The sequence below is a fragment of the Eleutherodactylus coqui genome, chromosome 6 (genome assembly GCF_035609145.1).
Source record: "Eleutherodactylus coqui strain aEleCoq1 chromosome 6, aEleCoq1.hap1, whole genome shotgun sequence".
NCBI lineage: Eukaryota > Metazoa > Chordata > Amphibia > Anura > Eleutherodactylidae > Eleutherodactylus > Eleutherodactylus coqui.
The window spans coordinates 187,885,344-188,029,522 of record NC_089842.1 but is presented as its reverse complement, the minus strand read 5'-3'; positions in this window follow the sequence as shown (position 1 = coordinate 188,029,522).

The following is a 144,179-nucleotide window of genomic DNA, read 5'->3' as shown; positions in this document are numbered from 1 at the left end:
TGATGAAACTATTTTCAGTGGGGAGGAAAAAACACAGTTTTGCCATTGTTTTATGAGTTTCCTTTTCACAACGTTCGCTGGGTAGGTAAAATGAAATGCTACAATTATTCCACGGGTCAGTCCGATTACAGCTATACCATTTTTAGAGACTGCATGCGTCACCTTGGCTTGCAGAATGGGGGTGCCGTAGGACTCGGTAAGGTCAGACGCTTCAAGTTAGAGAAAGCAGTGCTAAACATCTGCTGGGCTCTGTGGCGTGAGCCTGTAATCCCAGCTCCTTGGGAGGCTGAGTCTGTTGGATCACTTGAGTCCAGGAGTTCTGGTCTGTCCTGTGCTATGTTGATCGGGTGTCCACACTAAGTTTGGTATCAATATGGTGACTCTGGGGGAGCTTGGAGCCACCAGGTTGTCCTAAGGAGGGGTGAACCGGCCCAGGTCGGAAACAGAGCAGGTCAAAACCCCGTGCTGATCAGTAGTGGGATTGCGCCTGTGAGTAGCCAGTGTAGAGCAGCCTGGACAACACAGCAAGACATAGTCTTTTGGTTCCTGCAAGAGATGTACGGTTTTCAGGTAAAACGTGCTTTCCTTTCTTTTTTATCAATCCATGCATAATATTTCTGCCTTGTTACTGTTATTATTTCCTCTTGTACTGCTCTTTTGTGTATCCTGGCTTATTTCTTCTATCATGCTACTGACCCCCACTGGCAAAACCAAGAAAATGCTATATCCTGCCATCATAGAACCACTTATTTCCAGGAGAGGATACACAAGCTACAAGCCGACTCTAGGACCTGATAAAAGGGCTACTCCACAAAAGACTTAAAAAAATTATTTAACCCCTTCCCGCTGCAGCCATTATTCCTTTTTTCATCCCCTGCTCAATTTTTCCATACGCGTAGCCGTATGAGGGCTTCTTTCTTGCGAGACAAGTTGTAATTTTCTCATGGTACCATCTTATGTACCATACCATGTACTGAAAAATGATGAAACTATTTTCAGTGGGGAGGAAAAAACACAGTTTTGCCATTGTTTTATGAGTTTCCTTTTCACAACGTTCGCTGGGCAGGTAAAATGAAATGCTACAATTATTCCACGGGTCAATCCGATTACAGCTATACCATTTTTGAGACTGCATGCGTCACCTTGGCTTGCAGAATGGGGGTGCCGTAGGACTCGGTAAGGTTAGACGCTTCAAGTTAGAGAAAGCAGTACTAAACATCTGCTGGGCTCTGTGGCGTGAGCCTGTAATCCCAGCTCCTTGGGAGGCTGAGTCTGTTGGATCACTTGAGTCCAGGAGTTCTGGTCTGTCCTGTGCTATGTTGATCGGGTGTCCACACTAAGTTTGGTATCAATATGGTGACTCTGGGGGAGCTTGGAGCCACCAGGTTGTCCTAAGGAGGGGTGAACCGGCCCAGGTCGGAAACAGAGCAGGTCAAAACCCCGTGCTGATCAGTAGTGGGATTGCGCCTGTGAGTAGCCAGGGTAGAACAGCCTCGACAACACAGCGAGACATAGTCTTTTTGTTCCTGCAAGAGATGTACGGTTTTCAGGTAAAACGTGCTTTCCTTTCTTTTTTATCAATCCATGCATAATATTTCTGCCTTGTTACTGTTATTATTTCCTCTTGTACTGCTCTTTTGTGTATCCTGGCTTATTTCTTCTATCATGCTACTGACCCCCACTGGCAAAACCAAGAAAATGCTATCTCCTGCCATCATAGAACCACTTATTTCCAGGAGAGGATACACAAGCTACAAGCCGACTCTAGGACCTGATAAAAGGGCTACTCCACAAAAGACTTAAAAAAATTATTTAACCCCTTCCCGCTGCAGCCATTATTCCTTTTTTCATCCCCTGCTCAATTTTTCCATACGCGTAGCCGTATGAGGGCTTCTTTCTTGCGAGACAAGTTGTAATTTTCTCATGGTACCATCTTATGTACCATACCATGTACTGAAAAATGATGAAACTATTTTCAGTGGGGAGGAAAAAACACAATTTTGCCATTGTTTTATGAGTTTCCTTTTCACAACGTTCGCTGGGCAGGTAAAATGAAATGCTACAATTATTCCACGGGTCAGTCTGATTACAGCTATACCAATTTTAGAGACTACATGCGCCACCTTGGCTTGCAGAATGGGGGTGCCGTAGGACTCGGTAAGGTCAGACGCTTCAAGTTAGAGAAAGCAGTGCTAAACATCTGCTGGGCTCTGTGGCGTGAGCCTGTAATCCCAGCTCCTTGGGAGGCTGAGTCTGGTGGATCACTTGAGTCCAGGATTTCTGGTCTGTCCTGTGCTATGTTGATCAGGTGTCCACACTAAGTTCGGTATCAATATGGTGACTCTGGGGGAGCTTGGAGCCACCAGGTTGTCCTAAGGAGGGGTGAACCAGCCCAGGTTGGAAACAGAGCAGGTCAAAACCCCCGTGCTGATCAGTAGTGGGATTGCGCCTGTGAGTAGCCAGTGTAGAGCAGCCTGGACAACACAGCGAGACATAGTCTTTTTGTTCCTGCAAGAGATGTACGTTTTTCAGGTAAAACGTGCTTTCCTTTCTTTTTTATCAATCCATGCATAATATTTCTGCCTTGTTACTGTTATTATTTCCTCTTGTACTGCTCTTTTGTGTATCCTGGCTTATTTCTTCTATCATGCTACTGACCCCCACTGGCAAAACCAAGAAAATGCTATCTCCTGCCATCATAGGACCACTTATTGCCAGGAGAGGATACACAAGCTCCAAGCCGACTCTATGACCTGATGAAAGGGCTACTCCGCAAAAGACTAAAAAAAATTATTTAACCCCTTCCCGCTGCAGCCATTTTTCCTTTTTTCATCCCCTGCTCAATTTTTCCATACGCGTAGTTGTATGAGGGCTTCTTTCTTGCGAGACAAGTTGTAATTTTCTCATGGTACCATCTTATGTACCATACCATGTACTGAAAAATGATGAAACTATTTTCAGTGGGGAGGAAAAAACACAATTTTGCCATGGTTTTATGAGTTTCCTTTTCACAACGTTCGCTGGGCAGGTAAAATGAAATGCTACAATTATTCCACGGGTCAGTCCGATTACAGCTATACCATTTTTAGAGACTGCATGCGTCACCTTGGCTTGCAGAATGGGGGTGCCGTAGGACTCGGTAAGGTCAGACGCTTCAAGTTAGAGAAAGCAGTGCTAAACATCTGCTGGGCTCTGTGGCGTGAGCCTGTAATCCCAGCTCCTTGGGAGGCTGAGTCTGGTGAATCACTTGAGTCCAGGAGTTCTGGTCTGTCCTGTGCTATGTTGATCAGGTGTCCACACTAAGTTTGGTATCAATATGGTGACTCTGGGGGAGCTTGGAGCCACCAGGTTGTCCTAAGGAGGGGTGAACTGGCCCAGGTCGGAAACAGAGCAGGTCAAAACCCCCATGCTGATCAGTAGTGGGATTGTGCCTGTGAGTAGGCAGTGTAGAGCAGCCTGGACAACACAGCGAGACATAGTCTTTGTGTTCCTGCAAGAGATGTACGGTTTTCAGGTAAAACATGCTTTCCTTTCTTTTTTATCAATCCATGCATAATATTTCTGCCTTGTTACTGTTATTATTTCCTCTTGTACTGCTCTTTTGTGTATCCTGGCTTATTTCTTCTATCATGCTACTGACCCCCACTGGCAAAACCAAGAAAATGCTATCTCCTGCCATCATAGGACCACTTATTGCCAGGAGAGGATACACAAGCTCCAAGCCGACTCTAGGACCTGATGAAAGGGCTACTCCGCAAAAGACTAAAAAAAATTATTTAACCCCTTCCCGCTGCAGCCATTTTTCCTTTTTTCATCCCCTGCTCAATTTTTCCATACGCGTAGCCGTATGAGGGCTTCTTTCTTGCGAGACAAGTTGTAATTTTCTCATGGTACCATCTTATGTACCATACCATGTACTGAAAAATGATGAAACTATTTTCAGTGGGGAGGAAAAAACACAATTTTGCCATGGTTTTATGAGTTTCCTTTTCGCAACGTTCGCTGGGCAGGTAAAATGAAATGCTACAATTATTCCACGGGTCAGTGCGATTATAGCTATACCATTTTTAGAGACTGCATGTGTCACCTTGGCTTGCAGAATGGGGGTGCCGTAGGACTCGGTAAGGTCAGACGCTTCAAGTTAGAGAAAGCAGTGCTAAACATCTGCTGGGCTCTGTGGCGTGAGCCTGTAATCCCAGCTCCTTGGGAGGCTGAGTCTGGTGGATCACTTGAGTCCAGGATTTCTGGTCTGTCCTGTGCTATGTTGATCAGGTGTCCACACTAAGTTCGGTATCAATATGGTGACTCTGGGGGAGCTTGGAGCCACCAGGTTGTCCTAAGGAGGGGTGAACCGGCCCAGGTTGGGAACAGCGCAGGTCAAAACCCCCGTGCTGATCAGTAGTGGGATTGCGCCTGTGAGTAGGCAGTGTAGAGCAGCCTGGACAACACAGAGAGACGTAGTCTTTTTGTTCCTGCAGGAGATGTACGGTTTTCAGGTAAAACATGCTTTCCTTTCTTTTTTATCAATCCATGCATAATATTTCTGCCTTGTTACTGTTATTATTTCCTCTTGTACTGCTCTTTTGTGTATCCTGGCTTATTTCTTCTATCATGCTACTGACCCCCACTGGCAAAACCAAGAAAATGCTATCTCCTGCCATCATAGGACCACTTATTGCCAGGAGAGGATACACAAGCTCCAAGCCGACTCTAGGACCTGATGAAAGGGCTACTCCGCAAAGACTTAAAAAAATTATTTAACCCCTTCCCGCTGCAGCCATTTTTCCTTTTTTCATCCCCTGCTCAATTTTTCCATACGCGTTGTCGTATGAGGGCTTCTTTCTTGCGAGACAAGTTGTAATTTTCTCATGGTACCATCTTATGTACCATACCATGTACTGAAAAATGATGAAACTATTTTCAGTGGGGAGGAAAAAACACAATTTTGCCATTGTTTTATGAGTTTCCTTTTCACAACGTTCGCTGGGCAGGTAAAATGAAATGCTGCAATTATTCCACGGGTCAGTCCGATTACAGCTATACCATTTTTAGAGACTGCATGCGTCACCTTGGCTTGCAGAATGGGGGTGCCGTAGGACTCGGTAAGGTCAGACGCTTCAAGTTAGAGAAAGCAGTGCTAAACATCTGCAGGGCTCTGTGGCGTGAGCCTGTAATCCCAGCTCCTTGGGAGGCTGAGTCTGGTGGATCCCTTGAGTCCAGGAGTTCTGGTCTGTCCTGTGCTATGTTGATTGGGTGTCCACACTAAGTTCGGTATCAATATGGTGACTCTGGGGGAGCTTGGAGCCACCAGGTTGTCCTAAGGAGGGGTGAACTGGCCCAGGTCGGAAACAGAGCAGGTCAAAACCCCCATGCTGATCAGTAGTGGGATTGCGCCTGTGAGTAGGCAGTGTAGAGCAGCCTGGACAACACAGCGAGACATAGTCTTTGCGTTCCTGCAAGAGATGTACGGTTTTCAGGTAAAACATGCTTTCCTTTCTTTTTTATCAATCCATGCATAATATTTCTGCCTTGTTACTGTTATTATTTCCTCTTGTACTGCTCTTTTGTGTATCCTGGCTTATTTCTTCTATCATGCTACTGACCCCCACTGGCAAAACCAAGAAAATGCTATCTCCTGCCATCATAGGACCACTTATTGCCAGGAGAGGATACACAAGCTCCAAGCCGACTCTAGGACCTGATGAAAGGGCTACTCCGCAAAAGACTAAAAAAAATTATTTAACCCCTTCCCGCTGCAGCCATTTTTCCTTTTTTCATCCCCTGCTCAATTTTTCCATACGCGTAGCCGTATGAGGGCTTCTTTCTTGCGAGACAAGTTGTAATTTTCTCATGGTACCATCTTATGTACCATACCATGTACTGAAAAATGATGAAACTATTTTCAGTGGGGAGGAAAAAACACAGTTTTGCCATTGTTTTATGAGTTTCCTTTTCGCAACGTTCGCTGGGCAGGTAAAATGAAATGCTACAATTATTCCACGGGTCAGTCCGATTACAGCTATACCATTTTTAGAGACTGCATGTGTCACCTTGGCTTGCAGAATGGGGGTGCCGTAGGACTCGGTAAGGTCAGACGCTTCAAGTTAGAGAAAGCAGTGCTAAACATCTGCTGGGCTCTGTGGCGTGAGCCTGTAATCCCAGCTCCTTGGGAGGCTGAGTCTGGTGGATCACTTGAGTCCAGGATTTCTGGTCTGTCCTGTGCTATGTTGATCAGGTGTCCACACTAAGTTCGGTATCAATATGGTGACTCTGGGGGAGCTTGGAGCCACCAGGTTGTCCTAAGGAGGGGTGAACCGGCCCAGGTTGGGAACAGCGCAGGTCAAAACCCCCGTGCTGATCAGTAGTGGGATTGCGCCTGTGAGTAGGCAGTGTAGAGCAGCCTGGACAACACAGAGAGACGTAGTCTTTTTGTTCCTGCAGGAGATGTACGGTTTTCAGGTAAAACATGCTTTCCTTTCTTTTTTATCAATCCATGCATAATATTTCTGCCTTGTTACTGTTATTATTTCCTCTTGCACTGCTCTTTTGTGTATCCTGGCTTATTTCTTCTATCATGCTACTGACCCCCACTGGCAAAACCAAGAAAATGCTATCTCCTGCCATCATAGGACCACTTATTGCCAGGAGAGGATACACAAGCTCCAAGCCGACTCTAGGACCTGATGAAAGGGCTACTCCGCAAAAGACTTAAAAAAATTTTTTAACCCCTTCCCGCTGCAGCCATTTTTCCTTTTTTCATCCCCTGCTCAATTTTTCCATACGCGTAGCCGTATGAGGGCTTCTTTCTTGCGAGACAAGTTGTAATTTTCTCATGGTACCATCTTATGTACCATACCATGTACTGAAAAATGATGAAACTATTTTCAGTGGGGAGGAAAAAACACAATTTTGCCATTGTTTTATGAGTTTCCTTTTCGCAACGTTCGCTGGGCAGGTAAAATGAAATGCTACAATTATTCCACGGGTCAGTCCGATTACAGCTATACCATTTTTAGAGACTGCATGTGTCACCTTGGCTTGCAGAATGGGGGTGCCGTAGGACTCGGTAAGGTCAGACGCTTCAAGTTAGAGAAAGCAGTGCTAAACATCTGCTGGGCTCTGTGGCGTGAGCCTGTAATCCCAGCTCCTTGGGAGGCTGAGTCTGGTGGATCACTTGAGTCCAGGATTTCTGGTCTGTCCTGTGCTATGTTGATCAGGTGTCCACACTAAGTTCGGTATCAATATGGTGACTCTGGGGGAGCATGGAGCCACCAGGTTGTCCTAAGGAGGGGTGAACCGGCCCAGGTTGGGAACAGCGCAGGTCAAAACCCCCGTGCTGATCAGTAGTGGGATTGCGCCTGTGAGTAGGCAGTGTAGAGCAGCCTGGACAACACAGAGAGACGTAGTCTTTTTGTTCCTGCAGGAGATGTACGGTTTTCAGGTAAAACATGCTTTCCTTTCTTTTTTATCAATCCATGCATAATATTTCTGCCTTGTTACTGTTATTATTTCCTCTTGTAATGCTCTTTTGTGTATCCTGGCTTATTTCTTCTATCATGCTACTGACCCCCACTGGCAAAACCAAGAAAATGCTATCTCCTGCCATCATAGGACCACTTATTGCCAGGAGAGGATACACAAGCTCCAAGCCGACTCTAGGACCTGATAAAAGGGCTACTCCGCAAAAGACTTAAAAAAATTATTTAACCCCTTCCCGCTGCAGCCATTTTTCCTTTTTCATCCCCTGCTCAATTTTTCCATACGCGTAGCCGTATGAGGGCTTCTTTCTTGCGAGACAAGTTGTAATTTTCTCATGGTACCATCTTATGTACCATACCATGTACTGAAAAATGATGAAACTATTTTCAGTGGGGAGGAAAAAACACAGTTTTGCCATTGTTTTATGAGTTTCCTTTTCACAACGTTCGCTGGGTAGGTAAAATGAAATGCTACAATTATTCCACGGGTCAGTCCGATTACAGCTATACCATTTTTAGAGACTGCATGCGTCACCTTGGCTTGCAGAATGGGGGTGCCGTAGGACTCGGTAAGGTCAGACGCTTCAAGTTAGAGAAAGCAGTGCTAAACATCTGCTGGGCTCTGTGGCGTGAGCCTGTAATCCCAGCTCCTTGGGAGGCTGAGTCTGTTGGATCACTTGAGTCCAGGAGTTCTGGTCTGTCCTGTGCTATGTTGATCGGGTGTCCACACTAAGTTTGGTATCAATATGGTGACTCTGGGGGAGCTTGGAGCCACCAGGTTGTCCTAAGGAGGGGTGAACCGGCCCAGGTCGGAAACAGAGCAGGTCAAAACCCCGTGCTGATCAGTAGTGGGATTGCGCCTGTGAGTAGCCAGTGTAGAGCAGCCTGGACAACACAGCAAGACATAGTCTTTTGGTTCCTGCAAGAGATGTACGGTTTTCAGGTAAAACGTGCTTTCCTTTCTTTTTTATCAATCCATGCATAATATTTCTGCCTTGTTACTGTTATTATTTCCTCTTGTACTGCTCTTTTGTGTATCCTGGCTTATTTCTTCTATCATGCTACTGACCCCCACTGGCAAAACCAAGAAAATGCTATATCCTGCCATCATAGAACCACTTATTTCCAGGAGAGGATACACAAGCTACAAGCCGACTCTAGGACCTGATAAAAGGGCTACTCCACAAAAGACTTAAAAAAATTATTTAACCCCTTCCCGCTGCAGCCATTATTCCTTTTTTCATCCCCTGCTCAATTTTTCCATACGCGTAGCCGTATGAGGGCTTCTTTCTTGCGAGACAAGTTGTAATTTTCTCATGGTACCATCTTATGTACCATACCATGTACTGAAAAATGATGAAACTATTTTCAGTGGGGAGGAAAAAACACAGTTTTGCCATTGTTTTATGAGTTTCCTTTTCACAACGTTCGCTGGGCAGGTAAAATGAAATGCTACAATTATTCCACGGGTCAATCCGATTACAGCTATACCATTTTTGAGACTGCATGCGTCACCTTGGCTTGCAGAATGGGGGTGCCGTAGGACTCGGTAAGGTTAGACGCTTCAAGTTAGAGAAAGCAGTACTAAACATCTGCTGGGCTCTGTGGCGTGAGCCTGTAATCCCAGCTCCTTGGGAGGCTGAGTCTGTTGGATCACTTGAGTCCAGGAGTTCTGGTCTGTCCTGTGCTATGTTGATCGGGTGTCCACACTAAGTTTGGTATCAATATGGTGACTCTGGGGGAGCTTGGAGCCACCAGGTTGTCCTAAGGAGGGGTGAACCGGCCCAGGTCGGAAACAGAGCAGGTCAAAACCCCGTGCTGATCAGTAGTGGGATTGCGCCTGTGAGTAGCCAGGGTAGAACAGCCTCGACAACACAGCGAGACATAGTCTTTTTGTTCCTGCAAGAGATGTACGGTTTTCAGGTAAAACGTGCTTTCCTTTCTTTTTTATCAATCCATGCATAATATTTCTGCCTTGTTACTGTTATTATTTCCTCTTGTACTGCTCTTTTGTGTATCCTGGCTTATTTCTTCTATCATGCTACTGACCCCCACTGGCAAAACCAAGAAAATGCTATCTCCTGCCATCATAGAACCACTTATTTCCAGGAGAGGATACACAAGCTACAAGCCGACTCTAGGACCTGATAAAAGGGCTACTCCACAAAAGACTTAAAAAAATTATTTAACCCCTTCCCGCTGCAGCCATTATTCCTTTTTTCATCCCCTGCTCAATTTTTCCATACGCGTAGCCGTATGAGGGCTTCTTTCTTGCGAGACAAGTTGTAATTTTCTCATGGTACCATCTTATGTACCATACCATGTACTGAAAAATGATGAAACTATTTTCAGTGGGGAGGAAAAAACACAATTTTGCCATTGTTTTATGAGTTTCCTTTTCACAACGTTCGCTGGGCAGGTAAAATGAAATGCTACAATTATTCCACGGGTCAGTCTGATTACAGCTATACCAATTTTAGAGACTACATGCGCCACCTTGGCTTGCAGAATGGGGGTGCCGTAGGACTCGGTAAGGTCAGACGCTTCAAGTTAGAGAAAGCAGTGCTAAACATCTGCTGGGCTCTGTGGCGTGAGCCTGTAATCCCAGCTCCTTGGGAGGCTGAGTCTGGTGGATCACTTGAGTCCAGGATTTCTGGTCTGTCCTGTGCTATGTTGATCAGGTGTCCACACTAAGTTCGGTATCAATATGGTGACTCTGGGGGAGCTTGGAGCCACCAGGTTGTCCTAAGGAGGGGTGAACCAGCCCAGGTTGGAAACAGAGCAGGTCAAAACCCCCGTGCTGATCAGTAGTGGGATTGCGCCTGTGAGTAGCCAGTGTAGAGCAGCCTGGACAACACAGCGAGACATAGTCTTTTTGTTCCTGCAAGAGATGTACGTTTTTCAGGTAAAACGTGCTTTCCTTTCTTTTTTATCAATCCATGCATAATATTTCTGCCTTGTTACTGTTATTATTTCCTCTTGTACTGCTCTTTTGTGTATCCTGGCTTATTTCTTCTATCATGCTACTGACCCCCACTGGCAAAACCAAGAAAATGCTATCTCCTGCCATCATAGGACCACTTATTGCCAGGAGAGGATACACAAGCTCCAAGCCGACTCTATGACCTGATGAAAGGGCTACTCCGCAAAAGACTAAAAAAAATTATTTAACCCCTTCCCGCTGCAGCCATTTTTCCTTTTTTCATCCCCTGCTCAATTTTTCCATACGCGTAGTTGTATGAGGGCTTCTTTCTTGCGAGACAAGTTGTAATTTTCTCATGGTACCATCTTATGTACCATACCATGTACTGAAAAATGATGAAACTATTTTCAGTGGGGAGGAAAAAACACAATTTTGCCATGGTTTTATGAGTTTCCTTTTCACAACGTTCGCTGGGCAGGTAAAATGAAATGCTACAATTATTCCACGGGTCAGTCCGATTACAGCTATACCATTTTTAGAGACTGCATGCGTCACCTTGGCTTGCAGAATGGGGGTGCCGTAGGACTCGGTAAGGTCAGACGCTTCAAGTTAGAGAAAGCAGTGCTAAACATCTGCTGGGCTCTGTGGCGTGAGCCTGTAATCCCAGCTCCTTGGGAGGCTGAGTCTGGTGAATCACTTGAGTCCAGGAGTTCTGGTCTGTCCTGTGCTATGTTGATCAGGTGTCCACACTAAGTTTGGTATCAATATGGTGACTCTGGGGGAGCTTGGAGCCACCAGGTTGTCCTAAGGAGGGGTGAACTGGCCCAGGTCGGAAACAGAGCAGGTCAAAACCCCCATGCTGATCAGTAGTGGGATTGTGCCTGTGAGTAGGCAGTGTAGAGCAGCCTGGACAACACAGCGAGACATAGTCTTTGTGTTCCTGCAAGAGATGTACGGTTTTCAGGTAAAACATGCTTTCCTTTCTTTTTTATCAATCCATGCATAATATTTCTGCCTTGTTACTGTTATTATTTCCTCTTGTACTGCTCTTTTGTGTATCCTGGCTTATTTCTTCTATCATGCTACTGACCCCCACTGGCAAAACCAAGAAAATGCTATCTCCTGCCATCATAGGACCACTTATTGCCAGGAGAGGATACACAAGCTCCAAGCCGACTCTAGGACCTGATGAAAGGGCTACTCCGCAAAAGACTAAAAAAAATTATTTAACCCCTTCCCGCTGCAGCCATTTTTCCTTTTTTCATCCCCTGCTCAATTTTTCCATACGCGTAGCCGTATGAGGGCTTCTTTCTTGCGAGACAAGTTGTAATTTTCTCATGGTACCATCTTATGTACCATACCATGTACTGAAAAATGATGAAACTATTTTCAGTGGGGAGGAAAAAACACAATTTTGCCATGGTTTTATGAGTTTCCTTTTCGCAACGTTCGCTGGGCAGGTAAAATGAAATGCTACAATTATTCCACGGGTCAGTGCGATTATAGCTATACCATTTTTAGAGACTGCATGTGTCACCTTGGCTTGCAGAATGGGGGTGCCGTAGGACTCGGTAAGGTCAGACGCTTCAAGTTAGAGAAAGCAGTGCTAAACATCTGCTGGGCTCTGTGGCGTGAGCCTGTAATCCCAGCTCCTTGGGAGGCTGAGTCTGGTGGATCACTTGAGTCCAGGATTTCTGGTCTGTCCTGTGCTATGTTGATCAGGTGTCCACACTAAGTTCGGTATCAATATGGTGACTCTGGGGGAGCTTGGAGCCACCAGGTTGTCCTAAGGAGGGGTGAACCGGCCCAGGTTGGGAACAGCGCAGGTCAAAACCCCCGTGCTGATCAGTAGTGGGATTGCGCCTGTGAGTAGGCAGTGTAGAGCAGCCTGGACAACACAGAGAGACGTAGTCTTTTTGTTCCTGCAGGAGATGTACGGTTTTCAGGTAAAACATGCTTTCCTTTCTTTTTTATCAATCCATGCATAATATTTCTGCCTTGTTACTGTTATTATTTCCTCTTGTACTGCTCTTTTGTGTATCCTGGCTTATTTCTTCTATCATGCTACTGACCCCCACTGGCAAAACCAAGAAAATGCTATCTCCTGCCATCATAGGACCACTTATTGCCAGGAGAGGATACACAAGCTCCAAGCCGACTCTAGGACCTGATGAAAGGGCTACTCCGCAAAGACTTAAAAAAATTATTTAACCCCTTCCCGCTGCAGCCATTTTTCCTTTTTTCATCCCCTGCTCAATTTTTCCATACGCGTTGTCGTATGAGGGCTTCTTTCTTGCGAGACAAGTTGTAATTTTCTCATGGTACCATCTTATGTACCATACCATGTACTGAAAAATGATGAAACTATTTTCAGTGGGGAGGAAAAAACACAATTTTGCCATTGTTTTATGAGTTTCCTTTTCACAACGTTCGCTGGGCAGGTAAAATGAAATGCTGCAATTATTCCACGGGTCAGTCCGATTACAGCTATACCATTTTTAGAGACTGCATGCGTCACCTTGGCTTGCAGAATGGGGGTGCCGTAGGACTCGGTAAGGTCAGACGCTTCAAGTTAGAGAAAGCAGTGCTAAACATCTGCAGGGCTCTGTGGCGTGAGCCTGTAATCCCAGCTCCTTGGGAGGCTGAGTCTGGTGGATCCCTTGAGTCCAGGAGTTCTGGTCTGTCCTGTGCTATGTTGATTGGGTGTCCACACTAAGTTCGGTATCAATATGGTGACTCTGGGGGAGCTTGGAGCCACCAGGTTGTCCTAAGGAGGGGTGAACTGGCCCAGGTCGGAAACAGAGCAGGTCAAAACCCCCATGCTGATCAGTAGTGGGATTGCGCCTGTGAGTAGGCAGTGTAGAGCAGCCTGGACAACACAGCGAGACATAGTCTTTGCGTTCCTGCAAGAGATGTACGGTTTTCAGGTAAAACATGCTTTCCTTTCTTTTTTATCAATCCATGCATAATATTTCTGCCTTGTTACTGTTATTATTTCCTCTTGTACTGCTCTTTTGTGTATCCTGGCTTATTTCTTCTATCATGCTACTGACCCCCACTGGCAAAACCAAGAAAATGCTATCTCCTGCCATCATAGGACCACTTATTGCCAGGAGAGGATACACAAGCTCCAAGCCGACTCTAGGACCTGATGAAAGGGCTACTCCGCAAAAGACTAAAAAAAATTATTTAACCCCTTCCCGCTGCAGCCATTTTTCCTTTTTTCATCCCCTGCTCAATTTTTCCATACGCGTAGCCGTATGAGGGCTTCTTTCTTGCGAGACAAGTTGTAATTTTCTCATGGTACCATCTTATGTACCATACCATGTACTGAAAAATGATGAAACTATTTTCAGTGGGGAGGAAAAAACACAGTTTTGCCATTGTTTTATGAGTTTCCTTTTCGCAACGTTCGCTGGGCAGGTAAAATGAAATGCTACAATTATTCCACGGGTCAGTCCGATTACAGCTATACCATTTTTAGAGACTGCATGTGTCACCTTGGCTTGCAGAATGGGGGTGCCGTAGGACTCGGTAAGGTCAGACGCTTCAAGTTAGAGAAAGCAGTGCTAAACATCTGCTGGGCTCTGTGGCGTGAGCCTGTAATCCCAGCTCCTTGGGAGGCTGAGTCTGGTGGATCACTTGAGTCCAGGATTTCTGGTCTGTCCTGTGCTATGTTGATCAGGTGTCCACACTAAGTTCGGTATCAATATGGTGACTCTGGGGGAGCTTGGAGCCACCAGGTTGTCCTAAGGAGGGGTGAACCGGCCCAGGTTGGGAACAGCGCAGGTCAAAACCCCCGTGCTGATCAGTAGTGGGATTGCGCCTGTGAGTAGGCAGTGTAGAGCAGCCTGGACAACACAGAGAGACGTAGTCTTTTTGTTCCTGCAGGAGATGTACGGTTTTCAGGTAAAACATGCTTTCCTTTCTTTTTTATCAATCCATGCATAATATTTCTGCCTTGTTACTGTTATTATTTCCTCTTGCACTGCTCTTTTGTGTATCCTGGCTTATTTCTTCTATCATGCTACTGACCCCCACTGGCAAAACCAAGAAAATGCTATCTCCTGCCATCATAGGACCACTTATTGCCAGGAGAGGATACACAAGCTCCAAGCCGACTCTAGGACCTGATGAAAGGGCTACTCCGCAAAAGACTTAAAAAAATTTTTTAACCCCTTCCCGCTGCAGCCATTTTTCCTTTTTTCATCCCCTGCTCAATTTTTCCATACGCGTAGCCGTATGAGGGCTTCTTTCTTGCGAGACAAGTTGTAATTTTCTCATGGTACCATCTTATGTACCATACCATGTACTGAAAAATGATGAAACTATTTTCAGTGGGGAGGAAAAAACACAATTTTGCCATTGTTTTATGAGTTTCCTTTTCGCAACGTTCGCTGGGCAGGTAAAATGAAATGCTACAATTATTCCACGGGTCAGTCCGATTACAGCTATACCATTTTTAGAGACTGCATGTGTCACCTTGGCTTGCAGAATGGGGGTGCCGTAGGACTCGGTAAGGTCAGACGCTTCAAGTTAGAGAAAGCAGTGCTAAACATCTGCTGGGCTCTGTGGCGTGAGCCTGTAATCCCAGCTCCTTGGGAGGCTGAGTCTGGTGGATCACTTGAGTCCAGGATTTCTGGTCTGTCCTGTGCTATGTTGATCAGGTGTCCACACTAAGTTCGGTATCAATATGGTGACTCTGGGGGAGCATGGAGCCACCAGGTTGTCCTAAGGAGGGGTGAACCGGCCCAGGTTGGGAACAGCGCAGGTCAAAACCCTCGTGCTGATCAGTAGTGGGATTGCGCCTGTGAGTAGGCAGTGTAGAGCAGCCTGGACAACACAGAGAGACGTAGTCTTTTTGTTCCTGCAGGAGATGTACGGTTTTCAGGTAAAACATGCTTTCCTTTCTTTTTTATCAATCCATGCATAATATTTCTGCCTTGTTACTGTTATTATTTCCTCTTGTACTGCTCTTTTGTGTATCCTGGCTTATTTCTTCTATCATGCTACTGACCCCCACTGGCAAAACCAAGAAAATGCTATCTCCTGCCATCATAGGACCACTTATTGCCAGGAGAGGATACACAAGCTCCAAGCCGACTCTAGGACCTGATGAAAGGGCTACTCCGCAAAAGACTTAAAAAAATTTTTTAACCCCTTCCCGCTGCAGCCATTTTTCCTTTTTTCATCCCCTGCTCAATTTTTCCATACGCGTAGCCGTATGAGGGCTTCTTTCTTGCGAGACAAGTTGTAATTTTCTCATGGTACCATCTTATGTACCATACCATGTACTGAAAAATGATGAAACTATTTTCAGTGGGGAGGAAAAAACACAATTTTGCCATTGTTTTATGAGTTTCCTTTTCGCAACGTTCGCTGGGCAGGTAAAATGAAATGCTACAATTATTCCACGGGTCAGTCCGATTACAGCTATACCATTTTTAGAGACTGCATGTGTCACCTTGGCTTGCAGAATGGGGGTGCCGTAGGACTCGGTAAGGTCAGACGCTTCAAGTTAGAGAAAGCAGTGCTAAACATCTGCTGGGCTCTGTGGCGTGAGCCTGTAATCCCAGCTCCTTGGGAGGCTGAGTCTGGTGGATCACTTGAGTCCAGGATTTCTGGTCTGTCCTGTGCTATGTTGATCAGGTGTCCACACTAAGTTCGGTATCAATATGGTGACTCTGGGGGAGCATGGAGCCACCAGGTTGTCCTAAGGAGGGGTGAACCGGCCCAGGTTGGGAACAGCGCAGGTCAAAACCCTCGTGCTGATCAGTAGTGGGATTGCGCCTGTGAGTAGGCAGTGTAGAGCAGCCTGGACAACACAGAGAGACGTAGTCTTTTTGTTCCTGCAGGAGATGTACGGTTTTCAGGTAAAACATGCTTTCCTTTCTTTTTTATCAATCCATGCATAATATTTCTGCCTTGTTACTGTTATTATTTCCTCTTGTACTGCTCTTTTGTGTATCCTGGCTTATTTCTTCTATCATGCTACTGACCCCCACTGGCAAAACCAAGAAAATGCTATCTCCTGCCATCATAGGACCACTTATTGCCAGGAGAGGATACACAAGCTCCAAGCCGACTCTAGGACCTGATAAAAGGGCTACTCCGCAAAAGACTTAAAAAAATTATTTAACCCCTTCCCGCTGCAGCCATTTTTCCTTTTTCATCCCCTGCTCAATTTTTCCATACGCGTAGCCGTATGAGGGCTTCTTTCTTGCGAGACAAGTTGTAATTTTCTCATGGTACCATCTTATGTACCATACCATGTACTGAAAAATGATGAAACTATTTTCAGTGGGGAGGAAAAAACACAGTTTTGCCATTGTTTTATGAGTTTCCTTTTCACAACGTTCGCTGGGTAGGTAAAATGAAATGCTACAATTATTCCACGGGTCAGTCCGATTACAGCTATACCATTTTTAGAGACTGCATGCGTCACCTTGGCTTGCAGAATGGGGGTGCCGTAGGACTCGGTAAGGTCAGACGCTTCAAGTTAGAGAAAGCAGTGCTAAACATCTGCTGGGCTCTGTGGCGTGAGCCTGTAATCCCAGCTCCTTGGGAGGCTGAGTCTGTTGGATCACTTGAGTCCAGGAGTTCTGGTCTGTCCTGTGCTATGTTGATCGGGTGTCCACACTAAGTTTGGTATCAATATGGTGACTCTGGGGGAGCTTGGAGCCACCAGGTTGTCCTAAGGAGGGGTGAACCGGCCCAGGTCGGAAACAGAGCAGGTCAAAACCCCGTGCTGATCAGTAGTGGGATTGCGCCTGTGAGTAGCCAGTGTAGAGCAGCCTGGACAACACAGCAAGACATAGTCTTTTGGTTCCTGCAAGAGATGTACGGTTTTCAGGTAAAACGTGCTTTCCTTTCTTTTTTATCAATCCATGCATAATATTTCTGCCTTGTTACTGTTATTATTTCCTCTTGTACTGCTCTTTTGTGTATCCTGGCTTATTTCTTCTATCATGCTACTGACCCCCACTGGCAAAACCAAGAAAATGCTATCTCCTGCCATCATAGGACCACTTATTGCCAGGAGAGGATACACAAGCTCCAAGCCGACTCTAGGACCTGATAAAAGGGCTACTCCACAAAAGACTTAAAAAAATTATTTAACCCCTTCCCGCTGCAGCCATTATTCCTTTTTTCATCCCCTGCTCAATTTTTCCATACGCGTAGCCGTATGAGGGCTTCTTTCTTGCGAGACAAGTTGTAATTTTCTCATGGTACCATCTTATGTACCATACCATGTACTGAAAAATGATGAAACTATTTTCAGTGGGGAGGAAAAAACACAGTTTTGCCATTGTTTTATGAGTTTCCTTTTCACAACGTTCGCTGGGCAGGTAAAATGAAATGCTACAATTATTCCACGGGTCAATCCGATTACAGCTATACCATTTTTGAGACTGCATGCGTCACCTTGGCTTGCAGAATGGGGGTGCCGTAGGACTCGGTAAGGTTAGACGCTTCAAGTTAGAGAAAGCAGTACTAAACATCTGCTGGGCTCTGTGGCGTGAGCCTGTAATCCCAGCTCCTTGGGAGGCTGAGTCTGTTGGATCACTTGAGTCCAGGAGTTCTGGTCTGTCCTGTGCTATGTTGATCGGGTGTCCACACTAAGTTTGGTATCAATATGGTGACTCTGGGGGAGCTTGGAGCCACCAGGTTGTCCTAAGGAGGGGTGAACCGGCCCAGGTCGGAAACAGAGCAGGTCAAAACCCCGTGCTGATCAGTAGTGGGATTGCGCCTGTGAGTAGCCAGTGTAGAACAGCCTCGACAACACAGCGAGACATAGTCTTTTTGTTCCTGCAAGAGATGTACGGTTTTCAGGTAAAACGTGCTTTCCTTTCTTTTTTATCAATCCATGCATAATATTTCTGCCTTGTTACTGTTATTATTTCCTCTTGTACTGCTCTTTTGTGTATCCTGGCTTATTTCTTCTATCATGCTACTGACCCCCACTGGCAAAACCAAGAAAATGCTATCTCCTGCCATCATAGAACCACTTATTTCCAGGAGAGGATACACAAGCTACAAGCCGACTCTAGGACCTGATAAAAGGGCTACTCCACAAAAGACTTAAAAAAATTATTTAACCCCTTCCCGCTGCAGCCATTATTCCTTTTTTCATCCCCTGCTCAATTTTTCCATACGCGTAGCCGTATGAGGGCTTCTTTCTTGCGAGACAAGTTGTAATTTTCTCATGGTACCATCTTATGTACCATACCATGTACTGAAAAATGATGAAACTATTTTCAGTGGGGAGGAAAAAACACAATTTTGCCATGGTTTTATGAGTTTCCTTTTCGCAACGTTCGCTGGGCAGGTAAAATGAAATGCTACAATTATTCCACGGGTCAGTGCGATTATAGCTATACCATTTTTAGAGACTGCATGTGTCACCTTGGCTTGCAGAATGGGGGTGCCGTAGGACTCGGTAAGGTCAGACGCTTCAAGTTAGAGAAAGCAGTGCTAAACATCTGCTGGGCTCTGTGGCGTGAGCCTGTAATCCCAGCTCCTTGGGAGGCTGAGTCTGGTGGATCACTTGAGTCCAGGATTTCTGGTCTGTCCTGTGCTATGTTGATCAGGTGTCCACACTAAGTTCGGTATCAATATGGTGACTCTGGGGGAGCTTGGAGCCACCAGGTTGTCCTAAGGAGGGGTGAACCGGCCCAGGTTGGGAACAGCGCAGGTCAAAACCCCCGTGCTGATCAGTAGTGGGATTGCGCCTGTGAGTAGGCAGTGTAGAGCAGCCTGGACAACACAGAGAGACGTAGTCTTTTTGTTCCTGCAGGAGATGTACGGTTTTCAGGTAAAACATGCTTTCCTTTCTTTTTTATCAATCCATGCATAATATTTCTGCCTTGTTACTGTTATTATTTCCTCTTGTACTGCTCTTTTGTGTATCCTGGCTTATTTCTTCTATCATGCTACTGACCCCCACTGGCAAAACCAAGAAAATGCTATCTCCTGCCATCATAGGACCACTTATTGCCAGGAGAGGATACACAAGCTCCAAGCCGACTCTAGGACCTGATGAAAGGGCTACTCCGCAAAGACTTAAAAAAATTATTTAACCCCTTCCCGCTGCAGCCATTTTTCCTTTTTTCATCCCCTGCTCAATTTTTCCATACGCGTTGTCGTATGAGGGCTTCTTTCTTGCGAGACAAGTTGTAATTTTCTCATGGTACCATCTTATGTACCATACCATGTACTGAAAAATGATGAAACTATTTTCAGTGGGGAGGAAAAAACACAATTTTGCCATTGTTTTATGAGTTTCCTTTTCACAACGTTCGCTGGGCAGGTAAAATGAAATGCTGCAATTATTCCACGGGTCAGTCCGATTACAGCTATACCATTTTTAGAGACTGCATGCGTCACCTTGGCTTGCAGAATGGGGGTGCCGTAGGACTCGGTAAGGTCAGACGCTTCAAGTTAGAGAAAGCAGTGCTAAACATCTGCAGGGCTCTGTGGCGTGAGCCTGTAATCCCAGCTCCTTGGGAGGCTGAGTCTGGTGGATCCCTTGAGTCCAGGAGTTCTGGTCTGTCCTGTGCTATGTTGATTGGGTGTCCACACTAAGTTCGGTATCAATATGGTGACTCTGGGGGAGCTTGGAGCCACCAGGTTGTCCTAAGGAGGGGTGAACTGGCCCAGGTCGGAAACAGAGCAGGTCAAAACCCCCATGCTGATCAGTAGTGGGATTGCGCCTGTGAGTAGGCAGTGTAGAGCAGCCTGGACAACACAGCGAGACATAGTCTTTGCGTTCCTGCAAGAGATGTACGGTTTTCAGGTAAAACATGCTTTCCTTTCTTTTTTATCAATCCATGCATAATATTTCTGCCTTGTTACTGTTATTATTTCCTCTTGTACTGCTCTTTTGTGTATCCTGGCTTATTTCTTCTATCATGCTACTGACCCCCACTGGCAAAACCAAGAAAATGCTATCTCCTGCCATCATAGGACCACTTATTGCCAGGAGAGGATACACAAGCTCCAAGCCGACTCTAGGACCTGATGAAAGGGCTACTCCGCAAAAGACTAAAAAAAATTATTTAACCCCTTCCCGCTGCAGCCATTTTTCCTTTTTTCATCCCCTGCTCAATTTTTCCATACGCGTAGCCGTATGAGGGCTTCTTTCTTGCGAGACAAGTTGTAATTTTCTCATGGTACCATCTTATGTACCATACCATGTACTGAAAAATGATGAAACTATTTTCAGTGGGGAGGAAAAAACACAGTTTTGCCATTGTTTTATGAGTTTCCTTTTCGCAACGTTCGCTGGGCAGGTAAAATGAAATGCTACAATTATTCCACGGGTCAGTCCGATTACAGCTATACCATTTTTAGAGACTGCATGTGTCACCTTGGCTTGCAGAATGGGGGTGCCGTAGGACTCGGTAAGGTCAGACGCTTCAAGTTAGAGAAAGCAGTGCTAAACATCTGCTGGGCTCTGTGGCGTGAGCCTGTAATCCCAGCTCCTTGGGAGGCTGAGTCTGGTGGATCACTTGAGTCCAGGATTTCTGGTCTGTCCTGTGCTATGTTGATCAGGTGTCCACACTAAGTTCGGTATCAATATGGTGACTCTGGGGGAGCTTGGAGCCACCAGGTTGTCCTAAGGAGGGGTGAACCGGCCCAGGTTGGGAACAGCGCAGGTCAAAACCCCCGTGCTGATCAGTAGTGGGATTGCGCCTGTGAGTAGGCAGTGTAGAGCAGCCTGGACAACACAGAGAGACGTAGTCTTTTTGTTCCTGCAGGAGATGTACGGTTTTCAGGTAAAACATGCTTTCCTTTCTTTTTTATCAATCCATGCATAATATTTCTGCCTTGTTACTGTTATTATTTCCTCTTGCACTGCTCTTTTGTGTATCCTGGCTTATTTCTTCTATCATGCTACTGACCCCCACTGGCAAAACCAAGAAAATGCTATCTCCTGCCATCATAGGACCACTTATTGCCAGGAGAGGATACACAAGCTCCAAGCCGACTCTAGGACCTGATGAAAGGGCTACTCCGCAAAAGACTTAAAAAAATTTTTTAACCCCTTCCCGCTGCAGCCATTTTTCCTTTTTTCATCCCCTGCTCAATTTTTCCATACGCGTAGCCGTATGAGGGCTTCTTTCTTGCGAGACAAGTTGTAATTTTCTCATGGTACCATCTTATGTACCATACCATGTACTGAAAAATGATGAAACTATTTTCAGTGGGGAGGAAAAAACACAATTTTGCCATTGTTTTATGAGTTTCCTTTTCGCAACGTTCGCTGGGCAGGTAAAATGAAATGCTACAATTATTCCACGGGTCAGTCCGATTACAGCTATACCATTTTTAGAGACTGCATGTGTCACCTTGGCTTGCAGAATGGGGGTGCCGTAGGACTCGGTAAGGTCAGACGCTTCAAGTTAGAGAAAGCAGTGCTAAACATCTGCTGGGCTCTGTGGCGTGAGCCTGTAATCCCAGCTCCTTGGGAGGCTGAGTCTGGTGGATCACTTGAGTCCAGGATTTCTGGTCTGTCCTGTGCTATGTTGATCAGGTGTCCACACTAAGTTCGGTATCAATATGGTGACTCTGGGGGAGCATGGAGCCACCAGGTTGTCCTAAGGAGGGGTGAACCGGCCCAGGTTGGGAACAGCGCAGGTCAAAACCCTCGTGCTGATCAGTAGTGGGATTGCGCCTGTGAGTAGGCAGTGTAGAGCAGCCTGGACAACACAGAGAGACGTAGTCTTTTTGTTCCTGCAGGAGATGTACGGTTTTCAGGTAAAACATGCTTTCCTTTCTTTTTTATCAATCCATGCATAATATTTCTGCCTTGTTACTGTTATTATTTCCTCTTGTACTGCTCTTTTGTGTATCCTGGCTTATTTCTTCTATCATGCTACTGACCCCCACTGGCAAAACCAAGAAAATGCTATCTCCTGCCATCATAGGACCACTTATTGCCAGGAGAGGATACACAAGCTCCAAGCCGACTCTAGGACCTGATGAAAGGGCTACTCCGCAAAAGACTTAAAAAAATTTTTTAACCCCTTCCCGCTGCAGCCATTTTTCCTTTTTTCATCCCCTGCTCAATTTTTCCATACGCGTAGCCGTATGAGGGCTTCTTTCTTGCGAGACAAGTTGTAATTTTCTCATGGTACCATCTTATGTACCATACCATGTACTGAAAAATGATGAAACTATTTTCAGTGGGGAGGAAAAAACACAATTTTGCCATTGTTTTATGAGTTTCCTTTTCGCAACGTTCGCTGGGCAGGTAAAATGAAATGCTACAATTATTCCACGGGTCAGTCCGATTACAGCTATACCATTTTTAGAGACTGCATGTGTCACCTTGGCTTGCAGAATGGGGGTGCCGTAGGACTCGGTAAGGTCAGACGCTTCAAGTTAGAGAAAGCAGTGCTAAACATCTGCTGGGCTCTGTGGCGTGAGCCTGTAATCCCAGCTCCTTGGGAGGCTGAGTCTGGTGGATCACTTGAGTCCAGGATTTCTGGTCTGTCCTGTGCTATGTTGATCAGGTGTCCACACTAAGTTCGGTATCAATATGGTGACTCTGGGGGAGCATGGAGCCACCAGGTTGTCCTAAGGAGGGGTGAACCGGCCCAGGTTGGGAACAGCGCAGGTCAAAACCCTCGTGCTGATCAGTAGTGGGATTGCGCCTGTGAGTAGGCAGTGTAGAGCAGCCTGGACAACACAGAGAGACGTAGTCTTTTTGTTCCTGCAGGAGATGTACGGTTTTCAGGTAAAACATGCTTTCCTTTCTTTTTTATCAATCCATGCATAATATTTCTGCCTTGTTACTGTTATTATTTCCTCTTGTACTGCTCTTTTGTGTATCCTGGCTTATTTCTTCTATCATGCTACTGACCCCCACTGGCAAAACCAAGAAAATGCTATCTCCTGCCATCATAGGACCACTTATTGCCAGGAGAGGATACACAAGCTCCAAGCCGACTCTAGGACCTGATAAAAGGGCTACTCCGCAAAAGACTTAAAAAAATTATTTAACCCCTTCCCGCTGCAGCCATTTTTCCTTTTTCATCCCCTGCTCAATTTTTCCATACGCGTAGCCGTATGAGGGCTTCTTTCTTGCGAGACAAGTTGTAATTTTCTCATGGTACCATCTTATGTACCATACCATGTACTGAAAAATGATGAAACTATTTTCAGTGGGGAGGAAAAAACACAGTTTTGCCATTGTTTTATGAGTTTCCTTTTCACAACGTTCGCTGGGTAGGTAAAATGAAATGCTACAATTATTCCACGGGTCAGTCCGATTACAGCTATACCATTTTTAGAGACTGCATGCGTCACCTTGGCTTGCAGAATGGGGGTGCCGTAGGACTCGGTAAGGTCAGACGCTTCAAGTTAGAGAAAGCAGTGCTAAACATCTGCTGGGCTCTGTGGCGTGAGCCTGTAATCCCAGCTCCTTGGGAGGCTGAGTCTGTTGGATCACTTGAGTCCAGGAGTTCTGGTCTGTCCTGTGCTATGTTGATCGGGTGTCCACACTAAGTTTGGTATCAATATGGTGACTCTGGGGGAGCTTGGAGCCACCAGGTTGTCCTAAGGAGGGGTGAACCGGCCCAGGTCGGAAACAGAGCAGGTCAAAACCCCGTGCTGATCAGTAGTGGGATTGCGCCTGTGAGTAGCCAGTGTAGAGCAGCCTGGACAACACAGCAAGACATAGTCTTTTGGTTCCTGCAAGAGATGTACGGTTTTCAGGTAAAACGTGCTTTCCTTTCTTTTTTATCAATCCATGCATAATATTTCTGCCTTGTTACTGTTATTATTTCCTCTTGTACTGCTCTTTTGTGTATCCTGGCTTATTTCTTCTATCATGCTACTGACCCCCACTGGCAAAACCAAGAAAATGCTATCTCCTGCCATCATAGGACCACTTATTGCCAGGAGAGGATACACAAGCTCCAAGCCGACTCTAGGACCTGATAAAAGGGCTACTCCACAAAAGACTTAAAAAAATTATTTAACCCCTTCCCGCTGCAGCCATTATTCCTTTTTTCATCCCCTGCTCAATTTTTCCATACGCGTAGCCGTATGAGGGCTTCTTTCTTGCGAGACAAGTTGTAATTTTCTCATGGTACCATCTTATGTACCATACCATGTACTGAAAAATGATGAAACTATTTTCAGTGGGGAGGAAAAAACACAGTTTTGCCATTGTTTTATGAGTTTCCTTTTCACAACGTTCGCTGGGCAGGTAAAATGAAATGCTACAATTATTCCACGGGTCAATCCGATTACAGCTATACCATTTTTGAGACTGCATGCGTCACCTTGGCTTGCAGAATGGGGGTGCCGTAGGACTCGGTAAGGTTAGACGCTTCAAGTTAGAGAAAGCAGTACTAAACATCTGCTGGGCTCTGTGGCGTGAGCCTGTAATCCCAGCTCCTTGGGAGGCTGAGTCTGTTGGATCACTTGAGTCCAGGAGTTCTGGTCTGTCCTGTGCTATGTTGATCGGGTGTCCACACTAAGTTTGGTATCAATATGGTGACTCTGGGGGAGCTTGGAGCCACCAGGTTGTCCTAAGGAGGGGTGAACCGGCCCAGGTCGGAAACAGAGCAGGTCAAAACCCCGTGCTGATCAGTAGTGGGATTGCGCCTGTGAGTAGCCAGTGTAGAACAGCCTCGACAACACAGCGAGACATAGTCTTTTTGTTCCTGCAAGAGATGTACGGTTTTCAGGTAAAACGTGCTTTCCTTTCTTTTTTATCAATCCATGCATAATATTTCTGCCTTGTTACTGTTATTATTTCCTCTTGTACTGCTCTTTTGTGTATCCTGGCTTATTTCTTCTATCATGCTACTGACCCCCACTGGCAAAACCAAGAAAATGCTATCTCCTGCCATCATAGAACCACTTATTTCCAGGAGAGGATACACAAGCTACAAGCCGACTCTAGGACCTGATAAAAGGGCTACTCCACAAAAGACTTAAAAAAATTATTTAACCCCTTCCCGCTGCAGCCATTATTCCTTTTTTCATCCCCTGCTCAATTTTTCCATACGCGTAGCCGTATGAGGGCTTCTTTCTTGCGAGACAAGTTGTAATTTTCTCATGGTACCATCTTATGTACCATACCATGTACTGAAAAATGATGAAACTATTTTCAGTGGGAAGGAAAAAACACAATTTTGCCATTGTTTTATGAGTTTCCTTTTCACAACGTTCGCTGGGCAGGTAAAATGAAATGCTACAATTATTCCATGGGTCAGTCCGATTACAGCTATACCATTTTTGAGACTGCATGCGTCACCTTGGCTTGCAGAATGGGGGTGCCGTAGGACTCGGTAAGGTTAGACGCTTCAAGTTAGAGAAAGCAGTACTAAACATCTGCTGGGCTCTGTGGCGTGAGGCTGTAATCCCAGCTCCTTGGGAGGCTGAAGCTGGTGGATCACTTGAGTCCAGGAGTTCTGGTCTGTCCTGTGCTATGTTGATCGGGTGTCCACACTAAGTTCAGTATCAATATGGTGACTCTGGGGGAGCTTGGAGCCACCAGGTTGTCCTAAGGAGGGGTGAACCGGCCCAGGTCGGAAACAGAGCAGGTCAAAACCCCGTGCTGATCAGTAGTGGGATTGCGCCTGTGAGTAGCCAGTGTAGAGCAGCCTGGACAACACAGCAAGACATAGTCTTTTGGTTCCTGCAAGAGATGTACGGTTTTCAGGTAAAACGTGCTTTCCTTTTATTTTTTATCAATCCATGCATAATATTTCTGCCTTGTTACTGTTATTATTTCCTCTTGTACTGCTCTTTTGTGTATCCTGGCTTATTTCTTCTATCATGCTACTGACCCCCACTGGCAAAACCAAGAAAATGCTATCTCCTGCCATCATAGGACCACTTATTGCCAGGAGAGGATACACAAGCTCCAAGCCGACTCTAGGACCAGATGAAAGGGCTACTCCGCAAAAGACTTAAAAAAATTATTTAACCCCTTCCCGCTGCAGCCATTTTTCCTTTTTTCATCCCCTGCTCAATTTTTCCATACGCGTAGTCGTATGAGGGCTTCTTTCTTGCGAGACAAGTTGTAATTTTCTCATGGTACCATCTTATGTACCATACCATGTACTGAAAAATGATGAAACTATTTTCAGTGGGGAGGAAAAAACACAATTTTGCCATGGTTTTATGAGTTTCCTTTTCACAACGTTCGCTGGGCAGGTAAAATGAAATGCTACAATTATTCCACGGGTCAGTGCGATTACAGCTATACCATTTTTGAGACTGCATGCATCACCTTGCCTTGCAGAATGGGGGTGCCGTAGGACTCGGTAAGGTCAGACGCTTCAAGTTAGAGAAAGCAGTACTAAACATCTGCTGGGCTCTGTGGCGTGAGCCTGTAATCCCAGCTCCTTGGGAGGCTGAGGCTGGTGGATCACTTGAGTCCAGGAGTTATGGTCTGTCCTGTGCTATGTTGATCAGGTGTCCACAATAAGTTCAGTATCAATATGGTGACTCTGGGGGAGCTTGGAGCCACCAGGTTGTCCTAAGGAGGGGTGAACCGGCCCAGGTTGGAAACAGAGCAGGTCAAAACCCCCGTGCTGATCAGTAGTGGGATTGCGCCTGTGAGTAGCCAGTGTAGAACAGCCTCGACAACACAGCGAGACATAGTCTTTTTGTTCCTGCAAGAGATGTACGGTTTTCAGGTAAAACGTGCTTTCCTTTCTTTTTTATCAATCCATGCATAATATTTCTGCCTTGTTACTGTTATTATTTCCTCTTGTACTGCTCTTTTGTGTATCCTGGCTTATTTCTTCTATCATGCTACTGACCCCCACTGGCAAAACCAAGAAAATGCTATCTCCTGCCATCATAGGACCACTTATTGCCAGGAAAGGATACACAAGCTCCAAGCCGACTCTAGGACCTGATAAAAGGGCTACTCCGCAAAAGACTAAAAAAAATTATTTAACCCCTTCCCGCTGCAGCCATTTTTCCTTTTTTCATCCCCTGCTCAATTTTTCCATACGCGTAGCCGTATGAGGGCTTCTTTCTTGCGAGACAAGTTGTAATTTTCTCATGGTACCATCCTATGTACCATACCATGTACTGAAAAATGATGAAACTATTTTCAGTGGGGAGGAAAAAACACAGTTTTGCCATTGTTTTATGAGTTTCCTTTTCACAACGTTCGCTGGGCAGGTAAAATGAAATGCTACAATTATTCCACGGGTCAGTCCGATTACAGCTATACCATTTTTAGAGACTGCATGCGTCACCTTGGCTTGCAGAATGGGGGTGCCGTAGGACTCGGTAAGGTCAGACGCTTCAAGTTAGAGAAAGCAGTGCTAAACATCTGCTGGGCTCTGTGGCGTGAGCCTGTAATCCCAGCTCCTTGGGAGGCTGAGGCTGGTGGATCACTTGAGTCCAGGAGTTCTGGTCTGTCCTGTGCTATGTTGATCGGGTGTCCACACTAAGTTTGGTATCAATATGGTGACTCTGGGGGAGCTTGGAGCCACCAGGTTGTCCTAAGGAGGGGTGAACCGGCCCAGGTCGGAAACAGAGCAGGTCAAAACCCCTGTGCCTATCAGTAGTGGGATTGCGCCTGTGAGTAGGCAGTGTAGAGCAGCCTGGACAACACAGCAAGACATAGTCTTTTTGTTCCTGCAAGAGATGTACGTTTTTCAGGTAAAACGTGCTTTCCTTTCTTTTTTATCAATCCATGCATAATATTTCTGCCTTGTTACTGTTATTATTTCCTCTTGTACTGCTCTTTTGTGTATCCTGGCTTATTTCTTCTATCATGCTACTGTACTCCACTGGCAAAACCAAGAAAATGCTATCTCCTGCCATCATAGGACCACTTATTGCCAGGAGAGGATACACAAGCTCCAAGCCGACTCTAGGACCTGATAAAAGGGCTACTCCGCAAAAGACTTAAAAAAATTATTTAACCCCTTCCCGCTGCAGCCATTTTTCCTTTTTTCATCCCCTGCTCAATTTTTCCATACGCGTAGCCGTATGAGGGCTTCTTTCTTGCGAGACAAGTTGTAATTTTCTCATGGTACCATCTTATGTACCATACCATGTACTGAAAAATGATGAAACTATTTTCAGTGGGGAGGAAAAAACACAATTTTGCCATTGTTTTATGAGTTTCCTTTTCACAACGTTCGCTGGGCAGGTAAAATGAAATGCTACAATTATTCCACGGGTCAGTCCGATTACAGCTATACCATTTTTAGAGACTGGGGGCATCAGCCTGACTGACGCTCCCTTACCAACTAATAACAAAAACTTACCGACAACTTCTTTAGTGTCAAATGTGGGGTAGGCCACAGCTTTATTAAAGATTTAACCTTTACTACCTATTATTCCTAACTCGCTAACCCTTCCCATGCTCCAACCCGCTTAACTTAACTGAATTCAACTTTAACAGTTCCACTGGACGTTTGTAAGCCCGCTTTCCTTGGGCTTGTAAACCTTCCTTCAAACCAGCATGGAAAGTTCAGGCAAAACCCAGCTGTGACGACTTCCAACAACTAAAGTCTTATAAAGTCTCTCCTCGCCCAATCCCCCGGGCGGGTGGGTGGGTGTCTTGCACGGCTCCGTCTTCTCTCTTCACTTGCTTCTCACTTCTGTTCCTCTTCCTTTCTTCTTCCCCCCTTCCGTTCTAAGCTCCCCCCCCTTTCTATCTCGCTATTACCCTAAAGCTCCGCCCCCAGTCCCCTGCAGCCGCGTTACTCACTGTGCTGCCTAAGAGACTGGGGGCATCAGCCTGACTGACGCTCCCTTACCAACTAATAACAAAAACTTACCGACAACTTCTTTAGTGTCAAATGTGGGGTAGGCCACAGCTTTATTAAAGATTTAACCTTTACTACCTATTATTCCTAACTCGCTAACCCTTCCCATGCTCCAACCCGCTTAACTTAACTGAATTCAACTTTAACAGTTCCACTGGACGTTTGTAAGCCCGCTTTCCTTGGGCTTGTAAACCTTCCTTCAAACCAGCATGGAAAGTTCAGGCCACGCGGCATGCGCCGTAACCTTCACGGCGCATTCCGCCCCACCCCACGAACCAGAGCTAGCGCAGCCTCGACTCCATCCTGCAGTCCTGACAAGAAAGTGTCCAAACCGACTTCGTTCAGGTGTACCCCGTCATTCCTCAGTGCACCTCTCTCTCTGTCCTCCAACTCCCAATGTCGTATAGCAATCCCCCCCAGGGAATGCACAAATTTCGAAACCCTTTGGTTGATCACCTTCCGGACATTCTCAATTGCTTCAGGGCTTTTTGCCCCCCTCCAACGTCTCCTGCCGATAATATCCGACCAGACCAGCACGGACTCTTGAAAACACTCCCTAAAACGGAGCATGTCCTGTTTTATTAGGACGAGTAAATCGCCCAACTTTACTTTTCCTAGGTCGTTCCCCCCGGCGTGCACGACCAGAATGACTCGCCGGGGGGGTCCACCTGCTGATTTCCACCTGCAGGCCTCGAACTCCATACCAGTTGACCACCGTGTCCGTCAAATCCCAGGCTCCTTCCTAGTGGCCGAGTTGCTGCCCTCTTTTCGGCCCAATACACAAATGAGTGACCGACAATCCATATTTTCCACGGTTCCGCAGCTGAAAAATAGAAACAAAGAAAACAGAACCCATACCGGCCAACCGAAACGAATTAACCAAAAAGACAGAAAACCTCGCAACTCCTAATTCTTATAATACTAGGTCTGGTCTGATGTATGATTTATAGGCCTGCGACTTCCATCTGCCCAGACGTTTCACGTCCTCCTCCTTCATACCATGTGCGTCTGCCATGGTTGCCGCCCCTATTCTAAAAGAATGCGTACCGAATTCGGACGCATTCAGACCTGCCGCGCGTAGGGCTGAACGAAAAACCGCCGAAAATTGGAACCGGGTGAGGGGTATGCCCGACGCATGGACAAAAAATTGGTCACAGATGTTACGCGAGCTCATATACTCACGTACCGTGGCTACCGGGCACCACTTGGAGCCAAGGCTGTTAATCGCTAACCACTCGCCTCTGCCATACATGTCTGTTTTGGATTTTCTAATGCATACCCGCAAAGACTCTCCCGAGGGGATAACGTCGTTGTGGCGAAGGCCGCCCGGCTTGTTTTTACTAGCCGGGACCAACTCACCGATGCGCAATGCCGCGAAAAACGCCATCGAAAAAGCTGCCCTGAAAAGCAACGCTTCCGAGCTATTGTCGCAAACACTTTCTAAAAGTTCTAAAAGCCTTACTAACAAGGAAAACGTAATCGGCCGTCGCTTGTCAACGCGCGTCTTCTCCTTTTTCCAGCCGCGAATTACTTGGCGGAACATAAAATCCTTCGTGACATCCGCCTTGCCGTGTAGTTTTAATAAAAACGCTACGCCGGCTAAGTGCTTTTTTGCTACACCGACGGACCGCCGTTTTTTCCGCAAAGCTGCCAGCATATCCAGCGTCGCCGCCCGCGCCTTCTCGCCGTCGGCGACGGAACCGCCTGACAATGAAAGCCAATGTAACCAAATAGAATTATAACTGTTCCACGTCGCACGCGTAACCGATGTCTCCACCAGCTTCAGTAATTCTGCTCTACCAGCTTCCATAAGTGAGGGGGGCATCGTGCCCCCTCGGCCTCCGCCTGGGGATGACGGTCCCTGAACGCCTCCATCTGAAAACGAGAGAGTGCGTCAGCCGCCCCATTGTCACGACCCGGAACATGCCTGGCTCGCAAGTAGATATTGCTTTGTAGGCATTTCAAAACCACGTATCTCAACAACGCCAACACGGGTGGGGAAGCCGATGTCTGCTTATTGATAACATGTACCACTGCCGCATTATCTGACCAGAAACAGACCTTGCGGTCCTGAAACTCCGAGATCCATAATTCCAAAGCTACCACCACGGGAAAAAACTCCAACAGTGTCACGTTTTTGGTCCACTTTCTAAGCAACCAACTCTGGGGCCAGGGTTCCCGGCACCAATGGTTATTGAAAATGACCCCAAAACCTCCTGATCCCGCAGCGTCCGCAAACAGGCATATGTCGCTGCCGGTCACCTCCTCCTTAGGGCATATCACCTGCCCGTTGAAGGATTGCAAAAACACCTTCCAGATATGTAAATCAGCTCTCATCCCCTGAGTCACCCGCACGAAATGGTGAGGCTCCCGAATTCCCGTCATGGCTAAAGTTAGCCTTCTCGAGAAGACCCGCCCCATGGGGATAACTTTACAGGCAAAGTTAAGCAGGCCTGCCAGCCTCTGTATCTGGCGCAGGATGACCTTCCTGCAGCTGGACACTTCATTGACCACCTGGGTCAGCCTTGCTACTTTCTCCACTGGTAGCCTGAAAACCATATCCTCGGAGTCGATCTCGATCCCGAGGAAGGTGATCCGTGTTAATGGGCCCACCGTTTTTTCCTCTGATAACGGGACCCCCACCCGACGCATGAGAGACTGGAAGGTTTTTAGCAAAATTGCGCAATCGGCTGATTTTTCCGAGCCCACAAACAAAAAATCATCTAAATAATGTATCACCGATGAGATGCCCGTCTCATGCTTGAGTAACCACTCCAGGAAAGAACTAAACAATTCGAAATAATAACACGAAATCGAGCATCCCATCGGCAGACACATGTCTATAAAAAATTGATTCTCGACACGGCACCCCAGAAGGTGAAAACATTCGGGATGTACCGGTAACAACCGGAAAGCGGACTCAATGTCCGTCTTTGCCAGCCGAGCTCGCTTGCCCGCCGCCCTAACCAAACGCACCGCGCAATCAAAAGACGTATACGTCACCGCCGCCTGATCTTTCGATATGCCGTCGTTAACCGAGTCACCGGCGGGGAAAGAAAGGTGATGAATTAAACGGAACTTACTGGTTTCCTTCTTAGGTACTAAACCCAAGGGGGAAACCCGCAAATTGGTAAAGGGCGGTGTTCCGAAAGGGCCGGCCATGCGGCCCAGCTCCACTTCTTTTATCAATTTTTCTTTGACCAAGCTAATATTATCTAACGCCGATTTTAAATTCGGGGAAAACATAGATGCGGGAGAAAAAACAAACGGAATCACGAAACCCTCGGAAAAACCGTCCTTAAGCATTTTTGCCGTCTGCTTCCTGTGGTAAATGTCTAACCACGGATGCAGGACCCGACTTTTCACTGGTGTTCGGTGCTCCACCGGCACCACCCACTGTGGCAGACGCTCTTTGTTTTTTAAAGCAGCGAACTGCTGCGTGCTGGCCACCGCAAACCGAGCATTCATGTCGGAATTTGCAGGTGGCGTGAAATCGGCAATGGCCCTCGTTATAGAGCCAACATGTGCCGTTCGGTCTCTGTGATGCCGCGGGGGGGCTGTTGCCCGCCTCCCGCGGCTCCCGTTGGAAAGGACGCTCTGGCGGGCCGTTGTGCTAGGATCAGCTGGATCCACACGTCAGTCGCTTTTGTGGCCCAGCTTATGTGACTCGTTCCGGATACGCGCCTGCGGAAATCCTCATCATAGCGCCACCAAGCTGACCCACCATGCAGCTTGTAGGCGCTGTATATAGTATTTAAATAGACCATCAACTCTGGTCCTTTACTCGGCTGATGCTGACACACCACATGAGCCAAAACCATATACGTTTGAAGCCAATTGCCGAACGTCTTGGCAATCTTTGGCTTCTTTTCTGTTCCACGTTCGGACAACCGTTCCTTGTCCACCATAACGTGGTCCACCGACAATAAGGACCAAATATCCACATATAAACCTTTTTTGATCCTTTCCGTAACATCCTCAGCCAAACCTACCCCTAGCGGGGCAACACCGCAGAACATTGAATCTGCATATTTTAAACCGTCCGTTGGGTCACCATCTGTACACAACGTTGAGCTTCCAGACACATTACTCACAGGCGGGCCTCTGCCCCCCGGTGAACCACCGGATCCTGCAAGCCCTTCTTGCGGATCCACCTTGCTCAACAATGACTTCAACACCGTAACCAAATCTTGTTTCTCCGCGCCCTTCGCGGGATCCATCACATTACACCAAGCATTTTGTAATGATAACTCACCAGCTCGACCGACCTCCGGCAACGCCAAGGGTGATGTCCCAGCTGTATCCCTCCTCCGGATCCTGTGGTCTGGCGTGGGCTGACGACTGTCCTTTTGCGTAGCCTCCTGCGCCCTCTGCCGATGGGCCAAACCAGGCTGGTGTCCGCACGACCGTCCATGCGAGTGGCCTTGACTTCTGTAACTCCTGTAGCCTCTTGAACTTTGTTTCGCTTGTACATTGAGCAGATGCCGATGTTCTTCTGAGTCCCGTCTATCTTCTTCTGAGCTGCTCCTATCTATTCTGCTGTCTCCTCTTGCCCTGCCGCTGCTGCTACTTGAAGCGCTGCTCGCCTGCTCTAGCTGGCCCGAACGCCTGGCTTCTTGTCTTATCGCCCTGGCTCTGTCCCTGCGCCTACGCCTAGCGCCCTGCCCTTGGCGGCCACTGCTAGCGTAATTGCCTGATACTTGGGATGAATAACCCAACGTTTCTTGCAGCCTTGGGTCGAGGTATCTCGGGTTAATGAAACACCGATGCTGCATGCCCGTAGCGGGTGGCTGCACTAATGAAGTGTGTCTGCTTGGCCTCTGGGTGGTGTATACCCCCCTTTGCTGTCCCGGATATAGGGAAGCCTCCGGTCTATTACCGCCATAGTAAGATGGCATACTGTGGCTATGACCCGGTTGGATAGCTGCATGTGGGCTCGGGGTCGGGCTACGTGACCCCTCAAACCGGCTACCCCTCCCTCGTTGTGCCCTTCCTGGGCTTAAAATGGCAGGGCTTGGGCTGCTAACGGGGCTGCTAGCGGGGCTGCTGGTGGGGGTGCTACAGGTGGCTGCTGCTCGCGGGATGTTCCCCCTCTTACTTGGCCCCCTGCCTTTCTGTTGCCTACCTTCTGCCGCGCTGCGCTCTGGCTGCGATGCTCTGTGGTGCTGGCGGGGTACGTGCCCTTCCCGCGTGTTCCCTCTCTCCTCCGTCTGGATCCTGGCCGCACCACTCCTCGTCTGTGCTGTTTTGCGCGCCAGCGCGCGCTGCCCTGTTGCGATGGGTGCTGCTGCCGCTGCTGTAGCACATGGCTGAGCTTCTCCTCTTCTGCTCCCGCTCGCCGGCGGTGAGCGCTGCCTCGTGGTGGGCCGTTTTCCCGCCAACCGTTTTGAACCCGGCGCCATCTTGCTTCCGGTTTTTGCGGCGGCCGCCGCTTCGTCTTCTCCCCTGCTGTTCCTCAGTCCGCGTTGCTTGTTCGCCGGGCTCGGGCTGAGCCTCGCTGGCGGCTGCTTTCTTCGCTGCGGTCTTCCCCGCAGCTGCTCCTCTCCTTCCGGCGGCGCCTCGCTGGCTCCACTCTGTTGCGTCCCGGATCCCTCCGGCTCCGCCGCTCCCGCGGCCGTCCTGCAGCTCAGCAGCAATTCCTCCAGCCAGCCGGTGCCGTCCTGGCTAACCGCCTCCTTGATTTGCGCCCGCAGGTCCTCCATTTTCTTTTCTTCTTGTCTTCTCACCGGACTCCTCTTCTCTTCTTCTCCCGACGTCTCCGGTCCTCAGTAGTAAGTTTCTTGTTCTTCTTCTTTAAACTACTCCTCCGCTCCGCTTGCTCTGATTTCCAAAATTTGTAATCCAAAGTTGTAATCCACGTGTCTTCTTCGCTGGTTTGCAAAAAATCTTTTAATCCAGGCAATTGTAATCCACGTGTCTTCTGTCTTGCACGGCTCCGTCTTCTCTCTTCACTTGCTTCTCACTTCTGTTCCTCTTCCTTTCTTCTTCCCCCCTTCCGTTCTAAGCTCCTCCCCCTTTCTATCTCGCTATTACCCTAAAGCTCCGCCCCCAGTCCCCTGCAGCCGCGTTACTCACTGTGCTGCCTAAGAGACTGCATGCGTCACCTTGGCTTGCAGAATGGGGGTGCCATAGGACTCGGTAAGGTCAGACGCTTCAAGTTAGAGAAAGCAGTGCTAAACATCTGCTGGGCTCTGTGGTGTGAGCCTGTAATCCCAGCTCCTTGGGAGGCTGAGTCTGGTGGATCACTTGAGTCCAGGAGTTCTGGTCTGTCCTGTGCTATGTTGATCAGGTGTCCACACTAAGTTCAGTATCAATATGGTGACTCTGGGGGAGCTTGGAGCCACCAGGTTGTCCTAAGGAGGGGTGAACCAGCCCAGGTTGGGAACAGCGCAGGTCAAAACCCCCGTGCTGATCAGTAGTGGGATTGCGCCTGTGAGTAGGCAGTGTAGAGCAGCCTGGACAACACAGAGAGACGTAGTCTTTTTGTTCCTGCAGGAGATGTACGGTTTTCAGGTAAAACATGCTTTCCTTTCTTTTTTATCAATCCATGCATAATATTTCTGCCTTGTTACTGTTATTATTTCCTCTTGTACTGCTCTTTTGTGTATCCTGGCTTATTTCTTCTATCATGCTACTGACCCCCACTGGCAAAACCAAGAAAATGCTATCTCCTGCCATCATAGGACCACTTATTGCCAGGAGAGGATACACAAGCTCCAAGCCGACTCTAGGACCTGATGAAAGGGCTACTCCGCAAAAGACTTAAAAAAATTATTTAACCCCTTCCCGCTGCAGCCATTTTTCCTTTTTTCATCCCCTGCTCAATTTTTCCATACGCGTTGTCGTATGAGGGCTTCTTTCTTGCGAGACAAGTTGTAATTTTCTCATGGTACCATCTTATGTACCATACCATGTACTGAAAAATGATGAAACTATTTTCAGTGGGGAGGAAAAAACACAATTTTGCCATTGTTTTATGAGTTTCCTTTTCACAACGTTCGCTGGGCAGGTAAAATGAAATGCTACAATTTTTCCACGGGTCAGTCCGATTACAGCTATACCATTTTTAGAGACTGCATGCGTCACCTTGGCTTGCAGAATGGGGGTGCCGTAGGACTCGGTAAGGTCAGACGCTTCAAGTTAGAGAAAGCAGTGCTAAATATCTGCTGGGCTCTGTGGTGTGAGCCTGTAATCCCAGCTCCTTGGGAGGCTGAGTAAAGTGGATCACTTGAGTTCAGGAGTTCTGGTCTGTCCTGTGCTATGTTGATCGGGTGTCCACACCAAGTTTGGTATCAATATGGTGTCTCTGGGGGAGCTTGGAGCCACCAGGTTGTCCTAAGGAGGGGTGAACCGGCCCAGGTCAGAAACAGAGCAGGTCAAAACCCCCGTGCTGATCAGTAGTGGGATTGCGCCTGTGAGTAGCCAGTGTAGAGCAGCCTGGACAACACAGCGAGACGTGCTCTTTTTGTTCCTGCAAGAGATGTACGGTTTTCAGGTAAAACATGCTTTCCTTTCTATTTTATCAATCCATGCATACTATTTCTGCCTTGTTACTGTTATTATTTCTTCTTGTACTGCTCTTTTGTGTATCCTGGCTTATTTCTTCTATCATGCTACTGACCCCCACTGGCAAAACCAAGAAAATGCTATCTCCTGCCATCATAGGACCACTTATTGCCAGGAGAGGATACACAAGCTCCAAGCCGACTCTAGGACCTGATGAAAGGGCTACTCCGCAAAAGATTTAAAAAAATTATTTAACCCCTTCCCGCTGCAGCCATTTTTCCTTTTTTCATCCCCTGCTCAATTTTTCCATACGTGTAGCCGTATGAGGGCTTCTTTCTTGCGAGACAAGTTGTAATTTTCTCATGGTACCATCTTATGTACCATACCATGTACTGAAAAATGATGAAACTATTTTCAGTGGGGAGGAAAAAACACAATTTTGCCATTGTTTTATGAGTTTCCTTTTCACAACGTTCGCTGGGCAGGTAAAATGAAATGCTACAATTATTCCACGGGTCAGTCCGATTACAGCTATACCATTTTTAGAGACTGCATGCGCCACCTTGGCTTGCAGAATGGGGGTGCCGTAGGACTCGGTGAGGTCAGACGCTTCAAGTTAGAGAAAGCAGTGCTAAACATCTGCTGGGCTCTGTGGTGTGAGCCTGTAATCCCAGCTCCTTGGGAGGCTGAGGCTGGTGGATCACTTGAGTCCAGGAGTTCTGGTCTGTTCTGTGTTATGTTGATCGGCTGTCCACACTAAGTTTGGTATCAATATGGTGACTCTGGGGGAGCTTGGAGCCACCAGGTTGTCCTAAGGAGGGGTGAACCAGCCCAGGTTGGAAATAGAGCAGGTCAAAACCCCCGTGCTGATCAGTAGTGGGATTGCACCTGTGAGTAGCCAGTGTAGAGGAGCCTGGACAACACAGCGAGACATAGTCTCTTTGTTCCTGCAAGAGATGTACGGTTTTCAGGTAAAACGTGCTTTCCTTTCTTTTTTATCAATCCATGCATAATATTTCTGCCTTGTTACTGTTATTATTTCCTCTTGTACTGCTCTTTTGTGTATCCTGGCTTATTTCTTCTATCATGCTACTGTACCCCACTGGCAAAACCAAGAAAATGCTATCTCCTGCCATCATAGGACCACTTATTGCCAGGAGAGGATACACAAGCTCCAAGCCGACTCTAGGACCTGATAAAAGGGCTACTCCGCAAAAGACTTAAAAAAATTATTTAACCCCTTCCCGCTGCAGCCATTTTTCCTTTTTTCATCCCCTGCTCAATTTTTCCATACGCGTAGCCGTATGAGGGCTTCTTTCTTGCGAGACAAGTTGTAATTTTCTCATGGTACCATCTTATGTACCATACCATGTACTGAAAAATGATGAAACTATTTTCAGTGGGGAGGAAAAAACACAATTTTGCCATTGTTTTATGAGTTTCCTTTTCACAACGTTCGCTGGGCAGGTAAAATGAAATGCTACAATTATTCCACGGGTCAGTCCGATTACAGCTATACCATTTTTAGAGACTGCATGCGTCACCTTGGCTTGCAGAATGGGGGTGCCGTAGGACTCGGTAAGGTCAGACGCTTCAAGTTAGAGAAAGCAGTGCTAAACATCTGCTACGCTCTGTGGTGTGAGCCTGTAATCCCAGCTCCTTGGAAGGCTGATGGTGGGTGGATCACTTGAGTCCAGGAGTTCTGGTCTGTCCTGTGCTATGTTGATCGGGTGTCCACACTAAGTTCGGTATCAATATGGTGACTCTGGGGGAGCTTGGAGCCACCAGGTTGTCCTAAGGAGAGGTGAACCGGCCCAGGTCAGAAACAGAGCAGGTCAAAACCCCCGTGCTGATCAGTAGTGGGATTGCGCCTGTGAGTAGCCAGTGTAGAGCAGCCTGGACAACACAGCGAGACATAGTCTTTTTGTTCCTGCAAGAGATGTACGGTTTTCAGGTAAAACGTGCTTTCCTTTCTTTTTTATCAATCCATGCATAATATTTCTGCCTTGTTACTGTTATTATTTCCTCTTGTACTGCTCTTTTGTGTATCCTGGCTTATTTCTTCTATCATGCTACTGACCCCCACTGGCAAAACCAAGAAAATGCTATCTCCTGCCATCATAGGACCACTGATTGCCAGGAGAGGATACACAAGCTCCAAGCAGACTCTAGGACCTGATAAAAGGGCTACTCCGCAAAAGACTTAAAAAAATTATTTAACCCCTTCCCGCTGCAGCCATTTTTCCTTTTTTCATCCCCTGCTCAATTTTTCCATACGCGTAGCCGTATGAGGGCTTCTTTCTCGCGAGACAAGTTGTAATTTTCTCATGGTACCATCTTATGTACCATACCATGTACTGAAAAATGATGAAACTATTTTCAGTGGGGAGGAAAAAACACAATTTTGCCATTGTTTTATGTTTCCTTTTCACAACGTTCGCTGGGCAGGTAAAATGAAATGCTACAATTATTCCATGGGTCAGTCCGATTACAGCTATACCATTTTTAGAGACTGCATGCGTCACCTTGGCTTGCAGAATGGGGGTGCCGTAGGACTCGGTAAGGTCAGACGCTTCAAGTTAGAGAAAGCAGTGCTAAACATCTGCTGGGCTCTGTGGCGTGAGCCTGTAATCCCAGCTCCTTGGAAGGCTGAGTCTGGTGGATCACTTGAGTCCAGGAGTTCTGATCTGTCCTGTGCTATGTTGATCGGGTGTCCACACTAAGTTCGGTATCAATATGGTTACTCTGGGGGAGTTTGTAGCCACCAGGTTGTCTTAAGGAGGGGTGAACCGGCCCAGGTCAGAAACAGAGCAGGTCAAAACCCCCGTGCTGATCAGTAGTGGGATTGCGCCTGTGAGTAGGCAGTGTAGAGCAGCCTGGACAACACAGCGAGACGTAGTCTTTTTGTTCCTGCAAGAGATGTACGGTTTTCAGGTAAAACATGCTTTCCTTTCTTTTTTATCAATCCATGCATAATATTTCTGCCTTGTTACTGTTATTATTTCCTCTTGTACTGCTCTTTTGTGTATCCTGGCTTATTTCTTCTATCATGCTACTGTACCCCACTGGCAAAACCAAGAAAATGCTATCTCCTGCCATCATAGGACCACTTATTGCCAGGAGAGGATACACAAGCTCCAAGCCGACTCTAGGACCTGATAAAAGGGCTACTCCGCAAAAGACTTTAAAAAATTATTTAACCCCTTCCCGCTGCAGCCATTTTTCCTTTTTTCATCCCCTGCTCAATTTTTCCATACGCGTAGCCGTATGAGGGCTTCTTTCTTGCGAGACAAGTTGTAATTTTCTCATGGTACCATCTTATGTACCATACCATGTACTGAAAAATGATGAAACTATTTTCAGTGGGGAGGAAAAAACACAATTTTGCCATTGTTTTATGAGTTTCCTTCTCACAACGTTCGCTGGGCAGGTAAAATGAAATGCTACAATTATTCCACGGGTCAGTCCGATTACAGCTATACCATTTTTAGAGACTGCATGCGTCACCTTGGCTTGCAGAATGGGGGTGCCGTAGGACTCGGTAAGGTCAGACGCTTCAAGTTAGAGAAAGCAGTACTAAACATCTGCTGGGCTCTGTGGTGTGAGCCTGTAATCCCAGCTCCTTGGGAGGCTGAGTAGGGTGGATCACTTGAGTCCAGGAGTTCTGGTCTGTCCTGTGCTATGTTGATCAGGTGTCCACACCAAGTTCAGTATCAATATGGTGTCTCTGGGGGAGCTTGGAGCCACCAGGTTGTCCTAAGGAGGGGTGAATCAGCCCAGGTCAGAAACAGAGCAGGTCAAAACCCCCGTGCTGATCAGTAGTGGGATTGCGCCTGTGAGTAGCCAGTGTAGAGCAGCCTGGACAACACAGCGAGACGTGCTCTTTTTGTTCCTGCAAGAGATGTACGGTTTTCAGGTAAAACATGCTTTCCTTTCTATTTTATCAATCCATGCATAATATTTCTGCCTTGTTACTGTTATTATTTCCTCTTGTACTGCTCTTTTGTGTATCCTGGCTTATTTCTTCTATCATGCTACTGTACCCCACTGGCAAAACCAAGAAAATGCTATCTCCTGCCATCATAGGACCACTTATTGCCAGGAGAGGATACACAAGCTCCAAGCCGACTCTAGGACCTGATAAAAGGGCTACTCCGCAAAAGACTTAAAAAAATTATTTAACCCCTTCCCGCTGCAGCCATTTTTCCTTTTTTCATCCCCTGCTCAATTTTTCCATACGCGTAGCCGTATGAGGGCTTCTTTCTTGCGAGACAAGTTGTAATTTTCTCATGGTACCATCTTATGTACCATACCATGTACTGAAAAATGATGAAACTATTTTCAGTGGGGAGGAAAAAACACAATTTTGCCATTGTTTTATGAGTTTCCTTTTCACAACGTTCGCTGGGCAGGTAAAATGAAATGCTACAATTATTCCACGGGTCAGTCCGATTACAGCTATACCATTTTTAGAGACTGCATGTGTCACCTTGGCTTGCAGAATGGGGGTGCCGTAGGACTCGGTAAGGTCAGACGCTTCAAGTTAGAGAAAGCAGTGCTAAACATCTGCTACGCTCTGTGGTGTGAGCCTGTAATCCCAGCTCCTTGGAAGGCTGATGGTGGGTGGATCACTTGAGTCCAGGAGTTCTGGTCTGTCCTGTGCTATGTTGATCGGGTGTCCACACTAAGTTCGGTATCAATATGGTGACTCTGGGGGAGCTTGGAGCCACCAGGTTGTCCTAAGGAGAGGTGAACCGGCCCAGGTCAGAAACAGAGCAGGTCAAAACCCCCGTGCTGATCAGTAGTGGGATTGCGCCTGTGAGTAGCCAGTGTAGAGCAGCCTGGACAACACAGCGAGACATAGTCTTTTTGTTCCTGCAAGAGATGTACGGTTTTCAGGTAAAACGTGCTTTCCTTTCTTTTTTATCAATCCATGCATAATATTTCTGCCTTGTTACTGTTATTATTTCCTCTTGTACTGCTCTTTTGTGTATCCTGGCTTATTTCTTCTATCATGCTACTGACCCCCACTGGCAAAACCAAGAAAATGCTATCTCCTGCCATCATAGGACCACTGATTGCCAGGAGAGGATACACAAGCTCCAAGCAGACTCTAGGACCTGATAAAAGGGCTACTCCGCAAAAGACTTAAAAAAATTATTTAACCCCTTCCCGCTGCAGCCATTTTTCCTTTTTTCATCCCCTGCTCAATTTTTCCATACGCGTAGCCGTATGAGGGCTTCTTTCTCGCGAGACAAGTTGTAATTTTCTCATGGTACCATCTTATGTACCATACCATGTACTGAAAAATGATGAAACTATTTTCAGTGGGGAGGAAAAAACACAATTTTGCCATTGTTTTATGAGTTTCCTTTTCACAACGTTCGCTGGGCAGGTAAAATGAAATGCTACAATTATTCCACGGGTCAGTCCGATTACAGCTATACCATTTTTAGAGACTGCATGCGCCACCTTGGCTTGCAGAATGGGGGTGCCGTAGGACTCGGTGAGGTCAGACGCTTCAAGTTAGAGAAAGCAGTGCTAAACATCTGCTGGGCTCTGTGGTGTGAGCCTGTAATCCCAGCTCCTTGGGAGGCGGAGGCTGGTGGATCACTTGAGTCCAGGAGTTCTGGTCTGTTCTGTGCTATGTTGATCAGGTGTCCACACTAAGTTCGGTATCAATATGGTTACTCTGGGGGAGTTTGTAGCCACCAGGTTGTCTTAAGGAGGGGTGAAACGGCCCAGGTCGGAAACAGAGCAGGTCAAAACCCCCGTGCTGATCAGTAGTGGGATTGCGCCTGTGAGTAGCCAGTGTAGAGCAGCCTGGACAACACAGCGAGACGTAGTCTTTTTGTTCCTGCAAGAGATGTACGGTTTTCAGGTAAAACATGCTTTCCTTTCTTTTTTATCAATCCATGCATAATATTTCTGCCTTGTTACTGTTATTATTTCCTCTTGTACTGCTCTTTTGTGTATCCTGGCTTATTTCTTCTATCATGCTACTGACCCCCACTGGCAAAACCAAGAAAATGCTATCTCCTGCCATCATAGGACCACTTATTGCCAGGAGAGGATACACAAGCTCCAAGCCGACTCTAGGACCTGATAAAAGGGCTACTCCGCAAAAGACTTAAAAAAATTATTTAACCCCTTCCCGCTGCAGCCATTTTTCCTTTTTTCATCCCCTGCTCAATTTTTCCATACGCGTAGCCGTATGAGGGCTTCTTTCTTGCGAGACAAGTTGTAATTTTCTCATGGTACCATCTTATGTACCATACCATGTACTGAAAAATGATGAAACTATTTTCAGTGGGGAGGAAAAAACACAATTTTGCCATTGTTTTATGTTTCCTTTTCACAACGTTCGCTGGGCAGGTAAAATGAAATGCTACAATTATTCCACGGGTCAGTCCGATTACAGCTATACCATTTTTAGAGACTGCATGCGTCACCTTGGCTTGCAGAATGGGGGTGCCGTAGGACTCGGTAAGGTCAGACGCTTCAAGTTAGAGAAAGCAGTGCTAAACATCTGCTGGGCTCTGTGGCGTGAGCCTGTAATCCCAGCTCCTTGGAAGCCTGAGTCTGGTGGATCACTTGAGTCCAGGAGTTCTGATCTGTCCTGTGCTATGTTGATCGGGTGTCCACACTAAGTTCGGTATCAATATGGTTACTCTGGGGGAGTTTGTAGCCACCAGGTTGTCTTAAGGAGGGGTGAACCGGCCCAGGTCAGAAACAGAGCAGGTCAAAACCCCCGTGCTGATCAGTAGTGGGATTGCGCCTGTGAGTAGGCAGTGTAGAGCAGCCTGGACAACACAGCGAGACGTAGTCTTTTTGTTCCTGCAAGAGATGTACGGTTATCAGGTAAAACATGCTTTCCTTTCTTTTTTATCAATCCATGCATAATATTTCTGCCTTGTTACTGTTATTATTTCCTCTTGTACTGCTCTTTTGTGTATCCTGGCTTATTTCTTCTATCATGCTACTGTACCCCACTGGCAAAACCAAGAAAATGCTATCTCCTGCCATCATAGGACCACTTATTGCCAGGAGAGGATACACAAGCTCCAAGCCGACTCTAGGACCTGATAAAAGGGCTACTCCGCAAAAGACTTTAAAAAATTATTTAACCCCTTCCCGCTGCAGCCATTTTTCCTTTTTTCATCCCCTGCTCAATTTTTCCATACGCGTAGCCGTATGAGGGCTTCTTTCTTGCGAGACAAGTTGTAATTTTCTCATGGTACCATCTTATGTACCATACCATGTACTGAAAAATGATGAAACTATTTTCAGTGGGGAGGAAAAAACACAATTTTGCCATTGTTTTATGAGTTTCCTTCTCACAACGTTCGCTGGGCAGGTAAAATGAAATGCTACAATTATTCCACGGGTCAGTCCGATTACAGCTATACCATTTTTAGAGACTGCATGCGTCACCTTGGCTTGCAGAATGGGGGTGCCGTAGGACTCGGTAAGGTCAGACGCTTCAAGTTAGAGAAAGCAGTACTAAACATCTGCTGGGCTCTGTGGTGTGAGCCTGTAATCCCAGCTCCTTGGGAGGCGGAGGCTGGTGGATCACTTGAGTCCAGGAGTTCTGGTCTGTCCTGTGCTATGTTGATCAGGTGTCCACACCAAGTTCAGTATCAATATGGTGTCTCTGGGGGAGCTTGGAGCCACCAGGTTGTCCTAAGGAGGGGTGAATCAGCCCAGGTCAGAAACAGAGCAGGTCAAAACCCCCGTGCTGATCAGTAGTGGGATTGCGCCTGTGAGTAGCCAGTGTAGAGCAGCCTGGACAACACAGCGAGACGTGCTCTTTTTGTTCCTGCAAGAGATGTACGGTTTTCAGGTAAAACATGCTTTCCTTTCTATTTTATCAATCCATGCATAATATTTCTGCCTTGTTACTGTTATTATTTCCTCTTGTACTGCTCTTTTGTGTATCCTGGCTTATTTCTTCTATCATGCTACTGACCCCCACTGGCAAAACCAAGAAAATGCTATCTCCTGCCATCATAGGACCACTTATTGCCAGGAGAGGATACACAAGCTCCAAGCCGACTCTAGGACCTGATGAAAGGGCTACTCCGCAAAAGATTTAAAAAAATTATTTAACCCCTTCCCGCTGCAGCCATTTTTCCTTTTTTCATCCCCTGCTCAATTTTTCCATACGCGTAGTCGTATGAGGGCTTCTTTCTTGCGAGACAAGTTGTAATTTTCTCATGGTACCATCTTATGTACCATACCATGTACTGAAAAATGATGAAACTATTTTCAGTGGGGAGGAAAAAACACAATTTTGCCATTGTTTTATGAGTTTCCTTTTCACAACGTTCGCTGGGCAGGTAAAATGAAATGCTACAATTATTCCACGGGTCAGTCCGATTACAGCTATACCATTTTTAGAGACTGCATGCGTCACCTTGGCTTGCAGAATGGGGGTGCCGTAGGACTCGGTGAGGTCAGACGCTTCAAGTTAGAGAAAGCAGTGCTAAATATCTGCTGGGCTCTGTGGTGTGAGCCTGTAATCCCAGCTCCTTGGGAGGCGGAGGCTGGTGGATCACTTGAGTCCAGGAGTTCTGGTCTGTTCTGTGCTATGTTGATCGGGTGTCCACACTAAGTTCGGTATCAATATGGTTACTCTGGGGGAGTTTGTAGCCACCAGGTTGTCTTAAGGAGGGGTGAACCGGCCCAGGTCGGAAACAGAGCAGGTCAAAACCCCCGTGCTGATCAGTAGTGGGATTGCGCCTGTGAGTAGCCAGTGTAGAGCAGCCTGGACAACACAGCGAGACGTAGTCTTTTTGTTCCTGCAAGAGATGTACGGTTTTCAGGTAAAACATGCTTTCCTTTCTTTTTTATCAATCCATGCATAATATTTCTGCCTTGTTACTGTTATTATTTCCTCTTGTACTGCTCTTTTGTGTATCCTGGCTTATTTCTTCTATCATGCTACTGTACCCCACTGGCAAAACCAAGAAAATGCTATCTACTGCCATCATAGGACCACTTATTGCCAGGAGAGGATACACAAGCTCCAAGCCGACTCTAGGACCTGATAAAAGGGCTACTCCGCAAAAGACTTAAAAAAATTATTTAACCCCTTCCCGCTGCAGCCATTTTTCCTTTTTTCATCCCCTGCTCAATTTTTCCATACGCGTAGCCGTATGAGGGCTTCTTTCTTGCGAGACAAGTTGTAATTTTCTCATGGTACCATCTTATGTACCATACCATGTACTGAAAAATGATGAAACTATTTTCAGTGGGGAGGAAAAAACACAATTTTGCCATTGTTTTATGAGTTTCCTTTTCACAACGTTCGCTGGGCAGGTAAAATGAAATGCTACAATTATTCCACGGGTCAGTCCGATTACAGCTATACCATTTTTAGAGACTGCATGCACCACCTTGGCTTGCAGAATGGGGGTGCCGTAGGACTCGGTGAGGTCAGACGCTTCAAGTTAGAGAAAGCAGTGCTAAACATCTGCTGGGCTCTGTGGTGTGAGCCTGTAATCCCAGCTCCTTGGGAGGCGGAGGCTGGTGGATCACTTGAGTCCAGGAGTTTTGGTCTGTTCTGTGTTATGTTGATCGGCTGTCCACACTAAGTTTGGTATCAATATGGTGACTCTGGGGGAGCTTGGAGCCACCAGGTTGTCCTAAGGAGGGGTGAACCAGCCCAGGTTGGAAATAGAGCAGGTCAAAACCCCCGTGCTGATCAGTAGTGGGATTGCGCCTGTGAGTAGCCAGTGTAGAGCAGCCTGGACAACACAGCGAGACGTAGTCTTTTTGTTCCTGCAAGAGATGTACGGTTTTCAGGTAAAACATGCTTTCCTTTCTTTTTTATCAATCCATGCATAATATTTCTGCCTTGTTACTGTTATTATTTCCTCTTGTACTGCTCTTTTGTGTATCCTGGCTTATTTCTTCTATCATGCTACTGTACCCCACTGGCAAAACCAAGAAAATGCTATCTACTGCCATCATAGGACCACTTATTGCCAGGAGAGGATACACAAGCTCCAAGCCGACTCTAGGACCTGATAAAAGGGCTACTCCGCAAAAGACTTAAAAAAATTATTTAACCCCTTCCCGCTGCAGCCATTTTTCCTTTTTTCATCCCCTGCTCAATTTTTCCATACGCGTAGCCGTATGAGGGCTTCTTTCTTGCGAGACAAGTTGTAATTTTCTCATGGTACCATCTTATGTACCATACCATGTACTGAAAAATGATGAAACTATTTTCAGTGGGGAGGAAAAAACACAATTTTGCCATTGTTTTATGAGTTTCCTTTTCACAACGTTCGCTGGGCAGGTAAAATGAAATGCTACAATTATTCCACGGGTCAGTCCGATTACAGCTATACCATTTTTAGAGACTGCATGCGTCACCTTGGCTTGCAGAATGGGGGTGCCGTAGGACTCGGTAAGGTCAGACGCTTCAAGTTAGAGAAAGCAGTGCTAAACATCTGCTGGGCTCTGTGGCGTGAGCCTGTAATCCCAGCTCCTTGGGAGGCTGAGTAGGGTGGATCACTTGAGTCCAGGAGTTCTGGTCTGTCCTGTGCTATGTTGATCGGGTGTCCACACTAAGTTCGGTATCAATATGGTGTCTCTGGGGGAGCTTGGAGCCACCAGGTTGTCCTAAGGAGGGGTGAACCGGCCCAGGTTGGAAACAGAGCAGGTCAAAACCCCTGTGCTGATCAGTAGTGGGATTGCGCCTGTGAGTAGCCAGTGTAGAGCAGCCTGGACAACACAGCGAGACATAGTCTTTTTGTTCCTGCAAGAGATGTACGGTTTTCAGGTAAAACGTGCTTTCCTTTCTTTTTTATCAATCCATGCATAATATTTCTGCCTTGTTACTGTTATTATTTCCTCTTGTACTGCTCTTTTGTGTATCCTGGCTTATTTCTTCTATCATGCTACTGACCCCCACTGGCAAAACCAAGAAAATGCTATCTCCTGCCATCATAGGACCACTTATTGCCAGGAGAGGATACACAAGCTCCAAGCCGACTCTAGGACCTGATAAAAGGGCTACTCCGCAAAAGACTTAAAAAAATTATTTAACCCCTTCCCGCTGCAGCCATTTTTCCTTTTTTCATCCCCTGCTCAATTTTTCCATACGCGTAGTCGTATGAGGGCTTCTTTCTTGCGAGACAAGTTGTAATTTTCTCATGGTACCATCTTATGTACCATACCATGTACTGAAAAATGATGAAACTATTTTCAGTGGGGAGGAAAAAACACAATTTTGCCATTGTTTTATGAGTTTCCTTTTCACAACGTTCGCTGGGCAGGTAAAATGAAATGCTACAATTATTCCACGGGTCAGTCCGATTACAGCTATACCATTTTTAGAGACTGCATGCGTCACCTTGGCTTGCAGAATGGGGGTGCCGTAGGACTCGGTAAGGTCAGACGCTTCAAGTTAGAGAAAGCAGTGCTAAACATCTGCTGGGCTCTGTGGCGTGAGCCTGTAATCCCAGCTCCTTGGGAGGCTGAGTAGGGTGGATCACTTGAGTCCAGGAGTTCTGGTCTGTCCTGTGCTATGTTGATCAGGTGTCCACACTAAGTTCGGTATCAATATGGTGACTCTGGGGGAGCTTGGAGCCACCAGGTTGTCCTAAGGAGGGGTGAACCGGCCCAGGTCAGAAACAGAGCAGGTCAAAACCCCCATGCTGATCAGTAGTGGGATTGCGCCTGTGAGTAGGCAGTGTAGAGCAGCCTGGACAACACAGCGAGACATAGTCTTTTTGTTCCTGCAAGAGATGTACGGTTTTCAGGTAAAACGTGCTTTCCTTTCTTTTTTATCAATCCATGCATAATATTTCTGCCTTGTTACTGTTATTATTTCCTCTTGTACTGCTCTTTTGTGTATCCTGGCTTATTTCTTCTATCATGCTACTGACCCTCACTGGCAAAACCAAGAAAATGCTATCTCCTGCCATCATAGGACCACTTATTGCCAGGAGAGGATACACAAGCTCCAAGCCGACTCTAGGACCTGATAAAAGGGCTACTCCGCAAAAGACTTAAAAAAATTATTTAACCCCTTCCCGCTGCAGCCATTTTTCCTTTTTTCATCCCCTGCTCAATTTTTCCATACGCGTAGCCGTATGAGGGCTTCTTTCTTGCGAGACAAGTTGTAATTTTCTCATGGTACCATCTTATGTACCATACCATGTACTGAAAAATGATGAAACTATTTTCAGTGGGGAGGAAAAAACACAATTTTGCCATTGTTTTATGAGTTTCCTTTTCACAACGTTCGCTGGGCAGGTAAAATGAAATGCTACAATTATTCCACGGGTCAGTCCGATTACAGCTATACCATTTTTAGAGACTGCATGCACCACCTTGGCTTGCAGAATGGGGGTGCCGTAGGACTCGGTGAGGTCAGACGCTTCAAGTTAGAGAAAGCAGTGCTAAACATCTGCTGGGCTCTGTGGTGTGAGCCTGTAATCCCAGCTCCTTGGGAGGCTGAGGCTGGTGGATCACTTGAGTCCAGGAGTTCTGGTCTGTTCTGTGCTATGTTGATCGGCTGTCCACACTAAGTTTGGTATCAATATGGTGACTCTGGGGGAGCTTGGAGCCACCAGGTTGTCCTAAGGAGGGGTGAACCAGCCCAGGTTGGAAATAGAGCAGGTCAAAACCCCCGTGCTGATCAGTAGTGGGATTGCACCTGTGAGTAGGCAGTGTAGAGCAGCCTGGACAACACAGCGAGACATACCGGTAGTCTTTTTGTTCCTGCAAGAGATGTACGGTTTTCAGGTAAAACATGCTTTCCTTTCTTTTTTATCAATCCATGCATAATATTTCTGCCTTGTTACTGTTATTATTTCCTCTTGTACTGCTCTTTTGTGTATCCTGGCTTATTTCTTCTATCATGCTACTGACCCCCACTGGCAAAACCAAGAAAATGCTATCTCCTGCCATCATAGGACCACTTATTGCCAGGAGAGGATACACAAGCTCCAAGCCGACTCTAGGACCTGATGAAAGGGCTATTCCGCAAAAGACTTAAAAAAATTATTTAACCCCTTCCCGCTGCAGCCATTTTTCCTTTTTTCATCCCCTGCTCAATTTTTCCATACGCGTAGTCGTATGAGGGCTTCTTTCTTGCGAGACAAGTTGTAATTTTCTCATGGTACCATCTTATGTACCATACCATGTACTGAAAAATGAAGAAACTATTTTCAGTGGGGAGGAAAAAACACAATTTTGCCATGGTTTTATGAGTTTCCTTTTCACAACGTTCGCTGGGCAGGTAAAATGAAATGCTACAATTATTCCACGGGTCAGTCCGATTACAGGTATACCATTTTTAGAGACTGTATGCACCACCCTGGCTTGCAGAATGGGGGTGCCGTAGGACTCGGTGAGGTCAGATGCTTCAAGTTAGAGAAAGCAGTGCTAAACATCTGCTGGGCTCTGTGGCATGAGCCTGTAATCCCAGCTCCTTGGGAGGCTGAGGCTGGTGGATCACTTGAGTCCAGGAGTTCTGGTCTGTCCTGTGCTATGTTGATTGGGTGTCCACACTAAGTACGGTATCAATATGGTGACTCTGGGGGAGCTTGGAGCCACCAGGTTGTCCTAAGGAGGGGTGAACTGGCCCAGGTCGGAAACAGAGCAGGTCAAAACCCCTGTGCTGATCAGTAGTGGGATTGCGCCTGTGAGTAGGCAGTGTAGAGCAGCCTGGACAACACAGCGAGATATAGTCTTTTTGTTCCTGCAAGAGATGTACGGTTTTCAGGTAAAACATGCTTTCCTTTCTTTTTTATCAATCCATGCATAATATTTCTGCCTTGTTACTGTTATTATTTCCTCTTGTACTGCTCTTTTGTGTATCCTGGCTTATTTCTTCTATCATGCTACTGACCCCCACTGGCAAAACCAAGAAAATGCTATCTCCTGCCACCATAGGACCACTTATTGCCAGGAGAAGATACACAAGCTCTAAGCCGACTCTAGGACCTGATGAAAGGGCTTCTCCGCAAAAGACTTAAAAAAATTATTTAACCCCTTCCCGCTGCAGCCATTTTTCCTTTTTTCATCCCCTGCTCAATTTTTCCATACGTGTAGTCGTATGAGGGCTTCTTTCTTGCGAGACAAGTTGTAATTTTCTCATGGTACCATCTTATGTACCATACCATGTACTGAAAAATGATGAAAGTATTTTCAGTGGGGAGGATAAAACACAATTTTGCCATTGTTTTATGAGTTTCCTTTTCACAACGTTTGCTGGGCAGGTAAAATGAAATGCTACAATTATTCCACGGGTCAGTCCGATTACAGCTATACCATTTTTGAGACTGCATGCGTCACCTTGGCTTGCAGAATGGGGGTGCCGTAGGACTCGGTGAGGTCAGACGCTTCAAGTTAGAGAAAGCAGTGCTAAACATCTGCTGGGCTCTGTGGCGGTGAGCCTGTAATCCCAGCTCCTTGGGAGGCTGAGGCTGGTGGATCACTTGAGTCCAGGAGTTCTGGTCTGTCCTGTGCTATGTTGATCGGGTGTCCACACTAAGTTCGGTATCAATATGGTGACTCTGGGGGAGCTTCGAGCCACCAGGTTGTCCTAAGGAGGGGTGAACCAGCCCAGGTTGGAAACAGAGCAGGTCAAAACCCCCGTGCTGATCAGTAGTGGGATTGCGCCTGTGAGTAGCCAGTGTAGAGCAGCCTGGACAACACAGCGAGACATAGTCTTTTTGTTCCTGCAAGAGATGTACGGTTTTCAGGTAAAACGTGCTTTCCTTTCTTTTTTATCAATCCATGCATAATATTTCTGCCTTGTTACTGTTATTATTTCCTCTTGTACTGCTCTTTTGTGTATCCTGGCTTATTTCTTCTATCATGCTACTGACCCCCACTGGAAAACCAAGGAAATGCTATCTCCTGCCATCATAGGACCACTTATTGCCAGGAGAGGATACACAAGCTCCAAGCCGACTCTAGGACCTGATAAAAGGGCTACTCCGCAAAAGACTTAAAAAAATTATTTAACCGCTTCCTGCTGCAGCCATTTTTCCTTTTTTCATCCCCTGCTCAATTTTTCCATACACGTAGCCGTATGAGGGCTTCTTTCTTGCAAGACAAGTTGTAATTTTCTCATGGTACCATCTTATGTACCATACCATGTACTGAAAAATGATGAAACTATTTTCAGTGGGGAGGAAAAAACACAATTTTGCCATTGTTTTATGAGTTTCCTTTTCACAACGTTCGCTGGGCAGGTAAAATGAAATGCTACAATTATTCCACGGGTCAGTCCGATTACAGCTATACAATTTTTAGAGACTGCATGCGCCACCTTGGCTTGCAGAATGGGGGTGCCGTAGTACTCGGTGAGGTCAGATGCTTCAAGTTAGAGAAAGCAGTGCTAAACATCTGCTGGGCTCTGTGGCATGAGCCTGTAATCCCAGCTCCTTGGGAGGCTGAGGCTGGTGGATCACTTGAGTCCAGGAGTTCTGGTCTGTCCTGTGCTATGTTGATTGGGTGTCCACACTAAGTTTGGTATCAATATGGTGACTCTGGGGGAGCTTGGAGCCACCAGGTTGTCCTAAGGAGGGGTGAACCAGCCCAGGTTGGAAATAGAGCAGGTCAAAACCCCCGTGCTGATCAGTAGTGGGATTGCACCTGTGAGTAGCCAGTGTAGAGGAGCCTGGACAACACAGCGAGACATAGTCTTTTTGTTCCTGCAAGAGATGTACGGTTTTCAGGTAAAACGTGCTTTCCTTTCTTTTTTATCAATCCATGCATAATATTTCTGCCTTGTTACTGTTATTATTTCCTCTTGTACTGCTCTTTTGTGTATCCTGGCTTATTTCTTCTATCATGCTACTGACCCCCACTGGCAAAACCAAGAAAATGCTATCTCCTGCCATCATAGGACCACTTATTGCCAGGAGAGGATACACAAGCTCCAAGCCGACTCTAGGACCTGATAAAAGGGCTACTCCGCAAAAGACTTAAAAAAATTATTTAACCCCTTTCCGCTGCAGCCATTTTTCCTTTTTTCATCCCCTGCTCAATTTTTCCATACGCGTAGCCGTATGAGGGCTTCTTTCTTGCGAGACAAGTTGTAATTTTCTCATGGTACCATCTTATGTACCATACCATGTACTGAAAAATGATGAAACTATTTTCAGTGGGGAGGAAAAAACACAATTTTGCCATTGTTTTATGTTTCCTTTTCACAACGTTCGCTGGGCAGGTAAAATGAAATGCTACAATTATTCCACGGGTCAGTCCGATTACAGCTATACCATTTTTAGAGACTGCATGCGTCACCTTGGCTTGCAGAATGGGGGTGCCGTAGGACTCGGTAAGGTCAGACGCTTCAAGTTAGAGAAAGCAGTGCTAAACATCTGCTGGGCTCTGTGGCGTGAGCCTGTAATCCCAGCTCCTTGGGAGGCTGAGTCTGGTTCATCACCTGAGTCCAGGAGTTCTGGTCTGTCCTGTGCTATGTTGATCAGGTGTCAACACTAAGTTCGGTATCAATATGGTGACTCTGGGGGAGCTTGGAGCCACCAGGTTGTCCTAAGGAGGGGTGAACCAGCCCAGCTTGGAAACAGAGCAGGTCAAAATCTCCGTGCTGATCAGTAGTGGGATTGCGCCTGTGAGTAGGCAGTGTAGAGCAGCCTGGACAACACAGCGAGACATAGTCTTTTTGTTCCTGCAAGAGATGTACGGTTTTCAGGTAAAACATGCTTTCCTTTCTTTTTTATCAATCCATGCATAATATTTCTGCCTTGTTACTGTTATTATTTCCTCTTGTACTGCTCTTTTGTGTATCCTGGCTTATTTCTTCTATCATGCTACTGACCCCCACTGGCAAAACCAAGAAAATGCTATCTCCTGCCACCATAGGACAACTTATTGCCAGGAGAAGATACACAAGCTCTAAGCCGACTCTAGGACCTGATAAAAGGGCTTCTCCGCAAAAGACTTAAAAAAATTATTTAACCCCTTCCCGCTGCAGCCATTTTTCCTTTTTTCATCCCCTGCTCAATTTTTCCATACGTGTAGCCGTATGAGGGCTTCTTTCTTGCGAGACAAGTTGTAATTTTCTCATGGTACCATCTTATGTACCATACCATGTACTGAAAAATGATGAAAGTATTTTCAGTGGGGAGGATAAAACACAATTTTGCCATTGTTTTATGAGTTTCCTTTTCACAACGTTTGCTGGGCAGGTAAAATGAAATGCTACAATTATTCCACGGGTCAGTCCGATTACAGCTATACCATTTTTGAGACTGCATGCGTCACCTTGGCTTGCAGAATGGGGGTGCCGTAGGACTCGGTGAGGTCAGACGCTTCAAGTTAGAGAAAGCAGTGCTAAACATCTGCTGGGCTCTGTGGCGGTGAGCCTGTAATCCCAGCTCCTTGGGAGGCTGAGGCTGGTGGATCACTTGAGTCCAGGAGTTCTGATCTGTCCTGTGCTATGTTGATCGGGTGTCCACACTAAGTTTGGTATCAATATGGTGACTCTGGGGGAGCTTGGAGCCACCAGGTTGTCCTAAGGAGGGGTGAACCAGCCCAGGTTGGAAACAGAGCAGGTCAAAACCCACTGTGCTGATCAGTAGTGGGATTGCGCCTGTGAGTAGCCAGTGTAGAGCAGCCTGGACAACACAGCGAGACATACCGGTAGTCTTTTTGTTCCTGCAAGAGATGTACGGTTTTCAGGTAAAACATGCTTTCCTTTCTTTTTTATCAATCCATGCATAATATTTCTGCCTTGTTACTGTTATTATTTCCTCTTGTACTGCTCTTTTGTGTATCCTGGCTTATTTCTTCTATCATGCTACTGACCCCCACTGGCAAAACCAAGAAAATGCTATCTCCTGCCATCATAGGACCACGTATTGCCAGGAGAGGATACACAAGCTCCAAGCCGACTCTAGGACCTGATGAAAGGGCTATTCCGCAAAAGACTTAAAAAAATTATTTAACCCCTTCCCGCTGCAGCCATTTTTCCTTTTTTCATCCCCTGCTCAATTTTTCCATACGCGTAGTCGTATGAGGGCTTCTTTCTTGCGAGACAAGTTGTAATTTTCTCATGGTACCATCTTATGTACCATACCATGTACTGAAAAATGAAGAAACTATTTTCAGTGGGGAGGAAAAAACACAATTTTGCCATGGTTTTATGAGTTTCCTTTTCACAACGTTCGCTGGGCAGGTAAAATGAAATGCTACAATTATTCCACGGGTCAGTCCGATTACAGGTATACCATTTTTAGAGACTGTATGCACCACCCTGGCTTGCAGAATGGGGGTGCCGTAGGACTCGGTGAGGTCAGATGCTTCAAGTTAGAGAAAGCAGTACTAAACATCTGCTGGGCTCTGTGGCATGAGCCTGTAATCCCAGCTCCTTGGGAGGCTGAGGCTGGTGGATCACTTGAGTCCAGGAGTTCTGGTCTGTCCTGTGCTGTGTTGATTGGGTGTCCACACTAAGTACGGTATCAATATGGTGACTCTGGGGGAGCTTGGAGCCACCAGGTTGTCCTAAGGAGGGGTGAACTGCCCCAGGTCGGAAACAGAGCAGGTCAAAACCCCCGTGCTGATCAGTAGTGGGATTGCACCTGTGAGTAGCCAGTGTAGAGGAGCCTGGACAACACAGCGAGACATAGTCTTTTTGTTCCTGCAAGAGATGTACGGTTTTCAGGTAAAACGTGCTTTCCTTTCTTTTTTATCAATCCATGCATAATATTTCTGCCTTGTTACTGTTATTATTTCCTCTTGTACTGCTCTTTTGTGTATCCTGGCTTATTTCTTCTATCATGCTACTGACCCCCACTGGCAAAACCAAGAAAATGCTATCTCCTGCCATCATAGGACCACTTATTGCCAGGAGAGGATACACAAGCTCCAAGCCGACTCTAGGACCTGATAAAAGGGCTACTCCGCAAAAGACTTTAAAAAAATTATTTAACCCCTTTCCGCTGCAGCCATTTTTCCTTTTTTCATCCCCTGCTCAATTTTTCCATACGCGTAGCCGTATGAGGGCTTCTTTCTTGCGAGACAAGTTGTAATTTTCTCATGGTACCATCTTATGTACCATACCATGTACTGAAAAATGATGAAACTATTTTCAGTGGGGAGGAAAAAACACAATTTTGCCATTGTTTTATGTTTCCTTTTCACAACGTTCGCTGGGCAGGTAAAATGAAATGCTACAATTATTCCACGGGTCAGTCCGATTACAGCTATACCATTTTTAGAGACTGCATGCGTCACCTTGGCTTGCAGAATGGGGGTGCCGTAGGACTCGGTAAGGTCAGACGCTTCAAGTTAGAGAAAGCAGTGCTAAACATCTGCTGGGCTCTGTGGCGTGAGCCTGTAATCCCAGCTCCTTTGGAGGCTGAGTCTGGTTCATCACCTGAGTCCAGGAGTTCTGGTCTGTCCTGTGCTATGTTGATCAGGTGTCCACACTAAGTTCGATATCAATATGGTGACTCTGGGGGAGCTTGGAGCCACCAGGTTGTCCTAAGGAGGGGTGAACCAGCCCAGCTTGGAAACAGAGCAGGTCAAAATCTCCGTGCTGATCAGTAGTGGGATTGCGCCTGTGAGTAGGCAGTGTAGAGCAGCCTGGACAACACAGCGAGACATAGTCTTTTTGTTCCTGCAAGAGATGTACGGTTTTCAGGTAAAACATGCTTTCCTTTCTTTTTTATCAATCCATGCATAATATTTCTGCCTTGTTACTGTTATTATTTCCTCTTGTACTGCTCTTTTGTGTATCCTGGCTTATTTCTTCTATCATGCTACTGACCCCCACTGGCAAAACCAAGAAAATGCTATCTCCTGCCATCATAGGACCACTTATTGCCAGGAGAGGATACACAAGCTCCAAGCCGACTCTAGGACCTGATGAAAGGGCTATTCCGCAAAAGACTTAAAAAAATTATTTAACCCCTTCCCGCTGCAGCCATTTTTCCTTTTTTCATCCCCTGCTCAATTTTTCCATACGCGTAGTCGTATGAGGGCTTCTTTCTTGCGAGACAAGTTGTAATTTTCTCATGGTACCATCTTATGTACCATACCATGTACTGAAAAATGAAGAAACTATTTTCAGTGGGGAGGAAAAAACACAATTTTGCCATGGTTTTATGAGTTTCCTTTTCACAACGTTCGCTGGGCAGGTAAAATGAAATGCTACAATTATTCCACGGGTCAGTCCGATTACAGGTATACCATTTTTAGAGACTGTATGCACCACCCTGGCTTGCAGAATGGGGGTGCCGTAGGACTCGGTGAGGTCAGATGCTTCAAGTTAGAGAAAGCAGTGCTAAACATCTGCTGGGCTCTGTGGCATGAGCCTGTAATCCCAGCTCCTTGGGAGGCTGAGGCTGGTGGATCACTTGAGTCCAGGAGTTCTGGTCTGTCCTGTGCTATGTTGATTGGGTGTCCACACTAAGTACGGTATCAATATGGTGACTCTGGGGGAGCTTGGAGCCACCAGGTTGTCCTAAGGAGGGGTGAACTGCCCCAGGTCGGAAACAGAGCAGGTCAAAACCCCTGTGCTGATCAGTAGTGGGATTGCGCCTGTGAGTAGGCAGTGTAGAGCAGCCTGGACAACACAGCGAGATATAGTCTTTTTGTTCCTGCAAGAGATGTACGGTTTTCAGGTAAAACATGCTTTCCTTTCTTTTTTATCAATCCATGCATAATATTTCTGCCTTGTTACTGTTAATATTTCCTCTTGTACTGCTCTTTTGTGTATCCTGGCTTATTTCTTCTATCATGCTACTGACCCCCACTGGCAAAACCAAGAAAATGCTATCTCCTGCCATCATAGGACCACGTATTGCCAGGAGAGGATACACAAGCTCCAAGCCGACTCTAGGACCTGATGAAAGGGCTACTCCGCAAAAGACTTAAAAAAATTATTTAACCCCTTCCCGCTGCAGCCATTTTTCCTTTTTTCATCCCCTGCTCAATTTTTCCATACGCGTAGTCGTATGAGGGCTTCTTTCTTGCGAGACAAGTTGTAATTTTCTCATGGTACCATCTTATGTACCATACCATGTACTGAAAAATGATGAAACTATTTTCAGTGGGGAGGAAAAAACACAATTTTGCCATGGTTTTATGAGTTTCCTTTTCACAACGTTCGCTGGGCAGGTAAAATGAAATGCTACAATTATTCCACGGGTCAGTCCGATTACAGCTATACCATTTTTAGAGACTGCATGCACCACCTTGGCTTGCAGAATGGGGGTGCCGTAGGACTCGGTGAGGTCAGACGCTTCAAGTTAGAGAAAGCAGTGCTAAACATCTGCTGGGCTCTGTGGTGTGAGCCTGTAATCCCAGCTCCTTGGGAGGCTGAGGCTGGTGGATCACTTGAGTCCAGGAGTTCTGGTCTGTTCTGTGCTATGTTGATCGGCTGTCCACACTAAGTTTGGTATCAATATGGTGACTCTGGGGGAGCTTGGAGCCACCAGGTTGTCCTAAGGAGGGGTGAACCAGCCCAGGTTGGAAATAGAGCAGGTCAAAACCCCTGTGCTGATCAGTAGTGGTATTGCACCTGTGAGTAGCCAGTGTAGAGGAGCCTGGAGAACACAGCGAGACATAGTCTTTTTGTTCCTGCAAGAGATGTACGGTTTTCAGGTAAAACGTGCTTTCCTTTCTTTTTTATCAATCCATGCATAATATTTCTGCCTTGTTACTGTTATTATTTCCTCTTGTACTGCTCTTTTGTGTATCCTGGCTTATTTCTTCTATCATGCTACTGACCCCCACTGGCAAAACCAAGAAAATGCTATCTCCTGCCATCATAGGACCACTTATTGCCAGGAGAGGATACACAAGCTCCAAGCCGACTCTAGGACCTGATAAAAGGGCTACTCCGCAAAAGACTTAAAAAAATTATTTAACCCCTTCCCGCTGCAGCCATTTTTCCTTTTTTCATCCCCTGCTCAATTTTTCCATACGCGTAGCCGTATGAGGGCTTCTTTCTTGCGAGACAAGTTGTAATTTTCTCATGGTACCATCTTATGTACCATACCATGTACTGAAAAATGATGAAACTATTTTCAGTGGGGAGGAAAAAACACAATTTTGCCATTGTTTTATGTTTCCTTTTCACAACGTTCGCTGGGCAGGTAAAATGAAATGCTACAATTATTCCACGGGTCAGTCCGATTACAGCTATACCATTTTTAGAGACTGCATGCGTCACCTTGGCTTGCAGAATGGGGGTGCCGTAGGACTCGGTAAGGTCAGACGCTTCAAGTTAGAGAAAGCAGTGCTAAACATCTGCTGGGCTCTGTGGCGTGAGCCTGTAATCCCAGCTCCTTGGGAGGCTGAGTCTGGTTAATCACCTGAGTCCAAGAGTTCTGGTCTGTCCTGTGCTATGTTGATCAGGTGTCCACACTAAGTTCAGTATCAATATGGTGACTCTGGGGGAGCTTGGAGCCACCAGGTTGTCCTAAGGAGGGGTGAACCAGCCCAGCTTGGAAACAGAGCAGGTCAAAATCTCCGTGCTGATCAGTAGTGGGATTGCGCCTGTGAGTAGGCAGTGTAGAGCAGCCTGGACAACACAGCGAGACATAGTCTTTTTGTTCCTGCAAGAGATGTACGGTTTTCAGGTAAAACGTGCTTTCCTTTCTTTTTTATCAATCCATGCATAATATTTCTGCCTTGTTACTGTTATTATTTCCTCTTGTACTGCTCTTTTGTGTATCCTGGCTTATTTCTTCTATCATGCTACTGACCCCCACTGGAAAACCAAGGAAATGCTATCTCCTGCCAACATAGGACCACTTATTGCCAGGAGAGGATACACAAGCTCCAAGCCGACTCTAGGACCTGATAAAAGGGCTACTCCGCAAAAGACTTAAAAAAATTATTTAACCGCTTCCTGCTGCAGCCATTTTTCCTTTTTTCATCCCCTGCTCAATTTTTCCATACACGTAGCCGTATGAGGGCTTCTTTCTTGCGAGACAAGTTGTAATTTTCTCATGGTACCATCTTATGTACCATACCATGTACTGAAAAATGATGAAACTATTTTCAGTGGGGAGGAAAAAACACAATTTTGCCATTGTTTTATGAGTTTCCTTTTCACAACGTTCGCTGGGCAGGTAAAATGAAATGCTACAATTATTCCACGGGTCAGTCCGATTACAGCTATACAATTTTTAGAGACTGCATGCGCCACCTTGGCTTGCAGAATGGGGGTGCCGTAGGACTCGGTGAGGTCAGACGCTTCAAGTTAGAGAAAGCAGTGCTAAACATCTGCTGGGCTCTGTGGCGTGAGCCTGTAATCCCAGCTCCTTGGGAGGCTGAGGCTAGTGGATCACTTGAGTCCAGGAGTTCTGGTCTGTCCTGTGCTATGTTGATCGGGTGTCCACACTAAGTTTGGTATCAATATGGTGACTCTGGGGGAGCTTGGAGCCACCAGGTTGTCCTAAGGAGGGGTGAACCAGCCCAGGTTGGAAACAGAGCAGGTCAAAACCCACTGTGCTGATCAGTAGTGGGATTGCGCCTGTGAGTAGCCAGTGGAGAGCAGCCTGGACAACACAGCGAGACATACCGGTAGTCTTTTTGTTCCTGCAAGAGATGTACGGTTTTCAGGTAAAACATGCTTTCCTTTCTTTTTTATCAATCCATGCATAATATTTCTGCCTTGTTACTGTTATTATTTCCTCTTGTACTGCTCTTTTGTGTATCCTGGCTTATTTCTTCTATCATGCTACTGACCCCCACTGGCAAAACCAAGAAAATGCTATCTCCTGCCATCATAGGACCACTTATTGCCAGGAGAGGATACACAAGCTCCAAGCCGACTCTAGGACCTGATGAAAGGGCTATTCCGCAAAAGACTTAAAAAAATTATTTAACCCCTTCCCGCTGCAGCCATTTTTCCTTTTTTCATCCCCTGCTCAATTTTTCCATACGCGTAGTCGTATGAGGGCTTCTTTCTTGCGAGACAAGTTGTAATTTTCTCATGGTACCATCTTATGTACCATACCATGTACTGAAAAATGAAGAAACTATTTTCAGTGGGGAGGAAAAAACACAATTTTGCCATGGTTTTATGAGTTTCCTTTTCACAACGTTCGCTGGGCAGGTAAAATGAAATGCTACAATTATTCCACGGGTCAGTCCGATTACAGGTATACCATTTTTAGAGACTGTATGCACCACCCTGGCTTGCAGAATGGGGGTGCCGTAGGACTCGGTGAGGTCAGATGCTTCAAGTTAGAGAAAGCAGTGCTAAACATCTGCTGGGCTCTGTGGCATGAGCCTGTAATCCCAGCTCCTTGGGAGGCTGAGGCTGGTGGATCACTTGAGTCCAGGAGTTCTGGTCTGTCCTGTGCTATGTTGATTGGGTGTCCACACTAAGTACGGTATCAATATGGTGACTCTGGGGCAGCTTGGAGCCACCAGGTTGTCCTAAGGAGGGGTGAACTGCCCCAGGTCGGAAACAGAGCAGGTCAAAACCCCCGTGCTGATCAGTAGTGGGATTGCGCCTGTGAGTAGCCAGTGTAGAGCAGCCTGGAGAACACAGCGAGACATAGTCTTTTTGTTCCTGCAAGAGATGTACGGTTTTCAGGTAAAACGTGCTTTCCTTTCTTTTTTATTCAATCCATGCATAATATTTCTGCCTTGTTACTGTTATTATTTCCTCTTGTACTGCTCTTTTGTGTATCCTGGCTTATTTCTTCTATCATGCTACTGACCCCCACTGGAAAACCAAGGAAATGCTATCTCCTGCCATCATAGGACCACTTATTGCCAGGAGAGGATACACAAGCTCCAAGCCGACTCTAGGACCTGATAAAAGGGCTACTCCGCAAAAGACTTAAAAAAATTATTTAACCGCTTCCTGCTGCAGCCATTTTTCCTTTTTTCATCCCCTGCTCAATTTTTCCATACACGTAGCCGTATGAGGGCTTCTTTCTTGCGAGACAAGTTGTAATTTTCTCATGGTACCATCTTATGTACCATACCATGTACTGAAAAATGATGAAACTATTTTCAGTGGGGAGGAAAAAACACAATTTTGCCATTGTTTTATGAGTTTCCTTTTCACAACGTTCGCTGGGCAGGTAAAATGAAATGCTACAATTATTCCACGGGTCAGTCCGATTACAGCTATACAATTTTTAGAGACTGCATGCGCCACCTTGGCTTGCAGAATGGGGGTGCCGTAGGACTCGGTGAGGTCAGACGCTTCAAGTTAGAGAAAGCAGTGCTAAACATCTGCTGGGCTCTGTGGCGTGAGCCTGTAATCCCAGCTCCTTGGGAGGCTGAGGCTGGTGGATCACTTGAGTCCAGGAGTTCTGGTCTGTCCTGTGCTATGTTGATCGGGTTCCACACTAAGTTTGGTATCAATATGGTGACTCTGGGGGAGCTTGGAGCCACCAGGTTGTCCTAAGGAGGGGTGAACCAGCCCAGGTTGGAAACAGAGCAGGTCAAAACCCACTGTGCTGATCAGTAGTGGGATTGCGCCTGTGAGTAGCCAGTGGAGAGCAGCCTGGACAACACAGCGAGACATACCGGTAGTCTTTTTGTTCCTGCAAGAGATGTACGGTTTTCAGGTAAAACATGCTTTCCTTTCTTTTTTATCAATCCATGCATAATATTTCTGCCTTGTTACTGTTATTATTTCCTCTTGTACTGCTCTTTTGTGTATCCTGGCTTATTTCTTCTATCATGCTACTGACCCCCACTGGCAAAACCAAGAAAATGCTATCTCCTGCCATCATAGGACCACTTATTGCCAGGAGAGGATACACAAGCTCCAAGCCGACTCTAGGACCTGATGAAAGGGCTATTCCGCAAAAGACTTAAAAAAATTATTTAACCCCTTCCCGCTGCAGCCATTTTTCCTTTTTTCATCCCCTGCTCAATTTTTCCATACGCGTAGTCGTATGAGGGCTTCTTTCTTGCGAGACAAGTTGTAATTTTCTCATGGTACCATCTTATGTACCATACCATGTACTGAAAAATGAAGAAACTATTTTCAGTGGGGAGGAAAAAACACAATTTTGCCATGGTTTTATGAGTTTCCTTTTCACAACGTTCGCTGGGCAGGTAAAATGAAATGCTACAATTATTCCACGGGTCAGTCCGATTACAGGTATACCATTTTTAGAGACTGTATGCACCACCCTGGCTTGCAGAATGGGGGTGCTGTAGGACTCGGTGAGGTCAGATGCTTCAAGTTAGAGAAAGCAGTGCTAAACATCTGCTGGGCTCTGTGGCATGAGCCTGTAATCCCAGCTCCTTGGGAGGCTGAGGCTGGTGGATCACTTGAGTCCAGGAGTTCTGGTCTGTCCTGTGCTATGTTGATTGGGTGTCCACACTAAGTACGGTATCAATATGGTGACTCTGGGGGAGCTTGGAGCCACCAGGTTGTCCTAAGGAGGGGTGAACTGCCCCAGGTCGGAAACAGAGCAGGTCAAAACCCCTGTGCTGATCAGTAGTGGGATTGCGCCTGTGAGTAGGCAGTGTAGAGCAGCTTGGACAACACAGCGAGATATAGTCTTTTTGTTCCTGCAAGAGATGTACGGTTTTCAGGTAAAACATGCTTTCCTTTCTTTTTTATCAATCCATGCATAATATTTCTGCCTTGTTACTGTTAATATTTCCTCTTGTACTGCTCTTTTGTGTATCCTGGCTTATTTCTTCTATCATGCTACTGACCCCCACTGGCAAAACCAAGAAAATGCTATCTCCTGCCACCATAGGACCACTTATTGCCAGGAGAAGATACACAAGCTCTAAGCCGACTCTAGGACCTGATAAAAGGGCTTCTCCGCAAAAGACTTAAAAAAATTATTTAACCCCTTCCCGCTGCAGCCATTTTTCCTTTTTTCATCCCCTGCTCAATTTTTCCATACGTGTAGCCGTATGAGGGCTTCTTTCTTGCGAGACAAGTTGTAATTTTCTCATGGTACCATCTTATGTACCATACCATGTACTGAAAAATGATGAAAGTATTTTCAGTGGGGAGGATAAAACACAATTTTGCCATTGTTTTATGAGTTTCCTTTTCACAACGTTTGCTGGGCAGGTAAAATGAAATGCTACAATTATTCCACGGGTCAGTCCGATTACAGCTATACCATTTTTGAGACTGCATGCGTCACCTTGGCTTGCAGAATGGGGGTGCCGTAGGACTCGGTGAGGTCAGACGCTTCAAGTTAGAGAAAGCAGTGCTAAACATCTGCTGGGCTCTGTGGCGGTGAGCCTGTAATCCCAGCTCCTTGGGAGGCTGAGGCTGGTGGATCACTTGAGTCCAGGAGTTCTGGTCTGTCCTGTGCTATGTTGATCGGGTGTCCACACTAAGTTCGGTATCAATATGGTGACTCTGGGGGAGCTTCGAGCCACCAGGTTGTCCTAAGGAGGGGTGAACCAGCCCAGGTTGGAAACAGAGCAGGTCAAAACCCCCGTGCTGATCAGTAGTGGGATTGTGCCTGTGAGTAGCCAGTGTAGAGCAGCCTGGACAACACAGCGAGACATAGTCTTTTTGTTCCTGCAAGAGATGTACGGTTTTCAGGTAAAACGTGCTTTCCTTTCTTTTTTATCAATCCATGCATAATATTTCTGCCTTGTTACTGTTATTATTTCCTCTTGTACTGCTCTTTTGTGTATCCTGGCTTATTTCTTCTATCATGCTACTGACCCCCACTGGCAAAACCAAGAAAATGCTATCTCCTGCCATCATAGGACCACTTATTGCCAGGAGAGGATACACAAGCTCCAAGCCGACTCTAGGACCTGATAAAAGGGCTACTCCGCAAAAGACTTAAAAAAATTATTTAACCCCTTCCCGCTGCAGCCATTTTTCCTTTTTTCATCCCCTGCTCAATTTTTCCATACGCGTAGCCGTATGAGGGCTTCTTTCTTGCGAGACAAGTTGTAATTTTCTCATGGTACCATCTTATGTACCATACCATGTACTGAAAAATGATGAAACTATTTTCAGTGGGGAGGAAAAAACACAATTTTGCCATTGTTTTATGTTTCCTTTTCACAACGTTCGCTGGGCAGGTAAAATGAAATGCTACAATTATTCCACGGGTCAGTCCGATTACAGCTATACCATTTTTAGAGACTGCATGCGTCACCTTGGCTTGCAGAATGGGGGTGCCGTAGGACTCGGTAAGGTCAGACGCTTCAAGTTAGAGAAAGCAGTGCTAAACATCTGCTGGGCTCTGTGGCGTGAGCCTGTAATCCCAGCTCCTTGGGAGGCTGAGTCTGGTTAATCACCTGAGTCCAGGAGTTCTGGTCTGTCCTGTGCTATGTTGATCAGGTGTCCACACTAAGTTCAGTATCAATATGGTGACTCTGGGGGAGCTTGGAGCCACCAGGTTGTCCTAAGGAGGGGTGAACCAGCCCAGCTTGGAAACAGAGCAGGTCAAAATCTCCGTGCTGATCAGTAGTGGGGTTGCGCCTGTGAGTAGGCAGTGTAGAGCAGCCTGGACAACACAGCGAGACATAGTCTTTTTGTTCCTGCAAGAGATGTACGGTTTTCAGGTAAAACATGCTTTCCTTTCTTTTTTATCAATCCATGCATAATATTTCTGCCTTGTTACTGTTATTATTTCCTCTTGTACTGCTCTTTTGTGTATCCTGGCTTATTTCTTCTATCATGCTACTGACCCCCACTGGCAAAACCAAGAAAATGCTATCTCCTGCCACCATAGGACCACTTATTGCCAGGAGAAGATACACAAGCTCTAAGCCGACTCTAGGACCTGATAAAAGGGCTTCTCCGCAAAAGACTTAAAAAAATTATTTAACCCCTTCCCGCTGCAGCCATTTTTCCTTTTTTCATCCCCTGCTCAATTTTTCCATACGTGTAGCCGTATGAGGGCTTCTTTCTTGCGAGACAAGTTGTAATTTTCTCATGGTACCATCTTATGTACCATACCATGTACTGAAAAATGATGAAAGTATTTTCAGTGGGGAGGATAAAACACAATTTTGCCATTGTTTTATGAGTTTCCTTTTCACAACGTTTGCTGGGCAGGTAAAATGAAATGCTACAATTATTCCACGGGTCAGTCCGATTACAGCTATACCATTTTTGAGACTGCATGCGTCACCTTGGCTTGCAGAATGGGGGTGCCGTAGGACTCGGTGAGGTCAGACGCTTCAAGTTAGAGAAAGCAGTGCTAAACATCTGCTGGGCTCTGTGGCGGTGAGCCTGTAATCCCAGCTCCTTGGGAGGCTGAGGCTGGTGGATCACTTGAGTCCAGGAGTTCTGGTCTGTCCTGTGCTATGTTGATCGGGTGTCCACACTAAGTTCGGTATCAATATGGTGACTCTGGGGGAGCTTCGAGCCACCAGGTTGTCCTAAGGAGGGGTGAACCAGCCCAGGTTGGAAACAGAGCAGGTCAAAACCCCCGTGCTGATCAGTAGTGGGATTGCGCCTGTGAGTAGCCAGTGTAGAGCAGCCTGGACAACACAGCGAGACATAGTCTTTTTGTTCCTGCAAGAGATGTACGGTTTTCAGGTAAAACGTGCTTTCCTTTCTTTTTTATCAATCCATGCATAATATTTCTGCCTTGTTACTGTTATTATTTCCTCTTGTACTGCTCTTTTGTGTATCCTGGCTTATTTCTTCTATCATGCTACTGACCCCCACTGGAAAACCAAGGAAATGCTATCTCCTGCCATCATAGGACCACTTATTGCCAGGAGAGGATACACAAGCTCCAAGCCGACTCTAGGACCTGATAAAAGGGCTACTCCGCAAAAGACTTAAAAAAATTATTTAACCGCTTCCTGCTGCAGCCATTTTTCCTTTTTTCATCCCCTGCTCAATTTTTCCATACACGTAGCCGTATGAGGGCTTCTTTCTTGCGAGACAAGTTGTAATTTTCTCATGGTACCATCTTATGTACCATACCATGTACTGAAAAATGATGAAACTATTTTCAGTGGGGAGGAAAAAACACAATTTTGCCATTGTTTTATGAGTTTCCTTTTCACAACGTTCGCTGGGCAGGTAAAATGAAATGCTACAATTATTCCACGGGTCAGTCCGATTACAGCTATACAATTTTTAGAGACTGCATGCGCCACCTTGGCTTGCAGAATGGGGGTGCCGTAGGACTCGGTGAGGTCAGACGCTTCAAGTTAGAGAAAGCAGTGCTAAACATCTGCTGGGCTCTGTGGCGTGAGCCTGTAATCCCAGCTCCTTGGGAGGCTGAGGCTAGTGGATCACTTGAGTCCAGGAGTTCTGGTCTGTCCTGTGCTATGTTGATCGGGTGTCCACACTAAGTTTGGTATCAATATGGTGACTCTGGGGGAGCTTGTAGCCACCAGGTTGTCCTAAGGAGGGGTGAACCAGCCCAGGTTGGAAACAGAGCAGGTCAAAACCCACTGTGCTGATCAGTAGTGGGATTGCGCCTGTGAGTAGCCAGTGGAGAGCAGGCTGGACAACACAGCGAGACATACCGGTAGTCTTTTTGTTCCTGCAAGAGATGTACGGTTTTCAGGTAAAACATGCTTTCCTTTCTTTTTTATCAATCCATGCATAATATTTCTGCCTTGTTACTGTTATTATTTCCTCTTGTACTGCTCTTTTGTGTATCCTGGCTTATTTCTTCTATCATGCTACTGACCCCCACTGGCAAAACCAAGAAAATGCTATCTCCTGCCATCATAGGACCACTTATTGCCAGGAGAGGATACACAAGCTCCAAGCCGACTCTAGGACCTGATGAAAGGGCTATTCCGCAAAAGACTTAAAAAAATTATTTAACCCCTTCCCGCTGCAGCCATTTTTCCTTTTTTCATCCCCTGCTCAATTTTTCCATACGCGTAGTCGTATGAGGGCTTCTTTCTTGCGAGACAAGTTGTAATTTTCTCATGGTACCATCTTATGTACCATACCATGTACTGAAAAATGAAGAAACTATTTTCAGTGGGGAGGAAAAAACACAATTTTGCCATGGTTTTATGAGTTTCCTTTTCACAACGTTCGCTGGGCAGGTAAAATGAAATGCTACAATTATTCCACGGGTCAGTCCGATTACAGGTATACCATTTTTAGAGACTGTATGCACCACCCTGGCTTGCAGAATGGGGGTGCCGTAGGACTCGGTGAGGTCAGATGCTTCAAGTTAGAGAAAGCAGTGCTAAACATCTGCTGGGCTCTGTGGCATGAGCCTGTAATCCCAGCTCCTTGGGAGGCTGAGGCTGGTGGATCACTTGAGTCCAGGAGTTCTGGTCTGTCCTGTGCTATGTTGATTGGGTGTCCACACTAAGTACGGTATCAATATGGTGACTCTGGGGGAGCTTGGAGCCACCAGGTTGTCCTAAGGAGGGGTGAACTGCCCCAGGTCGGAAACAGAGCAGGTCAAAACCCCTGTGCTGATCAGTAGTGGGATTGCGCCTGTGAGTAGGCAGTGTAGAGCAGCCTGGACAACACAGCGAGATATAGTCTTTTTGTTCCTGCAAGAGATGTACGGTTTTCAGGTAAAACATGCTTTCCTTTCTTTTTTATCAATCCATGCATAATATTTCTGCCTTGTTACTGTTAATATTTCCTCTTGTACTGCTCTTTTGTGTATCCTGGCTTATTTCTTCTATCATGCTACTGACCCCCACTGGCAAAACCAAGAAAATGCTATCTCCTGCCATCATAGGACCACGTATTGCCAGGAGAGGATACACAAGCTCCAAGCCGACTCTAGGACCTGATGAAAGGGCTACTCCGCAAAAGACTTTAAAAAATTATTTAACCCCTTCCCGCTGCAGCCATTTTTCCTTTTTTCATCCCCTGCTCAATTTTTCCATACGCGTAGTCGTATGAGGGCTTCTTTCTTGCGAGACAAGTTGTAATTTTCTCATGGTACCATCTTATGTACCATACCATGTACTGAAAAATGATGAAACTATTTTCAGTGGGGAGGAAAAAACACAATTTTGCCATTGTTTTATGAGTTTCCTTTTCACAACGTTCGCTGGGCAGGTAAAATGAAATGCTACAATTATTCCACGGGTCAGTCCGATTACAGCTATACCATTTTTAGAGACTGCATGCACCACCTTGGCTTGCAGAATGGGGGTGCCGTAGGACTCGGTGAGGTCAGACGCTTCAAGTTAGAGAAAGCAGTGCTAAACATCTGCTGGGCTCTGTGGTGTGAGCCTGTAATCCCAGCTCCTTTGGAGGCTGAGGCTGGTGGATCACTTGAGTCCAGGAGTTCTGGTCTGTTCTGTGCTATGTTGATCGGCTGTCCACACTAAGTTCGGTATCAATATGGTGACTCTGGGGGAGCTTGGAGCCACCAGGTTGTCCTAAGGAGGGGTGAACCAGCCCAGGTTGGAAATAGAGCAGGTCAAAACCCCCGTGCTGATCAGTAGTGGGATTGCGCCTGTGAGTAGCCAGTGTAGAGCAGCCTGGACAACACAGCGAGACATAGTCTTTTTGTTCCTGCAAGAGATGTACGGTTTTCAGGTAAAACGTGCTTTCCTTTCTTTTTTATCAATCCATGCATAATATTTCTGCCTTGTTACTGTTATTATTTCCTCTTGTACTGCTCTTTTGTGTATCCTGGCTTATTTCTTCTATCATGCTACTGACCCCCACTGGCAAAACCAAGAAAATGCTATCTCCTGCCATCATAGGACCACTTATTGCCAGGAGAGGATACACAAGCTCTAAGCCGACTCTAGGTCCTGATGAAAGGGCTACTCCGCAAAAGACTTAAAAAAATTATTTAACCCCTTCCCGCTGCAGCCATTTTTCCTTTTTTCATCCCCTGCTCAATTTTTCCATACGCGTAGCCGTATGAGGGCTTCTTTCTTGCGAGACAAGTTGTAATTTTCTCATGGTACCATCTTATGTACCATACCATGTACTGAAAAATGATGAAACTATTTTCAGTGGGGAGGAAAAAACACAATTTTGCCATTGTTTTATGAGTTTCCTTTTCACAACGTTCGCTGGGCAGGTAAAATGAAATACTACAATTATTCCACGGGTCAGTCCGATTACAGCTATACAATTTTTAGAGACTGCATGCGCCACCTTGGCTTGCAGAATGGGGGTGCCGTAGGACTCGGTGAGGTCAGACGCTTCAAGTTAGAGAAAGCAGTGCTAAACATCTGCTGGGCTCTGTGGCGTGAGCCTGTAATCCCAGCTCCTTGCGAGGTTGAGGCTGGTGGATCACTTGAGTCCAGGAGTTCTGGTCTGTCCTGTGCTATGTTGATCGGGTGTCCACACTACATTCGGTATCAATATGGTGACTCTGGGGGAGCTTGGAGCCACCAGGTTGTCCTAAGGAGGGGTGAACCAGCCCAGGTTGGAAACAGAGCAGGTCAAAACCCCCTGTGCTGATCAGTAGTGGGATTGCGCCTGTGAGTAGCCAGTGTAGAGCAGCCTAGACAACACAGCAAGACATACCGGTAGTCTTTTTGTTCCTGCAAGAGATGTACGGTTTTCAGGTAAAACGTGCTTTCCTTTCTTTTTTATCAATCCATGCATAATATTTCTGCCTTGTTACTGTTATTATTTCCTCTTGTACTGCTCTTTTGTGTATCCTGGCTTATTTCTTCTATCATGCTACTGACCCCCACTGGCAAAACCAAGAAAATGCTATCTCCTGCCATCATAGGACCACTTATTGCCAGGAGAGGATACACAAGCTCCAAGCCGACTCTAGGACCTGATGAAAGGGCTACTCCGCAAAAGACTTAAAAAAATTATTTAACCCCTTCCCGCTGCAGCCATTTTTCCTTTTTTCATCCCCTGCTCAATTTTTCCATACGCGTAGTCGTATGAGGGCTTCTTTCTTGCGAGACAAGTTGCAATTTTCTCATGGTACCATCTTATGTACCATACCATGTACTGAAAAATGAAGAAACTATTTTCAGTGGGGAGGAAAAAACACAATTTTGCCATGGTTTTATGAGTTTCCTTTTCACAACGTTCGCTGGGCAGGTAAAATGAAATGCTACAATTGTTCCACAGGTCTGTCCGATTACAGCTATACAATTTTTAGAGACTGCATGCGCCACCTTGGCTTGCAGAATTGGGGTGCCGTAGGACTCGGTGAGGTCAGACGCTTCAAGTTAGAGAAAGCAGTGCTAAACATCTGCTGGGCTCTGTGGCGTGAGCCTGTAATCCCAGCTCCTTGGGAGGCTGAGGCTGGTGGATCACTTGAGTCCAGGAGTTCTGGTCTTTCCTGTGCTATGTTGATCGGGTGTCCACACTAAGTTCGGTATCAATATGGTGACTCTGGGGGAGCTTGGAGCCACCAGGTTGTCCTAAGGAGGGGTGAACTGCCCCAGGTCGGAAACAGAGCAGGTCAAAACCCCTGTGCTGATCAGTAGTGGGATTGCGCCTGTGAGTAGCCAGTGGAGAGCAGCCTGGACAACACAGCGAGACATAGTCTTTTTGTTCCTGCAAGAGATGTACGGTTTTCAGGTAAAACATGCTTTCCTTTCTTTTTTATCAATCCATGCATAATATTTCTGCCTTGTTACTGTTATTATTTCCTCTTGTACTGCTCTTTTGTGTATCCTGGCTTATTTCTTCTATCATGCTACTGACCCCCACTGGCAAAACCAAGAAAATGCTATCTCCTGCCACCATAGGACCACTTATTGCCAGGAGAAGATACACAAGCTCTAAGCCGACTCTAGGACCTGATAAAAGGGCTTCTCCGCAAAAGACTTAAAAAAATTATTTAACCCCTTCCCGCTGCAGCCATTTTTCCTTTTTTCATCCCCTGCTCAATTTTTCCATACACGTAGCCGTATGAGGGCTTCTTTCTTGCGAGACAAGTTGTAATTTTCTCATGGTACCATCTTATGTACCATACCATGTACTGAAAAATGAAGAAACTATTTTCAGTGGGGAGGAAAAAACACAATTTTGCCATGGTTTTATGAGTTTCCTTTTCACAACGTTCGCTGGGCAGGTAAAATGAAATGCTACAATTGTTCCACAGGTCTGTCCGATTACAGCTATACAATTTTTAGAGAATGCATGCGCCACCTTGGCTTGCAGAATTGGGGTGCCGTAGGACTCGGTGAGGTCAGACGCTTCAAGTTAGAGAAAGCAGTGCTAAACATCTGCTGGGCTCTGTGGCGTGAGCCTGTAATCCCAGCTCCTTGGGAGGCTGAGCCTGGTGGATCACTTGAGTCCAGGAGTTCTGGTCTGTTCTGTGCTATGTTGATCGGGTGTCCACACTAAGTTCGGTATCAATATGGTGACTCTGGGGGAGCTTGGAGCCACCAGGTTGTCCTAAGGAGGGGTGAACTGGCCCAAGTCAGAAACAGAGCAGGTCAAAACCCCCGTGCTGATCAGTAGTGGGATTGCGCCTGTGAGTAGGCAGTGTAGAGCAGCCTGGACAACACAGCGAGACATAGTCTTTTTGTTCCTGCAAGAGATGTACGGTTTTCAGGTAAAACGTGCTTTCCTTTCTTTTTTATCAATCCATGCATAATATTTCTGCCTTGTTACTGTTATTATTTCCTCTTGTACTGCTCTTTTGTGTATCCTGGCTTATTTCTTCTATCATGCTACTGACCCCCACTGGCAAAACCAAGAAAATGCTATCTCCTGCCATCATAGGACCACTTATTGCCAGGAGAGGATACACAAGCTCCAAGCCGACTCTAGGACCTGATGAAAGGGCTACTCCGCAAAAGACTTAAAAAAATTATTTAACCCCTTCCCGCTGCAGCCATTTTTCCTTTTTTCATCCCCTGCTCAATTTTTCCATACGCGTAGTCGTATGAGGGCTTCTTTCTTGCGAGACAAGTTGTAATTTTCTCATGGTACCATCTTATGTACCATACCATGTACTGAAAAATGATGAAACTATTTTCAGTGGGGAGGAAAAAACACAATTTTGCCATTGTTTTATGAGTTTCCTTTTCACAACGTTCGCTGGGCAGGTAAAATGAAATGCTACAATTATTCCACGGGTCAGTCCGATTACAGCTATACCATTTTTAGGGACTGCATGCGTCACCTTGGCTTGCAGAATGGGGGTGCCGTAGGACTCGGTGAGGTCAGACGCTTCAAGTTAGAGAAAGCAGTGCTAAACATCTGCTGGGCTCTGTGGCGTGAGCCTGTAATCCCAGCTCCTTGCAAGGCTGAGGCTGGTGGATCACTTGAGTCCTGGAGTTCTGGTCTGTCCTGTGCTATGTTGATCGGGTGTCCACACTACGTTCGGTATCAATATGGTGACTCTGGGGGAGCTTGGAGCCACCAGGTTGTCCTAAGGAGGGGTGAACCAGCCCAGGTTGGAAACAGAGCAGGTCAAAACCCCCTGTGCTGATCAGTAGTGGGATTGCGCCTGTGAGTAGCCAGTGTAGAGCAGCCTAGACAACACAGCAAGACATACCGGTAGTCTTTTTGTTCCTGCAAGAGGTGTACGGTTTTCAGGTAAAACGTGCTTTCCTTTCTTTTTTATCAATCCATGCATAATATTTCTGCCTTGTTACTGTTATTATTTCCTCTTGTACTGCTCTTTTGTGTATCCTGGCTTATTTCTTCTATCATGCTACTGACCCCCACTGGCAAAACCAAGAAAATGCTATCTCCTGCCATCATAGGACCACTTATTGCCAGGAGAGGATACACAAGCTCCAAGCCGACTCTAGGACCTGATGAAAGGGCTACTCCGCAAAAGACTTAAAAAAATTATTTAACCCCTTCCCGCTGCAGCCATTTTTCCTTTTTTCATCCCCTGCTCAATTTTTCCATACGCGTAGTCGTATGAGGGCTTCTTTCTTGCGAGACAAGTTGTAATTTTCTCATGGTACCATCTTATGTACCATACCATGTACTGAAAAATGAAGAAACTATTTTCAGTGGGGAGGAAAAAACACAATTTTGCCATGGTTTTATGAGTTTCCTTTTCACAACGTTCGCTGGGCAGGTAAAATGAAATGCTACAATTGTTCCACAGGTCTGTCCGATTACAGCTATACAATTTTTAGAGACTGCATGCGCCACCTTGGCTTGCAGAATTGGGGTGCCGTAGGACTCGGTGAGGTCAGACGCTTCAAGTTAGAGAAAGCAGTGCTAAACATCTGCTGGGCTCTGTGGCGTGAGCCTGTAATCCCAGCTCCTTGGGAGGCTGAGGCTGGTGGATCACTTGAGTCCAGGAGTTCTGGTCTGTCCTGTGCTATGTTGATCGGGTGTCCACACTACGTTCGGTATCAATATGGTGACTCTGGGGGAGCTTGGAGCCACCAGGTTGTCCTAAGGAGGGGTGAACCAGCCCAGGTTGGAAACAGAGCAGGTCAAAACCCCCTGTGCTGATCAGTAGTGGGATTGCGCCTGTGAGTAGGCAGTGTAGAGCATCCTGGACAACACAGCGAGACATAGTCTTTTTGTTCCTGCAAGAGATGTACGGTTTTCAGGTAAAACGTGCTTTCCTTTCTTTTTTATCAATCCATGCATAATATTTCTGCCTTGTTACTGTTATTATTTCCTCTTGTACTGCTCTTTTGTGTATCCTGGCTTATTTCTTCTATCATGCTACTGACCCCCACTGGCAAAACCAAGAAAATGCTATCTCCTGCCATCATAGGACCACTTATTGCCAGGAGAGGATACACAAGCTCCAAGCCGACTCTAGGACCTGATGAAAGGGCTACTCCGCAAAAGACTTAAAAAAATTATTTAACCCCTTCCCGCTGCAGCCATTTTTCCTTTTTTCATCCCCTGCTCAATTTTTCCATACGCGTAGTCGTATGAGGGCTTCTTTCTTGCGAGACAAGTTGTAATTTTCTCATGGTACCATCTTATGTACCATACCATGTACTGAAAAATGATGAAACTATTTTCAGTGGGGAGGAAAAAACACAATTTTGCCATTGTTTTATGAGTTTCCTTTTCACAACGTTCGCTGGGCAGGTAAAATGAAATGCTACAATTATTCCACGGGTCAGTCCGATTACAGCTATACCATTTTTAGGGACTGCATGCGTCACCTTGGCTTGCAGAATGGGGGTGCCGTAGGACTCGGTGAGGTCAGACGCTTCAAGTTAGAGAAAGCAGTGCTAAACATCTGCTGGGCTCTGTGGCGTGAGCCTGTAATCCCAGCTCCTTGGGAGGCTGAGGCTGGTGGATCACTTGAGTCCTGGAGTTCTGGTCTGTCCTGTGCTATGTTGATCGGGTGTCCACACTAAGTTCGGTATCAATATGGTGACTCTGGGGGAGCTTCGAGCCACCAGGTTGTCCTAAGGAGGGGTGAACCAGCCCAGGTTGGAAACAGAGCAGGTCAAAACCCCCGTGCTGATCAGTAGTGGGATTGCGCCTGTGAGTAGCCAGTGTAGAGCAGCCTGGACAACACAGCGAGACATAGTCTTTTTGTTCCTGCAAGAGATGTACGGTTTTCAGGTAAAACGTGCTTTCCTTTCTTTTTTATCAATCCATGCATAATATTTCTGCCTTGTTACTGTTATTATTTCCTCTTGTACTGCTCTTTTGTGTATCCTGGCTTATTTCTTCTATCATGCTACTGACCCCCACTGGAAAACCAAGGAAATGCTATCTCCTGCCATCATAGGACCACTTATTGCCAGGAGAGGATACACAAGCTCCAAGCCGACTCTAGGACCTGATAAAAGGGCTACTCCGCAAAAGACTTAAAAAAATTATTTAACCGCTTCCTGCTGCAGCCATTTTTCCTTTTTTCATCCCCTGCTCAATTTTTCCATACACGTAGCCGTATGAGGGCTTCTTTCTTGCGAGACAAGTTGTAATTTTCTCATGGTACCATCTTATGTACCATACCATGTACTGAAAAATGATGAAACTATTTTCAGTGGGGAGGAAAAAACACAATTTTGCCATTGTTTTATGAGTTTCCTTTTCACAACGTTCGCTGGGCAGGTAAAATGAAATGCTACAATTATTCCACGGGTCAGTCCGATTACAGCTATACAATTTTTAGAGACTGCATGCGCCACCTTGGCTTGCAGAATGGGGGTGCCGTAGGACTCGGTGAGGTCAGACGCTTCAAGTTAGAGAAAGCAGTGCTAAACATCTGCTGGGCTCTGTGGCGTGAGCCTGTAATCCCAGCTCCTTGGGAGGCTGAGGCTAGTGGAGCACTTGAGTCCAGGAGTTCTGGTCTGTCCTGTGCTATGTTGATCGGGTGTCCACACTAAGTTTGGTATGAATATGGTGACTCTGGGGGAGCTTGGAGCCACCAGGTTGTCCTAAGGAGGGGTGAACCAGCCCAGGTTGGAAACAGAGCAGGTCAAAACCCACTGTGCTGATCAGTAGTGGGATTGCGCCTGTGAGTAGCCAGTGTAGAGCAGCCTGGACAACACAGCGAGACATACCGGTAGTCTTTTTGTTCCTGCAAGAGATGTACGGTTTTCAGGTAAAACATGCTTTCCTTTCTTTTTTATCAATCCATGCATAATATTTCTGCCTTGTTACTGTTATTATTTCCTCTTGTACTGCTCTTTTGTGTATCCTGGCTTATTTCTTCTATCATGCTACTGACCCCCACTGGCAAAACCAAGAAAATGCTATCTCCTGCCATCATAGGACCACTTATTGCCAGGAGAGGATACACAAGCTCCAAGCCGACTCTAGGACCTGATGAAAGGGCTATTCCGCAAAAGACTTAAAAAAATTATTTAACCCCTTCCCGCTGCAGACATTTTTCCTTTTTTCATCCCCTGCTCAATTTTTCCATACGCGTAGTCGTATGAGGGCTTCTTTCTTGCGAGACAAGTTGTAATTTTCTCATGGTACCATCTTATGTACCATACCATGTACTGAAAAATGAAGAAACTATTTTCAGTGGGGAGGAAAAAACACAATTTTGCCATGGTTTTATGAGTTTCCTTTTCACAACGTTCGCTGGGCAGGTAAAATGAAATGCTACAATTATTCCACGGGTCAGTCCGATTACAGGTATACCATTTTTAGAGACTGTATGCACCACCCTGGCTTGCAGAATGGGGGTGCCGTAGGACTCGGTGAGGTCAGATGCTTCAAGTTAGAGAAAGCAGTGCTAAACATCTGCTGGGCTCTGTGGCATGAGCCTGTAATCCCAGCTCCTTGGGAGGCTGAGGCTGGTGGATCACTTGAGTCCAGGAGTTCTGGTCTGTCCTGTGCTATGTTGATTGGGTGTCCACACTAAGTACGGTATCAATATGGTGACTCTGGGGGAGCTTGGAGCCACCAGGTTGTCCTAAGGAGGGGTGAACCAGCCCAGGTTGGAAACAGAGCAGGTCAAAACCCCCGTGCTGATCAGTAGTGGGATTGCGCCTGTGAGTAGCCAGTGTAGAGCAGCCTGGACAACACAGCGAGACATAGTCTTTTTGTTCCTGCAAGAGATGTACGGTTTTCAGGTAAAACGTGCTTTCCTTTCTTTTTTATCAATCCATGCATAATATTTCTGCCTTGTTACTGTTATTATTTCCTCTTGTACTGCTCTTTTGTGTATCCTGGCTTATTTCTTCTATCATGCTACTGACCCCCACTGGCAAAACCAAGAAAATGCTATCTCCTGCCATCATAGGACCACTTATTGCCAGGAGAGGATACACAAGCTCTAAGCCGACTCTAGGTCCTGATGAAAGGGCTACTCCGCAAAAGACTTAAAAAAATTATTTAACCCCTTCCCGCTGCAGCCATTTTTCCTTTTTTCATCCCCTGCTCAATTTTTCCATACGCGTAGCCGTATGAGGGCTTCTTTCTTGCGAGACAAGTTGTAATTTTCTCATGGTACCATCTTATGTACCATACCATGTACTGAAAAATGATGAAACTATTTTCACTGGGGAGGAAAAAAAACAATTTTGCCATTGTTTTATGAGTTTCCTTTTCACAACGTTCGCTGGGCAGGTAAAATGAAATACTACAATTATTCCACGGGTCAGTCCGATTACAGCTATACAATTTTTAGAGACTGCATGCGCCACCTTGGCTTGCAGAATGGGGGTGCCGTAGGACTCGGTGAGGTCAGACGCTTCAAGTTAGAGAAAGCAGTGCTAAACATCTGCTGGGCTCTGTGGCGTGAGCCTGTAATCCCAGCTCCTTGCGAGGCTGAGGCTGGTGGATCACTTGAGTCCAGGAGTTCTGGTCTGTCCTGTGCTATGTTGATCGGGTGTCCACACTACGTTCGGTATCAATATGGTGACTCTGGGGGAGCTTGGAGCCACCAGGTTGTCCTAAGGAGGGGTGAACCAGCCCAGGTTGGAAACAGAGCAGGTCAAAACCCCCTGTGCTGATCAGTAGTGGGATTGCGCCTGTGAGTAGCCAGTGTAGAGCAGCCTAGACAACACAGCAAGACATACCGGTAGTCTGTTTGTTCCTGCAAGAGATGTACGGTTTTCAGGTAAAACGTGCTTTCCTTTCTTTTTTATCAATCCATGCATAATATTTCTGCCTTGTTACTGTTATTATTTCCTCTTGTACTGCTCTTTTGTGTATCCTGGCTTATTTCTTCTATCATGCTACTGACCCCCACTGGCAAAACCAAGAAAATGCTATCTCCTGCCATCATAGGACCACTTATTGCCAGGAGAGGATACACAAGCTCCAAGCCGACTCTAGGACCTGATGAAAGGGCTACTCCGCAAAAGACTTAAAAAAATTATTTAACCCCTTCCCGCTGCAGCCATTTTTCCTTTTTTCATCCCCTGCTCAATTTTTCCATACGCGTAGTCGTATGAGGGCTTCTTTCTTGCGAGACAAGTTGTAATTTTCTCATGGTACCATCTTATGTACCATACCATGTACTGAAAAATGATGAAACTATTTTCAGTGGGGAGGAAAAAACACAATTTTGCCATTGTTTTATGAGTTTCCTTTTCACAACGTTCGCTGGGCAGGTAAAATGAAATGCTACAATTGTTCCACAGGTCAGTCCGATTACAGCTATACAATTTTTAGAGACTGCATGCGCCACCCTGGCTTGCAGAATGGGGGTGCCGTAGGACTCGGTGAGGTCAGACGCTTCAAGTTAGAGAAAGCAGTGCTAAACATCTGCTGGGCTCTGTGGCGTGAGCCTGTAATCCCAGCTCCTTGGGAGGCTGAGGCTGGTGGATCACTTGAGTCCAGGAGTTCTGGTCTGTCCTGTGCTATGTTGATCGGGTGTCCACACTACGTTCGGTATCAATATGGTGACTCTGGGGGAGCTTGGAGCCACCAGGTTGTCCTAAGGAGGGGTGAACCAGCCCAGGTTGGAAACAGAGCAGGTCAAAACCCCTGTGCTGATCAGTAGTGGGATTGCGCCTGTGAGTAGCCAGTGTAGAGCAGCCTGGACAACACAGCGAGACATAGTCTTTTTGTTCCTGCAAGAGATGTACGGTTTTCAGGTAAAACGTGCTTTCCTTTCTTTTTTATCAATCCACGCATAATATTTCTGCCTTGTTACTGTTATTATTTCCTCTTGTACTGCTCTTTTGTGTATCCTGGCTTATTTCTTCTATCATGCTACTGACCCCCACTGGCAAAACCAAGAAAATGCTATCTCCTGCCATCATAGGACCACTTATTGCCAGGAGAGGATACACAAGCTCCAAGCCAACTCTAGGACCTGATGAAAGGGCTACTCCGCAAAAGACTTAAAAAAATTATTTAACCCCTTCCCGCTGCAGCCATTTTTCCTTTTTTCATCCCCTGCTCAATTTTTCCATACGCGTAGCCGTATGAGGGCTTCTTTCTTGCGAGACAAGTTGTAATTTTCTCATGGTACCATCTTATGTACCATACCATGTACTGAAAAATGATGAAACTATTTTCAGTGGGGAGGAAAAAACACAATTTTGCCATTGTTTTATGAGTTTCCTTTTCACAACGTTCGCTGGGCAGGTAAAATGAAATGCTACAATTATTCCACGGGTCAGTCCGATTACAGCTATACAATTTTTAGAGACTGCATGCGCCACCTTGGCTTGCAGAATGGGGGTGCCGTAGGACTCGGTGAGGTCAGACGCTTCAAGTTAGAGAAAGCAGTGCTAAACATCTGCTGGGCTCTGTGGCGTGAGCCTGTAATCCCAGCTCCTTGGGAGGCTGAGGCTGGTGGATCACTTGAGTCCAGGAGTTCTGGTCTGTCCTGTGCTATGTTGATCGGGTGTCCACACTACGTTCGGTATCAATATGGTGACTCTGGGGGAGCTTGGAGCCACCAGGTTGTCCTAAGGAGGGGTGAACCAGCCCAGGTCAGAAACAGAGCAGGTCAAAACCCCCTGTGCTGATCAGTAGTGGGATTGCGCCTGTGAGTAGCCAGTGTAGAGCAGCCTAGACAACACAGCAAGACATACCGGTAGTCTTTTTGTTCCTGCAAGAGATGTACGGTTTTCAGGTAAAACGTGCTTTCCTTTCTTTTTTATCAATCCATGCATAATATTTCTGCCTTGTTACTGTTATTATTTCCTCTTGTACTGCTCTTTTGTGTATCCTGGCTTATTTCTTCTATCATGCTACTGACCCCCACTGGCAAAACCAAGAAAATGCTATCTCCTGCCATCATAGGACCACTTATTGCCAGGAGAGGATACACAAGCTCCAAGCCGACTCTAGGACCTGATGAAAGGGCTACTCCGCAAAAGACTTAAAAAAATTATTTAACCCCTTCCCGCTGCAGCCATTTTTCCTTTTTTCATCCCCTGCTCAATTTTTCCATACGCGTAGTCGTATGAGGGCTTCTTTCTTGCGAGACAAGTTGTAATTTTCTCATGGTACCATCTTATGTACCATACCATGTACTGAAAAATGAAGAAACTATTTTCAGTGGGGAGGAAAAAACACAATTTTGCCATGGTTTTATGAGTTTCCTTTTCACAACGTTCGCTGGGCAGGTAAAATGAAATGCTACAATTATTCCACGGGTCAGTCCGATTACAGCTATACCATTTTTAGAGACTGCATGCGTCACCTTGGCTTGCAGAATGGGGGTGCCGTAGGACTCGGTGAGGTCAGACGCTTCAAGTTAGAGAAAGCAGTGCTAAACATCTGCTGGGCTCTGTGGCGTGAGCCTGTAATCCCAGCTCCTTGGGAGGCTGAGGCTGGTGGATCACTTGAGTCCAGGAGTTCTGGTCTGTCCTGTGCTATGTTGATTCGGTGTCCACACTAAGTTCAGTATCAATATGGTGACTCTGGGGGAGCTTGGAGCCACCAGGTTGTCCTAAGGAGGGGTGAACCAGCCCAGGTTGGAAACAGAGCAGGTCAAAACCGACTGTGCTGATCAGTAGTGGGATTGCGCCTGTGAGTAGCCAGTGTAGAGCAGCCTGGACAACACAGCGAGACATACCGGTAGTCTTTTTGTTCCTGCAAGAGATGTACGGTTTTCAGGTAAAACGTGCTTTCCTTTCTTTTTTATCAATCCATGCATAATATTTCTGCCTTGTTACTGTTATTATTTCCTCTTGTACTGCTCTTTTGTGTATCCTGGCTTATTTCTTCTATCATGCTACTGACCCCCACTGGCAAAACCAAGAAAATGCTATCTCCTGCCATCATAGGACCACTTATTGCCAGGAGAGGATACACAAGCTCCAAGCCAACTCTAGGACCTGATGAAAGGGCTACTCCGCAAAAGACTTAAAAAAATTATTTAACCCCTTCCCGCTGCAGCCATTTTTCCTTTTTTCATCCCCTGCTCAATTTTTCCATACGCGTAACCGTATGAGGGTTTCTTTCTTGCGAGACAAGTTGTGATTTTCTCATGGTACCATCTTATGTACCATACCATGTACTGAAAAATGATGAAACTATTTTCAGTGGGGAGGATAAAACACAATTTTGCCATTGTTTTATGAGTTTCATTTTCACAACGTTTGCTGGGCAGGTAAAATGAAATGCTACAATTATTCCACGGGTCAGTCCGATTACAGCTATACCATTTTTGAGACTGCATGCGTCACCTTGGCTTGCAGAATGGGGGTGCCGTAGGACTCGGTAAGGTCAGACGCTTCAAGTTAGAGAAAGCAGTGCTAAACATCTGCTGGGCTCTGTGGCGTGAGCCTGTAATCCAAGCTCCTTGGGAGGCTGAGGCTGGTGGATCACTTGAGTCCAGGAGTTCTGGTCTGTCCTGTGCTATGTTGATTGGGTGTCCACACTAAGTTCAGTATCAATATGGTGACTCTGGGGGAGCTTGGAGACACCAGGTTGTCCTAAGGAGGGGTGAACCAGCCCAGGTTGGAAACAGAGCAGGTCAAAACCGACTGTGCTGATCAGTAGTGGGATTGCGCCTGTGAGTAGCCAGTGTAGAGCAGCCTGGACAACACAGCGAGACATACCGGTAGTCTTTTTGTTCCTGCAAGAGATGTACGGTTTTCAGGTAAAACGTGCTTTCCTTTCTTTTTTATCAATCCATGCATAATATTTCTGCCTTGTTACTGTTATTATTTCCTCTTGTACTGCTCTTTTGTGTATCCTGGCTTATTTCTTCTATCATGCTACTGACCCCCACTGGCAAAACCAAGAAAATGCTATCTCCTGCCATCATAGGACCACTTATTGCCAGGAGAGGATACACAAGCTCCAAGCCAACTCTAGGACCTGATGAAAGGGCTACTCCGCAAAAGACTTAAAAAAATTATTTAACCCCTTCCCGCTGCAGCCATTTTTCCTTTTTTCATCCCCTGCTCAATTTTTCCATACGCGTAGCCGTATGAGGGCTTCTTTCTTGCGAGACAAGTTGTGATTTTCTCATGGTACCATCTTATGTACCATACCACGTACTGAAAAATGATGAAACTATTTTCAGTGGGGAGGATAAAACACAATTTTGCCATTGTTTTATGAGTTTCCTTTTCACAACGTTTGCTGGGCAGGTAAAATGAAATGCTACAATTATTCCACGGGTCAGTCCGATTACAGCTATACCATTTTTGAGACTGCATGCGTCACCTTGGCTTGCAGAATGGGGGTGCCGTAGGACTCGGTAAGGTCAGACGCTTCAAGTTAGAGAAAGCAGTGCTAAACATCTGCTGGGCTCTGTGGCGTGAGCCTGTAATCCTAACTCCTTAGGAGGCTGAGGCTGGTGGATCACTTGAGTCCAGGAGTTCTGGTCTGTCCTGTGCTATGTTGATTGGGTGTCCACACTAAGTTCAGTATCAATATGGTGACTCTGGGGGAGCTTGGAGACACCAGGTTGTCCTAAGGAGGGGTGAACCAGCCCAGGTTGGAAACAGAGCAGGTGAAAACCGACTGTGCTGACCAGTAGTGGGATTGCGCCTGTGAGTAGCCAGTGTAGAGCAGCCTGGACAACACAGCGAGACATACCGGTAGTCCTTTTGTTCCTGCAAGAGATGTACGGTTTTCAGGTAAAACGTGCTTTCCTTTCTTTTTTATCAATCCATGCATAATATTTCTGCCTTGTTACTGTTATTATTTCCTCTTGTACTGCTCTTTTGTGTATCCTGGCTTATTTCTTCTATCATGCTACTGACCCCCACTGGCAAAACCAAGAAAATGCTATCTCCTGCCATCATAGGACCACTTATTGCCAGGAGAGGATACACAAGCTCCAAGCCGACTCTAGGACCTGATGAAAGGGCTACTCCGCAAAAGACTTAAAAAAATTATTTAACCCCTTCCCGCTGCAGCCATTTTTCCTTTTTTCATCCCCTGCTCAATTTTTCCATACGCGTAGTCGTATGAGGGCTTCTTTCTTGCGAGACAAGTTGTAATTTTCTCATGGTACCATCTTATGTACCATACCATGTACTGAAAAATGAAGAAACTATTTTCAGTGGGGAGGAAAAAACACAATTTTGCCATGGTTTTATGAGTTTCCTTTTCACAACGTTCGCTGGGCAGGTAAAATGAAATGCTACAATTGTTCCACAGGTCTGTCCGATTACAGCTATACAATTTTTAGAGACTGCATGCGCCACCTTGGCTTGCAGAATGGGGGTGCCGTAGGACTCGGTGAGGTCAGACGCTTCAAGTTAGAGAAAGCAGTGCTAAACATCTGCTGGGCTCTGTGGCGTGAGCCTGTAATCCCAGCTCCTTGGGAGGCTGAGGCTGGTGGATCACTTGAGTCCAGGAGTTCTGGTCTGTCCTGTGCTATGTTGATCTGGTGTCCACTGTAAGTTCGGTATCAATATGGTGACTCTGGGGGAGCTTGGAGCCACCAGGTTGTCCTAAGGAGGGGAGAACCAGCCCAGGTCAGAAACAGAGCAGGTCAAACCCCCCGTGCTGATCAGTAGTGGGATTGCGCCTGTGAGTAGGCAGTGTAGAGCAGCCTGGACAACACAGCGAGACGTAGTCTTTTTGTTCCTGCAAGAGATGTACGGTTTTCAGGTAAAACGTGCTTTCCTTTCTTTTTTATCAATCCACGCATAATATTTCTGCCTTGTTACTGTTATTATTTCCTCTTGTACTGCTCTTTTGTGTATCCTGGCTTATTTCTTCTATCATGCTACTGACCCCCACTGGCAAAACCAAGAAAATGCTATCTCCTGCCATCATAGGACCACTTATTGCCAGGAGAGGATACACAAGCTCCAAGCCGACTCTAGGACCTGATAAAAGGGCTACTCCGCAAAAGACTTAAAAAAATTATTTAACCCCTTCCCGCTGCAGCCATTTTTCCTTTTTTCATCCCCTGCTCAATTTTTCCATACGTGTAGTCGTATGAGGGCTTCTTTCTTGCGAGACAAGTTGTAATTTTCTCATGGTACCATCTTATGTACCATACCATGTACTGAAAAATGAAGAAACTATTTTCAGTGGGGAGGAAAAAACACAATTTTGCCATGGTTTTATGAGTTTCCTTTTCACAACGTTCGCTGGGCAGGTAAAATGAAATGCTACAATTGTTACACAGGTCTGTCCGATTACAGCTATACAATTTTTAGAGACTGCATGCGCCACCTTGGCTTGCAGAATGGGGGTGCCGTAGGACTCGGTGAGGTCAGACGCTTCAAGTTAGAGAAAGCAGTGCTAAACATCTGCTGGGCTCTGTGGCGTGAGCCTGTAATCCCAGCTCCTTGGGAGGCTGAGGCTGGTGGATCACTTGAGTCCAGGAGTTCTGGTCTGTCCTGTGCTATGTTGATCGGGTGTCCACACTACGTTCGGTATCAATATGGTGACTCTGGGGGAGCTTGGAGCCACCAGGTTGTCCTAAGGAGGGGTGAACCAGCCCAGGTCAGAAACAGAGCAGGTCAAAACCCCCTGTGCTGATCAGTAGTGGGATTGCGCCTGTGAGTAGCCAGTGTAGAGCAGCCTAGACAACACAGCAAGACATACCGGTAGTCTTTTTGTTCCTGCAAGAGATGTACGGTTTTCAGGTAAAACGTGCTTTCCTTTCTTTTTTATCAATCCATGCATAATATTTCTGCCTTGTTACTGTTATTATTTCCTCTTGTACTGCTCTTTTGTGTATCCTGGCTTATTTCTTCTATCATGCTACTGACCCCCACTGGCAAAACCAAGAAAATGCTATCTCCTGCCATCATAGGACCACTTATTGCCAGGAGAGGATACACAAGCTCCAAGCCGACTCTAGGACCTGATGAAAGGGCTACTCCGCAAAAGACTTAAAAAAATTATTTAACCCCTTCCCGCTGCAGCCATTTTTCCTTTTTTCATCCCCTGCTCAATTTTTCCATACGTGTAGTCGTATGAGGGCTTCTTTCTTGCGAGACAAGTTGTAATTTTCTCATGGTACCATCTTATGTACCATACCATGTACTGAAAAATGAAGAAACTATTTTCAGTGGGGAGGAAAAAACACAATTTTGCCATGGTTTTATGAGTTTCCTTTTCACAACGTTCGCTGGGCAGGTAAAATGAAATGCTACAATTGTTCCACAGGTCTGTCCGATTACAGCTATACAATTTTTAGAGACTGCATGCGCCACCTTGGCTTGCAGAATGGGGGTGCCGTAGGACTCGGTGAGGTCAGACGCTTCAAGTTAGAGAAAGCAGTGCTAAACATCTGCTGGGCTCTGTGGCGTGAGCCTGTAATCCCAGCTCCTTGGGAGGCTGAGGCTGGTGGATCACTTGAGTCCAGGAGTTCTGGTCTGTCCTGTGCTATGTTGATCGGGTGTCCACACTAAGTTCGGTATCAATATGGTGACTCTGGGGGAGCTTTGAGCCACCAGGTTGTCCTAAGGAGGGGTGAACCAGCCCAGGTCGGAAACAGAGCAGGTCAAACCCCCCGTGCTGATCAGTAGTGGGATTGCGCCTGTGAGTAGGCAGTGTAGAGCAGCCTGGACAACACAGCGAGACATAGTCTTTTTGTTCCTGCAAGAGATGTACGGTTATCAGGTAAAACATGCTTTCCTTTCTTTTTTATCAATCCATGCATAATATTTCTGCCTTGTTACTGTTATTATTTCCTCTTGTACTGCTCTTTTGTGTATCCTGGCTTATTTCTTCTATCATGCTACTGACCCCCACTGGCAAAACCAAGAAAATGCTATCTCCTGCCATCATAGGACCACTTATTGCCAGGAGAGGATACACAAGCTCTAAGCCGACTCTAGGTCCTGATGAAAGGGCTACTCCGCAAAAGACTTAAAAAAATTATTTAACCCCTTCCCGCTGCAGCCATTTTTCCTTTTTTCATCCCCTGCTCAATTTTTCCATACGCGTAGTCGTATGAGGGCTTCTTTCTTGCGAGACAAGTTGTAATTTTCTCATGGTACCATCTTATGTACCATACCATGTACTGAAAAATGAAGAAACTATTTTCAGTGGGGAGGAAAAAACACAATTTTGCCATGGTTTTATGAGTTTCCTTTTCACAACGTTCGCTGGGCAGGTAAAATGAAATGCTACAATTATTCCACGGGTCAGTCCGATTACAGGTATACCATTTTTAGAGACTGTATGCACCACCCTGGCTTGCAGAATGGGGGTGCCGTAGGACTCGGTGAGGTCAGATGCTTCAAGTTAGAGAAAGCAGTGCTAAACATCTGCTGGGCTCTGTGGCGTGAGCCTGTAATCCCAGCTCCTTGGGAGGCTGAGGCTGGTGGATCACTTGAGTCCAGGAGTTCTGGTCTGTCCTGTGCTATGTTGATTGGGTGTCCACACTAAGTATGGTATCAATATGGTGACTCTGGGGGAGCTTGGAGCCACCAGGTTGTCCTAAGGAGGGGTGAACTGGCCCAGGTCGGAAACAGAGCAGGTCAAAACCCCCTGTGCTGATCAGTAGTGGGATTGCGCCTGTGAGTAGCCAGTGTAGAGCAGCCTAGACAACACAGCAAGACATACCGGTAGTCTTTTTGTTCCTGCAAGAGATGTACGGTTTTCAGGTAAAACGTGCTTTCCTTTCTTTTTTATCAATCCATGCATAATATTTCTGCCTTGTTACTGTTATTATTTCCTCTTGTACTGCTCTTTTGTGTATCCTGGCTTATTTCTTCTATCATGCTACTGACCCCCACTGGCAAAACCAAGAAAATGCTATCTCCTGCCATCATAGGACCACTTATTGCCAGGAGAGGATACACAAGCTCCAAGCCGACTCTAGGACCTGATGAAAGGGCTACTCCGCAAAAGACTTAAAAAAATTATTTAACCCCTTCCCGCTGCAGCCATTTTTCCTTTTTTCATCCCCTGCTCAATTTTTCCATACGCGTAGTCGTATGAGGGCTTCTTTCTTGCGAGACAAGTTGTAATTTTCTCATGGTACCATCTTATGTACCATACCATGTACTGAAAAATGAAGAAACTATTTTCAGTGGGGAGGAAAAAACACAATTTTGCCATGGTTTTATGAGTTTCCTTTTCACAACGTTCGCTGGGCAGGTAAAATGAAATGCTACAATTGTTCCACAGGTCTGTCCGATTACAGCTATACAATTTTTAGAGACTGCATGCGCCACCTTGGCTTGCAGAATGGGGGTGCCGTAGGACTCGGTGAGGTCAGACGCTTCAAGTTAGAGAAAGCAGTGCTAAACATCTGCTGGGCTCTGTGGCGTGAGCCTGTAATCCCAGCTCCTTGGGAGGCTGAGGCTGGTGGATCACTTGAGTCCAGGAGTTCTGGTCTGTCCTGTGCTATCTTGATCGGGTGTCCACACTAAGTTCGGTATCAATATGGTGACTCTGGGGGAGCTTGGAGCCACCAGGTTGTCCTAAGGAGGGGTGAACCAGCCCAGGTCGGAAACAGAGCAGGTCAAACCCCCCGTGCTGATCAGTAGTGGGATTGCGCCTGTGAGTAGGCAGTGTAGAGCAGCCTGGACAACACAGCGAGACATAGTCTTTTTGTTCCTGCAAGAGATGTACGGTTATCAGGTAAAACATGCTTTCCTTTCTTTTTTATCAATCCATGCATAATATTTCTGCCTTGTTACTGTTATTATTTCCTCTTGTACTGCTCTTTTGTGTATCCTGGCTTATTTCTTCTATCATGCTACTGACCCCCACTGGCAAAACCAAGAAAATGCTATCTCCTGCCATCATAGAACCACTTATTGCCAGGAGAGGATACACAAGCTCCAAGCCGACTCTAGGACCTGATGAAAGGGCTACTCCGCAAAAGACTTAAAAAAATTATTTAACCCCTTCCCGCTGCAGCCATTTTTCCTTTTTTCATCCCCTGCTCAATTTTTCCATACGCGTAGCCGTATGAGGGCTTCTTTCTTGCGAGACAAGTTGTAATTTTCTCATGGTACCATCTTATGTACCATACCATGTACTGAAAAATGATGAAACTATTTTCAGTGGGGAGGAAAAAACACAATTTTGCCATTGTTTTATGAGTTTCCTTTTCACAACGTTCGCTGGGCAGGTAAAATGAAATGCTACAATTATTCCACGGGTCAGTCCGATTACAGCTACACAATTTTTAGAGACTGCATGCGCCACCTTGGCTTGCAGAATGGGGGTGCCGTAGGACTCGGTGAGGTCAGACGCTTCAAGTTAGAGAAAGCAGTGCTAAACATCTGCTGGGCTCTGTGGCGTGAGCCTGTAATCCCAGCTCCTTGGGAGGCTGAGGCTGGTGGATCACTTGAGTCCAGGAGTTCTGGTCTGTCCTGTGCTATGTTGATCGGGTGTCCACACTACGTTCGGTATCAATATGGTGACTCTGGGGGAGCTTGGAGCCACCAGGTTGTCCTAAGGAGGGGTGAACCAGCCCAGGTCAGAAACAGAGCAGGTCAAAACCCCCTGTGCTGATCAGTAGTGGGATTGCGCCTGTGAGTAGCCAGTGTAGAGCAGCCTAGACAACACAGCAAGACATACCGGTAGTCTTTTTGTTCCTGCAAGAGATGTACGGTTTTCAGGTAAAACGTGCTTTCCTTTCTTTTTTATCAATCCATGCATAATATTTCTGCCTTGTTACTGTTATTATTTCCTCTTGTACTGCTCTTTTGTGTATCCTGGCTTATTTCTTCTATCATGCTACTGACCCCCACTGGCAAAACCAAGAAAATGCTATCTCCTGCCATCATAGGACCACTTATTGCCAGGAGAGGATACACAAGCTCCAAGCCGACTCTAGGACCTGATGAAAGGGCTACTCCGCAAAAGACTTAAAAAAATTATTTAACCCCTTCCCGCTGCAGCCATTTTTCCTTTTTTCATCCCCTGCTCAATTTTTCCATACGCGTAGTCGTATGAGGGCTTCTTTCTTGCGAGACAAGTTGTAATTTTCTCATGGTACCATCTTATGTACCATACCATGTACTGAAAAATGAAGAAACTTTTTTCAGTGGGGAGGAAAAAACACAATTTTGCCATGGTTTTATGAGTTTCTTTTTCACAACGTTCGCTGGGCAGGTAAAATGAAATGCTACAATTATTCCACGGGTCAGTCCGATTACAGCTATACCATTTTTAGAGACTGCATGCGTCACCTTGGCTTGCAGAATGGGGGTGCCGTAGGACTCGGTGAGGTCAGACGCTTCAAGTTAGAGAAAGCAGTGCTAAACATCTGCTGGGCTCTGTGGCGTGAGCCTGTAATCCCAGCTCCTTGGGAGGCTGAGGCTGGTGGATCACTTGAGTCCAGGAGTTCTGGTCTGTCCTGTGCTATGTTGATCGGGTGTCCACACTAAGTTCGGTATCAATATGGTGACTCTGGGGGAGCTTGGAGCCACCAGGTTGTCCTAAGGAGGGGTGAACCAGCCCAGGTCGGAAACAGAGCAGGTCAAACCCCCCGTGCTGATCAGTAGTGGGATTGCGCCTGTGAGTAGGCAGTGTAGAGCAGCCTGGACAACACAGCGAGACATAGTCTTTTTGTTCCTGCAAGAGATGTACGGTTATCAGGTAAAACATGCTTTCCTTTCTTTTTTATCAATCCATGCATAATATTTCTGCCTTGTTACTGTTATTATTTCCTCTTGTACTGCTCTTTTGTGTATCCTGGCTTATTTCTTCTATCATGCTACTGACCCCCACTGGCAAAACCAAGAAAATGCTATCTCCTGCCATCATAGAACCACTTATTGCCAGGAGAGGATACACAAGCTCCAAGCCGACTCTAGGACCTGATGAAAGGGCTACTCCGCAAAAGACTTAAAAAAATTATTTAACCCCTTCCCGCTGCAGCCATTTTTCCTTTTTTCATCCCCTGCTCAATTTTTCCATACGCGTAGCCGTATGAGGGCTTCTTTCTTGCGAGACAAGTTGTAATTTTCTCATGGTACCATCTTATGTACCATACCATGTACTGAAAAATGATGAAACTATTTTCAGTGGGGAGGAAAAAACACAATTTTGCCATTGTTTTATGAGTTTCCTTTTCACAACGTTCGCTGGGCAGGTAAAATGAAATGCTACAATTATTCCACGGGTCAGTCCGATTACAGCTACACAATTTTTAGAGACTGCATGCGCCACCTTGGCTTGCAGAATGGGGGTGCCGTAGGACTCGGTGAGGTCAGACGCTTCAAGTTAGAGAAAGCAGTGCTAAACATCTGCTGGGCTCTGTGGCGTGAGCCTGTAATCCCAGCTCCTTGGGAGGCTGAGGCTGGTGGATCACTTGAGTCCAGGAGTTCTGGTCTGTCCTGTGCTATGTTGATCGGGTGTCCACACTACGTTCGGTATCAATATGGTGACTCTGGGGGAGCTTGGAGCCACCAGGTTGTCCTAAGGAGGGGTGAACCAGCCCAGGTCAGAAACAGAGCAGGTCAAAACCCCCTGTGCTGATCAGTAGTGGGATTGCGCCTGTGAGTAGCCAGTGTAGAGCAGCCTAGACAACACAGCAAGACATACCGGTAGTCTTTTTGTTCCTGCAAGAGATGTACGGTTTTCAGGTAAAACGTGCTTTCCTTTCTTTTTTATCAATCCATGCATAATATTTCTGCCTTGTTACTGTTATTATTTCCTCTTGTACTGCTCTTTTGTGTATCCTGGCTTATTTCTTCTATCATGCTACTGACCCCCACTGGCAAAACCAAGAAAATGCTATCTCCTGCCATCATAGGACCACTTATTGCCAGGAGAGGATACACAAGCTCCAAGCCGACTCTAGGACCTGATGAAAGGGCTACTCCGCAAAAGACTTAAAAAAATTATTTAACCCCTTCCCGCTGCAGCCATTTTTCCTTTTTTCATCCCCTGCTCAATTTTTCCATACGCGTAGTCGTATGAGGGCTTCTTTCTTGCGAGACAAGTTGTAATTTTCTCATGGTACCATCTTATGTACCATACCATGTACTGAAAAATGAAGAAACTATTTTCAGTGGGGAGGAAAAAACACAATTTTGCCATGGTTTTATGAGTTTCCTTTTCACAACGTTCGCTGGGCAGGTAAAATGAAATGCTACAATTGTTACACAGGTCTGTCCGATTACAGCTATACAATTTTTAGAGACTGCATGCGCCACCTTGGCTTGCAGAATGGGGGTGCCGTAGGACTCGGTGAGGTCAGACGCTTCAAGTTAGAGAAAGCAGTGCTAAACATCTGCTGGGCTCTGTGGCGTGAGCCTGTAATCCCAGCTCCTTGGGAGGCTGAGGCTGGTGGATCACTTGAGTCCAGGAGTTCTGGTCTGTCCTGTGCTATGTTGATCGGGTGTCCACACTAAGTTCGGTATCAATATGGTGACTCTGGGGGAGCTTTGAGCCACCAGGTTGTCCTAAGGAGGGGTGAACCAGCCCAGGTCGGAAACAGAGCAGGTCAAACCCCCCGTGCTGATCAGTAGTGGGATTGCGCCTGTGAGTAGGCAGTGTAGAGCAGCCTGGACAACACAGCGAGACATAGTCTTTTTGTTCCTGCAAGAGATGTACGGTTATCAGGTAAAACATGCTTTCCTTTCTTTTTTATCAATCCATGCATAATATTTCTGCCTTGTTACTGTTATTATTTCCTCTTGTACTGCTCTTTTGTGTATCCTGGCTTATTTCTTCTATCATGCTACTGACCCCCACTGGCAAAACCAAGAAAATGCTATCTCCTGCCATCATAGGACCACTTATTGCCAGGAGAGGATACACAAGCTCTAAGCCGACTCTAGGTCCTGATGAAAGGGCTACTCCGCAAAAGACTTAAAAAAATTATTTAACCCCTTCCCGCTGCAGCCATTTTTCCTTTTTTCATCCCCTGCTCAATTTTTCCATACGCGTAGTCGTATGAGGGCTTCTTTCTTGCGAGACAAGTTGTAATTTTCTCATGGTACCATCTTATGTACCATACCATGTACTGAAAAATGAAGAAACTATTTTCAGTGGGGAGGAAAAAACACAATTTTGCCATGGTTTTATGAGTTTCCTTTTCACAACGTTCGCTGGGCAGGTAAAATGAAATGCTACAATTATTCCACGGGTCAGTCCGATTACAGGTATACCATTTTTAGAGACTGTATGCACCACCCTGGCTTGCAGAATGGGGGTGCCGTAGGACTCGGTGAGGTCAGATGCTTCAAGTTAGAGAAAGCAGTGCTAAACATCTGCTGGGCTCTGTGGCGTGAGCCTGTAATCCCAGCTCCTTGGGAGGCTGAGGCTGGTGGATCACTTGAGTCCAGGAGTTCTGGTCTGTCCTGTGCTATGTTGATTGGGTGTCCACACTAAGTATGGTATCAATATGGTGACTCTGGGGGAGCTTGGAGCCACCAGGTTGTCCTAAGGAGGGGTGAACTGGCCCAGGTCGGAAACAGAGCAGGTCAAAACCCCCTGTGCTGATCAGTAGTGGGATTGCGCCTGTGAGTAGCCAGTGTAGAGCAGCCTAGACAACACAGCAAGACATACCGGTAGTCTTTTTGTTCCTGCAAGAGATGTACGGTTTTCAGGTAAAACGTGCTTTCCTTTCTTTTTTATCAATCCATGCATAATATTTCTGCCTTGTTACTGTTATTATTTCCTCTTGTACTGCTCTTTTGTGTATCCTGGCTTATTTCTTCTATCATGCTACTGACCCCCACTGGCAAAACCAAGAAAATGCTATCTCCTGCCATCATAGGACCACTTATTGCCAGGAGAGGATACACAAGCTCCAAGCCGACTCTAGGACCTGATGAAAGGGCTACTCCGCAAAAGACTTAAAAAAATTATTTAACCCCTTCCCGCTGCAGCCATTTTTCCTTTTTTCATCCCCTGCTCAATTTTTCCATACGCGTAGTCGTATGAGGGCTTCTTTCTTGCGAGACAAGTTGTAATTTTCTCATGGTACCATCTTATGTACCATACCATGTACTGAAAAATGAAGAAACTATTTTCAGTGGGGAGGAAAAAACACAATTTTGCCATGGTTTTATGAGTTTCCTTTTCACAACGTTCGCTGGGCAGGTAAAATGAAATGCTACAATTGTTCCACAGGTCTGTCCGATTACAGCTATACAATTTTTAGAGACTGCATGCGCCACCTTGGCTTGCAGAATGGGGGTGCCGTAGGACTCGGTGAGGTCAGACGCTTCAAGTTAGAGAAAGCAGTGCTAAACATCTGCTGGGCTCTGTGGCGTGAGCCTGTAATCCCAGCTCCTTGGGAGGCTGAGGTTGGTGGATCACTTGAGTCCAGGAGTTCTGGTCTGTCCTGTGTTATGTTGATCGGGTGTCCACACTAAGTTCGGTATCAATATGGTGACTCTGGGGGAGCTTGGAGCCACCAGGTTGTCCTAAGGAGGGGTGAACCAGCCCAGGTCGGAAACAGAGCAGGTCAAACCCCCCCGTGCTGATCAGTAGTGGGATTGCGCCTGTGAGTAGGCAGTGTAGAGCAGCCTGGACAACACAGCGAGACATAGTCTTTTTGTTCCTGCAAGAGATGTACGGTGATCAGGTAAAACATGCTTTCCTTTCTTTTTTATCAATCCATGCATAATATTTCTGCCTTGTTACTGTTATTATTTCCTCTTGTACTGCTCTTTTGTGTATCCTGGCTTATTTCTTCTATCATGCTACTGACCCCCACTGGCAAAACCAAGAAAATGCTATCTCCTGCCATCATAGGACCACTTATTGCCAGGAGAGGATACACAAGCTCCAAGCCGACTCTAGGACCTGATGAAAGGGCTACTCCGCAAAAGACTTAAAAAAATTATTTAACCCCTTCCCGCTGCAGCCATTTTTCCTTTTTTCATCCCCTGCTCAATTTTTCCATACGCGTAGCCGTATGAGGGCTTCTTTCTTGCGAGACAAGTTGTAATTTTCTCATGGTACCATCTTATGTACCATACCATGTACTGAAAAATGATGAAACTATTTTCAGTGGGGAGGAAAAAACACAATTTTGCCATTGTTTTATGAGTTTCCTTTTCACAACGTTCGCTGGGCAGGTAAAATGAAATGCTACAATTATTCCACGGGTCAGTCCGATTACAGCTATACAATTTTTAGAGACTGCATGCGCCACCTTGGCTTGCAGAATGGGGGTGCCGTAGGACTCGGTGAGGTCAGACGCTTCAAGTTAGAGAAAGCAGTGCTAAACATCTGCTGGGCTCTGTGGCGTGAGCCTGTAATCCCAGCTCCTTGGGAGGCTGAGGCTGGTGGATCACTTGAGTCCAGGAGTTCTGGTCTGTCCTGTGCTATGTTGATCGGGTGTCCACACTACGTTCGGTATCAATATGGTGACTCTGGGGGAGCTTGGAGCCACCAGGTTGTCCTAAGGAGGGGTGAACCAGCCCAGGTCAGAAACAGAGCAGGTCAAAACCCCCTGTGCTGATCAGTAGTGGGATTGCGCCTGTGAGTAGCCAGTGTAGAGCAGCCTAGACAACACAGCAAGACATACCGGTAGTCTTTTTGTTCCTGCAAGAGATGTACGGTTTTCAGGTAAAACGTGCTTTCCTTTCTTTTTTATCAATCCATGCATAATATTTCTGCCTTGTTACTGTTATTATTTCCTCTTGTACTGCTCTTTTGTGTATCCTGGCTTATTTCTTCTATCATGCTACTGACCCCCACTGGCAAAACCAAGAAAATGCTATCTCCTGCCATCATAGGACCACTTATTGCCAGGAGAGGATACACAAGCTATAAGCCGACTCTAGGTCATGATGAAAGGGCTACTCCGCAAAAGACTTAAAAAAATTATTTAACCCCTTCCCGCTGCAGCCATTTTTCCTTTTTTCATCCCCTGCTCAATTTTTCCATACGCGTAGCCGTATGAGGGCTTCTTTCTTGCGAGACAAGTTGTAATTTTCTCATGGTACCATCTTATGTACCATACCATGTACTGAAAAATGATGAAACTATTTTCAGTGGGGAGGAAAAAACACAATTTTGCCATTGTTTTATGAGTTTCCTTTTCACAACGTTCGCTGGGCAGGTAAAATGAAATGCTACAATTATTCCACGGGTCAGTCCGATTACAGCTATACAATTTTTAGAGACTGCATGCGCCACCTTGGCTTGCAGAATGGGGGTGCCGTAGGACTCGGTGAGGTCAGACGCTTCAAGTTAGAGAAAGCAGTGCTAAACATCTGCTGGGCTCTGTGGCGTGAGCCTGTAATCCCAGCTCCTTGGGAGGCTGAGGCTGGTGGATCACTTGAGTCCAGGAGTTCTGGTCTGTCCTGTGCTATGTTGATCGGGTGTCCACACTACGTTCGGTATCAATATGGTGACTCTGGGGGAGCTTGGAGCCACCAGGTTGTCCTAAGGAGGGGTGAACCAGCCCAGGTCAGAAACAGAGCAGGTCAAAACCCCCTGTGCTGATCAGTAGTGGGATTGCGCCTGTGAGTAGCCAGTGTAGAGCAGCCTGGACAACACAGCGAGACATAGTCTTTTTGTTCCTGCAAGAGATGTACGGTTTTCAGGTAAAACGTGCTTTCCTTTCTTTTTTATCAATCCATGCATAATATTTCTGCCTTGTTACTGTTATTATTTCCTCTTGTACTGCTCTTTTACGTATCCTGGCTTATTTCTTCTATCATGCTACTGACCCCCACTGGCAAAACCAAGAAAATGCTATCTCCTGCCATCATAGGACCACTTATTGCCAGGAGAGGATACACAAGCTCTAAGCCGACTCTAGGTCCTGATGAAAGGGCTACTCCGCAAAAGACTTAAAAAAAGTATTTAACCCCTTCCCGCTGCAGCCATTTTTCCTTTTTTCATCCCCTGCTCAATTTTTCCATACGCGTAGCCGTATGAGGGCTTCTTTCTTGCGAGACAAGTTGTAATTTTCTCATGGTACCATCTTATGTACCATACCATGTACTGAAAAATGATGAAACTATTTTCAGTGGGGAGGAAAAAACACAATTTTGCCATTGTTTTATGAGTTTCCTTTTCACAACGTTCGCTGGGCAGGTAAAATGAAATGCTACAATTATTCCACGGGTCAGTCCGATTACAGCTATACAATTTTTAGAGACTGCATGCGCCACCTTGGCTTGCAGAATGGGGGTGCCGTAGGACTCGGTGAGGTCAGACGCTTCAAGTTAGAGAAAGCAGTGCTAAACATCTGCTGGGCTCTGTGGCGTGAGCCTGTAATCCCAGCTCCTTGGGAGGCTGAGGCTGGTGGATCACTTGAGTCCAGGAGTTCTGGTCTGTCCTGTGCTATGTTGATCGGGTGTCCACACTGCGTTCGGTATCAATATGGTGACTCTGGGGGAGCTTGGAGCCACCAGGTTGTCCTAAGGAGGGGTGAACCAGCCCAGGTCAGAAACAGAGCAGGTCAAAACCCCCTGTGCTGATCAGTAGTGGGATTGCGCCTGTGAGTAGCCAGTGTAGAGCAGCTTAGACAACACAGCAAGACATACCGGTAGTCTTTTTGTTCCTGCAAGAGATGTACGGTTTTCAGGTAAAACGTGCTTTCCTTTCTTTTTTATCAATCCATGCATAATATTTCTGCCTTGTTACTGTTATTATTTCCTCTTGTACTGCTCTTTTGTGTATCCTGGCTTATTTCTTCTATCATGCTACTGACCCCCACTGGCAAAACCAAGAAAATGCTATCTCCTGCCATCATAGGACCACTTATTGCCAGGAGAGGATACACAAGCTCCAAGCCGACTCTAGGACCTGATGAAAGGGCTACTCCGCAAAAGACTTAAAAAAATTATTTAACCCCTTCCCTCTGCAGCCATTTTTCCTTTTTTCATCCCCTGCTCAATTTTTCCATACGCGTAGTCGTATGAGGGCTTCTTTCTTGCGAGACAAGTTGTAATTTTCTCATGGTACCATCTTATGTACCATACCATGTACTGAAAAATGAAGAAACTATTTTCAGTGGGGAGGAAAAAACACAATTTTGCCATGGTTTTATGAGTTTCCTTTTCACAACGTTCGCTGGGCAGGTAAAATGAAATGCTACAATTGTTCCACAGGTCTGTCCGATTACAGCTATACAATTTTTAGAGACTGCATGCGCCACCTTGGCTTGCAGAATGGGGGTGCCGTAGGACTCGGTGAGGTCAGACGCTTCAAGTTAGAGAAAGTAGTGCTAAACATCTGCTGGGCTCTGTGGCGTGAGCCTGTAATCCCAGCTCCTTGGGAGGCTGAGGCTGGTGGATCACTTGAGTCCAGGAGTTCTGGTCTGTCCTGTGCTATGTTGATCGGGTGTCCACACTACGTTCAGTATCAATATGGTGACTCTGGGGGAGCTTGGAGCCACCAGGTTGTCCTAAGGAGGGGTGAGCCAGGTCAGAAACAGAGCAGGTCAAAACCCCCTGTGCTGATCAGTAGTGGGATTGCACCTGTGAGTAGCCAGTGTAGAGCAGCCTGGACAACACAGCGAGACATAGTCTTTTTGTTCCTGCAAGAGATGTACGGTTTTCAGGTAAAACGTGCTTTCCTTTCTTTTTTATCAATCCATGCATAATATTTCTGCCTTGTTACTGTTATTATTTCCTCTTGTACTGCTCTTTTGTGTATCCTGGCTTATTTCTTCTATCATGCTACTGACCCCCACTGGCAAAACCAAGAAAATGCTATCTCCTGCCATCATAGGACCACTTATTGCCAGGAGAGGATACACAAGCTCTAAGCCGACTCTAGGTCCTGATGAAAGGGCTACTCCGCAAAAGACTTAAAAAAATTATTTAACCCCTTCCCGCTGCAGCCATTTTTCCTTTTTTCATCCCCTGCTCAATTTTTCCATACGCGTAGCCGTATGAGGGCTTCTTTCTTGCGAGACAAGTTGTAATTTTCTCATGGTACCATCTTATGTACCATACCATGTACTGAAAAATGATGAAACTATTTTCAGTGGGGAGGAAAAAACACAATTTTGCCATTGTTTTATGAGTTTCCTTTTCACAACGTTCGCTGGGCAGGTAAAATGAAATGCTACAATTATTCCACGGGTCAGTCCGATTACAGCTATACAATTTTTAGAGACTGCATGCGCCACCTTGGCTTGCAGAATGGGGGTGCCGTAGGACTCGGTGAGGTCAGACGCTTCAAGTTAGAGAAAGCAGTGCTAAACATCTGCTGGGCTCTGTGGCGTGAGCCTGTAATCCCAGCTCCTTGGGAGGCGGAGGCTGGTGGATCACTTGAGTCCAGGAGTTCTGGTCTGTCCTGTGCTATGTTGATCAGGTGTCCACACTATGTTCGGTATCAATATGGTGACTCTGGGGGAGCTTGGAGCCACCAGGTTGTCCTAAGGAGGGGTGAACCAGCCCAGGTCAGAAACAGAGCAGGTCAAAACCCCCTGTGCTGATCAGTAGTGGGATTGCGCCTGTGAGTAGCCAGTGTAGAGCAGCCTGGACAACACAGCGAGACATAGTCTTTTTGTTCCTGCAAGAGATGTACGGTTTTCAGGTAAAACGTGCTTTCCTTTCTTTTTTATCAATCCATGCATAATATTTCTGCCTTGTTACTGTTATTATTTCCTCTTGTACTGCTCTTTTGTGTATCCTGGCTTACTTCTTCTATCATGCTACTGACCCCCACTGGCAAAACCAAGAAAATGCTATCTCCTGCCATCATAGGACCACTTATTGCCAGGAGAGGATACACAAGCTCTAAGCCGACTCTAGGTCCTGATGAAAGGGCTACTCCGCAAAAGACTTAAAAAAATTATTTAACCCCTTCCCGCTGCAGCCATTTTTCCTTTTTTCATCCCCTGCTCAATTTTTCCATACGCGTAGCCGTATGAGGGCTTCTTTCTTGCGAGACAAGTTGTAATTTTCTCATGGTACCATCTTATGTACCATACCATGTACTGAAAAATGATGAAACTATTTTCAATGGGGAGGAAAAAACACAATTTTGCCATTGTTTTATGAGTTTCCTTTTCACAACGTTCGCTGGGCAGGTAAAATGAAATGCTACAATTATTCCACGGGTCAGTCCGATTACAGCTATACAATTTTTAGAGACTGCATGCGCCACCTTGGCTTGCAGAATGGGGGTGCCGTAGGACTCGGTGAGGTCAGACGCTTCAAGTTAGAGAAAGCAGTGCTAAACATCTGCTGGGCTCTGTGGCGTGAGCCTGTAATCCCAGCTCCTTGGGAGGCTGAGGCTGGTGGATCACTTGAGTCCAGGAGTTCTGGTCTGTCCTGTGCTATGTTGATCGGGTGTCCACACTACGTTCAGTATCAATATGGTGACTCTGGGGGAGCTTGGAGCCACCAGGTTGTCCTAAGGAGGGGTGAACCAGGTCAGAAACAGAGCAGGTGAAAACCCCCTGTGCTGATCAGTAGTGGGATTGCGCCTGTGAGTAGCCAGTGTAGAGCAGCCTAGACAACACAGCAAGACATACCGGTAGTCTTTTTGTTCCGGCAAGAGATGTACGGTTTTCAGGTAAAACGTGCTTTCCTTTCTTTTTTATCAATTCATGCATAATATTTCTGCCTTGTTACTGTTATTATTTCCTCTTGTACTGCTCTTTTGTGTATCCTGGCTTATTTCTTCTATCATGCTACTGACCCCCACTGGCAAAACCAAGAAAATGCTATCTCCTGCCATCATAGGACCACTTATTGCCAGGAGAGGATACACAAGCTCCAAGCCGACTCTAGGACCTGATGAAAGGGCTACTCCGCAAAAGACTTAAAAAAATTATTTAACCCCTTCCCGCTGCAGCCATTTTTCCTTTTTTCATCCCCTGCTCAATTTTTCCATACGCGTAGTCGTATGAGGGCTTCTTTCTTGCGAGACAAGTTGTAATTTTCTCATGGTACCATCTTATGTACCATACCATGTACTGAAAAATGAAGAAACTATTTTCAGTGGGGAGGAAAAAACACAATTTTGCCATGGTTTTATGAGTTTCCTTTTCACAACGTTCGCTGGGCAGGTAAAATGAAATGCTACAATTATTCCACGGGTCAGTCCGATTACAGCTATACCATTTTTAGAGACTGCATGCGTCACCTTGGCTTGCAGAATGGGGGTGCCGTAGGACTCGGTGAGGTCAGATGCTTCAAGTTAGAGAAAGCAGTGCTAAACATCTGCTGGGCTCTGTGGCGTGAGCCTGTAATCCCAGCTCCTTGGGAGGCTGAGGCTGGTGGATCACTTGAGTCCAGGAGTTCTGGTCTGTCCTGTGCTATGTTGATTGGGTGTCCACACTAAGTACGGTATCAATATGGTGACTCTGGGGGAGCTTGGAGCCACCAGGTTGTCCTAAGGAGGGGTGAACTGGCCCAGGTCGGAAACAGAGCAGGTCAAAACCCCTGTGCTGATCAGTAGTGGGATTGCGCCTTTGAGTAGGCAGTGTAGAGCAGCCTGGACAACACAGCGAGATATAGTCTTTTTGTTCCTGCAAGAGATGTACGGTTTTCAGGTAAAACATGCTTTCCTTTCTTTTTTATCAATCCATGCATAATATTTCTGCCTTGTTACTGTTATTATTTCCTCTTGTACTGCTCTTTTGTGTATCCTGGCTTATTTCTTCTATCATGCTACTGACCCCCACTGGCAAAACCAAGAAAATGCTATCTCCTGCCATCATAGGACCACTTATTGCCAGGAGAGGATACACAAGCTCCAAGCCGACTCTAGGACCTGATGAAAGGGCTACTCCGCAAAAGACTTAAAAAAATTATTTAACCCCTTCCCGCTGCAGCCATTTTTCCTTTTTTCATCCCCTGCTCAATTTTTCCATACGCGTAGTCGTATGAGGGCTTCTTTCTTGCGAGACAAGTTGTAATTTTCTCATGGTACCATCTTATGTACCATACCATGTACTGAAAAATGATGAAACTATTTTCAGTGGGGAGGAAAAAACACAATTTTGCCATTGTTTTATGAGTTTCCTTTTCACAACGTTCGCTGGGCAGGTAAAATGAAATGCTACAATTGTTCCACAGGTCAGTCCGATTACAGCTATACAATTTTTAGAGACTGCATGCGCCACCTTGGCTTGCAGAATGGGGGTGCCGTAGGACTCGGTGAGGTCAGACGCTTCAAGTTAGAGAAAGCAGTGCTAAACATCTGCTGGGCTCTGTGGCGTGAGCCTGTAATCCCAGCTCCTTGGGAGGCTGAGGCTGGTGGATCACTTGAGTCCAGGAGTTCTGGTCTGTCCTGTGCTATGTTGATCGGGTGTCCACACTACGTTCAGTATCAATATGGTGACTCTGGGGGAGCTTGGAGCCACCAGGTTGTCCTAAGGAGGGGTGAACCAGGTCAGAAACAGAGCAGGTGAAAACCCCCTGTGCTGATCAGTAGTGGGATTGCGCCTGTGAGTAGCCAGTGTAGAGCAGCCTAGACAACACAGCAAGACATACCGGTAGTCTTTTTGTTCCTGCAAGAGATGTACGGTTTTCAGGTAAAACGTGCTTTCCTTTCTTTTTTATCAATTCATGCATAATATTTCTGCCTTGTTACTGTTATTATTTCCTCTTGTACTGCTCTTTTGTGTATCCTGGCTTATTTCTTCTATCATGCTACTGACCCCCACTGGCAAAACCAAGAAAATGCTATCTCCTGCCATCATAGGACCACTTATTGCCAGGAGAGGATACACAAGCTCCAAGCCGACTCTAGGACCTGATGAAAGGGCTACTCCGCAAAAGACTTAAAAAAATTATTTAACCCCTTCCCGCTGCAGCCATTTTTCCTTTTTTCATCCCCTGCTCAATTTTTCCATACGCGTAGTCGTATGAGGGCTTCTTTCTTGCGAGACAAGTTGTAATTTTCTCATGGTACCATCTTATGTACCATACCATGTACTGAAAAATGAAGAAACTATTTTCAGTGGGGAGGAAAAAACACAATTTTGCCATGGTTTTATGAGTTTCCTTTTCACAACGTTCGCTGGGCAGGTAAAATGAAATGCTACAATTGTTCCACAGGTCTGTCCGATTACAGCTATACAATTTTTAGAGACTGCATGCGCCACCTTGGCTTGCAGAATGGGGGTGCCGTAGGACTCGGTGAGGTCAGACGCTTCAAGTTAGAGAAAGTAGTGCTAAACATCTGCTGGGCTCTGTGGCGTGAGCCTGTAATCCCAGCTCCTTGGGAGGCTGAGGCTGGTGGATCACTTGAGTCCAGGAGTTCTGGTCTGTCCTGTGCTATGTTGATCGGGTGTCCACACTACGTTCAGTATCAATATGGTGACTCTGGGGGAGCTTGGAGCCACCAGGTTGTCCTAAGGAGGGGTGAACCAGCCCAGGTCAGAAACAGAGCAGGTCAAAACCCCCTGTGCTGATCAGTAGTGGGATTGCACCTGTGAGTAGCCAGTGTAGAGCAGCCTGGACAACACAGCGAGACATAGTCTTTTTGTTCCTGCAAGAGATGTACGGTTTTCAGGTAAAACGTGCTTTCCTTTCTTTTTTATCAATCCATGCATAATATTTCTGCCTTGTTACTGTTATTATTTCCTCTTGTACTGCTCTTTTGTGTATCCTGGCTTATTTCTTCTATCATGCTACTGACCCCCACTGGCAAAACCAAGAAAATGCTATCTCCTGCCATCATAGGACCACTTATTGCCAGGAGAGGATACACAAGCTCTAAGCCGACTCTAGGTCCTGATGAAAGGGCTACTCCGCAAAAGACTTAAAAAAATTATTTAACCCCTTCCCGCTGCAGCCATTTTTCCTTTTTTCATCCCCTGCTCAATTTTTCCATACGCGTAGCCGTATGAGGGCTTCTTTCTTGCGAGACAAGTTGTAATTTTCTCATGGTACCATCTTATGTACCATACCATGTACTGAAAAATGATGAAACTATTTTCAGTGGGGAGGAAAAAACACAATTTTGCCATTGTTTTATGAGTTTCCTTTTCACAACGTTCGCTGGGCAGGTAAAATGAAATGCTACAATTATTCCACGGGTCAGTCCGATTACAGCTATACAATTTTTAGAGACTGCATGCGCCACCTTGGCTTGCAGAATGGGGGTGCCGTAGGACTCGGTGAGGTCAGACGCTTCAAGTTAGAGAAAGCAGTGCTAAACATCTGCTGGGCTCTGTGGTGTGAGCCTGTAATCCCAGCTCCTTGGGAGGCTGAGGCTGGTGGATCACTTGAGTCCAGGAGTTCTGGTCTGTCCTGTGCTATGTTGATCGGGTGTCCACACTATGTTCGGTATCAATATGGTGACTCTGGGGGAGCTTGGAGCCACCAGGTTGTCCTAAGGAGGGGTGAACCAGCCCAGGTCAGAAACAGAGCAGGTCAAAACCCCCTGTGCTGATCAGTAGTGGGATTGCGCCTGTGAGTAGCCAGTGTAGAGCAGCCTGGACAACACAGCGAGACATAGTCTTTTTGTTCCTGCAAGAGATGTACGGTTTTCAGGTAAAACGTGCTTTCCTTTCTTTTTTATCAATCCATGCATAATATTTCTGCCTTGTTACTGTTATTATTTCCTCTTGTACTGCTCTTTTGTGTATCCTGGCTTATTTCTTCTATCATGCTACTGACCCCCACTGGCAAAACCAAGAAAATGCTATCTCCTGCCATCATAGGACCACTTATTGCCAGGAGAGGATACACAAGCTCTAAGCCGACTCTAGGTCCTGATGAAAGGGCTACTCCGCAAAAGACTTAAAAAAATTATTTAACCCCTTCCCGCTGCAGCCATTTTTCCTTTTTTCATCCCCTGCTCAATTTTTCCATACGCGTAGCCGTATGAGGGCTTCTTTCTTGCGAGACAAGTTGTAATTTTCTCATGGTACCATCTTATGTACCATACCATGTACTGAAAAATGATGAAACTATTTTCAGTGGGGAGGAAAAAACACAATTTTGCCATTGTTTTATGAGTTTCCTTTTCACAACGTTCGCTGGGCAGGTAAAATGAAATGCTACAATTATTCCACGGGTCAGTCCGATTACAGCTATACAATTTTTAGAGACTGCATGCGCCACCTTGGCTTGCAGAATGGGGGTGCCGTAGGACTCGGTGAGGTCAGACGCTTCAAGTTAGAGAAAGCAGTGCTAAACATCTGCTGGGCTCTGTGGCGTGAGCCTGTATTCCCAGCTCCTTGGGAGGCTGAGGCTGGTGGATCACTTGAGTCCAGGAGTTCTGGTCTGTCCTGTGCTATGTTGATCAGGTGTCCACACTACGTTCAGTATCAATATGGTGACTCTGGGGGAGCTTGGAGCCACCAGGTTGTCCTAAGGAGGGGAGAACCAGGTCAGAAACAGAGCAGGTGAAAACCCCCTGTGCTGATCAGTAGTGGGATTGCGCCTGTGAGTAGCCAGTGTAGAGCAGCCTAGACAACACAGCAAGACATACCGGTAGTCTTTTTGTTCCTGCAAGAGATGTACGGTTTTCAGGTAAAACGTGCTTTCCTTTCTTTTTTATCAATTCATGCATAATATTTCTGCCTTGTTACTGTTATTATTTCCTCTTGTACTGCTCTTTTGTGTATCCTGGCTTATTTCTTCTATCATGCTACTGACCCCCACTGGCAAAACCAAGAAAATGCTATCTCCTGCCATCATAGGACCACTTATTGCCAGGAGAGGATACACAAGCTCTAAGCCGACTCTAGGTCCTGATGAAAGGGCTACTCCGCAAAAGACTTAAAAAAAGTATTTAACCCCTTCCCGCTGCAGCCATTTTTCCTTTTTTCATCCCCTGCTCAATTTTTCCATACGCGTAGCCGTATGAGGGCTTCTTTCTTGCGAGACAAGTTGTAATTTTCTCATGGTACCATCTTATGTACCATACCATGTACTGAAAAATGATGAAACTATTTTCAGTGGGGAGGAAAAAACACAATTTTGCCATTGTTTTATGAGTTTCCTTTTCACAACGTTCGCTGGGCAGGTAAAATGAAATGCTACAATTATTCCACGGGTCAGTCCGATTACAGCTATACCATTTTTAGGGACTGCATGCGTCACCTTGGCTTGCAGAATGGGGGTGCTGTAGGACTCGGTAAGGTCAGACGCTTCAAGTTAGAGAAAGCAGTGCTAAACATCTGCTGGGCTCTGTGGCGTGAGCCTGTTATCCCAGCTCCTTGGGAGGCTGAGGCTGGTGGATCATTTGAGTCCAGGAGTTCTGGTCTGTCCTGTGCTATGTTGATCGGGTGTCCACACTAAGTTTGGTATCAATATGGTGACTCTGGGGGAGCTTGGAGCCACCAGGTTGTCCTAAGGAGGGGTGAACCGGCCCAGGTTGGAAACAGAGCAGGTCAAAACCCCTGTGCTGATCAGTAGTGGGATTGCGCCTGTGAGTAGGCAGTGTAGAGCAGCCTGGACAACACAGCGAGACGTAGTTTTTTTGTTCCTGCAAGAGATGTACGGTTTTCAGGTAAAACATGCTTTCCTTTCTTTTTTATCAATCCATGCATAATATTTCTGCCTTGTTACTGTTATTATTTCCTCTTGTACTGCTCTTTTGTGTATCCTGGCTTATTTCTTCTATCATGCTACTGACCCCCACTGGCAAAACCAAGAAAATGCTATCTCCTGCCATCATAGGACCACTTATTGCCAGGAGAGGATACACAAGCTCCAAGCCGACTCTAGGACCTGATGAAAGGGCTACTCCGCAAAAGACTTAAAAAAATTATTTAACCCCTTCCCGCTGCAGCCATTTTTCCTTTTTTCATCCCCTGCTCAATTTTTCCATACGCGTAGTCGTATGAGGGCTTCTTTCTTGCGAGACAAGTTGTAATTTTCTCATGGTACCATCTTATGTACCATACCATGTACTGAAAAATGATGAAACTATTTTCAGTGGGGAGGAAAAAACACAATTTTGCCATTGTTTTATGAGTTTCCTTTTCACAACGTTCGCTGGGCAGGTAAAATGAAATGCTACAATTGTTCCACAGGTCAGTCCGATTACAGCTATACAATTTTTAGAGACTGCATGCGCCACCTTGGCTTGCAGAATGGGGGTGCCGTAGGACTCGGTGAGGTCAGACGCTTCAAGTTAGAGAAAGCAGTGCTAAACATCTGCTGGGCTCTGTGGCGTGAGCCTGTAATCCCAGCTCCTTGGGAGGCTGAGGCTGGTGGATCACTTGAGTCCAGGAGTTCTGGTCTGTCCTGTGCTATGTTGATCGGGTGTCCACACTAAGTTCGGTATCAATATGGTGACTCTGGGGGAGCTTTGAGCCACCAGGTTGTCCTAAGGAGGGGTGAACCAGCCCAGGTTGGAAACAGAGCAGGTCAAAACCCCCGTGCTGATCAGTAGTGGGATTGCGCCTGTGAGTAGCCAGTGTAGAGCAGCCTGGACAACACAGCGAGACATAGTCTTTTTGTTCCTGCAAGAGATGTACGGTTTTCAGGTAAAACGTGCTTTCCTTTCTTTTTTATCAATCCATGCATAATATTTCTGCCTTGTTACTGTTATTATTTCCTCTTGTACTGCTCTTTTGTGTATCCTGGCTTATTTCTTCTATCATGCTACTGACCCCCACTGGCAAAACCAAGAAAATGCTATCTCCTGCCATCATAGGACCACTTATTGCCAGGAGAGGATACACAAGCTCTAAGCCGACTCTAGGTCCTGATGAAAGGGCTACTCCGCAAAAGACTTAAAAAAAGTATTTAACCCCTTCCCGCTGCAGCCATTTTTCCTTTTTTCATCCCCTGCTCAATTTTTCCATACGCGTAGCCGTATGAGGGCTTCTTTCTTGCGAGACAAGTTGTAATTTTCTCATGGTACCATCTTATGTACCATACCATGTACTGAAAAATGATGAAACTATTTTCAGTGGGGAGGAAAAAACACAATTTTGCCATTGTTTTATGAGTTTCCTTTTCACAACGTTCGCTGGGCAGGTAAAATGAAATGCTACAATTGTTCCACAGGTCAGTCCGATTACAGCTATACAATTTTTAGAGACTGCATGCGCCACCTTGGCTTGCAGAATGGGGGTGCCGTAGGACTCGGTGAGGTCAGACGCTTCAAGTTAGAGAAAGCAGTGCTAAACATCTGCTGGGCTCTGTGGCGTGAGCCTGTAATCCCAGCTCCTTGGGAGGCTGAGGCTGGTGGATCACTTGAGTCCAGGAGTTCTGGTCTGTCCTGTGCTATGTTGATCGGGTGTCCACACTACGTTCAGTATCAATATGGTGACTCTGGGGGAGCTTGGAGCCACCAGGTTGTCCTAAGGAGGGGTGAACCAGGTCAGAAACAGAGCAGGTGAAAACCCCCTGTGCTGATCAGTAGTGGGATTGCGCCTGTGAGTAGCCAGTGTAGAGCAGCCTAGACAACACAGCAAGACATACCGGTAGTCTTTTTGTTCCTGCAAGAGATGTACGGTTTTCAGGTAAAACGTGCTTTCCTTTCTTTTTTATCAATTCATGCATAATATTTCTGCCTTGTTACTGTTATTATTTCCTCTTGTACTGCTCTTTTGTGTATCCTGGCTTATTTCTTCTATCATGCTACTGACCCCCACTGGCAAAACCAAGAAAATGCTATCTCCTGCCATCATAGGACCACTTATTGCCAGGAGAGGATACACAAGCTCCAAGCCGACTCTAGGACCTGATGAAAGGGCTACTCCGCAAAAGACTTAAAAAAATTATTTAACCCCTTCCCGCTGCAGCCATTTTTCCTTTTTTCATCCCCTGCTCAATTTTTCCATACGCGTAGTCGTATGAGGGCTTCTTTCTTGCGAGACAAGTTGTAATTTTCTCATGGTACCATCTTATGTACCATACCATGTACTGAAAAATGAAGAAACTATTTTCAGTGGGGAGGAAAAAACACAATTTTGCCATGGTTTTATGAGTTTCCTTTTCACAACGTTCGCTGGGCAGGTAAAATGAAATGCTACAATTGTTCCACAGGTCTGTCCGATTACAGCTATACAATTTTTAGAGACTGCATGCGCCACCTTGGCTTGCAGAATGGGGGTGCCGTAGGACTCGGTGAGGTCAGACGCTTCAAGTTAGAGAAAGTAGTGCTAAACATCTGCTGGGCTCTGTGGCGTGAGCCTGTAATCCCAGCTCCTTGGGAGGCTGAGGCTGGTGGATCACTTGAGTCCAGGAGTTCTGGTCTGTCCTGTGCTATGTTGATCGGGTGTCCACACTACGTTCAGTATCAATATGGTGACTCTGGGGGAGCTTGGAGCCACCAGGTTGTCCTAAGGAGGGGTGAACCAGCCCAGGTCAGAAACAGAGCAGGTCAAAACCCCCTGTGCTGATCAGTAGTGGGATTGCACCTGTGAGTAGCCAGTGTAGAGCAGCCTGGACAACACAGCGAGACATAGTCTTTTTGTTCCTGCAAGAGATGTACGGTTTTCAGGTAAAACGTGCTTTCCTTTCTTTTTTATCAATCCATGCATAATATTTCTGCCTTGTTACTGTTATTATTTCCTCTTGTACTGCTCTTTTGTGTATCCTGGCTTATTTCTTCTATCATGCTACTGACCCCCACTGGCAAAACCAAGAAAATGCTATCTCCTGCCATCATAGGACCACTTATTGCCAGGAGAGGATACACAAGCTCTAAGCCGACTCTAGGTCCTGATGAAAGGGCTACTCCGCAAAAGACTTAAAAAAATTATTTAACCCCTTCCCGCTGCAGCCATTTTTCCTTTTTTCATCCCCTGCTCAATTTTTCCATACGCGTAGCCGTATGAGGGCTTCTTTCTTGCGAGACAAGTTGTAATTTTCTCATGGTACCATCTTATGTACCATACCATGTACTGAAAAATGATGAAACTATTTTCAGTGGGGAGGAAAAAACACAATTTTGCCATTGTTTTATGAGTTTCCTTTTCACAACGTTCGCTGGGCAGGTAAAATGAAATGCTACAATTATTCCACGGGTCAGTCCGATTACAGCTATACAATTTTTAGAGACTGCATGCGCCACCTTGGCTTGCAGAATGGGGGTGCCGTAGGACTCGGTGAGGTCAGACGCTTCAAGTTAGAGAAAGCAGTGCTAAACATCTGCTGGGCTCTGTGGTGTGAGCCTGTAATCCCAGCTCCTTGGGAGGCTGAGGCTGGTGGATCACTTGAGTCCAGGAGTTCTGGTCTGTCCTGTGCTATGTTGATCGGGTGTCCACACTATGTTCGGTATCAATATGGTGACTCTGGGGGAGCTTGGAGCCACCAGGTTGTCCTAAGGAGGGGTGAACCAGCCCAGGTCAGAAACAGAGCAGGTCAAAACCCCCTGTGCTGATCAGTAGTGGGATTGCGCCTGTGAGTAGCCAGTGTAGAGCAGCCTGGACAACACAGCGAGACATAGTCTTTTTGTTCCTGCAAGAGATGTACGGTTTTCAGGTAAAACGTGCTTTCCTTTCTTTTTTATCAATCCATGCATAATATTTCTGCCTTGTTACTGTTATTATTTCCTCTTGTACTGCTCTTTTGTGTATCCTGGCTTATTTCTTCTATCATGCTACTGACCCCCACTGGCAAAACCAAGAAAATGCTATCTCCTGCCATCATAGGACCACTTATTGCCAGGAGAGGATACACAAGCTCTAAGCCGACTCTAGGTCCTGATGAAAGGGCTACTCCGCAAAAGACTTAAAAAAATTATTTAACCCCTTCCCGCTGCAGCCATTTTTCCTTTTTTCATCCCCTGCTCAATTTTTCCATACGCGTAGCCGTATGAGGGCTTCTTTCTTGCGAGACAAGTTGTAATTTTCTCATGGTACCATCTTATGTACCATACCATGTACTGAAAAATGATGAAACTATTTTCAGTGGGGAGGAAAAAACACAATTTTGCCATTGTTTTATGAGTTTCCTTTTCACAACGTTCGCTGGGCAGGTAAAATGAAATGCTACAATTATTCCACGGGTCAGTCCGATTACAGCTATACAATTTTTAGAGACTGCATGCGCCACCTTGGCTTGCAGAATGGGGGTGCCGTAGGACTCGGTGAGGTCAGACGCTTCAAGTTAGAGAAAGCAGTGCTAAACATCTGCTGGGCTCTGTGGCGTGAGCCTGTATTCCCAGCTCCTTGGGAGGCTGAGGCTGGTGGATCACTTGAGTCCAGGAGTTCTGGTCTGTCCTGTGCTATGTTGATCAGGTGTCCACACTACGTTCAGTATCAATATGGTGACTCTGGGGGAGCTTGGAGCCACCAGGTTGTCCTAAGGAGGGGAGAACCAGGTCAGAAACAGAGCAGGTGAAAACCCCCTGTGCTGATCAGTAGTGGGATTGCGCCTGTGAGTAGCCAGTGTAGAGCAGCCTAGACAACACAGCAAGACATACCGGTAGTCTTTTTGTTCCTGCAAGAGATGTACGGTTTTCAGGTAAAACGTGCTTTCCTTTCTTTTTTATCAATTCATGCATAATATTTCTGCCTTGTTACTGTTATTATTTCCTCTTGTACTGCTCTTTTGTGTATCCTGGCTTATTTCTTCTATCATGCTACTGACCCCCACTGGCAAAACCAAGAAAATGCTATCTCCTGCCATCATAGGACCACTTATTGCCAGGAGAGGATACACAAGCTCTAAGCCGACTCTAGGTCCTGATGAAAGGGCTACTCCGCAAAAGACTTAAAAAAAGTATTTAACCCCTTCCCGCTGCAGCCATTTTTCCTTTTTTCATCCCCTGCTCAATTTTTCCATACGCGTAGCCGTATGAGGGCTTCTTTCTTGCGAGACAAGTTGTAATTTTCTCATGGTACCATCTTATGTACCATACCATGTACTGAAAAATGATGAAACTATTTTCAGTGGGGAGGAAAAAACACAATTTTGCCATTGTTTTATGAGTTTCCTTTTCACAACGTTCGCTGGGCAGGTAAAATGAAATGCTACAATTATTCCACGGGTCAGTCCGATTACAGCTATACCATTTTTAGGGACTGCATGCGTCACCTTGGCTTGCAGAATGGGGGTGCTGTAGGACTCGGTAAGGTCAGACGCTTCAAGTTAGAGAAAGCAGTGCTAAACATCTGCTGGGCTCTGTGGCGTGAGCCTGTTATCCCAGCTCCTTGGGAGGCTGAGGCTGGTGGATCATTTGAGTCCAGGAGTTCTGGTCTGTCCTGTGCTATGTTGATCGGGTGTCCACACTAAGTTTGGTATCAATATGGTGACTCTGGGGGAGCTTGGAGCCACCAGGTTGTCCTAAGGAGGGGTGAACCGGCCCAGGTTGGAAACAGAGCAGGTCAAAACCCCTGTGCTGATCAGTAGTGGGATTGCGCCTGTGAGTAGGCAGTGTAGAGCAGCCTGGACAACACAGCGAGACGTAGTTTTTTTGTTCCTGCAAGAGATGTACGGTTTTCAGGTAAAACATGCTTTCCTTTCTTTTTTATCAATCCATGCATAATATTTCTGCCTTGTTACTGTTATTATTTCCTCTTGTACTGCTCTTTTGTGTATCCTGGCTTATTTCTTCTATCATGCTACTGACCCCCACTGGCAAAACCAAGAAAATGCTATCTCCTGCCATCATAGGACCACTTATTGCCAGGAGAGGATACACAAGCTCCAAGCCGACTCTAGGACCTGATGAAAGGGCTACTCCGCAAAAGACTTAAAAAAATTATTTAACCCCTTCCCGCTGCAGCCATTTTTCCTTTTTTCATCCCCTGCTCAATTTTTCCATACGCGTAGTCGTATGAGGGCTTCTTTCTTGCGAGACAAGTTGTAATTTTCTCATGGTACCATCTTATGTACCATACCATGTACTGAAAAATGATGAAACTATTTTCAGTGGGGAGGAAAAAACACAATTTTGCCATTGTTTTATGAGTTTCCTTTTCACAACGTTCGCTGGGCAGGTAAAATGAAATGCTACAATTGTTCCACAGGTCAGTCCGATTACAGCTATACAATTTTTAGAGACTGCATGCGCCACCTTGGCTTGCAGAATGGGGGTGCCGTAGGACTCGGTGAGGTCAGACGCTTCAAGTTAGAGAAAGCAGTGCTAAACATCTGCTGGGCTCTGTGGCGTGAGCCTGTAATCCCAGCTCCTTGGGAGGCTGAGGCTGGTGGATCACTTGAGTCCAGGAGTTCTGGTCTGTCCTGTGCTATGTTGATCAGGTGTCCACACTAAGTTCGGTATCAATATGGTGACTCTGGGGGAGCTTTGAGCCACCAGGTTGTCCTAAGGAGGGGTGAACCAGCCCAGGTTGGAAACAGAGCAGGTCAAAACCCCCGTGCTGATCAGTAGTGGGATTGCGCCTGTGAGTAGCCAGTGTAGAGCAGCCTGGACAACACAGCGAGACATAGTCTTTTTGTTCCTGCAAGAGATGTACGGTTTTCAGGTAAAACGTGCTTTCCTTTCTTTTTTATCAATCCATGCATAATATTTCTGCCTTGTTACTGTTATTATTTCCTCTTGTACTGCTCTTTTGTGTATCCTGGCTTATTTCTTCTATCATGCTACTGACCCCCACTGGCAAAACCAAGAAAATGCTATCTCCTGCCATCATAGGACCACTTATTGCCAGGAGAGGATACACAAGCTCTAAGCCGACTCTAGGTCCTGATGAAAGGGCTACTCCGCAAAAGACTTAAAAAAAGTATTTAACCCCTTCCCGCTGCAGCCATTTTTCCTTTTTTCATCCCCTGCTCAATTTTTCCATACGCGTAGCCGTATGAGGGCTTCTTTCTTGCGAGACAAGTTGTAATTTTCTCATGGTACCATCTTATGTACCATACCATGTACTGAAAAATGATGAAACTATTTTCAGTGGGGAGGAAAAAACACAATTTTGCCATTGTTTTATGAGTTTCCTTTTCACAACGTTCGCTGGGCAGGTAAAATGAAATGCTACAATTATTCCACGGGTCAGTCCGATTACAGCTATACCATTTTTAGGGACTGCATGCGTCACCTTGGCTTGCAGAATGGGGGTGCTGTAGGACTCGGTAAGGTCAGACGCTTCAAGTTAGAGAAAGCAGTGCTAAACATCTGCTGGGCTCTGTGGCGTGAGCCTGTAATCCCAGCTCCTTGGGAGGCTGAGGCTGGTGGATCATTTGAGTCCAGGAGTTCTGGTCTGTCCTGTGCTATGTTGATCGGGTGTCCACACTAAGTTCGGTATCAATATGGTGACTCTGGGGGAGCTTGGAGCCACCAGGTTGTCCTAAGGAGGGGTGAATCGGCCCAGGTCGGAAACGGAGCAGGTCAAAACCCCTGTGCTGATCAGTAGTGGGATTGCGCCTGTGAGTAGGCAGTGTAGAGCAGCCTGGACAACACAGCGAGACATAGTCTTTTTGTTCCTGCAAGAGATGTACGGTTTTCAGGTAAAACGTGCTTTCCTTTCTTTTTTATCAATCCACGCATAATATTTCTGCCTTGTTACTGTTATTATTTCCTCTTGTACTGCTCTTTTGTGTATCCTGGCTTATTTCTTCTATCATGCTACTGACCCCCACTGGCAAAACCAAGAAAATGCTATCTCCTGCCATCATAGGACCACTTATTGCCAGGAGAGGATACACAAGCTCCAAGCCAACTCTAGGACCTGATGAAAGGGCTACTCCGCAAAAGACTTAAAAAAATTATTTAACCCCTTCCCGCTGCAGCCATTTTTCCTTTTTTCATCCCCTGCTCAATTTTTCCATACGCGCAGCCGTATGAGGGCTTCTTTCTTGCGAGACAAGTTGTAATTTTCTCATGGTACCATCTTATGTACCATACCATGTACTGAAAAATGATGAAACTATTTTCAGTGGGGAGGAAAAAACACAATTTTGCCATTGTTTTATGAGTTTCCTTTTCACAACGTTCGCTGGGCAGGTAAAATGAAATGCTACAATTGTTCCACAGGTCAGTCCGATTACAGCTATTCAATTTTTAGAGACTGCATGCGCCACCTTGGCTTGCAGAATGGGGGTGCCGTAGGACTCGGTGAGGTCAGACGCTTCAAGTTAGAGAAAGCAGTTCTAAACATCTGCTGGGCTCTGTGGCGTGAGCCTGTAATCCCAGCTCCTTGGGAGGCTGAGGCTGGTGGATCACTTGAGTCCAGGAGTTCTGGTCTGTCCTGTGCTATGTTGATCGGGTGTCCACACTAAGTTCGGTATCAATATGGTGACTCTGGGGGAGCTTGGAGCCACCAGGTTGTCCTAAGGAGGGGTGAACCAGCCCAGGTTGGAAACAGAGCAGGTCAAAACCCCTGTGCTGATCAGTAGTGGGATTGCACCTGTGAGTAGCCAGTGTAGAGCAGCCTGGACAACACAGCGAGACATACCGGTAGTCTTTTTGTTCCTGCAAGAGATGTACGGTTTTCAGGTAAAACGTGCTTTCCTTTCTTTTTTATCAATCCATGCATAATATTTCTGCCTTGTTACTGTTATTATTTCCTCTTGTACTGCTCTTTTGTGTATCCTGGCTTATTTCTTCTATCATGCTACTGACCCCCACTGGCAAAACCAAGAAAATGCTATCTCCTGCCATCATAGGACCACTTATTGCCAGGAGAGGATACACAAGCTCCAAGCCGACTCTAGGACCTGATGAAAGGGCTACTCCGCAAAAGACTTAAAAAAATTATTTAACCCCTTCCCGCTGCAGCCATTTTTCCTTTTTTCATCCCCTGCTCAATTTTTCCATACGCGTAGTCGTATGAGGGCTTCTTTCTTGCGAGACAAGTTGTAATTTTCTCATGGTACCATCTTATGTACCATACCATGTACTGAAAAATGAAGAAACTATTTTCAGTGGGGAGGAAAAAACACAATTTTGCCATGGTTTTATGAGTTTCCTTTTCGCAACGTTCGCTGGGCAGGTAAAATGAAATGCTACAATTATTCCACGGGTCAGTCCGATTACAGGTATACCATTTTTAGAGACTGTATGCACCACCCTGGCTTGCAGAATGGGGGTGCCGTAGGACTCGGTGAGGTCAGATCCTTCAAGTTAGAGAAAGCAGTGCTAAACATCTGCTGGGCTCTGTGGCGTGAGCCTGTAATCCCAGCTCCTTGGGAGGCTGAGGCTGGTGGATCACTTGAGTCCAGGAGTTCTGGTCTGTCCTGTGCTATGTTGATTGGGTGTCCACACTAAGTACGGTATCAATATGGTGACTCTGGGGGAGCTTGGAGCCACCAGGTTGTCCTAAGGAGGGGTGAACTGGCCCAGGTCGGAAACAGAGCAGGTCAAAACCCCTGTGCTGATCAGTAGTGGGATTGCGCCTGTGAGTAGGCAGTGTAGAGCAGCCTGGACAACACAGCGAGATATAGTCTTTTTGTTCCTGCAAGAGATGTACGGTTTTCAGGTAAAACATGCTTTCCTTTCTTTTTTATCAATCCATGCATAATATTTCTGCCTTGTTACTGTTAATATTTCCTCTTGTACTGCTCTTTTGTGTATCCTGGCTTATTTCTTCTATCATGCTACTGACCCCCACTGGCAAAACCAAGAAAATGCTATCTCCTGCCATCATAGGACCACGTATTGCCAGGAGAGGATACACAAGCTCTAAGCCGACTCTAGGACCTGATGAAAGGGCTACTCCGCAAAAGACTTTAAAAAATTATTTAACCCCTTCCCGCTGCAGCCATTTTTCCTTTTTTCATCCCCTGTTCAATTTTTCCATACGCGTAGTCGTATGAGGGCTTCTTTCTTGCGAGACAAGTTGTAATTTTCTCATGGTACCATCTTATGTACCATACCATGTACTGTAAAATGATGAAACTATTTTCAGTGGGGAGGAAAAAACACAATTTTGCCATTGTTTTATGAGTTTCCTTTTCACAACGTTCGCTGGGCAGGTAAAATGAAATGCTACAATTGTTCCACAGGTCAGTCCGATTACAGCTATACAATTTTTAGAGACTGCATGCGCCACCTTGGCTTGCAGAATGGGGGTGCCGTAGGACTCGGTGAGGTCAGACGCTTCAAGTTAGAGAAAGCAGTTCTAAACATCTGCTGGGCTCTGTGGCGTGAGCCTGTAATCCCAGCTCCTTGGGAGGCTGAGGCTGGTGGATCACTTGAGTCCAGGAGTTCTGGTCTGTCCTGTGCTATGTTGATCGGGTGTCCACACTAAGTTCGGTATCAATATGGTGACTCTGGGGGAGCTTGGAGCCACCAGGTTGTCCTAAGGAGGGGTGAACCAGCCCAGGTTGGAAACAGAGCAGGTCAAAACCCCCGATGCTGATCAGTAGTGGGATTGCGCCTGTGAGTAGCCAGTGTAGAGCAGCCTGGACAACACAGCGAGACATAGTCTTTTTGTTCCTGCAAGAGATGTACGGTTTTCAGGTAAAACGTGCTTTCCTTTCTTTTTTATCAATCCACGCATAATATTTCTGCCTTGTTACTGTTATTATTTCCGCTTGTACTGCTCTTTTGTGTATCCTGGCTTATTTCTTCTATCATGCTACTGACCCCCACTGGCAAAACCAAGAAAATGCTATCTCCTGCCATCATAGGACCACTTATTGCCAGGAGAGGATACACAAGCTCCAAGCCAACTCTAGGACCTGATGAAAGGGCTACTCCGCAAAAGACTTAAAAAAATTATTTAACCCCTTCCCGCTGCAGCCATTTTTCCTTTTTTCATCCCCTGCTCAATTTTTTCATACGCGCAGCCGTATGAGGGCTTCTTTCTTGCGAGACAAGTTGTAATTTTCTCATGGTACCATCTTATGTACCATACCATGTACTGAAAAATGATGAAACTATTTTCAGTGGGGAGGAAAAAACACAATTTTGCCATTGTTTTATGAGTTTCCTTTTCACAACGTTCGCTGGGCAGGTAAAATGAAATGCTACAATTATTCCACGGGTCAGTCCGATTACAGCTATACCATTTTTAGAGACTGCATGCGTCACCTTGGCTTGCAGAATGGGGGTGCCGTAGGACTCGGTGAGGTCAGACGCTTCAAGTTAGAGAAAGCAGTGCTAAACATCTGCTGGGCTCTGTGGAGTGAGCCTGTAATCCCAGCTCCTTGGGAGCCTGAGGCTGGTGGATTACTTGAGTCCAGGAGTTCTGGTCTGTCCTGTGCTATGTTGATCGGGTGTCCACAGTAAGTTTGGTATCAATATGGTGACTCTGGGGGAGCTTGGAGCCACCAGGTTGTCCTAAGGAGGGGTGAACCAGCCCAGGTTGGAAACAGAGCAGGTCAAACCCCCCATGCTGATCAGTAGTGGGATTGCGCCTGTGAGTAGCCAGTGTAGAGCAGCCTGGACAACACAGCGAGACATACCGGTAGTCTTTTTGTTCCTGCAAGAGATGTACGGTTTTCAGGTAAAACGTGCTTTCCTTTCTTTTTTATCAATCCATGCATAATATTTCTGCCTTGTTACTGTTATTATTTCCTCTTGTACTGCTCTTTTGTGTATCCTGGCTTATTTCTTCTATCATGCTACTGACCCCCACTGGCAAAACCAAGAAAATGCTATCTCCTGCCATCATAGGACCACTTATTGCCAGGAGAGGATACACAAGCTCTAAGCCGACTCTAGGTCCTGATGAAAGGGCTACTCCGCAAAAGACTTAAAAAAATTATTTAACCCCTTCCCGCTGCAGCCATTTTTCCTTTTTTCATCCCCTGCTCAATTTTTCCATACGCGTAGCCGTATGAGGGCTTCTTTATTGCGAGACAAGTTGTAATTTTCTCATGGTACCATCTTATGTACCATACCATGTACTGAAAAATGATGAAACTATTTTCAGTGGGGAGGAAAAAACACAATTTTGCCATTGTTTTATGAGTTTCCTTTTCACAACGTTCGCTGGGCAGGTAAAATGAAATGCTACAATTATTCCACAGGTCAGTCCGATTACAGCTATACCATTTTTAGGGACTGCATGCGTCACCTTGGCTTGCAGAATGGGGGTGCTGTAGGACTCGGTAAGGTCAGACGCTTCAAGTTAGAGAAAGCAGTGCTAAACATCTGCTGGGCTCTGTGGCGTGAGCCTGTAATCCCAGCTCCTTGGGAGGCTGAGGTTGGTGGATCACTTGAGTCCAGGAGTTCTGGTCTGTCCTGTGCTATGTTGATAGGGTGTCCTCACTAAGTTCAGTATCAATATGGTGACTCTGGGGGAGCTTGGAGCCACCAGGTTGTCCTAAGGAGGGGTGAACCAGCCCAGGTTGGAAACAGAGCAGGTCAAAACCCCCGTGCTGATCTGTAGTGGGATTGCACCTGTGAGTAGCCAGTGTAGAGCAGCCTGGACAACACAGCGAGACATAGTCTTTTTGTTCCTGCAAGAGATGTACGGTTTTCAGGTAAAACGTGCTTTCCTTTCTTTTTTATCAATCCATGCATAATATTTCTGCCTTGTTACTGTTATTATTTCCTCTTGTACTGCTCTTTTGTGTATCCTGGCTTATTTCTTCTATCATGCTACTGACCCCCACTGGAAAACCAAGGAAATGCTATCTCCTGCCATCATAGGACCACTTATTGCCAGGAGAGGATACACAAGCTCCAAGCCGACTCTAGGACCTGATAAAAGGGCTACTCCGCAAAAGACTTAAAAAAATTATTTAACCGCTTCCTGCTGCAGCCATTTTTCCTTTTTTCATCCCCTGCTCAATTTTTCCATACACGTAGCCGTATGAGGGCTTCTTTCTTGCGAGACAAGTTGTAATTTTCTCATGGTACCATCTTATGTACCATACCATGTACTGAAAAATGATGAAACTATTTTCAGTGGGGAGGAAAAAACACAATTTTGCCATTGTTTTATGAGTTTCCATTTCACAACGTTCGCTGGGCAGGTAAAATGAAATGCTACAATTATTCCACGGGTCAGTCCGATTACAGCTATACAATTTTTAGAGACTGCATGCGCCACCTTGGCTTGCAGAATGGGGGTGCCGTAGGACTCGGTGAGGTCAGACGCTTCAAGTTAGAGAAAGCAGTGCTAAACATCTGCTGGGCTCTGTGGCGTGAGCCTGTAATCCCAGCTCCTTGGGAGGCTGAGGCTAGTGGATCACTTGAGTCCAGGAGTTCTGGTCTGTCCTGTGCTATGTTGATCGGGTGTCCACACTAAGTTTGGTATCAATATGGTGACTCTGGGGGAGCTTGGAGCCACCAGGTTGTCCTAAGGAGGGGTGAACCAGCCCAGGTTGGAAACAGAGCAGGTCAAAACCCACTGTGCTGATCAGTAGTGGGATTGCGCCTGTGAGCAGCCTGGACAACACAGCGAGACATACCGGTAGTCTTTTTGTTCCTGCAAGAGATGTACGGTTTTCAGGTAAAACGTGCTTTCCTTTCTTTTTTATCAATCCATGCATAATATTTCTGCCTTGTTACTGTTATTATTTCCTCTTGTACTGCTCTTTTCTGTATCCTGGCTTATTTCTTCTATCATGCTACTGACCCCCACTGGCAAAACCAAGAAAATGCTATCTCCTGCCATCATAGGACCACTTATTGCCAGGAGAGGATACACAAGCTCCAAGCCGACTCTAGGACCTGATGAAAGGGCTACTCCGCAAAAGACTTAAAAAAATTATTTAACCCCTTCCCGCTGCAGCCATTTTTCCTTTTTTCATCCCCTGCTCAATTTTTCCATACGCGTAGTCGTATGAGGGCTTCTTTCTTGCGAGACAAGTTGTAATTTTCTCATGGTACCATCTTATGTACCATACCATGTTATGAAAAATGAAGAAACTATTTTCAGTGGGGAGGAAAAAACACAATTTTGCCATGGTTTTATGAGTTTCCTTTTCACAACGTTCGCTGGGCAGGTAAAATGAAATGCTACAATTATTCCACGGGTCAGTCCGATTACAGGTATACCATTTTTAGAGACTGTATGCACCACCCTGGCTTGCAGAATGGGGGTGCCGTAGGACTCGGTGAGGTCAGATGCTTCAAGTTAGAGAAAGCAGTGCTAAACATCTGCTGGGCTCTGTGGCGTGAGCCTGTAATCCCAGCTCCTTGGGAGGCTGAGGCTGGTGGATCACTTGAGTCCAGGAGTTCTGGTCTGTCCTGTGCTATGTTGATTGGGTGTCCACACTAAGTACGGTATCAATATGGTGACTCTGGGGGAGCTTGGAGCCACCAGGTTGTCCTAAGGAGGGGTGAACTGGCCCAGGTCGGAAACAGAGCAGGTCAAAACCCCTGTGCTGATCAGTAGTGGGATTGCGCCTGTGAGTAGGCAGTGTAGAGCAGCCTGGACAACACAGCGAGATATAGTCTTTTTGTTCCTGCAAGAGATGTACGGTTTTCAGGTAAAACATGCTTTCCTTTCTTTTTTATCAATCCATGCATAATATTTCTGCCTTGTTACTGTTAATATTTCCTCTTGTACTGCTCTTTTGTGTATCCTGGCTTATTTCTTCTATCATGCTACTGACCCCCACTGGCAAAACCAAGAAAATGCTATCTCCTGCCATCATAGGACCACGTATTGCCAGGAGAGGATACACAAGCTCCAAGCCGACTCTAGGACCTGATGAAAGGGCTACTCCGCAAAAGACTTTAAAAAATTATTTAACCCCTTCCCGCTGCAGCCATTTTTCCTTTTTTCATCCCCTGCTCAATTTTTCCATACGCGTAGTCGTATGAGGGCTTCTTTCTTGCGAGACAAGTTGTAATTTTCTCATGGTACCATCTTATGTACCATACCATGTACTGAAAAATGATGAAACTATTTTCAGTGGGGAGGAAAAAACACAATTTTGCCATTGTTTTATGAGTTTCCTTTTCACAACGTTCGCTGGGCAGGTAAAATGAAATGCTACAATTGTTCCACAGGTCAGTCCGATTACAGCTATACAATTTTTAGAGACTGCATGCGCCACCTTGGCTTGCAGAATGGGGGTGCCGTAGGACTCGGTGAGGTCAGACGCTTCAAGTTAGAGAAAGCAGTACTAAACATCTGCTGGGCTCTGTGGTGTGAGCCTGTAATCCCAGCTCCTTGGGAGGCTGAGGCTGGTGGATCACTTGAGTCCAGGAGTTCTGGTCTGTCCTGTGCTATCTTGATCGGGTGTCCACACTAAGTTCGGTATCAATATGGTGACTCTGGGGGAGCTTGGAGCCACCAGGTTGTCCTAAGGAGGGGTGAACCAGCCCAGGTTGGAAACAGAGCAGGTCAAAACCCCCGTGCTGATCAGTAGTGGGATTGCGCCTGTGAGTAGGCAGTGTAGAGCAGCCTGGACAACACAGCGAGATATAGTCTTTTTGTTCCTGCAAGAGATGTACGGTTTTCAGGTAAAACATGCTTTCCTTTCTTTTTTATCAATCCATGCATAATATTTCTGCCTTGTTACTGTTAATATTTCCTCTTGTACTGCTCTTTTGTGTATCCTGGCTTATTTCTTCTATCATGCTACTGACCCCCACTGGCAAAACCAAGAAAATGCTATCTCCTGCCATCATAGGACCACGTATTGCCAGGAGAGGATACACAAGCTCCAAGCCGACTCTAGGACCTGATGAAAGGGCTACTCCGCAAAAGACTTTAAAAAATTATTTAACCCCTTCCCGCTGCAGCCATTTTTCCTTTTTTCATCCCCTGCTCAATTTTTCCATACGCGTAGTCGTATGAGGGCTTCTTTCTTGCGAGACAAGTTGTAATTTTCTCATGGTACCATCTTATGTACCATACCATGTACTGAAAAATGATGAAACTATTTTCAGTGGGGAGGAAAAAACACAATTTTGCCATTGTTTTATGAGTTTCCTTTTCACAACGTTCGCTGGGCAGGTAAAATGAAATGCTACAATTGTTCCACAGGTCAGTCCGATTACAGCTATACAATTTTTAGAGACTGCATGCGCCACCTTGGCTTGCAGAATGGGGGTGCCGTAGGACTCGGTGAGGTCAGACGCTTCAAGTTAGAGAAAGCAGTACTAAACATCTGCTGGGCTCTGTGGTGTGAGCCTGTAATCCCAGCTCCTTGGGAGGCTGAGGCTGGTGGATCACTTGAGTCCAGGAGTTCTGGTCTGTCCTGTGCTATCTTGATCGGGTGTCCACACTAAGTTCGGTATCAATATGATGACTCTGGGGGAGCTTGGAGCCACCAGGTTGTCCTAAGGAGGGGTGAACCAGCCCAGGTTGGAAACAGAGCAGGTCAAAACCCCCGTGCTGATCAGTAGTGGGATTGCGCCTGTGAGTAGCCAGTGTAGAGCAGCCTGGACAACACAGCGAGACATAGTCTTTTTGTTCCTGCAAGAGATGTACGGTTTTCAGGTAAAACGTGCTTTCCTTTCTTTTTTATCAATCCATGCATAATATTTCTGCCTTGTTACTGTTATTATTTCCTCTTGTACTGCTCTTTTGTGTATCCTGGCTTATTTCTTCTATCATGCTACTGACCCCCACTGGCAAAACCAAGAAAATGCTATCTCCTGCCATCATAGGACCACTTATTGCCAGGAGAGGATACACAAGCTCCAAGCCGACTCTAGGACCTGATGAAAGGGCTACTCCGCAAAAGACTTTAAAAAATTATTTAACCCCTTCCCGCTGCAGCCATTTTTCCTTTTTTCATCCCCTGCTCAATTTTTCCATACGCGTAGCCGTATGAGGGCTTCTTTCTTGCGAGACAAGTTGTAATTTTCTCATGGTACCATCTTATGTACCATACCATGTACTGAAAAATGATGAAACTATTTTCAGTGGGGAGGAAAAAACACAATTTTGCCATTGTTTTATGAGTTTCCTTTTCACAACGTTCGCTGGGCAGGTAAAATGAAATGCTACAATTATTCCACGGGTCAGTCCGATTACAGCTATACCATTTTTAGGGACTGCATGCGTCACCTTGGCTTGCAGAATGGGGGTGCTGTAGGACTCGGTAAGGTCAGACGCTTCAAGTTAGAGAAAGCAGTGCTAAACATCTGCTGGGCTCTGTGGCGTGAGCCTGTAATCCCAGCTCCTTGGGAGGCTGAGGCTAGTGGATCACTTGAGTCCAGGAGTTCTGGTCTGTCCTGTGCTATGTTGATCAGGTGTCCACACTAAGTTTGGTATCAATATGGTGACTCTGGGGGAGCTTGGAGCCACCAGGTTGTCCTAAGGAGGGGTGAACCAGCCCAGGTTGGAAACAGAGCAGGTCAAAACCCACTGTGCTGATCAGTAGTGGGATTGCGCCTGTGAGTAGCCAGTGTAGAGCAGCGTGGACAACACAGCGAGACATACCGGTAGTCTTTTTGTTCCTGCAAGAGATGTACGGTTTTCAGGTAAAACGTGCTTTCCTTTCTTTTTTATCAATCCATGCATAATATTTCTGCCTTGTTACTGTTATTATTTCCTCTTGTACTGCTCTTTTGTGTATCCTGGCTTATTTCTTCTATCATGCTACTGACCCCCACTGGCAAAACCAAGAAAATGCTATCTCCTGCCATCATAGGACCACTTATTGCCAGGAGAGGATACACAAGCTCCAAGCCGACTCTAGGACCTGATGAAAGGGCTACTCCGCAAAAGACTTAAAAAAATTATTTAACCCCTTCCCGCTGCAGCCATTTTTCCTTTTTTCATCCCCTGCTCAATTTTTCCATACGCGTAGTCGTATGAGGGCTTCTTTCTTGCGAGACAAGTTGTAATTTTCTCATGGTACCATCTTATGTACCATACCATGTACTGAAAAATGAAGAAACTATTTTCAGTGGGGAGGAAAAAACACAATTTTGCCATGGTTTTATGAGTTTCCTTTTCACAACGTTCGCTGGGCAGGTAAAATGAAATGCTACAATTATTCCACGGGTCAGTCCGATTACAGGTATACCATTTTTAGAGACTGTATGCACCACCCTGGCTTGCAGAATGGGGGTGCCGTAGGACTCGGTGAGGTCAGATGCTTCAAGTTAGAGAAAGCAGTGCTAAACATCTGCTGGGCTCTGTGGCGTGAGCCTGTAATCCCAGCTCCTTGGGAGGCTGAGGCTGGTGGATCACTTGAGTCCAGGAGTTCTGGTCTGTCCTGTGCTATGTTGATTGGGTGTCCACACTAAGTACGGTATCAATATGGTGACTCTGGGGGAGCTTGGAGCCACCAGGTTGTCCTAAGGAGGGGTGAACTGGCCCAGGTCAGAAACAGAGCAGGTCAAAACCCCTGTGCTGATCAGTAGTGGGATTGCGCCTGTGAGTAGCCAGTGTAGAGCAGCCTGGACAACACAGCGAGATATAGTCTTTTTGTTCCTGCAAGAGATGTACGGTTTTCAGGTAAAACATGCTTTCCTTTCTTTTTTATCAATCCATGCATAATATTTCTGCCTTGTTACTGTTATTATTTCCTCTTGTACTGCTCTTTTGTGTATCCTGGCTTATTTCTTCTATCATGCTACTGACCCCCACTGGCAAAACCAAGAAAATGCTATCTCCTGCCATCATAGGACCACTTATTGCCAGGAGAGGATACACAAGCTCCAAGCCGACTCTAGGACCTGATGAAAGGGCTACTCCGCAAAAGACTTTAAAAAATTATTTAACCCCTTCCCGCTGCAGCCATTTTTCCTTTTTTCATCCCCTGCTCAATTTTTCCATACGCGTAGCTGTATGAGGGCTTCTTTCTTGCGAGACAAGTTGTAATTTTCTCATGGTACCATCTTATGTACCATACCATGTACTGAAAAATGATGAAACTATTTTCAGTGGGGAGGAAAAAACACAATTTTGCCATTGTTTTATGAGTTTCCTTTTCACAACGTTCGCTGGGCAGGTAAAATGAAATGCTACAATTATTCCACGGGTCAGTCCGATTACAGCTATACCATTTTTAGGGACTGCATGCGTCACCTTGGCTTGCAGAATGGGGGTGCTGTAGGACTCGGTAAGGTCAGACGCTTCAAGTTAGAGAAAGCAGTGCTAAACACCTGCTGGGCTCTGTGGCGTGAGCCTGTAATCCCAGCTCCTTGGGAGGCTGAGGCTAGTGGATCACTTGAGTCCAGGAATTCTGGTCTGTCCTGTGCTATGTTGATCGGGTGTCCACACTAAGTTTGGTATCAATATGGTGACTCTGGGGGAGCTTGGAGCCACCAGGTTGTCCTAAGGAGGGGTGAACCAGCCCAGGTTGGAAACAGAGCAGGTCAAAACCCACTGTGCTGATCAGTAGTGGGATTGCGCCTGTGAGTAGCCAGTGTAGAGCAGCCTGGACAACACAGCGAGACATACCGGTAGTCTTTTTGTTCCTGCAAGAGATGTACGGTTTTCAGGTAAAACGTGCTTTCCTTTCTTTTTTATCAATCCATGCATAATATTTCTGCCTTGTTACTGTTATTATTTCCTCTTGTACTGCTCTTTTGTGTATCCTGGCTTATTTCTTCTATCATGCTACTGACCCCCACTGGCAAAACCAAGAAAATGCTATCTCCTGCCATCATAGGACCACTTATTGCCAGGAGAGGATACACAAGCTCCAAGCCGACTCTAGGACCTGATGAAAGGGCTACTCCGCAAAAGACTTAAAAAAATTATTTAACCCCTTCCCGCTGCAGCCATTTTTCCTTTTTTCATCCCCTGCTCAATTTTTCCATACGCGTAGTCGTATGAGGGCTTCTTTCTTGCGAGACAAGTTGTAATATTCTCATGGTACCATCTTATGTACCATACCATGTACTGAAAAATGAAGAAACTATTTTCAGTGGGGAGGAAAAAACACAATTTTGCCATTGTTTTATGTTTCCTTTTCACAACGTTCGCTGGGCAGGTAAAATGAAATGCTACAATTATTCCACGAGTCAGTCCGATTACAGCTATACCATTTTTAGAGACTGTATGCACCACCCTGGCTTGCAGAATGGGGGTGCCGTAGGACTCGGTGAGGTCAGATGCTTCAAGTTAGAGAAAGCAGTGCTAAACATCTGCTGGGCTCTGTGGCGTGAGCCTGTAATCCCAGCTCCTTGGGAGGCTGAGGCTGGTGGATCACTTGAGTCCAGGAGTTCTGGTCTGTCCTGTGCTATGTTGATCGGGTGTCCACACTAAGTTCGGTATCAATATGGTGACTCTGGGGGAGCTTGGAGCCACCAGGTTGTCCTAAGGAGGGGTGAACCAGCCCAGGTTGGAAACAGAGCAGGTCAAAACCCCCGATGCTGATCAGTAGTGGGATTGCGCCTGTGAGTAGCCAGTGTAGAGCAGCCTGGACAACACAGCGAGACATAGTCTTTTTGTTCCTGCAAGAGATGTACGGTTTTCAGGTAAAACGTGCTTTCCTTTCTTTTTTATCAATCCACGCATAATATTTCTGCCTTGTTACTGTTATTATTTCCGCTTGTACTGCTCTTTTGTGTATCCTGGCTTATTTCTTCTATCATGCTACTGACCCCCACTGGCAAAACCAAGAAAATGCTATCTCCTGCCATCATAGGACCACTTATTGCCAGGAGAGGATACACAAGCTCCAAGCCAACTCTAGGACCTGATGAAAGGGCTACTCCGCAAAAGACTTAAAAAAATTATTTAACCCCTTCCCGCTGCAGCCATTTTTCCTTTTTTCATCCCCTGCTCAATTTTTTCATACGCGCAGCCGTATGAGGGCTTCTTTCTTGCGAGACAAGTTGTAATTTTCTCATGGTACCATCTTATGTACCATACCATGTACTGAAAAATGATGAAACTATTTTCAGTGGGGAGGAAAAAACACAATTTTGCCATTGTTTTATGAGTTTCCTTTTCACAACGTTCGCTGGGCAGGTAAAATGAAATGCTACAATTATTCCACGGGTCAGTCCGATTACAGCTATACCATTTTTAGAGACTGCATGCGTCACCTTGGCTTGCAGAATGGGGGTGCCGTAGGACTCGGTGAGGTCAGATGCTTCAAGTTAGAGAAAGCAGTGCTAAACATCTGCTGGGCTCTGTGGAGTGAGCCTGTAATCCCAGCTCCTTGGGAGGCTGAGGTTGGTGGATCACTTGAGTCCAGGAGTTCTGGTCTGTCCTGTGCTATGTTGATAGGGTGTCCTCACTAAGTTCAGTATCAATATGGTGACTCTGGGGGAGCTTGGAGCCACCAGGTTGTCCTAAGGAGGGGTGAACCAGCCCAGGTTGGAAACAGAGCAGGTCAAAACCCCCGTGCTGATCTGTAGTGGGATTGCACCTGTGAGTAGCCAGTGTAGAGCAGCCTGGACAACACAGCGAGACATAGTCTTTTTGTTCCTGCAAGAGATGTACGGTTTTCAGGTAAAACGTGCTTTCCTTTCTTTTTTATCAATCCATGCATAATATTTCTGCCTTGTTACTGTTATTATTTCCTCTTGTACTGCTCTTTTGTGTATCCTGGCTTATTTCTTCTATCATGCTACTGACCCCCACTGGAAAACCAAGGAAATGCTATCTCCTGCCATCATAGGACCACTTATTGCCAGGAGAGGATACACAAGCTCCAAGCCGACTCTAGGACCTGATAAAAGGGCTACTCCGCAAAAGACTTAAAAAAATTATTTAACCGCTTCCTGCTGCAGCCATTTTTCCTTTTTTCATCCCCTGCTCAATTTTTCCATACACGTAGCCGTATGAGGGCTTCTTTCTTGCGAGACAAGTTGTAATTTTCTCATGGTACCATCTTATGTACCATACCATGTACTGAAAAATGATGAAACTATTTTCAGTGGGGAGGAAAAAACACAATTTTGCCATTGTTTTATGAGTTTCCATTTCACAACGTTCGCTGGGCAGGTAAAATGAAATGCTACAATTATTCCACGGGTCAGTCCGATTACAGCTATACAATTTTTAGAGACTGCATGCGCCACCTTGGCTTGCAGAATGGGGGTGCCGTAGGACTCGGTGAGGTCAGACGCTTCAAGTTAGAGAAAGCAGTGCTAAACATCTGCTGGGCTCTGTGGCGTGAGCCTGTAATCCCAGCTCCTTGGGAGGCTGAGGCTAGTGGATCACTTGAGTCCAGGAGTTCTGGTCTGTCCTGTGCTATGTTGATCGGGTGTCCACACTAAGTTTGGTATCAATATGGTGACTCTGGGGGAGCTTGGAGCCACCAGGTTGTCCTAAGGAGGGGTGAACCAGCCCAGGTTGGAAACAGAGCAGGTCAAAACCCACTGTGCTGATCAGTAGTGGGATTGCGCCTGTGAGTAGCCAGTGTAGAGCAGCCTGGACAACACAGCGAGACATACCGGTAGTCTTTTTGTTCCTGCAAGAGATGTACGGTTTTCAGGTAAAACGTGCTTTCCTTTCTTTTTTATCAATCCATGCATAATATTTCTGCCTTGTTACTGTTATTATTTCCTCTTGTACTGCTCTTTTCTGTATCCTGGCTTATTTCTTCTATCATGCTACTGACCCCCACTGGCAAAACCAAGAAAATGCTATCTCCTGCCATCATAGGACCACTTATTGCCAGGAGAGGATACACAAGCTCCAAGCCGACTCTAGGACCTGATGAAAGGGCTACTCCGCAAAAGACTTAAAAAAATTATTTAACCCCTTCCCGCTGCAGCCATTTTTCCTTTTTTCATCCCCTGCTCAATTTTTCCATACGCGTAGTCGTATGAGGGCTTCTTTCTTGCGAGACAAGTTGTAATTTTCTCATGGTACCATCTTATGTACCATACCATGTTATGAAAAATGAAGAAACTATTTTCAGTGGGGAGGAAAAAACACAATTTTGCCATGGTTTTATGAGTTTCCTTTTCACAACGTTCGCTGGGCAGGTAAAATGAAATGCTACAATTATTCCACGGGTCAGTCCGATTACAGGTATACCATTTTTAGAGACTGTATGCACCACCCTGGCTTGCAGAATGGGGGTGCCGTAGGACTCGGTGAGGTCAGATGCTTCAAGTTAGAGAAAGCAGTGCTAAACATCTGCTGGGCTCTGTGGCGTGAGCCTGTAATCCCAGCTCCTTGGGAGGCTGAGGCTGGTGGATCACTTGAGTCCAGGAGTTCTGGTCTGTCCTGTGCTATGTTGATTGGGTGTCCACACTAAGTACGGTATCAATATGGTGACTCTGGGGGAGCTTGGAGCCACCAGGTTGTCCTAAGGAGGGGTGAACTGGCCCAGGTCGGAAACAGAGCAGGTCAAAACCCCTGTGCTGATCAGTAGTGGGATTGCGCCTGTGAGTAGGCAGTGTAGAGCAGCCTGGACAACACAGCGAGATATAGTCTTTTTGTTCCTGCAAGAGATGTACGGTTTTCAGGTAAAACATGCTTTCCTTTCTTTTTTATCAATCCATGCATAATATTTCTGCCTTGTTACTGTTAATATTTCCTCTTGTACTGCTCTTTTGTGTATCCTGGCTTATTTCTTCTATCATGCTACTGACCCCCACTGGCAAAACCAAGAAAATGCTATCTCCTGCCATCATAGGACCACGTATTGCCAGGAGAGGATACACAAGCTCCAAGCCGACTCTAGGACCTGATGAAAGGGCTACTCCGCAAAAGACTTTAAAAAATTATTTAACCCCTTCCCGCTGCAGCCATTTTTCCTTTTTTCATCCCCTGCTCAATTTTTCCATACGCGTAGTCGTATGAGGGCTTCTTTCTTGCGAGACAAGTTGTAATTTTCTCATGGTACCATCTTATGTACCATACCATGTACTGAAAAATGATGAAACTATTTTCAGTGGGGAGGAAAAAACACAATTTTGCCATTGTTTTATGAGTTTCCTTTTCACAACGTTCGCTGGGCAGGTAAAATGAAATGCTACAATTGTTCCACAGGTCAGTCCGATTACAGCTATACCATTTTTAGGGACTGCATGCGTCACCTTGGCTTGCAGAATGGGGGTGCTGTAGGACTCGGTAAGGTCAGACGCTTCAAGTTAGAGAAAGCAGTGCTAAACATCTGCTGGGCTCTGTGGCGTGAGCCTGTAATCCCAGCTCCTTGGGAGGCTGAGGCTAGTGGATCACTTGAGTCCAGGAGTTCTGGTCTGTCCTGTGCTATGTTGATCAGGTGTCCACACTAAGTTTGGTATCAATATGGTGACTCTGGGGGAGCTTGGAGCCACCAGGTTGTCCTAAGGAGGGGTGAACCAGCCCAGGTTGGAAACAGAGCAGGTCAAAACCCACTGTGCTGATCAGTAGTGGGATTGCGCCTGTGAGTAGCCAGTGTAGAGCAGCGTGGACAACACAGCGAGACATACCGGTAGTCTTTTTGTTCCTGCAAGAGATGTACGGTTTTCAGGTAAAACGTGCTTTCCTTTCTTTTTTATCAATCCATGCATAATATTTCTGCCTTGTTACTGTTATTATTTCCTCTTGTACTGCTCTTTTGTGTATCCTGGCTTATTTCTTCTATCATGCTACTGACCCCCACTGGCAAAACCAAGAAAATGCTATCTCCTGCCATCATAGGACCACTTATTGCCAGGAGAGGATACACAAGCTCCAAGCCGACTCTAGGACCTGATGAAAGGGCTACTCCGCAAAAGACTTAAAAAAATTATTTAACCCCTTCCCGCTGCAGCCATTTTTCCTTTTTTCATCCCCTGCTCAATTTTTCCATACGCGTAGTCGTATGAGGGCTTCTTTCTTGCGAGACAAGTTGTAATTTTCTCATGGTACCATCTTATGTACCATACCATGTACTGAAAAATGAAGAAACTATTTTCAGTGGGGAGGAAAAAACACAATTTTGCCATGGTTTTATGAGTTTCCTTTTCACAACGTTCGCTGGGCAGGTAAAATGAAATGCTACAATTATTCCACGGGTCAGTCCGATTACAGGTATACCATTTTTAGAGACTGTATGCACCACCCTGGCTTGCAGAATGGGGGTGCCGTAGGACTCGGTGAGGTCAGATGCTTCAAGTTAGAGAAAGCAGTGCTAAACATCTGCTGGGCTCTGTGGCGTGAGCCTGTAATCCCAGCTCCTTGGGAGGCTGAGGCTGGTGGATCACTTGAGTCCAGGAGTTCTGGTCTGTCCTGTGCTATGTTGATTGGGTGTCCACACTAAGTACGGTATCAATATGGTGACTCTGGGGGAGCTTGGAGCCACCAGGTTGTCCTAAGGAGGGGTGAACTGGCCCAGGTCAGAAACAGAGCAGGTCAAAACCCCTGTGCTGATCAGTAGTGGGATTGCGCCTGTGAGTAGCCAGTGTAGAGCAGCCTGGACAACACAGCAAGATATAGTCTTTTTGTTCCTGCAAGAGATGTACGGTTTTCAGGTAAAACATGCTTTCCTTTCTTTTTTATCAATCCATGCATAATATTTCTGCCTTGTTACTGTTATTATTTCCTCTTGTACTGCTCTTTTGTGTATCCTGGCTTATTTCTTCTATCATGCTACTGACCCCCACTGGCAAAACCAAGAAAATGCTATCTCCTGCCATCATAGGACCACTTATTGCCAGGAGAGGATACACAAGCTCCAAGCCGACTCTAGGACCTGATGAAAGGGCTACTCCGCAAAAGACTTTAAAAAATTATTTAACCCCTTCCCGCTGCAGCCATTTTTCCTTTTTTCATCCCCTGCTCAATTTTTCCATACGCGTAGCTGTATGAGGGCTTCTTTCTTGCGAGACAAGTTGTAATTTTCTCATGGTACCATCTTATGTACCATACCATGTACTGAAAAATGATGAAACTATTTTCAGTGGGGAGGAAAAAACACAATTTTGCCATTGTTTTATGAGTTTCCTTTTCACAACGTTCGCTGGGCAGGTAAAATGAAATGCTACAATTATTCCACGGGTCAGTCCGATTACAGCTATACCATTTTTAGGGACTGCATGCGTCACCTTGGCTTGCAGAATGGGGGTGCTGTAGGACTCGGTAAGGTCAGACGCTTCAAGTTAGAGAAAGCAGTGCTAAACATCTGCTGGGCTCTGTGGCGTGAGCCTGTAATCCCAGCTCCTTGGGAGGCTGAGGCTAGTGGATCACTTGAGTCCAGGAATTCTGGTCTGTCCTGTGCTATGTTGATCGGGTGTCCACACTAAGTTTGGTATCAATATGGTGACTCTGGGGGAGCTTGGAGCCACCAGGTTGTCCTAAGGAGGGGTGAACCAGCCCAGGTTGGAAACAGAGCAGGTCAAAACCCACTGTGCTGATCAGTAGTGGGATTGCGCCTGTGAGTAGCCAGTGTAGAGCAGCCTGGACAACACAGCGAGACATACCGGTAGTCTTTTTGTTCCTGCAAGAGATGTACGGTTTTCAGGTAAAACGTGCTTTCCTTTCTTTTTTATCAATCCATGCATAATATTTCTGCCTTGTTACTGTTATTATTTCCTCTTGTACTGCTCTTTTGTGTATCCTGGCTTATTTCTTCTATCATGCTACTGACCCCCACTGGCAAAACCAAGAAAATGCTATCTCCTGCCATCATAGGACCACTTATTGCCAGGAGAGGATACACAAGCTCCAAGCCGACTCTAGGACCTGATGAAAGGGCTACTCCGCAAAAGACTTAAAAAAATTATTTAACCCCTTCCCGCTGCAGCCATTTTTCCTTTTTTCATCCCCTGCTCAATTTTTCCATACGCGTAGTCGTATGAGGGCTTCTTTCTTGCGAGACAAGTTGTAATATTCTCATGGTACCATCTTATGTACCATACCATGTACTGAAAAATGAAGAAACTATTTTCAGTGGGGAGGAAAAAACACAATTTTGCCATGGTTTTATGAGTTTCCTTTTCACAACGTTCGCTGGGCAGGTAAAATGAAATGCTACAATTATTCCACGGGTCAGTCCGATTACAGGTATACCATTTTTAGAGACTGTATGCACCACCCTGGCTTGCAGAATGGGGGTGCCGTAGGACTCGGTGAGGTCAGATGCTTCAAGTTAGAGAAAGCAGTGCTAAACATCTGCTGGGCTCTGTGGCGTGAGCCTGTAATCCCAGCTCCTTGGGAGGCTGAGGCTGGTGGATCACTTGAGTCCAGGAGTTCTGGTCTGTCCTGTGCTATGTTGATCGGGTGTCCACACTAAGTTCGGTATCAATATGGTGACTCTGGGGGAGCTTGGAGCCACCAGGTTGTCCTAAGGAGGGGTGAACCAGCCCAGGTTGGAAACAGAGCAGGTCAAAACCCCCGATGCTGATCAGTAGTGGGATTGCGCCTGTGAGTAGCCAGTGTAGAGCAGCCTGGACAACACAGCGAGACATAGTCTTTTTGTTCCTGCAAGAGATGTACGGTTTTCAGGTAAAACGTGCTTTCCTTTCTTTTTTATCAATCCACGCATAATATTTCTGCCTTGTTACTGTTATTATTTCCGCTTGTACTGCTCTTTTGTGTATCCTGGCTTATTTCTTCTATCATGCTACTGACCCCCACTGGCAAAACCAAGAAAATGCTATCTCCTGCCATCATAGGACCACTTATTGCCAGGAGAGGATACACAAGCTCCAAGCCAACTCTAGGACCTGATGAAAGGGCTACTCCGCAAAAGACTTAAAAAAATTATTTAACCCCTTCCCGCTGCAGCCATTTTTCCTTTTTTCATCCCCTGCTCAATTTTTTCATACGCGCAGCCGTATGAGGGCTTCTTTCTTGCGAGACAAGTTGTAATTTTCTCATGGTACCATCTTATGTACCATACCATGTACTGAAAAATGATGAAACTATTTTCAGTGGGGAGGAAAAAACACAATTTTGCCATTGTTTTATGAGTTTCCTTTTCACAACGTTCGCTGGGCAGGTAAAATGAAATGCTACAATTATTCCACGGGTCAGTCCGATTACAGCTATACCATTTTTAGAGACTGCATGCGTCACCTTGGCTTGCAGAATGGGGGTGCCGTAGGACTCGGTGAGGTCAGATGCTTCAAGTTAGAGAAAGCAGTGCTAAACATCTGCTGGGCTCTGTGGAGTGAGCCTGTAATCCCAGCTCCTTGGGAGGCTGAGGTTGGTGGATCACTTGAGTCCAGGAGTTCTGGTCTGTCCTGTGCTATGTTGATAGGGTGTCCTCACTAAGTTCAGTATCAATATGGTGACTCTGGGGGAGCTTGGAGCCACCAGGTTGTCCTAAGGAGGGGTGAACCAGCCCAGGTTGGAAACAGAGCAGGTCAAAACCCCCGTGCTGATCTGTAGTGGGATTGCACCTGTGAGTAGCCAGTGTAGAGCAGCCTGGACAACACAGCGAGACATAGTCTTTTTGTTCCTGCAAGAGATGTACGGTTTTCAGGTAAAACGTGCTTTCCTTTCTTTTTTATCAATCCATGCATAATATTTCTGCCTTGTTACTGTTATTATTTCCTCTTGTACTGCTCTTTTGTGTATCCTGGCTTATTTCTTCTATCATGCTACTGACCCCCACTGGAAAACCAAGGAAATGCTATCTCCTGCCATCATAGGACCACTTATTGCCAGGAGAGGATACACAAGCTCCAAGCCGACTCTAGGACCTGATAAAAGGGCTACTCCGCAAAAGACTTAAAAAAATTATTTAACCGCTTCCTGCTGCAGCCATTTTTCCTTTTTTCATCCCCTGCTCAATTTTTCCATACACGTAGCCGTATGAGGGCTTCTTTCTTGCGAGACAAGTTGTAATTTTCTCATGGTACCATCTTATGTACCATACCATGTACTGAAAAATGATGAAACTATTTTCAGTGGGGAGGAAAAAACACAATTTTGCCATTGTTTTATGAGTTTCCATTTCACAACGTTCGCTGGGCAGGTAAAATGAAATGCTACAATTATTCCACGGGTCAGTCCGATTACAGCTATACAATTTTTAGAGACTGCATGCGCCACCTTGGCTTGCAGAATGGGGGTGCCGTAGGACTCGGTGAGGTCAGACGCTTCAAGTTAGAGAAAGCAGTGCTAAACATCTGCTGGGCTCTGTGGCGTGAGCCTGTAATCCCAGCTCCTTGGGAGGCTGAGGCTGGTGGATCACTTGAGTCCAGGAGTTCTGGTCTGTCCTGTGCTATGTTGATCGGGTGTCCACACTAAGTTCGGTATCAATATGGTGACTCTGGGGGAGCTTGGAGCCACCAGGTTGTCCTAAGGAGGGGTGAACCAGCCCAGGTTGGAAACAGAGCAGGTCAAAACCCCCGATGCTGATCAGTAGTGGGATTGCGCCTGTGAGTAGCCAGTGTAGAGCAGCCTGGACAACACAGCGAGACATAGTCTTTTTGTTCCTGCAAGAGATGTACGGTTTTCAGGTAAAACGTGCTTTCCTTTCTTTTTTATCAATCCACGCATAATATTTCTGCCTTGTTACTGTTATTATTTCCGCTTGTACTGCTCTTTTGTGTATCCTGGCTTATTTCTTCTATCATGCTACTGACCCCCACTGGCAAAACCAAGAAAATGCTATCTCCTGCCATCATAGGACCACGTATTGCCAGGAGAGGATACACAAGCTCCAAGCCGACTCTAGGACCTGATGAAAGGGCTACTCCGCAAAAGACTTTAAAAAATTATTTAACCCCTTCCCGCTGCAGCCATTTTTCCTTTTTTCATCCCCTGCTCAATTTTTCCATACGCGTAGTCGTATGAGGGCTTCTTTCTTGCGAGACAAGTTGTAATTTTCTCATGGTACCATCTTATGTACCATACCATGTACTGAAAAATGATGAAACTATTTTCAGTGGGGAGGAAAAAACACAATTTTGCCATTGTTTTATGAGTTTCCTTTTCACAACGTTCGCTGGGCAGGTAAAATGAAATGCTACAATTGTTCCACAGGTCAGTCCGATTACAGCTATACAATTTTTAGAGACTGCATGCGCCACCTTGGCTTGCAGAATGGGGGTGCCGTAGGACTCGGTGAGGTTAGACGCTTCAAGTTAGAGAAAGCAGTACTAAACATCTGCTGGGCTCTGTGGTGTGAGCCTGTAATCCCAGCTCCTTGGGAGGCTGAGGCTGGTGGATCACTTGAGTCCAGGAGTTCTGGTCTGTCCTGTGCTATCTTGATCGGGTGTCCACACTAAGTTCGGTATCAATATGGTGACTCTGGGGGAGCTTGGAGCCACCAGGTTGTCCTAAGGAGGGGTGAACCAGCCCAGGTTGGAAACAGAGCAGGTCAAAACCCCCGTGCTGATCAGTAGTGGGATTGCGCCTGTGAGTAGCCAGTGTAGAGCAGCCTGGACAACACAGCGAGACATAGTCTTTTTGTTCCTGCAAGAGATGTACGGTTTTCAGGTAAAACGTGCTTTCCTTTCTTTTTTATCAATCTATGCATAATATTTCTGCCTTGTTACTGTTATTATTTCCTCTTGTACTGCTCTTTTGTGTATCCTGGCTTATTTCTTCTATCATGCTACTGACCCCCACTGGCAAAACCAAGAAAATGCTATCTCCTGCCATCATAGGACCACTTATTGCCAGGAGAGGATACACAAGCTCCAAGCCGACTCTAGGACCTGATGAAAGGGCTACTCCGCAAAAGACTTTAAAAAATTATTTAACCCCTTCCCGCTGCAGCCATTTTTCCTTTTTTCATCCCCTGCTCAATTTTTCCATACGCGTAGCCGTATGAGGGCTTCTTTCTTGCGAGACAAGTTGTAATTTTCTCATGGTACCATCTTATGTACCATACCATGTACTGAAAAATGATGAAACTATTTTCAGTGGGGAGGAAAAAACACAATTTTGCCATTGTTTTATGAGTTTCCTTTTCACAACGTTCGCTGGGCAGGTAAAATGAAATGCTACAATTATTCCACGGGTCAGTCCGATTACAGCTATACCATTTTTAGGGACTGCATGCGTCACCTTGGCTTGCAGAATGGGGGTGCTGTAGGACTCGGTAAGGTCAGACGCTTCAAGTTAGAGAAAGCAGTGCTAAACATCTGCTGGGCTCTGTGGCGTGAGCCTGTAATCCCAGCTCCTTGGGAGGCTGAGGCTAGTGGATCACTTGAGTCCAGGAGTTCTGGTCTGTCCTGTGCTATGTTGATCAGGTGTCCACACTAAGTTTGGTATCAATATGGTGACTCTGGGGGAGCTTGGAGCCACCAGGTTGTCCTAAGGAGGGGTGAACCAGCCCAGGTTGGAAACAGAGCAGGTCAAAACCCACTGTGCTGATCAGTAGTGGGATTGCGCCTGTGAGTAGCCAGTGTAGAGCAGCGTGGACAACACAGCGAGACATACCGGTAGTCTTTTTGTTCCTGCAAGAGATGTACGGTTTTCAGGTAAAACGTGCTTTCCTTTCTTTTTTATCAATCCATGCATAATATTTCTGCCTTGTTACTGTTATTATTTCCTCTTGTACTGCTCTTTTGTGTATCCTGGCTTATTTCTTCTATCATGCTACTGACCCCCACTGGCAAAACCAAGAAAATGCTATCTCCTGCCATCATAGGACCACTTATTGCCAGGAGAGGATACACAAGCTCCAAGCCGACTCTAGGACCTGATGAAAGGGCTACTCCGCAAAAGACTTAAAAAAATTATTTAACCCCTTCCCGCTGCAGCCATTTTTCCTTTTTTCATCCCCTGCTCAATTTTTCCATACGCGTAGTCGTATGAGGGCTTCTTTCTTGCGAGACAAGTTGTAATTTTCTCATGGTACCATCTTATGTACCATACCATGTACTGAAAAATGAAGAAACTATTTTCAGTGGGGAGGAAAAAACACAATTTTGCCATGGTTTTATGAGTTTCCTTTTCACAACGTTCGCTGGGCAGGTAAAATGAAATGCTACAATTATTCCACGGGTCAGTCCGATTACAGGTATACCATTTTTAGAGACTGTATGCACCACCCTGGCTTGCAGAATGGGGGTGCCGTAGGACTCGGTGAGGTCAGATGCTTCAAGTTAGAGAAAGCAGTGCTAAACATCTGCTGGGCTCTGTGGCGTGAGCCTGTAATCCCAGCTCCTTGGGAGGCTGAGGCTGGTGGATCACTTGAGTCCAGGAGTTCTGGTCTGTCCTGTGCTATGTTGATTGGGTGTCCACACTAAGTACGGTATCAATATGGTGACTCTGGGGGAGCTTGGAGCCACCAGGTTGTCCTAAGGAGGGGTGAACTGGCCCAGGTCAGAAACAGAGCAGGTCAAAACCCCTGTGCTGATCAGTAGTGGGATTGCGCCTGTGAGTAGCCAGTGTAGAGCAGCCTGGACAACACAGCGAGATATAGTCTTTTTGTTCCTGCAAGAGATGTACGGTTTTCAGGTAAAACATGCTTTCCTTTCTTTTTTATCAATCCATGCATAATATTTCTGCCTTGTTACTGTTATTATTTCCTCTTGTACTGCTCTTTTGTGTATCCTGGCTTATTTCTTCTATCATGCTACTGACCCCCACTGGCAAAACCAAGAAAATGCTATCTCCTGCCATCATAGGACCACTTATTGCCAGGAGAGGATACACAAGCTCCAAGCCGACTCTAGGACCTGATGAAAGGGCTACTCCGCAAAAGACTTTAAAAAATTATTTAACCCCTTCCCGCTGCAGCCATTTTTCCTTTTTTCATCCCCTGCTCAATTTTTCCATACGCGTAGCTGTATGAGGGCTTCTTTCTTGCGAGACAAGTTGTAATTTTCTCATGGTACCATCTTATGTACCATACCATGTACTGAAAAATGATGAAACTATTTTCAGTGGGGAGGAAAAAACACAATTTTGCCATTGTTTTATGAGTTTCCTTTTCACAACGTTCGCTGGGCAGGTAAAATGAAATGCTACAATTATTCCACGGGTCAGTCCGATTACAGCTATACCATTTTTAGGGACTGCATGCGTCACCTTGGCTTGCAGAATGGGGGTGCTGTAGGACTCGGTAAGGTCAGACGCTTCAAGTTAGAGAAAGCAGTGCTAAACATCTGCTGGGCTCTGTGGCGTGAGCCTGTAATCCCAGCTCCTTGGGAGGCTGAGGCTAGTGGATCACTTGAGTCCAGGAATTCTGGTCTGTCCTGTGCTATGTTGATCGGGTGTCCACACTAAGTTTGGTATCAATATGGTGACTCTGGGGGAGCTTGGAGCCACCAGGTTGTCCTAAGGAGGGGTGAACCAGCCCAGGTTGGAAACAGAGCAGGTCAAAACCCACTGTGCTGATCAGTAGTGGGATTGCGCCTGTGAGTAGCCAGTGTAGAGCAGCCTGGACAACACAGCGAGACATACCGGTAGTCTTTTTGTTCCTGCAAGAGATGTACGGTTTTCAGGTAAAACGTGCTTTCCTTTCTTTTTTATCAATCCATGCATAATATTTCTGCCTTGTTACTGTTATTATTTCCTCTTGTACTGCTCTTTTGTGTATCCTGGCTTATTTCTTCTATCATGCTACTGACCCCCACTGGCAAAACCAAGAAAATGCTATCTCCTGCCATCATAGGACCACTTATTGCCAGGAGAGGATACACAAGCTCCAAGCCGACTCTAGGACCTGATGAAAGGGCTACTCCGCAAAAGACTTAAAAAAATTATTTAACCCCTTCCCGCTGCAGCCATTTTTCCTTTTTTCATCCCCTGCTCAATTTTTCCATACGCGTAGTCGTATGAGGGCTTCTTTCTTGCGAGACAAGTTGTAATATTCTCATGGTACCATCTTATGTACCATACCATGTACTGAAAAATGAAGAAACTATTTTCAGTGGGGAGGAAAAAACACAATTTTGCCATGGTTTTATGAGTTTCCTTTTCACAACGTTCGCTGGGCAGGTAAAATGAAATGCTACAATTATTCCACGGGTCAGTCCGATTACAGGTATACCATTTTTAGAGACTGTATGCACCACCCTGGCTTGCAGAATGGGGGTGCCGTAGGACTCGGTGAGGTCAGATGCTTCAAGTTAGAGAAAGCAGTGCTAAACATCTGCTGGGCTCTGTGGCGTGAGCCTGTAATACCAGCTGCTTGGGAGGCTGAGGCTGGTGGATCACTTGAGTCCAGGAGTTCTGGTCTGTCCTGTGCTATGTTGATTGGGTGTCCACACTAAGTACGGTATCAATATGGTGACTCTGGGGGAGCTTGGAGCCACCAGGTTGTCCTAAGGAGGGGTGAACTGGCCCAGGTCGGAAACAGAGCAGGTCAAAACCCCTGTGCTGATCAGTAGTGGGATTGCGCCTGTGAGTAGCCAGTGTAGAGCAGCCTGGACAACACAGCGAGATATAGTCTTTTTGTTCCTGCAAGAGATGTACGGTTTTCAGGTAAAACATGCTTTCCTTTCTTTTTTATCAATCCATGCATAATATTTCTGCCTTGTTACTGTTAATATTTCCTCTTGTACTGCTCTTTTGTGTATCCTGGCTTATTTCTTCTATCATGCTACTGACCCCCACTGGCAAAACCAAGAAAATGCTATCTCCTGCCATCATAGGACCACGTATTGCCAGGAGAGGATACACAAGCTCCAAGCCGACTCTAGGACCTGATGAAAGGGCTACTCCGCAAAAGACTTTAAAAAATTATTTAACCCCTTCCCGCTGCAGCCATTTTTCCTTTTTTCATCCCCTGCTCAATTTTTCCATACGCGTAGTCGTATGAGGGCTTCTTTCTTGCGAGACAAGTTGTAATTTTCTCATGGTACCATCTTATGTACCATACCATGTACTGAAAAATGATGAAACTATTTTCAGTGGGGAGGAATGAACACAATTTTGCCACTGTTTTATGAGTTTCCTTTTCACAACGTTCGCTGGGCAGGTAAAATGAAATGCTACAATTGTTCCACAGGTCAGTCCGATTACAGCTATACAATTTTTAGAGACTGCATGCGCCACCTTGGCTTGCAGAATGGGGGTGCCGTAGGACTCGGTGAGGTCAGACGCTTCAAGTTAGAGAAAGCAGTACTAAACATCTGCTGGGCTCTGTGGTGTGAGCCTGTAATCCCAGCTCCTTGGGAGGCTGAGGCTGGTGGATCACTTGAGTCCAGGAGTTCTGGTCTGTCCTGTGCTATGTTGATCGGGTGTCCACACTAAGTTCGGTATCAATATGGTGACTCTGGGGGAGCTTGGAGCCACCAGGTTGTCCTAAGGAGGGGTGAACCAGCCCAGGTTGGAAACAGAGCAGGTCAAAACCCCCGTGCTGATCAGTAGTGGGATTGCGCCTGTGAGTAGCCAGTGTAGAGCAGCCTGGACAACACAGCGGGACATAGTCTTTTTGTTCCTGCAAGAGATGTACGGTTTTCAGGTAAAACGTGCTTTCCTTTCTTTTTTATCAATCCACGCATAATATTTCTGCCTTGTTACTGTTATTATTTCCTCTTGTACTGCTCTTTTGTGTATCCTGGCTTATTTCTTCTATCATGCTACTGACCCCCACTGGCAAAACCAAGAAAATGCTATCTCCTGCCATCATAGGACCACTTATTGCCAGGAGAGGATACACAAGCTCCAAGCCGACTCTAGGACCTGATGAAAGGGCTACTCCGCAAAAGACTTTAAAAAATTATTTAACCCCTTCCCGCTGCAGCCATTTTTCCTTTTTTCATCCCCTGCTCAATTTTTCCATACGCGTAGCCGTATGAGGGCTTCTTTCTTGCGAGACAAGTTGTAATTTTCTCATGGTACCATCTTATGTACCATACCATGTACTGAAAAATGATGAAACTATTTTCAGTGGGGAGGAAAAAACACAATTTTGCCATTGTTTTATGAGTTTCCTTTTCACAACGTTCGCTGGGCAGGTAAAATGAAATGCTACAATTATTCCACGGGTCAGTCCGATTACAGCTATACCATTTTTAGGGACTGCATGCGTCACCTTGGCTTGCAGAATGGGGGTGCTGTAGGACTCGGTAAGGTCAGACGCTTCAAGTTAGAGAAAGCAGTGCTAAACATCTGCTGGGCTCTGTGGCGTGAGCCTGTAATCCCAGCTCCTTGGGAGGCTGAGGCTGGTGGATCACTTGAGTCCAGGAATTCTGGTCTGTCCTGTGCTATGTTGATCGGGTGTCCACACTAAGTTTGGTATCAATATGGTGACTCTGGGGGAGCTTGGAGCCACCAGGTTGTCCTAAGGAGGGGTGAACCAGCCCAGGTTGGAAACAGAGCAGGTCAAAACCCACTGTGCTGATCAGTAGTGGGATTGCGCCTGTGAGTAGCCAGTGTAGAGCAGCCTGGACAACACAGCGAGACATACCGGTAGTCTTTTTGTTCCTGCAAGAGATGTACGGTTTTCAGGTAAAACGTGCTTTCCTTTCTTTTTTATCAATCCATGCATAATATTTCTGCCTTGTTACTGTTATTATTTCCTCTTGTACTGCTCTTTTGTGTATCCTGGCTTATTTCTTCTATCATGCTACTGACCCCCACTGGCAAAACCAAGAAAATGCTATCTCCTGCCATCATAGGACCACTTATTGCCAGGAGAGGATACACAAGCTCCAAGCCGACTCTAGGACCTGATGAAAGGGCTACTCCACAAAAGACTTAAAAAAATTATTTAACCCCTTCCCGCTGCAGCCATTTTTCCTTTTTTCATCCCCTGCTCAATTTTTCCATACGCGTAGTCGTATGAGGGCTTCTTTCTTGCGAGACAAGTTGTAATATTCTCATGGTACCATCTTATGTACCATACCATGTACTGAAAAATGAAGAAACTATTTTCAGTGGGGAGGAAAAAACACAATTTTGTAATTGGTTTTATGAGTTTCCTTTTCACAACGTTCGCTGGGCAGGTAAAATGAAATGCTACAATTATTCCACGGGTCAGTCCGATTACAGGTATACCATTTTTAGAGACTGTATGCACCACCCTGGCTTGCAGAATGGGGGTGCCGTAGGACTCGGTGAGGTCAGATGCTTCAAGTTAGAGAAAGCAGTGCTAAACATCTGCTGGGCTCTGTGGCGTGAGCCTGTAATACCAGCTCCTTGGGAGGCTGAGGCTGGTGGATCACTTGAGTCCAGGAGTTCTGGTCTGTCCTGTGCTATGTTGATTGGGTGTCCACACTAAGTACGGTATCAATATGGTGACTCTGGGGGAGCTTGGAGCCACCAGGTTGTCCTAAGGAGGGGTGAACTGGCCCAGGTCGGAAACAGAGCAGGTCAAAACCCCTGTGCTGATCAGTAGTGGGATTGCGCCTGTGAGTAGCCAGTGTAGAGCAGCCTGGACAACACAGCGAGATATAGTCTTTTTGTTCCTGCAAGAGATGTACGGTTTTCAGGTAAAACATGCTTTCCTTTCTTTTTTATCAATCCATGCATAATATTTCTGCCTTGTTACTGTTAATATTTCCTCTTGTACTGCTCTTTTGTGTATCCTGGCTTATTTCTTCTATCATGCTACTGACCCCCACTGGCAAAACCAAGAAAATGCTATCTCCTGCCATCATAGGACCACGTATTGCCAGGAGAGGATACACAAGCTCCAAGCCGACTCTAGGACCTGATGAAAGGGCTACTCCGCAAAAGACTTTAAAAAATTATTTAACCCCTTCCCGCTGCAGCCATTTTTCCTTTTTTCATCCCCTGCTCAATTTTTCCATACGCGTAGTCGTATGAGGGCTTCTTTCTTGCGAGACAAGTTGTAATTTTCTCATGGTACCATCTTATGTACCATACCATGTACTGAAAAATGATGAAACTATTTTCAGTGGGGAGGAATGAACACAATTTTGCCACTGTTTTATGAGTTTCCTTTTCACAACGTTCGCTGGGCAGGTAAAATGAAATGCTACAATTGTTCCACAGGTCAGTCCGATTACAGCTATACAATTTTTAGAGACTGCATGCGCCACCTTGGCTTGCAGAATGGGGGTGCCGTAGGACTCGGTGAGGTCAGACGCTTCAAGTTAGAGAAAGCAGTACTAAACATCTGCTGGGCTCTGTGGTGTGAGCCTGTAATCCCAGCTCCTTGGGAGGCTGAGGCTGGTGGATCACTTGAGTCCAGGAGTTCTGGTCTGTCCTGTGCTATGTTGATCGGGTGTCCACACTAAGTTCGGTATCAATATGGTGACTCTGGGGGAGCTTGGAGCCACCAGGTTGTCCTAAGGAGGGGTGAACCAGCCCAGGTTGGAAACAGAGCAGGTCAAAACCCCCGTGCTGATCAGTAGTGGGATTGCGCCTGTGAGTAGCCAGTGTAGAGCAGCCTGGACAACACAGCGAGACATAGTCTTTTTGTTCCTGCAAGAGATGTACGGTTTTCAGGTAAAACGTGCTTTCCTTTCTTTTTTATCAATCCATGCATAATATTTCTGCCTTGTTACTGTTATTATTTCCTCTTGTACTGCTCTTTTGTGTATCCTGGCTTATTTCTTCTATCATGCTACTGACCCCCACTGGCAAAACCAAGAAAATGCTATCTCCTGCCATCATAGGACCACTTATTGCCAGGAGAGGATACACAAGCTCCAAGCCGACTCTAGGACCTGATGAAAGGGCTACTCCGCAAAAGACTTAAAAAAATTATTTAACCCCTTCCCGCTGCAGC